This window comes from Histomonas meleagridis (genome assembly GCF_020186115.1).
Source record: "Histomonas meleagridis strain 2922-C6/04-10x chromosome Unknown contig_130, whole genome shotgun sequence".
NCBI lineage: Eukaryota > Parabasalia > Tritrichomonadida > Dientamoebidae > Histomonas > Histomonas meleagridis.
The window spans coordinates 1-144,179 of record NW_027150765.1 but is presented as its reverse complement, the minus strand read 5'-3'; the positions used below and the strand labels follow the sequence as shown (position 1 = coordinate 144,179).

Sequence of the window (144,179 nt, the reverse complement as noted above, 5' to 3'; positions counted from 1 at the left end):
AGACTCTCAAATTTATCTCGTGCTAATCAATATATTATCATTAGTTTTTTTATTAACCATAGATGCAATTATGTATGTATAATATATCTATAATATCAAGATCGTAGGATTATCGCTATATAGCGACATTTATTTGAGTTTAATGTACCCTGATGTCTTTCCAATTCGCGAATTTTACGACCGTTAAAAACCGTTTCTCTCAATATGAATTCTTTATGTCTGAAAGAAAATTAATGAATAAATGTTTTATTCATAGATTGACCAAGATTCTTGGATTATATTGGGTTGCAGGTGTTCCCATGCCCAAACCATGCATTGTGCTTGTAATTTGGTAAATTTTTTTTCATTGTTTTGATTGTACTCTTTTCGAAACAGATAACGTGCTGTAGCCTTCAAACACCCGAAGACCCTTCGATCTAATGGTTGAAATTCATCAGTCATACCGGGTGGTATGAAATATAATTTAATCTTCAGAGTTTCTGCCAAATCGATAATTGATTGACATTTGTGGGCTTTATATATGAGTCAAGTAACAAATGTATAGGATCTTCGTCATTGAAGTGTTGCCGGAGGAACAGTAAATACTCATAAAACGTTTCCTCAGTGGTCCATCCGTTTTCTGAGTGGGTGGACATGTGAGGTGAAACATCACCAATTTGTGTTGTTTCTACAAGATCACTCTTTCCTTTTGCTATAAAGTAAAGGGGAATTTTGGTTCCATCTGAACGTATGCTCGCCAGGACAGTTATCGATGCCTTCGGTGAAGAATTTAAGTTGATCGATATTCCATCAGATCTTTTTTCTGTTCAAGTTACCATACCATTTGGAAAACACTTCCAGCATGTTTCATTTACATTGACAATTCTACTATGATCAACAGAAGTAAGAAGGTTTTGTATTGTATCGATCCAATTAGATTTTTCTTTATCAGTCACATTTGGTCTCCTTTTTAGGATGTAAAACTATAGAAGAGAGATGGTTTCTCTTCTTAAAATCTGCGATAAATTGGTGTGAAACTAAAAAATCTTTCGTTTCTTTAAAATTAGTTATATCTTGATATTTTGTTAGATATGCATTCATAGCGATTATTATGAAGTCTTCATTGGTAAATACAAAACCTGGTTGTAAAAAACAACTGACAATAAAATCCTTAATTGATTGTTCTTCTATGTCTGTAAATATCCTATGACCACTTCCATGATCATTATTCCATGGTCTCCAAGCAGGATTATGCTTTAATTTATCTTTCCAGGATCTTAGTGTGGAATCAGGAATTTTACTTGTTTGTGCAATCTTAGAAATTCTTGGGTATCCTCTTTAAATTTGAGTTATAACACATTCGAGCATTGGCCTTTTTTTGTAATTCGTGTAGTCTTTATGGGGTTTTCCTGAAAATATATTGCTGTGCATTGTGGCCACACTAGGCCGTTTACTATTTTTTGAATACTATAAACGGTCGTAAAAATCGCGAATTGGAAAGAAATCAGGGTATCAAAAGTTCTTAATGGATTTAACATGTTTTGAATTGTAAATAATCGGTGTGATTCAATAACTGGTTTAAACCGAAGCCAAAATGGATGAGTAACTCTATTGATACTACATTGAGATCTCAATTAGAATCAAGTAAATATACACAAAAAATTCAATCACTTGAAGAGATTGTTCTTAATATTAGTGATAATAATATTATGGAATCAGTTGATGCAACAATGAATTTTATCAATGTTTTGGATAATCCAAATTTATTTCTAAGCCAATTGATTTATTCAGCATTCATTGCCCGAATGAAAGATTTTAACATATATCTTAATTACATGAAAGAAATCGGAAATAAAGAAGGAAAAAATGAAATCATTGATACGTTTTCGCATTTTATACTTGAAATGAGCACGCAAGAATCTTATTACATACTTCATGAAATGATTGATTTAAATTTAATTTCATCAGATTTGGTTAAGGATAAAAAAACATTTTATTTCGCACATTATATGTCAGAAGATATGTTAAATAATTTGAAAAATCCATTTCTTGTTAACATGTATCCATTTTGGAGATATTTCATTTTGAATTATTTAGAACTATCGAAGAATGATTGGGAACTTCATAAGCAATTAATTAAAGAAGGACATAATCCAAATGAAATTGCAAAGATAATTCGAAATGATGAAATAGAAAAACTTCAAGAAATATCATCACAAACAAATTTTGATTTTAATCAAATAATTAAACCATCACTTTATGAAAGATGTTCATTTATTAATCAAGAAAATGTTACATTAATTGATTATGCAGCATTTTTTTCTGCTGTTAAATGCTTCAAATTCTTAATGTTAAATAATGCTAAATTAGATAACACAGGTAAATATGCAATTGCAGGCGGAAATTTAGAGATTATTCATTTATGTGAACAAAATCATTCAATATTTAAAGATGCATATGAAACGGCAATCGAATATCATAAAAATGAAATCTTTAAATATATATATGAAAATAAAGGAAAAGAATATTCTATTTTAAAGCCTAATGAATTATTGATTTTATCGATAAAATCTTTGAACATTAAACTTTTCTATTTTCTAATTAAACAAGAAGGAATTGATGTTAATGCTAAAGATATTTAATTGTTTTGTTTAATGTTTAATTTAATAAAAAGAAATTTAAGAATAATATTTGGTAATTCATTAAAATATTTACTACAGCACTCATGAAAGCATCAGAAAAAGGATATACTGAAATTGTTAAAATTCTTCTTCAACATTCAGGGATTGATATTAATGCTCAAAATATTTTATTTTTTTATTTAAACTTTGTTTTTCATATTTTATATTTCAAAATTATGCATAAAGCATCAACAAATTCATTTGGACAGCACTTATTATCGCATCTTATAGAGGTCATACTAAAATTGTTGAGTTACTTCTTGAACAAAAAGGAATTGATATCAATGCTTTAGATATTTATATGTAAAATTTAATATTTAACTAAATAATCTGATATTACAAAATAATATTTGGAAGTTATTTAAATTATATAAAACAGTAATTATGATTGCATCTTCTAAAGGCCATACGGAAATAGTTAAATTACTTCTTAAGCAAAAAGAAATTTGTGTTAATGCTAAAAATATTTGTTACTTATTTTGTAATGTTTATCATGATAATTTTATGATATTTTAAAATAATATTTGGAAATCATTAAAATTATTTAAAACTCCAATTATTATGGCAACTGAAAATGGATATACAGATATAGTTAAATTATTACTTGAGCAACAAAATATTGATGTTAATGTGAAAGACATTTATTTGTTTTATTTAGTAATATTAATTTAAATAATTTGATGTTTTTAAGCATTATTTGGAAATTATTTAAATTATTATATACACCACTTATTATTGCATCTTATAGAGGTTATATAGATATAGTTAAATTGCTTCTTGAACAAGAAACAATCGATATTAATGTAAGAGATGTTTCTTAGTTTTGTATGAAATTTATTTAAATTATTTTATTTTTCACAATAATATTTGGAAATTAAATAAATTATTTTGGTCAGCACTTATATGGGCATCACAAAATGGTAAAATAGAAATCGTTCAATTACTTCTTGAACAAAAAGGAATAGAAATCAATGCCAAAAATTTTTGTATATTTAATTTGATGTTTATAAAAAAGATTTTATATTTAAAAATAATATTTGGTATTTATTTATATAACTCGAAACAGCACTTATATTATCGGTGAAAAATAATCATGAAGAAATTGCTAAATTACTTCTTGAACAACCATATATTGATGTCAATTCTAAAACTATTTATTTATTTAATTCGATGTGAATTTTAACTATTTTTTGTTTAAATATAATAATTGGAAATTATTTAAAATATTTAAAACAGTATTAACTTATGCATCTTATAATGGTTACACTGAAATTGTTAAAATTCTTCTTGGAAAAACAGGTATTGATGTTAATGCTAAAGATGTTTATTCATTTGAATTCGAATTCGTTTTTTTGTCTTTTTGTTCACAAATAATATTTGGAAATTATTTTAATTATTTAAAACAGTATTAATGAATGCAGCTGTAAAAGGCAACACGGAAATAGTAAAATTGCTTCTTGAACAAGAAGGAATTTTATGTAATATTGGTAATATTAATTTATTTTATTTAGAATTAATATTTTTTACAGCATGTTTTTAAGTATTATTTGGGGAAAATTTAATTTTCTTCGAACTGCACTTATTTATGCATCTTATAATGGTGATATAGAAATAGTTAAATTACTTCTCAAGCAAAAAGGATCTAATATTAATTATAAAGATATTAAGTTATTTTATTTAAAAACCAATTATATTATTTGAAATATTTTAATAATATTTGGAAATTATTTAAAATATTTAATACAGCACTTCTTTATGCAGTCGAAAATGATCATATAGAAATAGTTCAATTACTTCTTGAACAAGAAGGAATTGATGTTAATGCTAAAGATATTTAATTGTTTTGTTTAATGTTTAATTTAATAAAAAGAAATTTAAGAATAATATTTGGTAATTCATTAAAATATTTACTACAGCACTCATGAAAGCATCAGAAAAAGGATATACTGAAATTGTTAAAATTCTTCTTCAACATTCAGGGATTGATATTAATGCTCAAAATATTTTATTTTTTTATTTAAACTTTGTTTTTCATATTTTATATTTCAAAATTATGCATAAAGCATCAACAAATTCATTTGGACAGCACTTATTATCGCATCTGAAAAAGGATATACGGATTTAGTGGAAATATTTCTTAAACAAAAATTGATTGATGTTAATAATAGAACTGTTCTTTTTCTGATATCGATGTTTATTCAAAAAACATTATATTTGCTAATAATCAACGGTAAACATACACATTTTTTGATACAGCACTTATTTTGGCATCTGAAAAAGGTCATACCAAAACTGTTAAATTACTTATTAAACAAAATGATATCGATATAAATATGAAAAATGTTTATTTAATTTGTATAAAATTTAAATTAATAATTTTATATTTCAAATTATTATTTGGAAATATTTCAAAATATTTGATTCAGCACTTAAAGTGGCATCTCGATACCGGCATACTAAAATTGTTGAATTACTTCATACTCAAGAAGGAATTTATATAGAAAAAAGTACAATAATAAAAGAGTGAAGATGTCATAAACTCATATAATAATATTTCATGATTTTTACTTTTAGAATTTAAGAGGATTTTAATATAAAGCATTATAATAAATAAAAGAGACATTTCAAACTTTTTGAATTATATACCCATGTAGTCATATACATAAATTAAATTGTAAATTAATGTAATACCCATTTCTAAATCAGACATAAAAGTTATCAAAAAAAGTTTCACAGTTTTAGTGTTTGAGTTGTGCTGGTTTAATTAAAAGATTAATAAAAAAATATTTTTTTATTAAGAAATATGACATTTTTTAGTTGATCACGAAAAAAATTGAACAAACCAATTTTTCTCTTTAGTTTGATAATATTTCCTTTTCGGTAAGATCATATTAAAATTTGTTTTTGCACAATCATATACTGTTTTAAATAGTTTAAATAATTTCCAATAATTATTTTGAAATATCAAATTATTAAACGAAAAATTAAACAAAACGAATAAATATCTTTAGCATTAATATCAATTCCTTCTTGTTCAAGAAGTAATTTAACTATTTGTGTATAACCTTTTTCAGCTGCTTTCATAAGTGCTGTTTTAAATGATATGAATAATTTCCAAATTTAATTTTGAAACCAAAACAAATATTTTTGATTAACATTTTTAACATTTATATCAATTCCTTCAAATTCAAGAAGTAATTTTAATATATTAATATCATTATTTGAACATGACTTTATAAGAGCTGTTTCATTTCATTAAAAAATATTCCAAATATAAAATTATATCGTCAGATATTTTAATGGAATTTTATCTAGAAAAAATTAACATCTTGTATGTTTATATTAATTTCTTTATGCTCAAGAAGCATTTTTACAATTTCCTCATATCCATTGGCAAATTCATGCATATATGATAATCTAAATTGATTAAATAAACTTCTTATATGTTTAAGAAATATCAAAATGAAAAATTATATATTAATTAAATAAAATTGACATTTAATTTTATTAATTCAATTCCTTTCTCGTCAAAAAGAATTCTATTAATCTCATTTTGTGTTCGACCACATGACATGATCAAAGGTGTTCTAAATTATGAAATAAAATTCCATAAAATATATCAAAACTATATTTCATTAAAATAAATATTAAGTTTTATATATGTATATCTTGTGAATTAACATCAATATCTTTATGTTCAAGAAGTAACTTTACAAGATCAACATGACATCTATAACATGATATTTGTAAAGGTGATAGAAAAATTCAATCTAAATACCTTTTTGAGATTTAAAACTAACATTAATTGAAAAGTGTAAATGTTTTTGGCATTAACGTCAATGTTAGGTTCATTAAGAAGTATTTTAAAAATATCACTAAAACCTTTTTTTGATTCTAAGAAAAGCGCTGTTTGAAACAATATAAAAAAACTCCAAAAATTCTTTAAAAATTTTCTTAATAATTTTGAATCAACATTATACTCAAACAAATATCAGTAACATTTACATCAACTCCTTGTTCAATAAATAATTTCACTACTTCAGCATAATGTCTTCTACAAGCAATTATAAATGGTGGTGAGAAAACAATGAGTTTACTATAATAATTATAATATAACACAAAAATATTAAAATAAAAATCAAATTTACTTGAATATACTTTTTTATATCATAATATAATTTTTTCTTTATAATAGTTTTAACAATATCAAAATTTCCTTGCTTTAATGCAATACTAATATATGAATTACGAAATAAATTTAATTAAATACTAATTATATATATCAAACATTAAATTAACAAAAAATATGTAGATTTCAAATACTAAGAAAAAACATCTAAAGTTTTTATTCCTTTTTGTTTTAATAATAATTTGAAGATGTCAAGATAACCAAGTTTACATGCCAAATAAATTACTTGTGAAAATCCAAATGTTATATGTACGAACGATCTTCATTTTTATTAATATCTTTTTGTTGAAGAATAAATTTAACAAGTTCTATATTGCCTGATTTAACTGCTGATTCCAAAATATTCTTTGGCATTTCAACTTTTTTAATAAAATATTTCATAAAGAATAAGTTACCATTTTCTGCTAATTTAGTAATTAATTCGGAATCAACAGTCATTCCTTTACTTTCTAAAAATGATAATATTTGATAATTATAATATTCAATGCATTTTATTCCTAATTTAGTTAAATGATTTAATTCTTCTAATTTATTTTCATACAAATAATTAAAAATATCATTTCGGTGAAATTGAATTGCTGTTTCATATGCATATTCAAATGATGAATGATTTTGTTCGCATAAATGAACAATTTCTAAATTTCCACTTGCAATTGCATATTTACCTGAATTACTTACATCTGCACCATTCATAAGAAGATATTTAAAACATTTTATTGATCCAAAAAATGCTGCATAATCAATTAATGTAACTTTTGCTGAATCATGGTTATAATCAATTTCATGGAAATATATATCAAAATAAGAATATGTTATTTCTTGATTTAATTTAAATCCTGCTTGAGATGATATTTCTTGAAGTTTATTAACATCATCATTTCGAATTATTTCCATAATTTCATTTTGTGTAAATCCCTCATGAACAAGAGTTTTATGAAGAACCCAATCATTCGCCTTTAATTTGTCAATGTCAAATTCATATGGTAAATATTGATTGATTGTTGATTTAAAATTATAATGTGCAAAATAAAAACTATGTAAATATTGAACAATTATTGGATCAGCCATTTTATGCTCAAACATATATTCTAAAAGAAAATCGGATTTTTTTGTTCCTAACTGACGAAGAAATAATGCAAATGATTTTATAATATTAAAATGTACTTGAAATTTTTCTTCTTCTTTTTGATTTAATAAAATCAAATAATCAAAATATTCCTTGGGATTATTATCATGTTGAGCGGAAAAAATATAAACTAAATGAATAACATCATAATTATACATTATAATATTTTGATCAATATCGAATAATTTTAGTGTTAAACAAACTGCTTGTTCGGTATTACCATTTTTTAATTCATTGATAATGTTTTCCATTTTTTGATAATTTAGTAAATATTGTTCTAGGTTTGGATCCTTTTCCATTAAAAATTTGGATTGCAGGTACTTGTACAAAACCAGATAGGTTCAGAAAATTTGATATAAAAGCACATTTTGTGTTAAGTACGACCAGATATGCATTGAAAATAGAGTATTTTAATTAATATATCAATCATTGATAATTATGCATTACATTAATGAATAACATTATACAATACATTAATAATGAATAACATTATACAATACACTAATGAATAATAACATCATTAATGTTATTCATAGTGTAATTCATTAATGTATTGTATAATGTTATTAATTAATGCATTAGATAATGTTATTCATTGGTGTATTGTATAATGTTATTCATCAATGTGATGTATAATGTAATATATAATGTTATTCATTAGTGTATTGTATATTGTTATTTATACTGTTATTCATTAGTGTGACGAATATTGTTATTCATTATTAATGTAATGTATAATATATTGTATAATATATCGTATAATGAATGATAAATATTTAAAATACATTATGATAGATAATAATGAATGAATAGAATAATTAATGAGAAATAAATGCAAAAATTAGAATATAATGTTATAATAATCATCAACTAAATTTTGGATGCAATCTAATTAAGATTTGAAAATTTAATTCAATAAAATTAATGAAACTCTGATATAGTCAATAATTATCGATATTTATTCATATAATAGTAATAAAATTATCAGTTTATCATTTTTAATGGAAATATTATTATTTTAAACAGAAAATCACTTTTGAGTTAAATATCGTACGTCAAATTTTTTTGAATGTGTTGTCGTTATTTACGGTTTTTCCACGTAAGAATCGAATACTTATTCAATAATTCGATACGACTCAATTTTAATGTGAAATATCTTCATTTCTTCTCATGAATATAAGATATTTTAATCCAAAAAAACATTATAGATATATATTTTTGAATGTGTAGATTCGATCAATGCTATTGAAATTTTAAAATAAATATATTTTTTCAAATTAATCTTATTTCATTTTAGAATTAATTTTAATGAAGATTTAACATCAAATTATTTTATTACTTCATATCAGCTATATTATATATTAATTTTATCAAAATGATTTTTGTGAGCCATACAATTCGTTTGAAAATTTGAATGAGCATTCAATTTTGATATAACGAAAAACTTTTTGAGAGTAACGATAGCACTCTATGCCACTTTTCACATAAACTTATCAAAAACCTCGTATAACCAGCACGAGTTGTCCCCGGATATTATTTGGTCAGATATTAAGTTGTCAAAAAGCGACGGTTATTGTTTGATCGCATGGCAAACCTTATATATCTAAATGCTTAAACTTGTGACTAAAACGTATTTTTGTACTTCACAAAAAGAAAACCGTTCTCCGCCTGAATTTGTGGATTCTCAAAATCCTAGATATATAGTAGTACAACAATGTAAGTGTAAATTTAAGGATTATTTAGTATCTGATGTTTCAATGCATGCTGATTTCATTGAACGTGATCATTATGAAGATTATTTTTGTATTTATACGAATGAAAATAGAACTAAATATAAGAAATATGAATATAAAAGTAGAAAACCAAATTTTAAAATATGGTTTAAAGAAATGAATGGTAAAGAAATTGATCCAGAATATTTAATGTTAGAATTATTATTAATTTATCAAATAAAAATCATTTTTTATCAATGTTTAGTATTGAGAATGCTACGAAAGGAATAAAAACTAATGTTGTTGATGCTTCTGAAATTATTGATAAAGATGACTCACAAGAAGTTTTAGAAAATTATCCAACAAATGACAAAATAACAGAAAAACTTAATACTATAACTTCGATTACATTACCTCAATTATATTATAACAAATCACAATCAGATGAAAAATATTCTACAAAAAGTCATACACATAGTACAATAAATAATGATTTAACAGTAAATGGGAATGTACAAGTTAATTCATTAAATGGTTTTCAATTAACAACTGCAGAAGGTGGTAAATGGGATACAAAATTATATGTACCATCTATTATTACATTAAAAGAAGATGGTGTTGTAGAAGTTGGTCAATATATTGATATGCATAATAATGCAGATTATGATAAAGATAATACATGGAGAATAACTGCTAATACTAATTCATTAGATTTTAAATCAAAAACTGGTTCATTATTAAGTTTTGGAAATAATGGAAATATTCAATGTGCATCTATAAATAATGTAGATACATCTGAAATATCTTTAAATGATCATAATCATGATGAGATTTATGCTAAAAAAGATCATGAACATGTAAACTATGCTTCATCAGATCATACTCATAGTTATAATGATTTAACTGATAAACCTGAAACATTTCCACCTTCAGAACATACCCATAGTTATAATGATTTAACTGATAAACCTGAAACATTTCCACCTTCAGAACATACACATGAAGAGTATGCTTCAAAAGATCATAATCATGATACAAAATATGCTGCATCAAATCATACACATAGTTATAATGATTTAACAGATATTCCTACAGGTTCAAATACAGAAGATATTCATTGTTCAACAATTAATGGTTTTGCTTTAAATTCGGGACCTTCAGCTTCAAATTTAGATATTAGTGTTCCTTCAATTGCAGTTATTAAAAACGATGGTGTTTTAGAAACAGGTCCACACATAGATATGCATACTAGTGGTGGTTATGAAAATGATTATAGTTGGAGAATAACAGCATTAGATGATTATCTTGAGTTCAAACCAAAACAAGGAAATGGTTTTTATTACTCCTCATCTTTTGAAGCAATAGGTTGTAATAAAATAGTTTGTAGTGAAATTATGTACTCTGTAAAAACTAATGGCATTGTTAATACAGGAAATATAAAATCCGATACTGGACAATTCACTAGTTTAGAATCTACTAAATTAACTTTATTTCACAGTATAATTGAAGAATCAGGTAATACATATCAATTATTATGGAGAATTTATGGATGTACACCTACTGCAGATAAAAAATATGGAAGATTATATTTTGAATCTGTAACACAAAAGAAACAAAATGATGGTTCTTATCTTGATACATATAGTGCAATATATTATATCACAACTACATTTAATACATTCGAAGGAACTGGAGGTCTTGCACAAATAAATACAACTATTATTCATAATGCTCCTGTTTCAGAAGACTTAACACAATTTCAAATTGGTTCACCTGTATTTTTAACAGGTAATGTTTATGCTCTAACTAATGAAGGTAAATATGTTACAAATACTTCATCAACTGATTGTATTCCATCAGTTAAAACAACAGGTACATATAAAAAATATTTAGGTATATGTGTATCTAAACATGAAACTGGTTATAATACTTCAATAGGTGATGTTATTAAAAGAGAAGTAGAAATTTTACAAGATACTATTGATTACGCTTCACATGGAGATTTTTATTTCAGAGTAAATAATACTGCAGATTATGAAATAGGTGATGTAGTATTATTTGATGGTAATAAATTATCAGATGATTTAGTAATAACTACTAAAATATTAAATTCAATAGTTGGTAAAGTATCATATAAAATTGATGAAAATTTATTAAATGTATTAAAAGAATAAAAATAATTTATTTCATTTTTATTTTTTAAAATGGAAGAACCTAACATTAATAAATCATCAATAAATGAAGTACGACGATTAGCCTCACTTAATGATGAAGGACCTGAAAAACAGCCTTTTTTTTACGAATTTTTAATGCAAAATTTGAGAGTGATTTTTCGTATTCTGAAATTTGATTTATCACTAAATAATTATTTAAAACTAATGGATGACCCAACAAAATCTGTTAGAAATGGGGTTCCAATATCACCAACATATAAAATTCAATATAAGACTATGACAGAATATTATCAAATCATTATAAATAGATTCATTATAAATTTTTTAAGAAAAAAAAAAACAAATTAATACGAAATTAGATTTTGATGAATTTAAGAAATTAATTAATGATAAAATTAAAAAATATAATATTGATTATATTGATGGACATATAGGTTTATATACATTAAATGAATATTATAACTATTATAAATCTATTATTTTAAAATATACACCTTTAAGAATATTACTTCATAAAATATTTGCAAAAGAAGTAGAAAATGATTTTAAAAATGGGAAACCTAAAACTATACAAGAATTTAATAATTTCTTAATTACAAAATTAACTAACTCAAATATAACAGAAAATATTCCATTAGATTATGCTTATTCATTATATCTTTCATATTATTTTTATCATTTTAGATATGTAACTCCAAATGAATTTTACAATATTTATGAAGATAAACAAAATATTAATACAGGTTTTAAAACTTTAAATAAAAATAAATATTTATTTAAAAAATTAAATATACCTTATAGTATTGATTATACAAATATAGGTAAAATAAAACCGAATATAAATTATTTTCCTAAAGCTTTATTTGAACTTTATGGTACAGGTTTATTTAATCCTAAAATTATTCATTGTGATTCAGAAAAATCATTTTTATCAAAACCTTTACAATATATTGCAAATCATTTAATTGGTACTAAAATAATTCCTGTTGAAAGAATAATAATTAAAAATAAATCTTATCCTATACATTCATCTTTAGCTATAATTAATAGAATTTGTAGAACTATTAGAGATATGGCTGATAATATGGGTTTAGAGTATATTCAACCTCATGATATGAATAAAATTATACATAATTATAATTATACTTATCATAAAACATTATCTAAATTAAATCATAAATAAATATCACCATATGAAGCTAAAATAAAACAAAAATCTTTTGGTTTATCTTTACATAAATTAAATTATAAAATTATGAAACAAAAAGGATTTTATTTACATCCTATACAACAGTAACAGTTTATAACACAGATCAATTAAAAAAGAGATCAAAAATATTACCAGATATTTTTATTGTAGATAATTTCGAAAAAAGTAAATATAATATTTATAATGAAAAAGGTATAAAAATGTCAGTACCAAGATATTTATTAAAACCTGTGCCTTGTCCTATTAATTTCAATAAATAAATACTTTTTCTAATGATATATTGAATTCATCCATTAATGCGTTATATTTTTTATTATATTGAGAACTAAAATCATATCCATTAATCTTAATTGAGTTAACTTTTTTAATTAGATTTACATGCTTTAAACATCCAGGTTCAGGATCTTCATAACTTAATCTAACTTGATTAAAATCAATTTCTAAAATTAAACTTATAGCTTGTATTAAATCATTAGCATTAATAATAATTTTTCCACTATTATCAATTAAATTTGCTATTAATTTCATATTATTTGTTTTTAAAATCGCACTAAATGTTAAAGCTATATGTTTATATAAAGCACTAGCATTATCAGTATTAAGTTCAGTTTCTCTTGTAATTATTTTTGGTGTTTCTTCATTAACTTCAGGATAATGTGCTGGTGTTTCACTATTGTTATTATTAATAATAACTTTACAATTAGCACTAGAACTATTATATTCAGTATTATTCTTCCCTACATGAGGTGAGAAATCACTTATTTTAATCATAAAAAAATTGTGATTTTAAAAATTTTTGTTTAATAACTTACTAATCTGCTAGTCCATTAGGTGTACCAATTATACTTACTACATATTTTTCGACTGCATCTAACATTATTTGTTCATTTTTAGGGTCATTTAACAAATCAGTAACAACTTTTTTACAAGCAGTTGAATAATAACTTTCCCCTGACTCTGGCATTTTATATTTTTACCTTTAGCAATATTTGGAATATTACGTTTTTTTTAATAGTTCTTCTACTTTAGGGATAACCATTATTTTGAATAATGCAGAAGATAATTGAAGTATTGGACAATAACCTTTAATTCTTCCTTGATATTCACTATTACCTTATTATTTATCAACGAAAGTATTATATGCATCTTTAACAAGTAAACTTGTAAATACTGCATTTGCTGACCTTCTTCTTGGAGTACTATATAATTTATAAATATTCATAATACCCGTATCTCTATAATAGTTATCATTAGCCGTTTTCACTTGTGCTCTAAATTCATCATATTCAGGTTTATATGCAACAATTGGATCATCAAATGGTTTTGGATAATTTACTTCTCTTACTTCACTATTTAACCATTCATTGAAAGATTTAATCTCATTTCCATCTGCTCTATGTTGTCTTCTTTTTGTAGGATTACCATAATTCTTTTGTAAATAATCCATATATGCTACTTGATAAGGATCTTGTTTTTTGACTGTCCATCCATTAACAAATTTAGCTCTTTTATGTTGATCTCTTATAATAATATCTGGAATTCCATCATCATTAATATCTTCTTCTTTAACTGACCAATGATATCTTGCATCTTTATTCTTATTATGTTTGTTAACATATTCCAAAGCACCGTTATATGTTTGTGCATCTCTAACTTTTCTAACATCTTTTTTTAAAATCAAGAATAAGATGTGCTAAAGCTTTCATATTCTCATCAATTAATGTACTATCAGCACCATGATATTTATAATGACTTAAATCATCATCAAAAATATATTTAGCATCACCCTCTGTAACATATCTTTTAGGTTCTTTTTTAATAATTGGTGGATATATACGTGAACCATCTTCATTTCGTGGTCTACGATTTGCATATATCACATCTTGTTGCATTAAAAAAAATGATTTTAAAAAAATTTTTTTTTATTCAATTTTTATATTTTGATTATTAACGTCAATAATCATTTTTTGATGACCAGTTAATTTTTGATAAACTGAATAAATTTGATCTTTAGTATAAGGTAATGGTATTTGAGCTAACATATAACTTAATTGTTGTTTAGAGAAATTAGGAAATATAAATATAGTACTTACATTAGCTTTAACTTCGGCAGGTAAAGATTTCCAAAATTGTACAGCGAAAAATACAGAACATTGAATATGAGCTAATTTAGTAAATAATTGATTAAAATAACTAGTAGGTTTTTTAAATTCAGGACTATTAGCACAATCTTCAAAAAATATTATAGTATGTAAAGTTAAATTATTAAAATTATTAAATGATAATTTTTCAAATAATTCAGTTATTTGATTATCTACTATTTTATTTTCCCAATGATTATTTTTAATTTCATTATAAAATTGTTTCCATTTTAATATATCTTTAACGATATCTTCTGCTTGATTTTCAGCTACATGTAATATTGGAATCTTTATTAACGGTTTTAATGATTCAAATGTAGAATCATTTTCTAATTCTTTTTTATTAATATAAATTAATAAATAATGAGTTCTAGGACTAATATTACTAATTTTAATAATTTCTCTAATTATACATTGAGTTTTCCCACTTCTTTATCTACCTACTGCTATATTTAAAGAATTATAAGGTACATTCATCACTGGATGAATTTCACTTATTAATTCTTCATTTAATTTAGGTTTATTTTTATATAAACAATAATCAATCATATTATCTATGACATCAATATTAATATCGTTTTCCATAAAACAAAATAATTTTATAAAATCACTTCATTATTATTAATAGAAGCTCTTTATACGTGCTTTGCACAAGAATTTAGAGATTGTGATTTTAGTGCAATTAATATTAAACCTTCCTTTTCTATTGTAAAAAATAAAAATGTAATAACAGTAACTGTAACTGTGTATAATAAATATCATAATTTACTTAGAAAACAAATTTATAAATTTATAGATGAAAAATATCATTCAACTATTAAAAATCCTTTACAAAATATAACGCCTGAACAATTAGATCAAGCTTATCAAATATCTAAAATGGAATTGTTAAATCAAATATTTAATAATGATTTAAATAAATATAATGCTTACTTAGGTAAATTAAATGTATTGCAACAATACGCTAATACATTAACTCAACAAACTCGAGAAGAAAACACTCAAAATGAAAATAATTATTAATAAAAAAAAATTATAGTAAGTCATTTTTTACTTATTTAATGACCTCCTGGTGGATCTTGTGGCCTTTTAGGACTTTTTCTTGAAACTGGAGGTCTTGTCCTAGGCTCAACCACCTTTAGGTTAGGGTGTTTCTTGGCATACACGATCTCATCGGGAGCTCTGGTTCTTGGTACACCTGGTTCGTTGTCCTCCATAGGACGTGGTGCCATTAAGGCTACTGGCTTTAAAACGGGGTCATTTATGAAGATTTCCTCAGTATCCGGATGAATGTCCTCTAAGTACTGCTTTTTAGGAGATGGTTCATCTTTTTTAGGTTCATCCTTTTCAGGATGAACACTATCATGCAGTGGCTTAGGGACAACTGCAGGAAACCTTTCTATTTGACGCTCGCGAGAGTATAGCTGAGAAATGAATCTATGTGCCACTGGACATTCGAACCTTAGTTCGTCCATTCTCGAGTAAACATTTTCTCGAGAATCATGGCTTAGATTATCCCAGCCTTTTTTGATGACTACCCTTAGGGCATGTTGTTCAGCTTTTTTAGTACGTGGAGTACTATCAATGCCCTTAAGGTAGAACACCAAATCGTCTTCTTTCCGCTGAATGTCTAGATACTTTTGTCTCATACCCAGAATAGTAGACCTATTGGTATGAAAGTACCTCTGATATGCTTGCACAGTAAACAAGTTACCGGCTTCAGCGGCTCTCAGTGCAGGAATCAAACGCGAAGAAGGTGGAGAAAACTTCTTGGAACTACCATCTTTAAGCATAGCTATAAAGAAGGCTACCGCGTTCTTACAATGACTAAGGTTTTTTGTTGGTTCCCAATTGTTTAGGGGTGTTGGTTCACCCTTTATTCTTTTCCAACAAACACACCAAAGTGCATTGTCGACTCCATTCGAGTCTTCCTCCACCATGAAGTTTACTATTGATTCAACTTCATAGTACCCATTCATCTCTTGCGAGAATGCTTGACTAGAAGAATCATCGTTACCCTCATCGAAATAATAAGGGAACTCATACTTCCAGTTCTTGGGTCTAGGAGGTTCTTCCGACTCAGACTGAGAAGAAGACATACTCTCAAGCTCAGATTCCTCACTTAACACAGAAGTCCCAGTTCTGGAGTCGCGAATTACGCCCAACACAGGAAATGTGCCCTGTGTTTTGTTTTCACTATCAACAGTACTGCGTTGGCTTCCACCGGGGGGCACTACGTCCAACTTTTCCCCTTGTGCCACGTTACCCAAAACACAAACTGGACTTATGTTATTCGAGGTTATGGTTGATTCGCTGGAAGTCTTTCGTTCGCCCTCCATCACAATGCAATTATTATTCTTTTGCATATAATTCAGTGTAGTGATTTCAATACTTAATAAATTGTATATAATCTTACATGGCCCGACTTTGAGAGATATAAAATAAAAACCATTCATTTTCAAAGTTACGCTCAAAAACCGTTAAGCATTTCAATACTTTTCACTTTTTGAATGACGATACAACTGTACATTCAAAACAAAAAAATTCAGAAAGACGATACGAAATAACGATTGCACTTTTTACTTATTTAAAATAGTTGTTAACGTCTCCTTTTTCATATGTGGTCTTTAACGTTCTCGGGGACTATTTCAACATTAGTGATAGTTGGATTAGGATTTAATTTAAATTTGGTTGTACCTAATAATAAATTAAATTCTATTTCATCACCTTTATATAAAGAACGATAGAATTTCATAATATCATCATCGTAATAAAGATTCGCATGTATATATCTGGTATCGGTAGGTATAACTTTTGCCCTAGACATATAACCTATACCACTATCATTATAGAATAGTTTATCGATATAGGTTTTCTTCATGATGAAGTAGCTTTCAACTGCGCAGTTGACATCGTTTCTACCATCGTCACTTGTAAAATCGGAATGAAATTGCCCTAAATTATTACCTATTAGTTTTCTATTATATTTAGCCTCGAAGGCTGTTTCTAATTTAGGTAAATCCGATTTTACTATATGCATTGAGTCTGTATCTTGATAAAAAATTTTACAGCCAATGTCATATGCTAAGCACATCACTTCGTTCATGATTCTTTTTGACATGCTTAATATTTGAACGCCTAACAACGATAAGTTAAAATGCTTATCTATAGGACGCTTTATATCAAATGATTTTATATTAGAATCATTAATCAGAATTCTTTTTATTATTCGAAAGTAATTCTCTATGGCATAGTTATCTGCCCGAGTACCTTTTGTCAAGTACTTCCATTCCTTGTTGATCGGCTTTTCAATTGTTTTGCCGTAACAACTATTCATAATTAATTTGTATATTTGTTGGAGAGGGTTATTTTGTTGTTTGTATTCCACACGTTTTTGAAATATATCTTTGATTACATTTTGAATTGTGGAATCATAACCCTCATCCCAGTAATAACCTCTTACTAATTTAAATTGAATTTGTTGATATTAAATTAAATCGTCTATATTATCAACAACCATAGTAACGGGGTTGTCTTCAGTAATATTATTATTATCATTTAAATTTAATTCATTAATTCTTTGTACTATTAATAGGAATGGGTAATGTTTTCTGACTTTAGTAATGATGATTTCAACTACATAAGCGTTAGTATTATTATTTAAATAATTTAGATTTAATTGTTCTTCTTTAATTACTTTTGGAAGTCCGTTAATGACACTTATTCTAGCCATTGCTGATGGGTATAATGATACAACATCAAAGTCACATAATTCTTCTTTAATGTGCCACTTTTTATTATATGCAGTCATGCATCTTCCACCATAAACTGCTCTGGCTATAAAGTGTCTAACATGACCCCCAACTTGGAATAAATTATTGTTTGTTGAATAAACTTTTTGTGTAAATACTGCATTAGCTAAAGATGATATTGATAAATAATGAAAAAATAAAATATCGAATGATTCTTGAAAGCCTAAGCAAAAACGATTAAAGCCTTCACGTAATATTCTTACGTCTTGTCTACAATAAAAGATCGCATGTTCCCACATATTAAAAGTGGCTTCATCAATGTTGATAATGTTATTAAAGAATTCTGTATAATTGTTTTCATTTCAAGGCTTATCCTCGTAAATGCCTGCTTCATCAATTAAACCTACCCCTGACTCTAATCGTTGTAAAGTGTAATAACGATAGGGGAATATTTCTTTTTTAACACCTTCAATTCCAAACATTGAAGGCAATAACTTAAGTTTACAAGTTAATATTGGTAAAGTGTCTCTAAAGTAAATTATTTTTTTGTTAAATTCTACATCCATTGATAATACCTTTGTCCCTTTAATAGTTGATTTTTTAATACCATATTTTGCTATTAATTTTGAATCATAAGCTAAATTATGGAAATATATTGTTGAACTATTTGGTAAATAATTCAATAAATCTTCACCACAATTAGGTCCTTTAAAAACCGAAATTTCATATCATTGTTCATTTGTCCTCCTTTCGAAGGAATAACAGAAACAGGAATACACTTAAAATCATGACATATTGGCTGAATTTGAATTAAAAAAACATTATTAACATTGTCATGAGTAAACAAAGGATGAGGTGATGCAACTGTTGCATCGATAGAGATTGAAACTGGAATTTTTTGTGACAGACAAAGCTTTTGAATTAAAATGTATTTTTGATTCAATTCATTTGATAGAAAGGAATTTTTAATATTTGAAATGGTACTGGAAAAGTTTTTGAATAAGATTGCTTTGCTTGGAATTTTAATTATTTCTCGAAGTAACTTATAAGCTTTGGGAGATATTATGTATAAAGCTTCACAAAATTTAATCATTTTATTAGAATATCTTCTGTGAGAACTAAGACAATCATTTTTCAAACATTCTGAAAGAAACCAATTTTGCTCAATATTCGAGTACATTTGAACCTCCAGTAATAAATTCATCTTTTGGTCTTGCAAAACTTGTAAATCACTTTGTAATTTAGCAATGCTCATCTTGAGGTATTTGTTTTCCTTCATTAAATGCTTATTTTGTTTGCTCAAATCCATTATTTTGATATTTGCTTGCATGAAATCAAAAAGTGGATTTAAACGTTCTTCTAATAAACCATTAAAAATTAAATTTATTTTTAAAATAGATATATCTCAAAAACAACACGAAAAATATGAGCATTCTGAGTGTTTGAAATGCTCTATATTGTGATTATTATAATATATTTTTAAATAAAAATTGATTCCACGAGCAATTATTAAGAAAAATGCCTTTTTTTATTTCAACATGTATACAAATAATATTGTTATTATAATGATATAACACATAATTATTTTTAATTTTATGCTCTGCAATCTATAATATATATTTTAATGTCTATCAAATAACAAGATATTATTGTTTTTGTTTTCACTTTTTGATAATAAATTGAAAGGGTGGTTTTGCTTGACTAGCTCTGAGCGAACCAACACACCGAGGCGCAAGGCGCCGAAGAGCAAGCCGTAGGCTAAAGCGCAGGGTGCTACCCAAGCTAGCCAGGACTTGTGTGTGTGTGTGTCAAATAGCTCCATAATGTTGAAATAGAAATCATTAACCATAATATCACGAGGTTCTTTTAGAGTTACCTGCGTGTTAATGTTTTCTGTATAGTCAATGACAATCGAAATCATTTGTGGTGACCATTTTTTCATTTAGTTTCCATAATGATTCTCAATATTACCTTAGAATTTATTATCTGAGTATATATTGGTTAATTTATATTCCGATATTATACATAATTCTTTGGCATAACCTTTTGGCTATGTGAGATATGCCTGATATATGATTCTTGGATGATCAGGATTGATTTTATTTCCTTTTTTAAAACGACTGTTATAACCGTTTATTATTTTCGTAACTGTTCTAAATTTTCTCATTACCGTCTCGAAAATGCTTTAAATGAATATGGAAGATAAAAGAACTAAAACACTAAGATAAATCTTTCGATTTTATCTGTATACCAATACATCAAAACGAAACCACCGCATACTTAATTATTCAAATGATGTATGAAAAATCACTCATTTTCCAGTTATATGACTAATTTTACATCATCAACTAATTAACCATATGATTGTAGAAATGAGAAGAAATTCAAAAATGTCGCAATCAAAAGAAGAGCACTTTTTGACTTTCAACTTTTTGAATTATTTCAAATGCATATTTTAAATTCACATCATGCCACTTTTTGTATTTAAAAATGAAAAAAAAATAATTTCGGTCACAATTTTCGATTAATTTAGAATTTTCAATATCATGATGTTTATTTATAACGAGCTTATGAAATTTTCATTTCAATTTCTACATCGATTAAATTTATCATTACATACAAATCTGCACAGATAAATAAATAATCAATTATATGTATTTTTTGCTCCAGTTGAAACATTTGCTAATGATATTGTGTCAGCTTCAGCTAGTAATTACTGCATTAATAACATTTAAATTTTGAAACATAAAAGAAGCCGCCAAACGATATTGAAAATTGTGAACGTATTAATTTTTTTTATTTTTTAATTTAATAAGTGTCTATGATAATTACATAGAATCTAGTGTTCCTGTATTATTCTCATTCGAGTCAGGAGGATACCAAATTTGCGAGGTGTGTTTTTCGTTCCGTCTTGCACAGGGAAAAAATATACTGGTACCCATAGTGCACTACTACAACCACCAAATACTTGGAGCCATATTTCCACTTTTTCAAAAATGAAATAAGTATCAAATTTCAATACTTTGACACAGATACATGGATACTTCTATTTTCGTCATTGATCAAATTTTTTTCTCCTTATCGATAGGAGAATTTGATAGAAAATTTTTTCGGGAACCCTTAATAAAAATGACATTTTAACGTACATCAAGCCATTAATCATATCACAATCAAAAGGCTATTTACATGATCTTCCTTATGATGAATTTACTAATCCAGTCAGACCTACAATAGACAAAAATCGAAAAATTTACTCATATTAAAGCATCAAATACTCAAATATATTGATCCATGAAATAATAGAGAAAAACAAATTTTCTATTGCACGAAATGTAGAAAATGGCTAAAAATTTCAAATACAATTTCAAATATTTCTGGTCACTGTGAGAGTGTATCGTAATTATGATGATTTAAATGATGATAATAATGAATTATTGAATGAAATATTATAACAAAAACAATTTATCGTCTGAAAGTTTTTGTTATTCTATATGGCCATCCATTTTTAACATACTTAAGTGATTGATTGAACTTCAATCAAGTTCTATTTTAGTACGTGAAGTACATAAATTATTTATTTCAATTAAAGAATAAATAAAAAATATTTTGAGGAATGCTCAATTTTATGGATTTGCCATAGGCCGTTGGCAAGATAAAAACTATAGAATATATTTGGGAATTACAGCTTCTACAATTATTTTCGCAGCAATATATAAAAAGCCCAATCATCAATGATTGAACTGCATCGTGCATCAAAAGTTATTTGAATAATCTCCTATGTAAAAATATCGAAAAAACCGATCATAAATAAATTCCATCTTTATTTTAAGCCAACAAAATCAAATCTTATTCTTTTTGATATATATATAATATACAACCTACTATCATTTCAACCACTTTCCTTTTTTGTTTCGTTGTTTATTAATTTTATTCTTAATGAATTTTGAAATATGATCATTTAATTAGTTAATCTTTTCTTTGTAGTGACTTTCTTCAATATTTCTTCAATCAGAAAAATGATTAAAATTTAATTTCGAAAAATTAATAATACCCTTCTCATATTTCTCAGAATCTTATATGACCGCAGCATGTGTTCCAATTTTTGATATTTGCAATAGCAGACGCAACATGTGGAGCACAGGCTTATGAATGAAATCATATTTTGTTCAATATCTTATCTCATTAATTGTTCAGTCATATATTCTTCAATGTAATTAAAACTTCTAAAAATATTATTAGGAATACCACATGCTAATAGGGTATCTTTGTGATAATGATTCATTTACATATCAGAAGCTCATATTTTCCAAACATAGTTTTTTTTTTTTTTTTGAATACCTAGGTATTCAAAGTAATAAATATGATATAACATGTTATTTTTCTCGATAAAAATTATAATAATAACATGTTAGGTTCGCGAAAAAATAACTTAAGATTGGTTAGACTTATAGACATGAGACTAGGTTCATTGAGAATAGCATAAAATCTACCATAAAAGTACGTCGAGTTTTTTTCGATAAAATTTTTGACCTCTGATTATTTATTTAAATCAAATATTTCTTCACCAAATTATTCACTAGAAAATATTTATTTGATTCAATAAACTCATATATCAAAAATGTTTACATATTATTTTAGGATCATTTTTTTTCATTTCATTCCCAAGAACGGTTACAGTACTCCTTAAGATAAAGACATAAAGAAGCTAATACCCTTCAGTCGCTTCATTTCGTAATTTTTTCAATATCAACTTTTTCTACGCACTTAACGTACAAAATATTTCAATTTTGAATCACATATAAAAGAAAATTTATCATTCTTATAAAACCTTATTTACTGAACTATACTATATATTTTTATTAGCAATTCATATAAAAATATTTATTACTTATTGAGTTAAATTTTGATAATGATTATGTAAATTTTAAAATTTTTGATTTTTACTTTTTCATGAAATAATTTCGAAATTTGAAATAATGAACTGTGCTTTATGAATCCTCCCCCCAACAATTTTCTAATTCGTTTAAGATAATATTTAATATAATTAATAAAAATAGCAATGTTAGTTTTTGCGTTCAAATTCTCTGAAACTATTACCCCTAAAAAAATAAGTTTATGCCAAATTAGAGTTTATAAATAAAAAATATTATGAAGTTCCTTTCTAATGGTATCAAAAGATTTAATAAATTCAAGAATTTTAATGTGATCAGATCTTTTGTTTATATTTTTTCACATCATCTAACTGATATTTTTGCGAGAATACCCCTACGATGTTATAAAAATATTACATACTTGCGATTATTAAGAAGAAAAAATTATTAGAATTTTTTCCCTCTTATTTTTGTTTTTTAAGACTTCATTAGATCATTATTTTTAACTTTTTGAATGCAATATGATATTTATAGAAGTGAACTCAGTCATAAAATATGAATATATTTATAAATAAGACGAATAAAACACAAAACACATCCAATTTTAGATTTATCTTTAATTAGAAGTAGATATCTCACGCATCTATAAAGAAAGAATCATGGATTTGGTTCCACGATTTGATCATGTCTTGACATGCATCCGGCTTAACAACTAGCCCTTTTGATTCTTTTACCCTTAGGCGATAAAATCTTTTGGCATGCGCTTTTACTATACCAAATATTTTTCGATCCAAAGGTTGAAAAGCATCTGTCATTCCGGGTGGAATAAAGTACAGAAATATCTTCAATTTCTCTGCCAAATTCTTGGTCATCTCACTTTTGTGAATAGAATAGCTATATAAAATTAGGTAAATGGGTTCTTCGTCTTCAAAGTGTTCCCTCAGTTTTTTCAAATAGATCTCAAATGCTTCATTAGTCATCCATCCATTTGGTGTTCGCCAATGAGGACTTATATCACCGATCTGCGAATCTTCAACTCTCTCAGTTTTACCACGCGCTACGAACATTAATGGTAGTTTCTGCCCGTCTGCAGTTATACTTGCCAAAACAGTGATGTTGTCTTTTTCATTTCCACGAATCAAAGTTTTAATATTGTCTTCCCCAATTATGACCCAGGTTAATAAACCTTTGGGATAGAGGCATTAAGAAGTTTTGTCGCAATTGATTATTCGAGAATGTGGTACAGTTGTTAACAAATTAGTAATTTTATTTATCCACATTATTTCTTGTTCTGTTGTGACATTTGGTTCTCTTTTATAATGAAAAAACAAGAAGATTTAACTCAAATTTGAAAATGTTTACAAAAGTCAAAGTTCAATGAAGTTTTTGAATATTCTAAAAAATTACGAAATGAAGCGACTGAAGGGTATATTATTTCTATCTAATTGATTTACGTTAAATGTATAAAATTAATCATTCAAAACATCTTTTTATGTAAGTTCTTTAGTTGGGTTAAATACTACAGTTTTATTAATTAATTTGTTGCTTTCAAATACTTCATTAATTTTTCTAACAAATCGACTTAATGAATCTTATGGTTGATATTCACTGCAGCAACATCGATGGCAGGGAGTACAATTACACTAATGATAATATCGAATAGATAGAACTATGATAAAGAAATAGCTGTAGCAGGCTATTGAGTGGGTCAGGTTTTTGTTTATAATCATCAGAACAGATGATATGTAACCAAAGACATTTTTCAGCCTCCTGCTGCAACCATTCCTGTGTTTCTTGTACTCATGCATTAGAGAATTTATTCAACACTAAATTTCTGTTTTTAAAAATCATAATCTTTATCTGTTATTGAACATTTCTATATAAAATCATATAATTTGAAAAATCTATAGCAAAAGGTTATTCGAACTTTTTGATGACTTTGATAACCTCAAAAAATTAATTGAGTAGTTTATATCAATATCGTCAAGTTAGTAGATATATGGGCACTGTCGATGGCTATGATCGGTATATATTGAAAAAACGTAGCGTTTTCAATATATACCGATCATAGCCATCGATTCGGGCCTGCAGTGTTTGGGCTGTTTTGATTGAACTGACGGTTGTGGTACAACAATAGCAACGAAAAAACTAAAAATAAAGTGCATCGATACAAAAAATGCAAGAAGGGTACCCTTCCATCATAGTGATCGATCTCTAACATCGGACTCCAGGCTTCGATTAACAAGCCTGGCGAAAGCCTCATACAAAAGAAAAAAAGATTGATTAAAAATTAGAATCTTTGGATATAATCCACAAATTCAGTTGGAATGTCATGAGGCCGTTGACCTCTTCTAGGAATTTCTATTCCTAGTTCGATGCAAAGATTATATACCATTTTGATTCCTACATGGTACTTTTGCATCATACCTTCGACTCCAAGATTTGGAATTTCTTGACGAAGTTGATCCTCCAACTAGATAGGTTGGTTATTTAATGGAGCGTTCATCAAAATAAATGAATTTGTAGAACATTCAAAAAATAAGTTCATTTGTTGGACCTAATTATTTTTTTTAACAAATATGTAAAGTATTCAAAAGTGGAATGCATTTTTAAAGGGCGAATTATTTTTTACAACATAATTCGAAAAATCAGTATAATTAATATAAAAATTTGAAACTTCATTTATTGAAATATATAAAGTTTTGAAATAAAAATTTGGATCTGGTGAGAATATTGCAGCATTTGATGATGCCCTTATTGGTGAACTAACATTTCGATTGTTTTTGTAGCTTAACTCAAATAAGAGATCAGAAACTAGGGCTCATAAAAATTTAGCTGTTCTGCTATCATAATGTGAAATTCTTCTTAACTAAGCAAAAAAGTGTTCAGTATAATGTGTTCCCAATGCTTATAATGAAGTTCTAGATTCTTGTATTATATTTCCCATCAGAAAAAGTGTTAAAGTGAAATATTTCACACATGATTGTTCATCTAACAGTGTTAATCCTTTACAGTTTTTTGATTTTTTCATATGCTGAGAAGAGCAAGGTTGACCTCCATTCTTCTGGAATGATGTAAATCAAGTAAATAATTTGGGATTCCTATACTAATATAAGAATCAGTGTATATTGTAGCTTTATGACAAGATAAAGAGTAATATATTGAAATATTTTTTACGAGTCTATAGCGTATACATTTCAGAAAAAAAAGTGGGGGGGGGGAGCTAAAATCAAATTCATGTGGTGAAAAAAAGTTTCCGATATTTACAGGATAATTAAAATTATATTATTCGATTTCGATAATTTTTTTGTATACGAAATTCAATAATTCATAATATTCGGGATTTCTATAGACAAAAGACGTTCCAATTATGTTATTTCAATTATTTTTGATTGATGTGTTTTTTATATTATATGAGATATTTAATAATGTATTTGAATAATTTCTGATTGGACTTGGTATTAAAATAATAGGAAATGATATTGCTAATAAATTAACTGAACACATATAAATTGCGAAGATATAATTTTCGATTTTATTTTGTTTAGATTCAATAAATATATTAAATTCATTATCATCTTCTATTATAATTTTAATTGCTTCTTCCCTCTACTTATAGACTTTGTATATTTCAATCCTTTAACGATACCATTTTTTGATTTATTACATATGATTTCGAAAATATCGCATCAATAAATAAAACATATCTTCTATCGTCATTATTTTTACAATAAATATTAGATAAAGTTTGCAAATTTTGTGGATTTCCATCAAATATATCGAATGATATTCCTATTTTATTTGAGAATTTATTTCGATATCTTTATGTTGTACGACATCAAACTAACTCAAAAATTTGTTGTGATATTGAATACCGATATTTCCCGATATAACTTATCATTGTATAAAATGTCTTCAAATCTGGATAATAATAATAATAATATAATTCGAATTAGTTTTTTCCTTGAGTTTTCATAATGTTTATCTATAAATGCACTAACTAATTTCTCTTTTTCCATTTCATTATGATCTTTTAATTTTTTTAAATTTTCTTCAATTCCACATAATTTAATTTTATTTTTTTAAGAATTTTCATATAAAATTTTGATTATCAAATTTATAATTCATTGTGTAATTTTACTTTTTACATTATTTATTTCATAGAATATTTCCGATTTTTCACATTTTAATTTATTATTTTTCGATTTTAATATGTTATTCCCATTAGTTAACTTACTTGATATTTCACTCAAGTAACTGACACTATGTCTAGTGGCTTTGAGAACAGTTTGATTCGTTTGCAATTCAAAAACAAACAGTGCTGATAATTTTGATTTTTCAGCCATAAAGTATTTGATATTATCTTGATGTTCTTATTGAATTTTGTAAATCTTCGAATTTTTTATAGGATTTTCATATTCCAATTGTAATACAATATATTTTTGACTGTTTTCTACGGATGCGCAATTGTTGTTCGTTTGATTATCATCTAAATTCATTTTTTCAGAAATAATAGTAGAGTGGTTCCGACTAATTATGCACAAAATAATGGGGAGTAGAGTAGCGAATTTTGAATGCAGGTTGTCACTTGTTTTATCAAGATAATATAGATAAATATTTATCATAAGATAGTACCGGGAAAAACCCCTTTAAATCGAATAACTATATTTAGCATCAAGACTGGAAATTAGAAATCCTTTGTAGCTTATTTGAAATATTTCCATTTTAATCAACAGTTTTTACATGTAAAAGTAGATAGTTCGAAACCTACCAGGTTTTGCAAATTTTTTTATATTTTTTTTCATCATCGAAATGAGAACAAAGATTTTTAAAAACACAATATATTTGATTTTTTAGTATAAAAATGATTAATTGATTGTATGCAATCGATAAAATACTCAATAGTAATGTCTAAATTGATCTTTTTCGTTCCTTAGAAAAACAGGGCACCTAGATGAGTCTATCGGGTGACCGATAGCGGAGGCTCACTAAAAAGCAGATTTCTTAATTTATCTTATTTTTTGCGAATTCATCATGATAAGATTGTTTTAGAAATCGATTTCCCATTTGATAAGACAACTAAAAAGGTTTAGAATCTGTTGTGATCTTATACTCTTCTCACAAGATCGAAAATTGAATAGACTAATGGAAAATATTCACAATATATGAATCATGACAATGTATTCTTTTCATCACTCTTTGTGAGATTTACTCCAGTGTTTCATAGAGACACCCTTAAAAGGGTTTTTCCCGACTTAAAGGTATTTTGCCCGGTACTCTATAGTCAAAAATTTTACTTGAGGTCAATTATTTTCTTTATTATTGACTCTGGAGAGCGATCAGGAAAATATATCATTTATTTATTGGGATCACCACCAAAGTCGCTGTTTAAATCTTTAAATTTTTTTTTTTTTTTCGTCCAAGCACGATATTTTCTTTCATATTGATCCGGTTCTTGTCTTCCTCGTATATGAGATTAAGAAGATGGATTCAACATAATGTCCTTTGTGCTGCATATGGTATCCTTATTATTATTTTGTTATTTTCCGAAAATTTCCCTAATTTCATTCATGAAAGCTTCATAACATGAATCTTTCACATTGAAGTATAAATCTCACAATTGAATATAATAAACTATTCAAATTTTCATCATAGAAAGTACCATCAAGCTCAATAATTTTTCCAAAATCAGTTATTCTGTGTCTGATCTATGTTTTTATGTGCTTGCTTTTGTGTAACCTCATGAAGTTGACCCTTTTAATGTCATTAATAAATTTACATATAGAATCATTCTTTCTAGCTTTCATTCTTAAAACATCAAAAGAATGTTCAAATAGATTTGAGCTAGGTCTATTTAGAGAAATGTTACCTTGCTCAGATTCTAAAATTCTTATAGACATAAAATTCTATGATAATATTTAATAATTTTTGGACAACCATGAAATCCCATTCAAAATGTCGACTAAAATTATACAATTTTTTTTTAGATGATTTTTATTAAATTGAGCTTGATATTATTGTTCCAGCATCTTTTCGTTCCATTTTGGTGTATTCCATAAATATCGTGGATCGCCATCTTCCCTGGCGTTGAATTACATTATCTTAAATTCCCAGTTTTGCGGCAGCATTCGCTCCGCCTTTTTTCAGGTAATAGGAAGAATATTCATTGTGTTCTTTAATTTTAATCTTCATCATGATACTTTTAATTTTTCTCGATAATGTTTTATTAGAAAATTTAAGAACTTTTTCATTTTGTTCGAATTGTTTAAGCGAAAAAAGAAGTTTAACCCAATTAAATGGATTATGCGATTGTTTGATAGGGTCATTCTTTAATATGAAATAGATAGTACCACATGATAATGGATTATTTTATGATTGTTTAATATCCAAAAAAATTCCATCTTTTTCATGTTTAATATCATTAAACTCAAGATTTGATAATTCAGAAAATCTTAGAAAATCAAATTATGAAAGAGAAGTTGCAGCAAAAAATTCTACATCTGGATATTGATTCTGATTCATGGTTTTGAAAAATTTTGATCATATTTTCTTTTGTATATATATAAGGTGAAAAAAGTGCGTTCGTCAGCCTTTTTTCGAAAAATAAAAAAGTAAAAGAAAATTTGTTTATTTATTATGCTATGTATTCACCTTGAGTTTCAATTGTAATTAAAAGTCTGTTCATCCATTCATTATATACGGCTCTGCAGGTGTCTTTAGGAATACTATTCGATAATGCCTCAACCTTTTGAAAAAGTTGATCTTCATCTTCAAACTCCTCATCTTCGGGTATTTTTTTTAGATATTTGAACAGAAAAAAGTCAGACGGTGCGAGATCTGGCGAAAACGGGGGTTGCGGAAGCAATTTAATGCCCAATTCATTCAATTTTTCATGAACCAAATGAGGACGGGAGTTATTCATATGCAAAAAATACCCCTCAGTTGAAATTCTTTTTGCCAAATCTCCAAGTACAATTTCAGAAAAAAAATTTCGATTAAATTTTTGACCTATTGGAAGCATTGTTATTGATTTGATACCAATTATAGATTATATAACGAATATCATTACTTTTTTGGAGGCAATAGTTAGTTTGGGTTTGTCTGATTTTTGCACTCCAAATTCGATCCACATCGAGTTTCTCCCGTTGACAAAATAAATCCAGGTTTCATCTTGTGTCAATATATGCCTTAGTCTGTGGTCATTTGAACTAGAAAGGAATTCGAATAATTCAGAAACAATGGCGGCTCTTTTGGCTTTGATTTCTGGAGTCAACTTATGTGGGATCCATTTGAAGTTAAATTTTTCCATCCCTAAAATATTAACCATAATATTTTTCACTGTTTTTGGATCCTCACCTACATTTTTCGCAATTTTCTTCGTCGATGCATATGGATAACTTCATATAAAATTGGTTATTTTTTGATCTAAATCTGATCTTCTTGGTCTCCCTGTTTTTTTCGATTCGAAAATTGAGAAGGTATGTTCATTCATCTTTTTTGTCCATATCTGAACTGTTCGAAGTGTAATAATATTATCATCATATACAGCACATAATCGTCTATATACATCTCGATTTTCATTTGATTCTAACCAAAGGAAATGGACAACAGAACGTAATTCCTCAATTGGGACTGACATAAGAATGATTGAACGTTCTCTTTCGAAGGGTATCCTGAAAAAAAGTTGTTTTACTTAATGCATCATAGCCATTTGGGAAAAAGTATTATAATAAAAATGATAATATATTCATCATGAATTTATTTATATAACTTGATTTTATAAATATCTAATATTATAAATCAAAAAGAGAGCCTGACGAACGGACTTTTTCCACCCCCTATAATTGACTTTTTTGCTTTTATATAAAAAACTCCAAGTTTTCATTAATTGATTTAATGTAATTTTGGAATTCGAGTGATTTTGCCTCATTATTTTGTTATAGAGAATCGAAGTAATAAGAATAACTAGAAATAAATGATTCAAATGTGCTATATTGTATTGGTGGTTGACAAACATTTAATTTGATACGTAATAATTCTCTAATTTTTGTTTCTGTCAGAGGAAATTGTGAAGGAGCTCTGTGTATTTCTTTCATTGTTTTTTCATAATCATTTAAATATGATTTATATGTGCTAATATATAAAGGATTCATAATAGAGAATGCTTCCGATTTTTTTGTTGCCTCAATGAAGTCTTCAAAGTTCATTTTGTGACCGACCTCGGTCACGACATTTTTAATGGGATTTTACGGTTTTCCGAAAATTATTAAATCTCGTCATAGAATGGAAGTTTCTGAATACAAAAAGTTTGTTTTTAACCAATTGTTTGTTGATAAATTTTCTCCAAATCTTTAAATGCTTCTTCGGCATTAACTGCGGTATACCTTGAAATACAGGAAGATCTCCATCCTCCAGTATATTGTATTGTTGCCGAAATCGCTCAGTTCAAGGCAGCATATCTTGCACCACCCTTTCGTAAAGAATGAGTGGAAAACATAGTCGCATCAGATCCAGGAGCTTCGGATAATATTTTGTATTTTCTCCTAATTGTTGAATCACTAATTCTGCGATTATTTAGAGGCTGGTGATAAATATTGAAAGCTTTGAATAATGGCCCTGTTCGTTCGACATCCACACAATATTTATTTGATAGTAAAATTAATTGTTCGCATTTTGCTTTGATTTTATATATTATTAATCGTCCTATTCCTGATTGATCAGTTTTTGATTTTTTTATTCTAATTTTATAAATATCCCCTGCAACATCAATATCTTCAGAATTCAAATTAATTACTTCTGAAATTCTCAACATCAGTCGAAATTGTAGAAACATCATTGCAACATCTCTTAAACTTTCGGTGTTATTTTCCTTAACGGTCGCAATAATTTTGATTAGTACGTTATATGCTAATGTATCAGCAGCACAAGGATAATCTTCATCATTTAATATATGTAATTAACTTTTCATTTAATTTTTAATTTTTTTTATCTTTCATAATATCTTCTAAATTATTTTTTTCGCAATAAAATGCACTTGCTGAACACGTATTTTTCAGCTTCAGTAACGACATCCACAACGTTTTCTATAAGTTAAAAATGCTCTTAGAGTTTGTACTGTGATCGGGGAATAGCTGAGGTGTATTTGAAATAATATTGATTGCTTGATAGAGTGTTAGAATATTTTCGTACTGCTCTCGAGTTTTAGCTGCGATTACGAAAGCTGAATCAGCTTCCATTGCATTGAGGAATTTTCGAAATCCATTAGATTAAATGGCCGATTATTTCATTCAAAAACTGAACGGTTTTGGTGCGCGAAAATTTTATCTTTGTATGAGAATCAAAAAATTTAAACTTAACCGCCGCTACGCGGCGGTTTCCGTGCCCGAATTTTTTCAAATTTCAATAAACTAATTATGGTGCCTTTTCAATCATCAAATTATTACATCAAAGATAAGAAAATTGTTTGAAATACGCCAATGCTAGTTTCAGATATTTACATTAACTTTTGACAGTAATGTGATAGTTATTAATTGAAATAATAAAAAGTGACCATGGGAGAAAATATTTAAAATTTGATATTGAGATTTGTCAACAGATTTTATTAATGTATTAATTAATACATTAATGTCAAATCGTTTAATTGGTAAATAATCATGCATTTTCGTAATTTTTTCATTTGACATAATAATTGATGGCAAATTGTATTCCTTGCAAAAATCATTTTTAAGTTGGTCAATATCTGGTGTATATTGATTTTAATGCTATAAAAACCAATACCTACTTCTTTTTAATATCAATGGATTAATTTTTTCATTCAAAACTTGATCTCTCGAAAAGTGCCGATAAGAATTATCACCGTCTGCAGCATATCCATTTATACTGAAATTAGTTCAATTTTAAATATTAATTTTTAATTCATCTAATTTTTTGGTAATATCTGTATTGCTACAATTGGAAGAAATTACATTAAAATACAAGGATTTGAATGGTTAATTGGCTGAAGTTGAAAAACAAATTCGGAATCAATAGAATTTTTGAAGTTATTTATAATAAATTGTTCAAATTTTTGATAAGAATTTTGTATTGTATTTAGTTACTCTTAAGTAACATTAAAAATTTTTATCATACCTGAAACTGTCTAAATTTTGAAAATTTTTGAAGATTTTGTCAAATTAGCTACATCAACATTAATCATAGCCTTTTATTTTGGCATAGAATTATTATATCTAAATTTTTCTTTTCAAAATATCAGTAATATATATCCATTTAACAAAAGTTAATTGTTATTTAAAATTTCATAAATTTGGCTTAATTCTTTAGTCTTCGAATAATTAAATAGCAAACGGTAAACAATCATTAAACGTTCACTTTGAGAGCACATTATGGATCACCTCACACTATTATTATATCTCTTCATATATATTAGCTAGCTTAAATTAAAAATATGAAATAAAAGTAACTATAACTCATATATATAAAATATCAATATTAACACATATGTACATATATACAATAAATTTGATTATACGTCGACAAAAATCTTAATATCATTATAACAATGTAACCACTAGATACAATACTAAAAATAAAAATGTTAAAGAAATTTTTATTATATCTCTGCTATATATAAAAATATTGGGCCTTCAAAAATTATTCTATCATGTTGAATCATTGTTCATCAACAGATGTAGGGTCTTTATATAAACAAAAGTCAAATATTCATTAACTGTAATAATTGAAGAACTTAATGTGAAAAGAGAGCCCAAAAGAGCAAAAAACGAATGAATTCGAATTAAACTAAACGATAAAAGTAAAATACATAAAAAGTGGAAGAACGATACATATTCCAAGCAAATATTTATTACATTAATTTTTTGGTGTTTAAATTTAAACAATTGTTAACAAATGTTAAAAATTCTAGAATCTAAGAATACCAAACACATAATATGTGATATAAAAACAAAAATCATTTTATTCATTCTTCAGTTGATGTGCTTTCATAATCTTCTGGAAGCGCAAGTTCACGTTTTGTCATAATTGGATCCATTGAGACTGAGTGAGCTGCAACATTTGGTGTTGTAATAGCAACTGTTTCTGTTTTAATAGCGCCACTCTGCATTTGCATTGGATCAGGCATCCATGGATAAGTAAAATCTGTACGCCATGAACCAGAAGCAGCAGGACCAATCAACTTTGCTGTGTTGAAGATTTCGTCTATCGTTGATAATTGGCGTCTCTGTATTACACCTTTTTGAAGTTTGTTGGCTAGCATGAGACATCCTTGAAGAGCAGTTTCTGTTGATGAAAGTGTTTTGGCAAATTTATTCACTCTTCCAGATAATTGCGACAATTCTTCTTCTAGTGCCTTAATTTGGGCTTGCCGTTCATTCCATTGATCCACCTTTGATAAATGACGTTTTAATTCAGCATCGATGCTTAAGAGATCTTGTACTTGAATAATTATTGACGAATCGTATGTTTTGTGAGAATCACATGCGTTTTGAATACAAGTTAAAATTCTTAGGAATGTTTCTTTGTATGCAAAAAGGCAATTCGAAAGTTCAGCAATTAAAGGAATTTGGTTTGACATTTTGTATAGTTAACCAAACGAACATAGTCAATTATCATATTATTAAAAAGTGGCGAATTTAATCAACTGCAATGAAAGTTTTTAAATTATTAATCTAGCTTCATAATTTATTTCGAACCAACTATTTCTTTTACGTTTCACTTCTGATATAGCTAATTTTTTATTTTTTTTTACACAATAATTTGACTCTTTTTTGCTGGTCGACGATAAGTATGCATTCAATCGAATTATATCGTCTTGGATCATTTCCCATTCAATCGACAGAAAAATTCTTAACTTCTGAAAAATTGAGAATTGGCGACCAGCCACTTCAAGCCATGCCTATTGTATCAGTCCACCCACCAACTTTATTCAAGTTAATGGGAGTTGAACCCATGACCCAGGAAGAAGTTCGTGTTCTTCTCCTTCGTTATGGTCTCGAATTAGATGATGTCATTACTGAGCCAGAACTCACATACAAGATTGATGTTCCAGCAAATCGTCCAGATCTTCTTTGCGTTGAATCCATTGCTATTGCACTCAAAGTTTTTCTTGGTGGTGAGCATCCAAAGTATACAATTGTTCCACCAAAACTTAATATGACTTTGGACGACAAAATTGGCAGTGTTAGACCATACATTATTTGTGCAGTTCTTCGTAATGTTACATTTACTCAAGAATCTTATCAATCCTTCATAGATTACCAAGAAAAACTTCATCAAAGTCTTTGTCGTCGTAGGAAACTTGCATCTATTGGTACACATGATCTTGACAAATGCAAGACACCATTTACATACACTGCTGAACCACCTGAGCAAATCAAATTTGTTCCATTAATGGGTGGAGAGGAAGTTGATGGCCGTCAACTCTTTGCCAATCTTTCAACACATCAACAACTTTCCAAATATCTTCCACTTATTGAAAATGAGAAACTTTGGCCAGTTGTTCGAGATGGAGAAGGCGATGTCATGTCACTACCACCCATCATCAACTCATATAAGACACGTATAACACTTGACACCACCAATGTCTTTATTGAATGCACAGCCATTGACTACACACGCGCCAACAACGCTGTCATTGTCATTTGCCACGCATTTTCACTCTATTCAAAGACGCCGTTTACAATTGAACAAGTTAATGTCATTGAAAACGGCAAAACTGTTGCGTCACCATCACTTGATGTCTCAACTTTCAACGTTGACATTAACTATATTCGTAATCTTTGTGGTATACCAGAACTTACAGAGACTGAAGTTATATCACATCTTAAGCGAATGATGGTCACAGCCGAAGCATCTGATAATGGAATTCTTAAAGTTACAACACCATTATCAAGGTCTGATATTCTCCATCCATGTGATATTGCAGAAGATGTCGCAATCAGTTATGGCTATGATAACATTGCCAAGAATAAAACATTCCGCATTCCATCAGGCCGTGCATTACCAATCAATGAATTAACTGATCGTGTTCGTCATGAAGTTTCAGCTTCATTATACAATGAAATCCTTACTTTCTCATTATGTTCATTGAAGGAAAACTTCGATATGTTATGTCTTAAAGATGATGGATCAGCGGTCCGAATATCGAATGCTAAAACAACTGATTTCGAAGTCGTTCGTACACAACTTATTTCTGGTCTTCTTAAAGTTACACGAAATATATTCGATCAGCCAAACATTAAGAAGCCACTCCCATTACGATTGTTCGAAATCAACGATGTATGTAAGAAAGATGATAAAGCGGAAAACAATGCACAAAACGAAAGACATTTTGCTGCTTCAATCGCAGACGTAAAGTCGAGGTTCGAAGATATCCATGGACTCTTGGATAGGTTCTTCGTAATGAACGCAGTCGATAGAGCAAATGTTAAGTTGGAAAGAGAAGACTGCCCAACGTGCATACCGGGGCAAAGAGCAAAAATTGTGTTTAAGGGTAACGTAATAGGATGGATAGGAGTAATACATCCACAGGTGTTAATTAACTTCGGATTAACAACACCAATCGCTGCATTCGAAATTGCATTCCAACCATTCCTCGAAAAACAATAAAAGATAATAATGAAATTTTATTGTATGCGAATTCTCTTAATATCTTTTACAAACATAAAGAAGTTAAATATGTTTTTCTGTTCGTTTGCAACTTTGTTGTTGAATGTTTTATAAACAAGAAGAAAGTCAAATGTATTTTGAAGTTTGTGTATTATTAAATGAACAAAATGTGAAATATTTTTCTCCAATTATTCAAACAATTATATCTTATCTATAGATCTATTGTGAATGTGGATAAATTGGTAATTTGTTTTCTCTTATTGAAAAAAATGGTAAATACAATCATTGCTTGTATGAAAATGAGTGCACACATTTGCAATGAAAGGTTTATGAGAGTTATGAACATAAAATACAGTTTCAAACATTAACATATGTTTAATACTATTCCACTATAAAAATTATTACGAATCATCGCCAACCAAAACAATAAAATGGTTCATTGGTGAAAGCATTCTAATGGGAGTGTTGTCATCCTGTATCTCTTGCATAGGGAATCCCACCAGAAGCTTAAACCGGTTTGGAAACATGAATTTCCTGACAAATGTGTACATCATTTTCGCGGGACCATCTCTCGGAAACGCTCGGACCTGCGTGGTGCTATCCGGGAACCTGAAGCGCACAACAGAGGCGTCATCGTCTTCGGAGAGCACTGGCAAATTGTTGAATTCTTCCTCAATTCGAATTTGCTCATTATGAAGAGCTTCTTCTTCGATTTCCTGTGTGGTCATATTGTTGGCTTCTGCCTCCTGAACAGCACGGAGATACTCAATGTCTTGTTGTTGGATGATGCTTGAGTTAGTTTCATTTTGATGAACAATTGAAAAATATGATATGATCCCAACTTCACCAATAGGACCTTCGTGCTTAACAAGGAGGTCACATTGTTTAAGCGTATCGCCATGTGGTCTGAGAATTCCAATTATTGGGATTTTTTCAAATTTGAAATTAATTGCAATTTCCCAGCCTTCAGGTGTAGTACATTCAATAGCACAAAAAATGAAATTCAAACGTATTGATTCAGAAACATTTGGTAAACATAAGATTTCATTCACATTTGATGAAATGAGACTATCACTACAATAAATATATAAAAAAAGAAGTTTTCCATTAGATTTTGCTAGTGCTATTGCATCTGAAATTGGCCCTGTATGAACTTCAAAAGGAAAATTTAAAAATGGATTTGAATGATAATCATTTCCAAATGGTAAGCTTCCATATTTAAAGTGATGGAGAAACCTTTGGAAAAATGATTTTGCTTGCTGGTCAACTGGTGGGGAAATTTCCAAAATCTATTTTAAAATAAAACAAAGCTAGTCAATTTTGGATCAAAAAAGTGAAGTGAGAATGAACGTTTAAACATCCCGGGGAAGGGGTTCTGTTTTGGTTCAAAATTAAAGTGCAAAAAGTAAAATACTTAGATCAAATTAGTCAGCTCTTTATGTTTGATATCAGAATAAAATGTGAGTTGTTTTTTGAGTGTTTTTTGTTTTTCATTAGATTTTTTATAAGTCAGTAAAAATATTTATATAACGAAGTTTAATTTATTTTTATTCCATACCATTTTAAATAAAAATTTATGTAATAATACAGATATGATTCTTCATGAATCAATTTACATATTTTCTGTAGTGCTGTCATTTTCTTCAATTTCTTCATTTCCTTCATTCCATTCATTTTCTTCATTTTCGCTTTCGTTTAAATCTTCATTCTCATTTTCTCTTATTTCTTCGTCTTCAGTTTTTGATTGTGAGAAGAATTGTCCTAACATTTGTAAAAGGACAGGATCTTTACTTACAACGTTATTGAAGTCTTGAATGTTTGCAGTCACTCTTTTTTTTCTTTTTGCTTCTTCAAAGATTTTTTGGAGTAACTGATCAGCAAAAAATTCAGCCGATTTTCTTAAAATATCTACTGCTTGCTTTGATATTTCTTTTACATCAGGGTCACTTGTAGCAATATCCTTACATTTTGATTGAGGAAACAATGTTTTTTTCATTTTAATATCGAACAAACTTTGTCAAAAAATGAACGTTTACTGCTAACGTTTTCAGATCTGTTTGACAGAAGTGAAAAAGATGTTTGCACACAGGACATCATCACGTGCCTCTCGAAAAACTCATGACCCAGGTGACACGATTGCAGATTATGTGATTGTTAAGCTCATTGGTCAAGGAGGCTATGGCGATATATACACTGTACAAAAAGATGAATCTGAAGAAATATATGCAATGAAGCTTGAAAGCATCACAGCTGAAAAACAAGGCCTTGAGACTGAGGTTGCAATTCTTTCTCAAGTTCAAGATTCCGAATTTTTCGCCAAATTATATGAAACCGGTCAAACAGAGTCAGAACGTTATCTTGTTATGGAACTCCTTGGACCATCTGTTTCTAATACTCGTCGACAAACCCCTAGTCATTCTCTTAGCCTTGGGACAACACTTCGAATTGGAATATTCATGGTTCAATGTATTGAAGATTTCCATAAGCATGGTTTTATCCACCGCGATATCAAATCTGGTAACTTTCTTCTCCGTTACGGGCACCAAAATCCACTAGCTCTTATTGATTTTGGCTTATCACGTAAATTCATTGATCCACAAACAAATGAACCATTTCCTGAGCGTAAGAAATGTGGTTTTAGGGGCACTGCCAAGTATGCTTCAGTTTATGTCCATGAATCTCGTGATCAATGTCGTCGAGATGATCTCATTTCATGGTGTTACTCTCTCGTTGAGCTTGTTGAAGGTCGTCTCCCATGGTCCACGATCCACGACAACGAGCAGGTTCATCGCGCGAAGGCTCGCATGTCTCCGAAAAGCCTTTTCAAGCGATTTCCACAAGAATTCCAAGAAATCTATCGTTACATCAACACACTAACGTTCACCAGTGTACCCCACTATGAGTACATCATACAACTTATCCTCCAATCGTTAGTTAATATGAATTTCGATTTGTTTTCGAGATATGATTGGGAATACTTCAAAAAGGAACAAATTGAACGATACTCTCCAATACCAAAGTTGCCTAAGGCAAGCGAATTGGTGCTACCTGAAACTCAATCAATTGCGTCAAAGGATGATACAAATCACTCAAATTGCGCATGCAAACTTCTTTAATGAAGTAATTGTTTATAAACGTGTTTTGTTGATTTGATTTTAATTCATTCAAATAACATTTGACTGTGCACTTAGATAACATTTTGATGTTTTCCATTTACTGTAAATACTTTTGGAATAAAATTTACAATAAGCCAAAAGATTTTTTTATAAATATTAGTTGTTAAAAGAGTTTAAGGAATTTTTCTATTTGAATAAATTTTAAATCTCTCAAATGATAAAACATTAATAAGACGCTGTGAAAAAATGTCTTCTTCATGACTGAGACAAAAATGATCATTCTCATTAACAATCTGAGTCTTATCACATACGTATCTGTATCTGGTTTATAATGGTCTAAATTCTTTTTTTATGTAATCATTGTCATGTGGTTCTATATCAGTGAGCATTACATCAAAGAAGCAGATTTTTACAAAAATCATAAAAATAAACAAGTGTTAAAATGAAAAATAAGACATGTTACAATTTAATAAAACAAAAAACAGAGGAGTATTTGAACATAAGGATAAAAATCCCAAGTTGGTCATTTCAAATTAATTAATGAGAGATGTCACATGACCAAATCCATAATTGATACGTTTGTTATTACTGATTTTAAATCTCAAATTCAAGAATCTCTAAAATCTTGAATGCTAACTCAGCTAACTGTTGATTTTCGCTTTTTGTCATTGAATCTAGTGCTTCTAATGTGGTTTCATTTTCGAAAGCATGTTTTATTACCTTTTGTTCATTATTATTGAACCGTTGGATTGCGCAAATCAAAGCGTGTAAGCCTGTTTCCGAAAATTCATTATCGCAATTAGAAATAAATGCTAAAAAAGGTGGGATTACTTGGGTTTGAAGAATTAAATATACTTGTTCATTTGTTCCCAGGTAAAAAATTTCCTTTATGGCAGCCGATATAAAAAGTGACGGTGTGTATTTGGCGGTTTCGTAAATATTTGGAACAGCTTCCGGAAAGCGGTTTACGATCAAAGACTGTATAAAAAGTGGTCCATTATGTGCGACCGTTTGAAAGAAGAGAGAACAAAAAAGTTGGCAATTATAATCAGAGTGAAACATCATATGATATAGAATCTCGTAGTCAAAAAAAGGAATGAGATCAAGTGGTAGAGTAGAGTTATGAGAGTTTTGATAAACCAAAAACATTGAACAAATGAATTTTAAACATACGATTGAAAGATTGATATCAGTGTTATCAAAATTACGAATGATAATAAATGTGTTTTTTGTTAAATCGACGATTGGAAAGTCCTTATCACGATGGTCTTTAGAAGATATGAGTTGTGTTAGGCAATTAATGGAATGTTTTACAACTTCAATATTAGGTGAATTACATGTTTTAGTAAAAAGCTGAAAAAGTAAGTAAAAATTTTCATCTGAAATTTCAAAATCAAAAGAAAAATTATTATTAAAATATATGAGACAGTTAATTGCGGTATTTATATTGGTAATATTGTTGACGATGTTGTAAGCAGTTTTGAAAAACGTTTTGGAAATCGCAAAAATAATATCTTGATTGATATCTTTATAGTCAGTTAAAACAGAGTAAATTGATGAAAGCTGTAAGATAATGTTTTCATCTGTAGAATCAAAAAAAATTGGGAAAATTTGAAAAAATCCTTGGCTTATAAAAAAGATTGCAAAATCCTTACTATAATCAATCATCATAACTATAAGGTTCAATGTATAAGATGTGTATATACTTGGAATTTGAATTTGCAAAAAACTTTGAAAAAAGCTGGAAATATCATACTCAACAAATAATTCTGGTCTCAAATTATTTTTGTCGCTTGTGATGCATGTAAGGAATGCCATCATTTGAGGACCTTTTTCACTTGGACAAAAGTCAATTAGTTTTGAAAAGAGATCTACAAATAAATCGAGCAAATTAGAATCAATCTCTTCACCTTGGGAATGGTTTTTATTACAGCTTAATCCAAATTCTTGCAGCGCTGAAACATTCTCCAATTCTATCATTTTGGAGATAATTCCACTTTTACCGATACTATGAAAATCAAAAAGTGGAAATAATGTATTCAAAAATGCACTTAACGATTGTATCACAGTGAAAATTTGAGACAACGACAAAATATTTCATTTGCTTCAAATACAAATATATTTTTGCACGATTTACATTTATTATTTAAACTTCGACAGACCCTTGCAGAGTAAATGAAAGAATTAATAATGCAACAAACCCAGCAAATAACAAACATATCAATACCTTAAACGGTATGTGACCTTTTCTAAACACAATGAAGAATGTCACTCCGGGCTCCAAAAATATTAATATGCAAATTGCAACTAAACATATTATCCTTACGACGTATTTCAATATGTCAGTCATTAATGCATAAGCGCAATTGAACAATAGGACAACGATTCCGCACATTAATTGTTGGCCAATTGATGACTTTTCATTTCCCATAATGAATGCGGACATTTCAGTTCCTTCAAGATACAAATACATTTGCGCAGTTGTAACTATACATATTAGATTACAGACCTTTGCAATGATAATTATCGGATTATTAGAATTGGGAAAACTAAACAAAACATTAGTAGTCGAATCTTGTGATGCAAATACAAGATAAGCAGGAATGCCAACAATAAGATGGAATGCACAATTGATTACATTGACAATCCATGCAATCGGAATAATTCGCTTCGGTGTCGGCCGTTCTAAATATCGAGTTACTTTCTCTGTGAAGATGTGATTGGTGTATGAGCACATTATGAGAATGGGATTAAAGCAAAAGCCTGCTTTATTGCTTATGGACCAAGAAACATTGGCATTTGGATTGACTCCATTGACATGAATTGAGCTGATGAGAAGAAATGCAACTAAAACATGCAAAACTATCTTGCAAAAGTTGCCAATGTGGGATAAAATTATAAATTTATTGAAGCCTTTGGCAAAGAAAATAGGAAATAATAAAACAATGTTGAATATATATATGCAAAAAATGTCATTCTGTAAAATGCCTGGAAGTGTAGTGAAGGATCCAATAAAATCTCGGATACACTTTGGAATCTCATCGAAAAGTGTGAATGAGAGCCAAAGATATGAAAAGATGTTGATTATATTAGTAACCGAAGAATATTTAACTTCGCTGGCTTTCCATATTGCTGCAAATGAATTATATTTCCTGAAGAACCATGTTGATAAATATGCATGAAATGTAAACATATTATAAAAAAGCATAACAACCATGCTTATGATTGTTGGATAAAACCCTGCCGAAAGCATGGCTCCATTGAATAAAGGATCATTTCCAAAATCTGTATTTAAAAGAATCGATAATGCAGAAAAAAACGAAATTTTGTCTTTCTTCGTAAGATGTCTCTGATCAAATACAACAGCATTTCCTTTTGATCTAACTTCATCTTGGACATCTTGGAGGTTCAGGTTCCCCCCAATCATTTTCTGCAAGTCCAAAAAACGTATCCTCGTTCAATTTAGCGGTTGTAATCAACTGTAAATAGAGTGAGCGTTATGATAAAAAAAATTTATATCTTAATAAATACACCATTTATTTATTCTATATTAAGTTATTGCAATTACAAATATATATTGACAGGTGTTGTGCATTAAAATCAAATATTAATTATATTAATCGAAAAATATTCTTATTTTCAACATTCAATGTTATCAAAACCGCTATTAATAATTGAAAAATTTCTTAGCCCAGAAAACTCGAGTTTTTGATGCGGTGGAGATTTTTCTTTATTTTTTCATCTTCCAAATAGAAATATTGGATCTTATTGATGTAAACATATTTATGTGGTGGTAAAATTTTTATTTCGCCATCCTGGATTAACAATTTAAATGATGGAAAAAAGATTATTAAATCAACTCTCAATTCTAATTTTAATTATAAACATACTTTATCATTACTTCGTTAGCCATAGTTCATATACGTTTGTGGACATAATATAATTGTAGATTGATAAAAATAAAAATTTGATAACAAAAATTTTTTCAGCGATTTTGAGCGAACGTTAGTTTATATTATTGAAATTGAGTTGTTATCTAGCCGATAGCGTCATGAAGCTTTTCGATCTTTTTGTTCGCTGTCGTTTCGAGATACCAAGTAATTACATATATGAACATTATCAACACTCCGAATCGTTTCAAGGAAATGAGGAAGATTTGAAAAAAACTCTTCCTTCGTTTTTATTTCCAATGAATCCACAAGCTTCTATGCAACCAAATTGTCATTATTTTGTGATTACAACAGGAGATGGTACTCGTCATTATGGGTGTTCAGTTTTTTTTAAAACAAAAGATCAAACTTATTCAATAGCTCTTGTATCAACTCTTCCTTATTTCCAAACATTAAAAAATATCCTCTATGTACTATTTAATAGCCAACCAAATGATTGCAAAATTGCTAATTATTTACTTACCCAAATTCCAATGCCACCTCCAGGAGTAATTGCTGTAACTTTTGAAATAGACAAATACCAATTTTGTGTTTCCCGTTCACCACCAAATCTTCTTCCATCAATGGATCTTCCGTTTTGGCTTCCATTTTCCTTATTTTCCGCTAAGCAATTAATTTTAATTATTCTTTCAATTGTTACTGAAAAGCAAATAGTATTCACTTCTAAAATTAGTGGTGTCATTTCACCATTTATAGAGACTCTTATTACTCTTATGTATCCCCTTCAATCATATTCTATTAATATTCCATGTCTCAACGATAAGCTCAAAGATATCTTACAGTCACCAATACCATTTCTAATTGGTGTTAATCCTGATGAAATATCTTTAGATAATCTTGATCCAAATGTAATTATTGTCAATCTTGATACTTCAACCATAATTTACCCATCAACAAATAAACCACCTCCAATTCAAGATAGAGCTCGTTATAAGCTCAAGAAAGCTTTAAATAAGACGTGTAAATTATTTCATAATGATGATCGGAAAGCAATTCTTCAATCTGTCACCAAAGTTGATAAAAACTTCTTAGGGCTTCCTAACATAAAAAACTTTCCATCTAAAAATGAGCTTTTTAGGTGTTTTAATAAGACCCGTTCAGGATTTCTTCGCTTTTTTGTAAAAGTTTTGATGAACGATCAGAAAATTGCCGATAGCACCGATACCTTTCAAAATGAGTTCAGTTCATTTTTCAAAGATTTTATTCATACACAATGTTATCAATCTTTTGTTGACAAAGTTACTAATTTTAACCAAAGAGGTAAAGTAGTTCATGATATGGATGATGCAAAAATATTATTTTTTAAGGAATCAATTGAGTCCAAAAAAAACCGAAGTATTTTAAAGCGTAAAAAAGTTAAAACTCCGTTTATATCAAATGCGTCATGGCGTGTTTCTCGTATGTATACATGTCCAAAGACAAACGTAAAACATCCATGCGATTTAATTAAAGGTATAAATGATGTTACATATTCAAAACAATTTACACAAAAACTTAACATTACAAATAATACATATATATCTTCGCCTTCTTCTTGGAATCAATCATTTTATTCACTCATTCCAAACCAATCACATTACATGTCGAAATTTATTGATAAGAAATCCGCTTTAATCATACAGAAAAGTATGAAAATGTTTGTGAAAAAGAGTAAATTTATAAATATGAAAAATGCTGCAATCGTTATGAACTCTTTTGCCAGAATGTGCATATGTAAAATGCAATTTATGGAAATGCGGAATTCAGCTATTGTCATACAGTCGACATTCCGAATGAGCGTACAAAGGAAACATTACAAAATAATGAAACATTCCGCTGTTGTGATACAATCGATGATACGCATGCACAGAGTCCGTATGATTTTCCTTAAGATGAAACACTCGGCAGTATTAATCCAATCTGTAGTTCGAATGTACTTACAGAAGAAACATTATTCATTAATGAAGCATTCCGCAGTATTAATCCAGTCAACATTCAGAATGCACTTACAGCGCAAGCATTATCTGTTAATGAGACATTCCGCAGTTACAATTCAGTCGACATTTAGAATGTATTTACAGAAGAAACATTACAAACTTATGAAACATTCCGCAGTATTAATCCAATCAACTTTCAGAATGTACTTACAGAAGAAACATTATTCATTAATGAAACATTCCGCTGTTGTAATTCAGTCAGCATTCAGAATGTACTTAAAGAAGAAGAATTATATTCTAATGAAGGATTCGGCAGTATTAATTCAGTCGACATTCAGAATGCACTTACAGAAGAAACATTATTTGTTAATGCAACATTCCGCAGTTACAATTCAGTCGACGTTTCGTATGTATCTGCAAAAGAAGCGATATCATGCAATGCAGCATTCAGCTGTTGTAATTCAGTCGACATTTCGTAAATATCTTCAACAATGTAAACAATTGTCGAATGTTTCGCTACAAATTTTTGCCAAAATATTTCAACTATTATATACTCCGCGAACAGTTACGTTTACAAATCTTCCAAATGTTCGATATTATTTATTAATTATGAACATAATACATCATAAAGCGCAACATATAATTACTTCAAATAATTATAAATTGCTCAAACAAAATTCCGAATTAATAATTAATGTGTTAAATAATGGAATAAATTCAAGTGAAATATTAAATGAATATATGAATGAAGTAAATGAATTTAATTATAACTTAAATTATTCGGCGAAAAAAATGAAAAAAAAGGTGAAAAATAATCAAAAGAAATTATATAAGAAAATTTCGAAATTACAAAAGAAAATTTTCGGTAGAAAAAGATTCGACGAAATGTTTCGAATCTTCGGAATAAATGTGAAAGGTAAAAAGAGAAAAGCGCAAATGGTGGAAATAATTTATAATGCGTTGTGTTTCACACCAAACGAATTCCCATGGGAAATAACGGCCATATCAGCAAAGATTGTATCCGTTTGTATGAAAAAGATGCCAACGGAATCTTTGAATGCTTATATGAATATAAGAAAATAAATTTGTTTGTTTATAAATAAAAATTTCTTTAGTTTTAATTTGATTAAAAAATATTTTTTTTTAAATATAACAAATTAAAAGCAGATATAATATATTACGCTGATATAACAGTAATGTTTTAAACTTTGTTATTCAGAATTAATTTCAAGATAATCATGACAAAATTATTTGTTGGAAAACATGTTTTATAAAAAAGTGTAATCGTTTCAATTGAAATTTTCAGTGCCTTTAAACTGTTTCGATTCATCGATGCAACATTACAAGCCTTTAAGGATTCTCCCTCCAGGTTTTTGGAAGATTAACAAAAATGATTTAATACTATGGGGCATAGGAATTTTCTCGCAGTTATGCTTATTTTTTACTTATTATCTTAAAAATGATATTTATGATCCATTACTATTCCAAGATTCAATTATTTCATTAGCTACTTCTAAAATAATTTTCAACCCTAAAGATATTGATCCTTTTTATGATTCTTTTAAGATCAAAAAAGATTCGTTTAAATCGATACTTGTAACACATCCCATTTTTTTAAAGCTTTGTTCTCTTATTTGCATCAACAATTATACTTGCGGTCAATTTTTATCCATATTTATTTCTCTCATTCTTGTTTTATATTCATTTTCCAGATTATTAAAAATATATGGCATATCGCAATACATTTATCCATGCATTATACTTTGTTTTGCACCATTGAAATGGAATCTTCTTAAAAGCACAGCCACATCAGACTCTTTATTTCTTTCATTTGTTTCATTTTGTTTTATTTTCTATAGAATTGATCACTTCATTTTTCTCACCATTTCACTTTTCCTTTGTCTCACCACGAAACACGAAGGTATAATTGTGTTATTTATCTTCCTTATCCTTTATATTTTAAGCCTTTCCATTGTTAAATCACTTCTCATTTTCATTTTTATTATCATTTATATATTTGTTCAAAAAATGATTGGCGTTACATTCGATAAGTTTATGTATATTACATATTTCCCATTTAAATATGATAACGAAACTTTTAGCTTTAACATATTAAAATATTTCCTTCAAAACGCCGAATCAATAAGTAAATTACGAAATGTTCATTCGTTAATGTTATTATATGGAACAGTGTTTATTGGAAGCGTTTTACTTTTGTTACGTTCTGTTCCACTCGGAGTGTTTCCATTGATTTGGTTATTATGCAGTTTGTTCATTAACAATGAATTCTTGTTTAAGTTCATTGCGCCAGCGCAAGTATTCGCATACATAATCGGATTCGAAAAAATTCTTCATGAAAAAGGAGTAAAGAAATTGTTACCTGTGATATTAGTGGCGGCACTCGCGCAGGGATGCGTGTACGCAAGCGGGGAAATAGGAAAGGCAAATGTGCCAAAGGAATTTTGGATACGATTAATGAATAAATATTAATATGTATGAAATTGAACATTCATTTTATTCGGTAACAAATTCTGATATGTGATTTTTGTAAATTTTGTTCATAACTTTTTATGGAAAAATGATAAATGCTTGCGTAAGATTAGAAAGTTTTAGGAATCAATCGCCAAATAATATCTAGATTGGTATATTCCAGTTCCATGCTCATGACATACTTGGAAAGAATTCCTTATTTTCTTCCAAACATTTAATTAAAAATCAAGTGCTTCGAAAAATTTTATCTGGTTTAATAATGTATTTTATAAAACGATGCCGTAAGTCCTTAAACAAAAATTTGTAAATTAGCTTCAATAATTTTTTGTAAGAATTTTCCAAAACTTTTCATTCAAATGAAAATTAAAAATTACACCGAAAACATCAATGAACAACATTACCTAAGAGTTGAACACACCAAAAAATCAACTCCGAAACATGTTATCATCAACTAATTACTAATTCTTTCTGTACACAAATATTTAAAACATTAATTAATGTTTATAATACAATTTTTTTAATGATTTCCACACACTTTCAGTTCAGTCTCATCTTTATCGATGTCAAATCGACTGATTTTCTCCTTAATACTATTGCCTTCTTCAGCGCTTCTTCAGCCTCAATTTTGTCCTCGCAAACTGTTGCCAGCGCGAGCCACGCGTGGAAGCACCACGGGTCCACAGCCGTCGCCCTCTTTGCGATTTCGTTTGCCTTCTCCTTCGTTCCCAATTTATATAATGTTGTCGCCAACGCGGCCATATATTGGACGTTGCATGGGTCCATTTCGACAGCATACGCAAGATAACGAGCGGCCTCCTGATGCTCTTTTAGCGCTAGACATAACTGCGAGTAGCAGAAGAAGAAATCGGCCGATTGCTGATTCGATTCTAATTCGCCCCAACTTTGGAAACATTCGGACGCGTTTTGTAATTTGCCTAACATTATGTTTAGACGTGTCGTGGCACTCATAATGTGCGCATCAGCTTTAAACAATTTCTTAAGTTTATGGAAAAATGACTCCATTTGTGTCATATCGCCATTTTCGGCAGAACAAAACATCCCTTCGATAAGTATAAACTTGTCGTAGCGACCTAATATGTCATATGAACTGTTGGCTAATGTAAGGGCTTCGTCAAATTGACAATTTGATCGGAAAATTCGTATCATTAATAAAAGTTGAAGACGTGAATGATTGGAATCAGAGTTCCACGTAAGATTCCGTTTGAGGTATTCAAGCGATTTCTCTTTGTCATGCATTTTGGCATGGAGATATGCAATGTTTTCAAGTAATTGTGGATTTCTCTTGTCTTTTTTGCGAGCTTTCTCAAGAATCTTTAAGGCCTCTGAACATCGTACCATAACTTGATCTGGTGGACATCGATGAATGAGAATAAAAGCACGTATTGAAGCAACTTGAGCAGGATAACTTTTGGATATAGGTGTGACATAACGAGATACAAGATGAGCATAATTAGAATTCTTGGCAAGATAAACAAGAACTGAGAAAAGAGTTGATTTTTTGATATCGTTGTGATATGCTTCAAGTGCTGTTACAACGCCAATAATGTGCTTCTTGGTGACAAGGGTTTCGAGTAGTTCATTGGGATTTACAGTCGAAGGATCAAATTCTATTGTTCGTGATTCCATTGGCTCGTATTGTTTTGACCAGTTATGAATTGAAAAACTAACGGTTGATATCTCTTCCAATAAAATGTTCATAGAAAACATATAATGTCTTGGTCTATCTTCCTAATAAGCTGGTGTCGGTAATGATTTATAACATTGACATAAGTTTGTTGGCGTATTGTTAAAAAAATTTGATGATTGATTCAATTTTTTTAATTCCATTTCACACATTCATTTTATAAGTATTTTCTTTAAAATCTTATAGATACTATTGGTGGTGATGAATTCTTCTTGAAAGTAATAAAAAAGAAAATTTGGTTTATTTGTTTTTTTTTTGTAAGGCTAAAATTTTAGCTTATTCAAATTTACGACTTTTTCAGTATAGAATCATTTCCGAAGATTTTAATCTCGAAAAATCATTAATTGATAATAAAGTCAATAAAATTTCATGTTAGTATGATGACATATTTGTTTTAAAGCATAACAATATGAAATATTTAAAAAAAATTAAAAACGTTTATCCATACATGTGAATGAAAAATCGAATTAACATAAGATAAACAAGCACAATATCACATACCATATGAAAACAAAAAAGTTTTATCATTGTTATTTAAATCTTTTTAGGTTTTCATGAGCAATTAATGACATTTTTTTTGGAACCTCTTCCATTTTTGAATGAAAATTAATCGTACATAGTACACCCCAAAAAATCCAAACGATCAGATCACAAATGAAAAACACGAATCAAAAAACACAGACTGATGACATAATTGACGATATTAAAGTTGATCAACAAGTTCAGACTCAACCCCAAACTACAGGTATATCTCAATGGCTCTTTACTGCCAATACACCAAATGTTTCTGATTCTCTCGCAAAGCGTGATATTCGGCCCATTCCAATTCGCTCTGTCTCTACTATTAACTTTCGTGATGTCAAAGAGTCCAAAAAGATAGTAGCAGCACCATTTCCTTCTTTACCATCACGCCGCGATGTTCAAGAGATGAAATCACAAACAGAGCAAGAAATCCAACGATATAAAGCAGATTTATCCTCACTTCAACATGAACGTAATTCACTCCAACAAACTCCAAATCAATTAATTCCATCATTACCCAATTCATTAGGGATCCATCAATATCGCGGTCTCTTAATTTCAGATAATCTTATAGATTCTGTCATATCCACATGTAAATCACGGCGTGATGAATCACATAATACCACAACCATTCAATCAGATAATCAAACATATCATAATCTACCCGAATTACCACTTTATAAACAGACTATTGATCAGATGCGACTTAATGCGCTCCCTATATTTGCGCATCGTTTTGCAAAGAAAGGATTATTAATCGAAGAACAACAAAATTTAGCCGACGAATATGCGAAACGTCGAATGCTTTGGGAGCAACAAAACATCGCAATTGATGATTATTCGTCACGTGTTGATATTAAATCTAATGTTTGGCCGCCTGAATTTCCAAAAGAGACTCCAGTTGTTGATGAAGCGGCGCGTCTGAAGTGGGCATCGCCTGACCAAGAAATGTTTTTAATGAAAAGCGATAAAATTGATAATTGTTATTATAATACGAATGGATTTATTAATGATCCAATTGCTTCATATAATCGATTTAAAGAAAGATTGGCTTGGACAGAAGAAGAGAAGCAAATATTTGTGGAGAAATATCGACAAAACCCTAAAAAATTCCGGAAGATTAAGGAGGCATTACCGGATAAGTCATATAAAGATGTGATAGAATTCTACTACTTAAATAGATATGAATTGGGATTAAGAGAAAATGAAGGAATTTCAAAGAAAAGAGGCGGAAGAAGAAAAGTTATTTCGGAAGGATCAACAAAAAAGTATTATTAATAAATTGTCTTTTGTTAGAAAATTGGTGAAAAAAAATTTTAAACGTATATTAACGTACGGAAAACGATGGGAAATTGGGGGGCCAAACATGAAATTGACAGTGTTTGATCGGATTTAATTTGATTTTCTTGTTTTAGAACAACTGTGAAAAACATCCGATTAACGTTTAACAACCAATAACTTTTCAAATTTCAACAGTCTGTAGCGCTATTGAAATTTCAGGTGGTTTTCAATATTGAATTTCTGAGGGTAAACATTTTCATCTCATGTTCCTGTTTTCGATCATCTGCGTTACATTCGACTCAAATTATGTTCTTAACCCGTCATTTGAAAATGGTAAAAGTAATTGGCAATTCGATTATAGTACATGCGTGGTTACAACAAATGTATCACACTCAGGAAATTCTTCCCTCTATTGTCATGATACCAATGGTCTTAGGAATTCACTTGGATATCAATTTCGATATAAAGGAGAATTAGCAAGTGGATTTTATTATAAACTTTCAGCATGGATCATGATGAGAAATTGTACATCAAATTTAATAGTTGTGGTTTCTGGTCAGCAGGACATATATGCCCTTTACCTTCACGTTTATAACACTGCAAATAAAAATTGCTCTGATGGTAATTGCAATGATCAATGGTATTATATAGAAGCTACAACATCAAAACCAGTTCAATCAACCCAAACGATTAGCTATGCTTTTGGTCTCCGTGATAAAGGCACTGGTGAATATTGGATTGATGACATATCATTTTCACCAATTCTTAGTGCGACACTTCTTAAATCTGCCGATGTGACCTCATGGAGGCAAGAAGTATATCGCGAAAACTCTAGTATTATTGTTGATCTTGCAATTAAAGATACATATTGGGAGAATGGAGATTACTTAGCATTTGACGTAGATTTCATTAACCAAGCTACAAACCAAACCGAACTTACACTTCATGATTTCACAATTAACAGATCTCTTGAGAACATATTTGCTGATTTTGTTTTTGATTCAACACTTCTTTCACCTGGGTATTACAATGTCAGTGTTACATTACATAATTTACTATTAAATTGCACTGAGCACACACAAACATATTTACATGTACTGTCAGAAAAACGTGATTATGCAATATATGTTGATCGAAAAATGCGAACTATTGATCATGGAAAGCCATTCTTTCCATTAGGCATGTATTATGATGCATGTGGATATAAAGAAGAATATGTTCGAGATTATATTGGCGCACGTGATAGTCCATTTAACATAATGGTCTTTGGTGGAAGCCGGAGTAAAGCAGCCATAGATCGTGTTTATAATATTACCGAAGGGAGAGTCCGTGTTATTGATTTAGGAACTACAACACTTTTATCATATAAAACAGAAGAAGAACGAAAAGCAGTTCCACAAAAACTTGCTGATTATGCAAAAACAATCAAAGATTCACCAGGTTTATTTGCATATTATCATAAGGATGAGCCAAGTCCCAGTATGGTATCATTTTTACATGACAACTTGATTGCACTTCGAGAAGCAGATCCAGATCATCCTGTTTATACAGCTGTTAACCAACGAAATTATTTATATATTATTAAGGAAGGATTGGATTGTTATGGAAGTGATATATATCCCGTCCAAAACATCGATGACTTTCATGCTGTTTATATTGTAACTTATCAAGGACGAAATAGTGTAATTAATAATCGAGCCAATTGGGGAATACCACAATTCTTTAGTTGGAAAACTACTGATGCTACACGATATCCGAATGAATTACCACCTACTTATGAACAACAAAGACAAATGACATATCAAATGATAGCAGGAGGTGCGAATGGAATAATATATTTTGATTTCGGATTAACTTTATGTGGAGAACAACCTTGGCAAAACGAGTTCGAAAAGGTAAAGAAAATCGCTAATGAGCTTAAAAACGATTACGTCCCAATAATTTTGTCTGGCAATGATGTCGATCCAGGATATGCTCAACCAACTTATGCTAAGCAAGAAAACTCAGGCAGAGAATGCGCAGTGAGATTCTTTAACTACGATGGCTATGATTATGTATTAGTTGTCAACGTATGGAAAAGTAATGAGAAAGATTGCACGTTCTTCAAGCCGAATACAACATCGAAAATTAAAATTTTGACTGGTGATTCAGAAATAACAGAAACAACAAACATAACAATAACGCTGCACATGCCGGCAATGGACGTGACTTGGCTGAGGATAACAAATGACGCATTTAATGGAAAGCATGGACTGTCTGACGGTGCAATCGCAGGTATTGTAATAGCTGTGGTGGCAGTTATAGCAATTGCAGTAATAGCAACAATTGTGATCAAGAAATCGAAGAAGAACAAAGATGTTTCTTCTTCTATGTAAAGAAAAATATTTAATATTTAATAAATAAATCTCGAATTGCTTGAATTTTTTGAATGTTTAAAGTGTTTTATTTATTTATTTATATAAATATTGTTGGATGTCGAATGATATCGCTAAGCTCGTGTATTTGCGTCTTCAGATAAATGAAATAATAAATGCATTTCGTCTATATAAAAATAAATTTTTTGAACTTGTGAGAAATTTTTTCTCACACTTTTATGATAACACTCACTATACATTATTTATAGTATCATTTCATTTTTATCAAAAATTTAAAATAGTTCTATGTTTAATTAATGATTTTATTCTTCTTCTTTAGGTTCTTCCTTTTTCTCTGTATTTTCTGATTTAATTGCAGGTTTTTCTTCATTTTTACTACCAATAGCTTCAATACCACGTCTTAAAGACCATTCATTTTCAAATGCATCAATTTCATCTTCACCAACATTATGCCATGTTTCTTTAGTTGTTTTCTTACCTTCTTTATCTACAACTTCATCGACTTGAACCCAACGATTACCAATTCGTTTAATTTTAGAAATATATGTTTTATCACCATCATTAGTTTGTTCACGAATTTCTTCGAATTTTTCATTACCATTAAAGTATCTTTGTGATGAATAAGTTCTATAATAATTTTGTGGAATATAATTTTCATTCTTTTTAACAATCTTTTGTTGTGTTTCTTTTAATTCTTTCTTAAGTTCTTCTTCTTTAGACTTTTCTTCTTCTTTTTTAAGTTCTTCTTCTTTAGACTTTTCTTCTTTAGGTTTATCATATTCAATCATATTATTCTTCATCAAATGCATCAGCAAATAAAGAATTTAAACGATGTTCAAGATTATTAAAGTATCTATTCATCGCATTAAATAGATGATAAACTTATTGTTCTATGTTCGAATGGATCAGTAAAATAACTTCATGAAGCAGCTATATATGTTCAACTTTTATTCCAAAATTTCAATTTAATTATAAAGTTTATTGGTCCGAATTACTTTGATGTTTCTGATACTGATACACACGATAAAACTCGTTCGTGATAATACTATATATAAGTGATGGATTTTCATCAATGTTGTGCGCCAGAGAGCTTAACTCTGAGTTTGATAACATTTCATTGTCTGCTAGAATTTGCTCTTTAATAGCATTAGTCAAATGCTGTATTTCTTCATCTGTTGGATAGTTTCCTACAATTGTCCTCATCTCTAATAGTGTTTCATCATTTGGACACATTTGTAATGCTCGATAAAATGCAATTCTAGAGTCGTTGAGACTGTTGAGAGAATAAAGACAAAAGATAATCTTAGTATGTGTTATTGGATTTAATGGATTTATGGAGATTGCATGCTCATAATCAGAAATAGCTTGAATAAAACTTCCCTTTTTTAAGTTTGCAGCAGCTCTCCCTATGAGTAAATCATGTACATTTGGTGAAATTTCAATTGCTTCTGTGAAAAAATCAATTGCAGAATCAAAATCTCCATATCCAAGCGATTTGTTACCAAGTTCTTTTAAATGCTCGATGTTGTCATTATCTGATAAGTTAGGTGGAATTAAATCTATTAATTTTTGCTGAGTTGGAAATATACGATCAATTTCCCAAATATTTTTCAATTTCTCAATAACTTTAATCATATACTCTTTTTCAGTATCTTGTAAATCGAAGCTGTTAGTCATTAAATAGTCAATAATGAGCATTTTCCCTTTGTTTTGTATTGTTTCCATTTTTTTGCGATCAGTTAAAAAAGTGTCGGTGTCACTTTTTGAAAATAATTGATTTTTTATTCATTAGTTTAGCAGGGGAAATGTTGCTGTACAAGATCAACAACTTCTCTAATTCCACGTTCCTCTGCTCTTGCCTTTACTTCAACGGCATTTTGTGGTGAAAGCAATTTTGAAAGCGCATTCATTGCAAGAAAATCCAGTTCTTCTGGGTCTCGGAATTGATAATTCTTTCCAGCGCCAAATAGATCAACAAATCCAACAACATCAATAGGTTCTAATTTTCCTGTATAAAGATATCGAGCAAACATTTGAAGAGCGGTCTTGCCCATGTTTGGATCTCTGAATTGGAAGAGTGTTGGATTTCGTTCAAATTGCTGGCGGAAGAAACCAGATCGCGCAAATAACATAAAACGATGAACATTGACACGATCTTCAGAATCTCTTGGGAGAAGCGAAAAATCACAAGAAGTTTCGTCTTCTAAGAGACTTGTCATGTCTCGATGGAATGTTGATTCGAATGGAATTGAATCAACAATTTTGCAAGCTTTAAAGGCCGGTAAGTTTGTTCTTGCAACAGGGGTATTTGCATAAAGGTGTTCTAAGATAGCTTGAATTGTGTTTGGTGGTAATTGTTGTAACTTAGCTAATGCTTGAACTGGATCACGAGCATAAAAAGCCCAGCGATGGCGAATTAAAGGTTCGTAAACTTTTGCAGACCACCCACTTCTTGATCTGACTTCAATCATCTGAGAAGCCCATGGATAAGACATTGCGAGAAAACTGGTAAACGGTTTATCGTAGCGGTTTCAGTGAATTTAATTCTTCTTTGCAAGCACAGCAAAAGAAACCAAATCTTCTTCAAGTTTAATCAAAAAACATATGTTTATAATCACTACATGACTAAGAAAGGTAAAAGGTAAAGTAAAAAACGTTTAAATAAAATATTCATAAATAAACATTTCTTCTTTTTTTGTGTAATAATAAAAGATATTTTTATGGTTCAAAACTTCTTGATACGCTTTATATAAAAAAGAGGAATAAAACCAGAAAAACTTGTTTAGATAATTAAAAAAAATCTTTGACAACAATGTACATTCAAAGCTATTTCTCCTTCTAAAAATACCTAAGTTACAACAATGTTTGGGATGATGTTTTGCTATCGTAAAAAAAGTTTATTGATTTATTGATAGGGAGATGATTTTCTGAGAGCCATTACACATGCCTCAACGCTCTGTAAAGATACAAATGGCTTAAAAGCTAAGTTATTATTAACAGTTGTTGTCTGTGTATTTTGTGTATTTTCTTTTTCTGCCTGAGTACATAACATATTAGATGGTGAAGGGCAACCATCTGTATTTAGTGGGAAGAAGTCACCATTTGGAGATAATGTTGGAGAAACAAATTCTGGATTCCAATTGGTATCTCTTGGAGTAAAAGGATATAATTTCATTGGTGAATCAGGCATTCCACCAGGGTCCATAGGAAACCTAAATGGCGAGAAAGGGGAAGGCAAAGGATAATCTTTAACTGAATTACCCTCTTTGGAATTCATCCACCAACAAATTTCAAACCGGTTTAAACTTTTTGACTGGAGTAAGGAGTTCACAATCGTTAGGCCAGGGCACCCCAAAACACTGGTTTCATGAAACCGTTTGGAAGTCTTCATGAGCTTCGAATTCACAATCCAAATTCCATCTTATCAGCCTTTAAAGCGAAAGTACCCATTAAATTCCACGGTTCGAACAATACGCGAAGATATAAGGCATTTAATTAAAACAAATAATTTCCAACTTACTCAAAAAAACCAAGTTCTAAAGGACGCAACGCCATTAAAATCTTTACAAAATAGAATTCCAATATTAGTACAGTATAATCATGATATGTTTCATTATTCACTTCCATCTGGTGAAATATCATCTCTTCCTGTGCGTCCAAACACTAGTGTTAGCGAGACAAAAAGTCGAATATCTGCGCGGCTTCATTTACCAGTTGATCGTGTAATTTTAAATCGTAGGAATCAAACACTTCAAGATCCAATGCTCGTTCACTCCATTTCTTCTTCGCCCAGAGACCCAATTAATGTGCAAATCATTGCTGACAATCATGAAAAGACAAAGTATTTCATTATGATGCAAGGCGAAGCATATTGTATTTATCTTGATAACGATGCAACAGTCGAAACTGCTATAAAAGAGCTCTCGAAATGGGTAAACATTGGAACTAAGTCTATAAGATTACAATATGACGGAAGAATACTTCGATCAAATTTCGTGTTAAAGAATCTTTCCCTTTCGAAAGATGATTACATCATCGCGGAGACGGAAATGGAGGAAAAAGTTCAGATAATACCGGAGGTAAACAGAATAGCGCAGCTCGAGATTACACCCGTCGCATCAGAAAGTTCGTCTTCAAGTTCCGAAAGTGATAGCTCAAAGAAATCGAATGCGTCGCATAAGTCAGACAAATCGCAACAGTCAAGTTCAGATAAATCAAATAGTTCAGATCAATCAAATCATTCGAACAAATCGGATAAAAGGGATAAGTCAAATAGTTCAAATAGCTCAGACAAATCCGATAAGTTAAGGAGTTCAAATGGTTCAATCAAATCAGCTAAAGCGGACAAGTCAAATAGTGATTCAAATACTTCGGATAAATCAGATAAAATAAGCGATGTGAATAAGTCAAGCAGCTCAAGTCGTTCGAGTAAATCAGGGAAGTCAAAGGATTCAGATAAGTCACATAATTCAGATTCGAGTGACACAAGCAAGTCAAGTAAATCAAATGATTCCGACAAATAAAAGTCTTAAGGAATCAGGTGTCATTAAGCAATGATTTCGGACTTAGCGAATTAATAAATATTTATTCTTTGTTACCACATCAAGCCATAGCGCATTGAATTATTTCATTTTTGCGGTTTAAGTCAATATTGTGTGCACGCTATCGTCGCTGTGGACGTTATCGTTTTGAGCGATCTTTATCAAAAGTGGCATTGCAAGCATGCAAGATTCTTCCCAAATCGAAGAGGAAGACCCAGACTTTCTATTGAAAATCATTCTTATTGGTGACTCTGGAGTTGGGAAAACCAATTTATTATCACAATTTGTTAGACATCAATTTTCAGAAGAAAATAAAACTACAATTGGAGTTGAGTTCACGACCAAAACAATGAATATTAATGGAAAAGTAGTTAAAACTCAAATATGGGATACAGCAGGTCAAGAACGCTATCGTGCAATAACATCTGCTTATTACAAAGGAGCAAATGGTGCAATGATTCTATATGACATTACCTCCTCTGTATCATTTGATTCTGTTTCCAGGTGGTTAAATGAATTAAGAGACATAGCCGATCCAAAAATCATTTTAATGCTCATTGGAAATAAATCAGATTTGGAAGATTCACGCTCAGTCAGTAAAGAAGAAGGTATCAAATATGCCGAAAGCCAAAATCTTCTTTTTCTCGAAACGTCTGCCAAATCTACCGCAAATGTTGAAGAAGCATTTAACCAACTTATCACTACCATTGTTGAAATGTACACTAAGAACGGTCTAACTGGTAAAGAAGCACTCAGCCCGCCCGACCCAAAGCCTGGCGTTCCAGTGCAAACAAAAGAAGATAAAAAGTGCTGCTAAAGAATTAAATTTTTTTCTTTTTTATTTACAAAAATTTTATTCCATCCACTTACACTTTGCGATCTCTTCTTCTTTACTGTTCTTAGTGAATGTTCCCTTTTTATGCTTCATGAGACGGAGTCTGTCCATGTCAATATCAGATAAATTGATTGACTTTTCTTGCATTTGTCTGACTTCATCATATGAAAGTTCGACAAACCCATGTGACGCAAAGTTCCCTTGGCAATGGAACAAACCACCATCTATTGAGGTGATACCAAGAAGTCGACCAAAAATATATTTATCGACTTTGAAGATTGTATCTGTAATCCATCGCACACCTACAAGAAACCACATGCTTGGGTTACATTCAACAATGACAAGTGCATTGTAGAGTTTATGTGGAAATCGACAATTTGAATTATTCTTGCGTTGGAAAAATTTCGTGATTAATTCACCAAAGGTAATTTCAGAATTAGTCCAACAGTTAGTTGGAAGAAAATGTAATGTTTGCGGAAAAAATACCATTTTAGGATTTTCAATTGCTGCTTTGTATACTTCATTAGAAGAAGAATCGGATACATCAAGAATTGAAGGAAGTTGTTTGGGTTTACTTGCTTTTTGTTGAATAGATCGTTTCTTGTTGTGAATTGAAGGAAACGATTGCATTAGATATTGATTGTATTTCTGGAATTGATTTGGTTCAAAAATTATTATATTTTTCTGTTGTATATTACAAGGAAGTGAAGGTTTACATCCATTTGGGATTGTATTTGGTACTTCTTCAGCCATTTGATTTTTCATTTGGCGCCAATGCATTCAATTTTTGAATTATTTTCGGTTATTTGCACTGAAAACTTTTTTTTTGAGTACCAAATAAAAAGTAAATTTTGTTGTACCGAAAAACAGTAAAAAAGGATTGAATAAACTATTCAAAAAATGAAACTTAGAGTTTGTGTTTGACTATGTTTGTTTGTCAAAATGTCATCTGTCATCGGCAATTTTATGTGTTGAGTTCTAAAGCAAGAAAATTTTTTATGGTGAAATTTATTTCTATAAAAAAAACTATCAATTAAATTGATTCAATTTTCATCAAATTCTGGTTTTTTCTTTGGATTTGATTTATCCAATAGGAAATCTGGGATAATAACCCTGAATTTTTTGGACTCGTTTTTGGATAAAGATTTAAATGTAACGATATTAATATCTTGATTGACCACATTTGCAACAGCTCCATCGTTTCTATCTCCACAATAATTACATGAAGAGAAAATTGTTAAAAGTCTTTTTTGTTGTGATTCATTACCACTATTATGTACTAAAAAAGGATATTCAAACCCCCTTTCACAGACTTCATGTGATCTGATTAAATTTTGTAAATCATTATTATCAAGAAATTCAATCAAAGGCTCAAAACCGAATAAATAACCAACACCTCTTTCGCTTGGAGTATATTTTTTAACAGATCTGTCAGGATCACTCCATAAGATATCTGCTATTGGCCCACTATCTGGAATGTTTCTAGGTTTTTTTAATTCTTCTAAAACGCTGAGTTTTTTGATCTGTGGTGATATTCCTCCATGAAGGCAAATGATCTTGTTATTAATAATGGCAGCTATTGATAATTGTTGAAAGCACTCTAAAAATTTGTTATAACATTGCTTATTCAATTTACGAAAGCACTCAGCTTGGAATCCATAAATTGAACAAACTTGATGGCATTCATGATTTCCTCGAAGTAAGTATATGTTTTGTGGAAATTTTATTTTAAGAGAGAATAAAAGTAGTAGGACTTCAATAGAAGCATAGCCACGATCAACATAATCGCCTAAAAATAAATAATTTGACTTTGGCGGATAACCAAAATGATGGAAAATTCGAATCAAGTCATCAACGCTTCCATGGATATCACCACACACGACAAAATCTCCATTTAATTTGAGAAGAAATGGATCCTTTGATAATGTTGATTGAGCTGAATTGCAAAGATTTACAACTTCACCAACTGTTATTGACTTTTTATTAAAACGTGTTTTGTTCATTCGAAGTTTAAGGACACTTAAAATTATGGAATCAACTTCGTCCATTTTAAAAAATGGCGCCCACAAGAATTAAATACTTTACTCGCAACCGTTTAAAAAGAAATTTATGTTTCAAAAAAATTCTTCTCCACAGATAATTATCGAAATTCCAAGTTCACCAAACTCTGAAGGCAAAATACATTTTGAATTTTCTGAAAGCGAATCTTTTGTTTCAGAATCAGATTTTGTAATTGATTCATTCTCAGATGAATTACAAGAAAATATGTTAGAACAAATAGACGAAAGTGATTATTCTTTGATTTCAAATACATCACACACACAAACTCAAATAAATCCAAAGTTTCTTTCCCATGAAACCAAAAACATTGATGATGATGATGATCAAAAAGATCTGTCATCAGGAAGTTGTTCTCCTCCTCAGCTTAAAAAAGACAAGCTTCGCTTTTATCAATTTATTGAATCACAATGCGCTTTGGAGACACAGACTACTCAATCTGATGAGGATTACTATGAAGAGGAAGAAATGAATTCATCAGACCGCAATTTCCAAACGCAAGATACGCAAAGATATGATGATATTTCACTTTACAGGCTTGTAGATATATCGCAGCAGGAGTTTAAAAAAGAACGTGAGAAAAAACGAAACTTAATTTCATCGAGTTCTGATTTTGTATTGTCATCTTCATCTTATTAAAAATGTGTTTTTGAATACTTTTTGAAAATCTTTTTAAGAAATAAAATGAACAAAGTGTTTCAATAACATATTTCTTCAAATATAAACAAAAAAAAATAATATTATGTATATAAAAATGATGCTAAAAAATGAATTATTATTGAATCAATATTTCGGATTGCAAAAGTAAAATGAAAATTAAAATGTATAAGAACAAAGGGATCAAAAATTATTAAAAATTATATGATATTAAAAATTAATAAAAATTTAAAAAAAAATGCTAAAAAAAATATTAATACTAATCCGATTTTATTTATTTCTAAGTAGCAGAAATAAAAATTTTGTTTTATATTGCACCAAAGAACTCATCTTCTTTGAAATCTTCAGCGAATGGATCTTCTGAAATATTGGATATATTCATTGACAAGTTATTAGTTGAAAGGTTATAGTCATTATCCATATTTTCATCAACAGCACTTTCTTCGTTGTGTTCCTTTTTATTTCTAATTCTGATTAAAAGTATTACAAGTACAACAACAATTATAACTACTGCCACACAAACGCAAACAATAATTATAATTAGATTAGAATTACTTTGATCATTATTTGTTATATTTTCATTTTGCTTAACAATTGAATAAAATCCCGTATAATATGAAATATATGATGAATATGCAATAACTGTATAGTTATAATAAATAAACATTGTTTCAATATATGAATATGATGAACTAATTATTGAAAGAGTAATAGTGTTCGTGGTAACAGTTTTAGGTATAACTGTTTGTGTAATTAATTCTGAATAAATTAGTGTCTTAATAAATGTTAAACCAAATGGTTTCGAAGAAGTAAATGTATTTGAGTTAGTAAATACATTTGATTTTGTAAATACATTTGATTTTGTATATGTATTTGAACTCGAAAATGTATTTGATTTTGTAAATGTGTTTGATTTAGTAAATGTATTTGAAAATGTGTTTGAATTTGTAAATGAATTTGAATTTGTGAACGTATGCGTTGGCCAAGGATATTGAGCACATCCTTCAATTGATGAACCTTTAGATACATCAAATTTACCAAACGTTGTTTCTTCATATAAATCAGATGTCATTACATATCCTATTTGTACATTTTCGAATGCATTTGAATTTATGGATTTCGGTGATGTATATCCTGTGTAATAAACACATTTAAGATTATTACAGTTTTGAAATGCATAACTTCCAATTGATTCAACACTTTCGCCAATGATTATTGTTTCTAAACCTTCGCAGTTTTGAAATGCATAATTACCAATTGATGTTACTAGATTGGGAATTGTAATATTTGTTATTAAAGTGCATCCTTGAAATGAAGATGTTCCAATTGTATTTACATTATTTCCAATTTGAACTGCTTCTAATTTTTCACATTGCTGAAATGCATTATTTCCAATCGTTATAACATTTTCTCCTATGACAACTGTTTTTAAATCTACGCATTTGTAAAATGCATTATTTCCAATTGATGTTACTAAATTTGGAATAATTAAAGTCAATAAAGGGCATTGATAAAATGCATATGGACCAATTGTTTCCAAATTTTCATCAAGAGAAATGTTTTTTAATAAAATACATGAGCGAAATGCAGAAGTTCCAATAGATATCACATTATTTCCAATATTAACGATTTTAAGTTCAGAACATGAATAAAAAGCATAATTTCCAATTGAAGTAACTAAATTTGGAATTATGATGCTTGTTATTATAGTTTTAGAAAATGCATAATTTCCAATTGTTGTTGTTGATATTGGAATTGTAATGTTTGATAAAGATTTGCAATTACTAAATGCATAATTTTCAAATGTTGTTATATTTTTACCAAATGAAACATTATATAAACTATTACAATAACGAAATGCACTATTACTAACTGTTGAAACTCCATTACCAACAATTGCTTTTTCAAGATTTATACATTGATAAAATACCGAACTTCCAATTGTTAAAACCGAATCAGGAATTGTAACATTCATTAAATTAGAACACGAATAAAATGAATTTGCTCCAATTGTTGTTACTGAATTTGGAATATTAATATACAATAAGGAAGAACATGATCGAAATGCATTATTTTGAATTTCTTTCAAATTTGATTCAATTGTTACTGTTTCTAATTTCTCACATAGTTGAAAAGCAGATGGACCAATTGTTATAACACTTTCACCTATATTAACTTTTGCTAAATTGGAACAAGAATAAAATGAATATGTTTCGATTAAAGAAACTAAATTTGGAATTGTTATTTGTAATAACAAAGAACATTCAGAGAATGCATAACTTCCAATTGAAGTAATTGATTCTGGAATATTAATATTCGCTAAAGATGTACAAAAATAAAATGCATAAGTTCCAATTGTTTTTACATTTGTTCCGATTATTACTGTTTCTAAATCAGAACAATTATAAAACTCATAATCTCCAATTGAAGTAATCTGATTTGGGATTTCAATGTTTAATAATGATGAACATTCATAAAACACATAATTACCGATAGAATTTATTGTAACAGGAATTATTATATTTTCTAAAAATATACATTGATAAAACGCATAATCATTAATTGTCATAATTGCGTTTGAAATTTGAAATGATTGCTGTGTAACTCCTGCTGGATAACAAATGAGTGTGGTCTTATTTTTGTTATAAAGAATTCCATTATCATCATTTGTATAATCAGAGTTTTCAGTTGATACATCAATAAATTCAAGTGACTTACATCCCATAAATGGGTGTGTTCCAATTGTATTAACTGAGGCTGGAATTTGAATCGTTTTTAATGAAATACAGAGACTAAATGCAAAATTATTAATTTTTTGAACTTTTGCACCAAGTGTAACTTTTCCTATATTTGTACAATTACTAAATGCATATGTTCCAATACTAGTAACTTTATCTGGGATTACAATTGATCCTATTAAAATACATGAATAAAATGCATAATTTCCAATTGTTTTTACTTTTTCACCAAATGTAAATGATTCTATTTTATAGCATTGATAAAATGCATAATTACCAACTGATGTTAATGGATCTGGAAGAGAAACTTTTCCTAATGAAGAACATTGATAAAATGAATAAGAATCGATCTTTGTAACTGTATTTGGTACTTGAAAACTTGCATAAGAATTTCCAGCAGGAAAACAAATAAGTGTTGTAGCAGCCTTATTATAAAGAATACCACCACTTGAAGAATATTTTTCATTTTCATTTGATACTTGAATTGTCTGCAAACTTATACATCCCATAAATACAGCTGTTCCAATCGAAGTTACTGATTTTGGAATTGTGATGCTTTTTAATGAAGAACATGAAATAAATGCGTAATTCTTAATTGATGATATATTTTCTCCAAGTAAAACTGTTTCTAGACTTGTACATGAATGAAATGTATAAAGATTAATTTCATTAACTAAGTCTGGGATTGTAATACTTAATAATGATGAACATCCACGGAATGCATAATTTCCTATCGATGAAACTAAATCTGGAATTATTATTTCAGTTAAAGATATACACAAATAAAACGAATAAACTCCAATTGAAGTTAAATTTTCCCCGAAATTAATTTCGTTTAATTTACTACATTGTCGAAATGCATAATCGCCAATTGATTTAACATTATCTCCAATAGTTATGTTTTCTAGAGAAGTACAATATCCAAAAGAATATTCACCAATTGAATAAACTGAGTTCCCGATTTCTACAGAGATCAAAGTTGTCCATCTCACAAAGGCATTATCTTCAATATCATCAATACCATTAATATTAACTTGTAATGCTGTGTTATATGTGTTTCTCTTATTAAATTCACTAGAATTGGTTATGGTAAGCGTTTGAGTTTCTGAATTATATATTTCAAATGAATGCACAAAAAATAGAATCATAAATAAAAAGGCCATATTTTTTTGGTTATTGACTTCTTTGAAGATATTTCGAACACTTTTTATTGTTTTGGAGATCAAGAAATAACAAATACAGATAAATAAAAAAAATGTTAAAATGATTTTGACTAAAAAAATATCAGAGAAAATTTGTGATGAACCAAAATAAAAGCTTAGAAAGCTCATTAAATTTAAAGAATATTTTGAATTAGATGGTTGTACACCCGTAAGAAACCAAATATTATAAATAATGTGTGGCAGATTCTTAATTCCTTGAGAGAACAATTTCTCAGAATGTGACATTTGTGAGTAAAATTTGCTTACCTTAGAGTCAGAATAATTTAATTGAATTTCAAACCTGTTCCTAGTGGCAAATGTCTTGTGCCAATCATATAATCCATAGAGCAAAAAAAATCCGGGAATTAATTTCATTAAGGGGGAAGTCTGCATGAGACTTAGTTTGAAATCAGGATAATTGGCTTGCCACATAGTCAAATTATTGAATAGAACCGGTATGAATAATATATCAAAAAGTTCGACCGATATTCAATTATTTCTGATCAACCCAAGAAATTGTGAGATATCTAAAAAGTACGGGCTTTGGCCAAACCTGTAAACTCAAGGGTGTAAAGTAGTGAAAATAATACGATACTTTGACAAATTGATACCACTTTTTGAAAAGTGTTGTTCACGATTTTTTTTTTACTATTGTGTTCCCCTGGTGATTTTTCTTTTAACTTTTTAGGTGGATCTTCAGTAGGAACACTTTTACTTTCTTCTAATTGTTTTTCTCTCTCTTCTGCAGTCGTCTTTTCTTCTGTTAATTTTTCTTTATCTTTTTGTCGTCCTAATTTAAAACAAACATTTATCTCTCAATCTATCTGAATTAAAACAAAATAAGTTAATTATGCTTTTCATGTGTGCCTTCATTGCATTGGTTATCTTTGGAAAATTCGTAATAACTGATATAAGAAAAAGAATAATATATTTCATGTTGTTTGATATGTTTTTTAAATAAACAAATGAATAAAAACATTTATGTTTATTATAACATTTTATTTTCTATTTCTATTGCAGCATTTAAAACATCAGTTTTTTCCAATGTTACTCCTTTTTTCAGAACATATTTTTCCATTTCTTCTAAATTTAATGATTCTATTATTTCAAATATATTTTCTTTATTTTCTATTATTTGTTCTTCTTTAAATTTTTTAATTAAAATATTAAACAAAACATAAAACAAGAAAAATTTTTCTTTAACTAAATTTATATTTCCGAACAATTTCTTTATACAAATAATAATATTATTCTCTTTCATTTTTATTTCGTCAACAAATTTCTTCCCATTTATTAAATTCATCTCATTAAAAAACGTAATTTCGAAGTTATTATCATTATTCAAAATCACATTTAATATTTCAGCACAAAAATTTTTTAATTTAAAATTATTTTTCACTTGAATCATAGCGAAATATTTTAAATCAGGAAAAACATTTTTCTTTAAATCTTTCAGATTATTTTTATCATTCCAAAAAATTGTTTTAATCAATTCTAACATACTTTTTTGGATAATTGGATTTCGGCCAATCGATTTAATCACATTAATAACTGATTGATAAATAACATTAAAATATGAATTTATATTTTCATTAGATTTCAATATTATCATCAAAGAAGTATGTGATTTAAGAATAAAAGAAGGAATTTTATTATTAAATACATTTAATGAATTAATAGATAAACATTTTGTTAATTTATTTGAATATAAAAATATATTAGCCGATGGTTTCAAATAAACCATTGAATTCCCGAAAATTGAATGAAAATTATTTAAATATAAAATTAATTCATCAAAAATCAAATCATTTATATCAAAGAAAGGGAAATAATATATTAAATTAGCTATTTCTTGATGAATACTAATGTATTGACAAGTAGAAAGGAAATCGATATTCGAAATTATATTATTTATAATTTTTGTGATGTTTTTTTTGTTATTTTTTGTAATAATTTCATTAAAAACTATTTGAAGAATTCTTAAGAAGTATAAAAGTTGTTTTATCGATGAAACAGAAGTAATTCTTTTAATTTTTTTGTTTATAAATGTTAACATTATATCAATTGAGATTTCGAATTTGTTCATGAAATATATTAATGAAAGTGATTGTTTTGACTTAAAATTATAATTCTTAATGAGATCATTTAAGTATTGAAGTGGATTCAACTGTATATATGCATCCGAAATTGTAATTTTTGAGTCAATCGAAATATTTTTATTGTTAATTAAAAAATTTGGAATTTCAATTTTATTTTTATTTATATATTTAGATAAATATAATAATGTTTTTGTTGTTAAATTATTATTATTCTGATAAATCATTTCTAAAACATTTTTATTTAGTTTAATATCATTATTTAATATATATTTAAATGAATTTTCTAAATTATAAAAGTTTAAATCAAATAAGTGTTGAATTAATTTGTTACATATTTCATCATCAATTTTAAGATTTGCGAATTTAAAAAAATTATTTATTAAAATTATATTTTTTGGAATATTTTGTTTGTTATATATGAATGGAATTATTGAAGAAATTTTTGGTATTTCATCGTTTATCATATTATTATTAATAATAATTTTCTCATTATAAAAATATTTAAATATAATTTGTTTATGTTGTTTATTTATTTCATTAATTATTTCTTTAGTAAATAAATTAATATGTTTTGAGATAAATATAAAATGTTCAGTTGAAAGTGGTAAATCACATATTATTGTATCAATTAAATTTATGTTTTCTTCAAGAAATTGTTTAAACTCAGAATCAAATAATGGATAATATTGAAATGGTATATCTTTAATCCATTCAACAAAATTATTAATTGATGAATCTTCCTTTAAAAAATAGAATAAATTTTTATTAGGTTGATCTAAATTATGTATAGATTTTTCACATATGTTTGAATTTTTAGATTTAGTTAAAAACTGATTAAAAATATATAATTGGCGACCGTTATGGATCATATTTGAATTTATAAAGTTTTCAATTAATTCAATAATTGAATCATTCTCAAAATCACTAACAAAATTTTGATAATACTTTACGCAAAAACTGACAACGTTTAAATTATTTGAAGATAAAATTATATCTTTTAAAAGTACTAAAAAATAATCAGCTTGAATTTGATTTAATGAATTACTTTTAGTAATTAACTTTAATGACTCAATTGGGAATATTTGAATTAGTTGTAAAGATAACATTGTTAGGTTTTCTTTATAATTTTCATTTCGTATTATATATCTTAAACATTGTTTAATAGTTTTTAACAAATATAAATTTTCATCAAAATTTCTTAATAAAATATCAGTTTCGATAAGTATTGTTATTAATGGTAAAGGTTCTGAATTAATTTTAGAATTAATATTTAAACTTTTACCAGTAAATGACTTATAAATATTATTAATTAAATCAAAACAAATTTCAATAATTTCATTCGATAAATATTTCGATGAAATTTTATTTAAATATTTTATTCCCTCGAAAATTCCTTTTATTGAACTGGAATTAATTAATATCGACTCAACTATAATTGATTCCAAGCATTCAAATATTTCAGGATTTAAAGATTTAGAAACGAAATTAATTAATTGAAAAACTTTATACATATTAAAATCATCGAAAAAATTTACTTTTGTTATTATTAAATGTGTTAAATATGGAACAGAATCATATCGAATTATTTTCGATATTGTTTTTAACGCAATTAAACTTAATGGGGTTTGTTTAGAAAAACAATGATTAAAAATTATGTTTATAACTTTCTTTTCATAGTTTTTAATTAATAATTCACCAATTTCGATATCGAAAACTTGAATAAATTTAAGTAATTCGATGTTCATTACCCAATTTGAACTTTTTTCATTTAAAAACGTTTTAATAATTTTCGACAAATAATTATAAATTTTTTCATTTGTTAATAAATTTTTGGTAATTATTAATGATAAATTCGAAAAAATTTCAATAATTTTTGTTTTGATTTCAATTTCGACTCCTTGATTTAAAAGAGAAATAAAAATATTTAAAACTTGCTCAAATTTTGTTTCATTATTATAATCACGAAGAATTAAATGTGACAAACCTAAAATTTTTGTTGTTTTGATATTTAATGAATCATTTTCATTTAATATTAATTCACTTATATCATCACATATTTGTAATGCATAAACTTGAAAATGTTTTGGAAGTTCTTTCGAAAGTGAATTTTTAATTATTGACATTTTTTCGGGAAGTAATTCTTTGTTTGTTATGAATAAAATTGATGAAATTGTTCGAATCGATTGTTCAAATTCAGTTAAAGTTGAATTTGGATTAGAAATAATTGAAATAGAATACGTAAAAAGTTTTTCAAGTGTTTCAGAATTAATATAATTCGCTGTAGTTTGCTTTTTAAGCAGAATCGGTGTAATCATTAATAAGATTTGTGTTAATGAATTATCGTTTATATATTTTATTAAATTTGGAATTAAAATTTTCGGATTATGTTTTAAAAGTTCAATAATGGAATTAATAAGTGAAATTGTTGGCTTTTGGCTAAAGGAATCTATTAAAGTTTTGATAATTTGAAATAAAAAAGTTGTATCTGTTGTTTGTAAGACATGAAATAATTTTGGTAAATATTTAAGGAAATCAGTAAAATCAATCAAAAAATCTTTGGATGTTGGAAAGTATGAAAAGAAAGACGAGCTATCCGAAATTGAAACATATTTGGAAAGATGACAAAAACATGCTATTATTGTTAAAGTTAAATGTGGTGATTGAATATGTATTTGATGGAGGGAATGAAGAAAAGAAATAACAATGGTTCTGGAAATAAATGGCATTAAAACGAATAATAAAGCACCAATGGTATTAGTTGTTGATATTCGAATACTAGGATCCTCGTCTGTGGATAAAGTGAGTAGTACAATCCAAACATCTGTTAAATATTGAATGTAATCTTTTCCAAGAAATTGATTAAACCATTGAAGATTAATACTATGTCGAAAACAAATAATACTTTGATTAAGAACCGGAATTGGTATATTTTTCTTTTGTACATATTCAAACATTATTTTGAAATTTGCATCGATTTTTGATACTTCCATTCTTTCGTGTTAAAAAACGTTAAAATCTTTACGAACAAAAGTGTAAAAGCACTTTTTAGGAAAATTCGCCGTTCAAGCTTGAACGATTGTTTCTCAGTTGAAGAAATTTGATATTTACTGAATTTTTGTCGTCTGATAAACAATTCAAAAAAAGCTATCGATCATTTTTTGATGAATCACAACAAAACTTTTAGAAAAACGAAATCAATCTTTTATGTATTAGGAGGGTTTTAAGGAGTTTGAGCATTTTTTCTAATGTTGTTAAATTATTTTGAAACATATTATGCTTAGTGAAACTTGATTTCATGTTTTACTGCAAATGAAGTCTCCCTTAATTATTAAAACATATTCTAAATAATTAAAACATATTTTAAATTATTTAAAAAAATTCCAAATTATTAAAATGAATACTTTTTCTGTTTTAGTTATAACTAAATTTTGAAACAAGCCTCATCACATTAGAAATACTTATAAACACATTATTAATAAAATTACCTAATTATTAATAAATAATTTCTTTGTTTCTGCAGATATAAAAATGAATAGCTTTTTCTTGTTTGGATATCTAATTCGTTTCAATGCCATTATATATGGTTTACAAAGACGTTCCAATGTTCTTATTAAAATTGCAATATATATAGAGGGGTAAAAAGTAATAATGAGCCCACCCCTATTCTGATGAATATAATATAAAAATTGTTTTTGCTTATTGTAATGGATATTACTCCATTTCGTGTTCAATAATTCATATACATCTTTTTTCCCATTCCCTATATACCACTTAATTTTCCTCAAAATAGATCCCATTCCATATGTCAATTAATTTATCGACAATCATTTCAGAATCCGTTATTTCCACATCCTTTAAGAGTTTTTTAGATCTTCCAATAAACCAGAAATCACAAGAACACATGTCTGGACTATATGGTTGGTGTGGATTTCAATTAGTTCTTTATCGGCCAGAAATTGAGTTACTTTTGATACAATGTGAGATTTTGCATTGTCCAGATTAATTCTACAATTCAGACAATTTTTTTTACAGAAATCTCCTATTTGCATTGGATATCATGTTATTTATATTATCAATAAAATAATCTTGAGTGAACCTTCTTCCTTTTGGCAGGTCTTCAATAGCAATCAAATTAGTACCTGTGATCAAAGTTTCCTTCGATGGAATTGTCTGATGAATTCTTAAATCTACTTTTTCTCGGAATTGTGCAAACATTAAACTTGATTTAACTATATATACCACGATTCATCTTTTTTTTATATATGTTCATAATTATTTTGTGCATCATAACTAAGTTCTTCGAGAATGGGATCCCATTTGCACTTTCGACTCAACACTTTTTGTCAACATTTGACAATTAATACGGCATTCACTTCTCTGAATATTTTCTAATCTGCAGATCCCTTTGTAGAATTTCTTTCACAATGTGATGTGAGATGTCGAAGTACTGTGCTATTTTTTGGCATAAATAATATGGAAACTTTTGAAGGTAATTTAAAATTAATAAAAAAGATTTGAAGGGGGTCTTCCGCACGTTCCTTGTCCATACACGAAAAATTACAATTTTTGAACCTTTGAAGCCTTTCTCTTCAAAGATAGAGCAATATTTGATGATAATTCGCTGTTCCCACTTTTCGGAGGGATTCATGAAATGTAACATTTTAACGTTTTCTTGACTATCGACATATTTAAACAAAAAAATCTCATTATATAGCAAATATATTCAAATGTCATAATAAACAAAAATTTTATACACTTTCTAATCTTATAAAAAATATATGTTTTATTTATATAATTTTATTATTTAGAGTTAGGGTGGGGGCTCATTACTTTTTGCCCCCCCTGTATATATATATATTTATAGAGAGAGAGAGAGATTGTTTAAATTGGTCTCTTTGGATGAATATTCAATTAATACCCATGGAAAGATTTGATATTACATTGTGAATTAAAACTTCGATTACTAAATTGGTTTGATGTTGTTGAACGGGGTTTGAAATTTTCTCTTTTTTCCATAAAATGATTTGATTTAAAAAATTAAAAATTTTTTTCCAATATTTTCAAATAAAATATAAAAATAAAGTTATAAAACTTATCAAAAAGAAAAAAATTTAATGTATTAGTTTAATGTAGACAAATATAACATTTTTTTTGAAACCAAAAGAATGTATTGGGGAATAAAAATTTAATGATATTATATAAAATATTTGGAACATATGTATGGGAAAGTAAGTAAACATTTTTTTTTACTTTTTCTTAAATTTTTCATAATTAGTCAGTAATTTAACAATTTCATTGTAACCTCTTTCTGATGCAATCATTAATGCTGTTTTAAATAAATTGAATATACTTCAAATATTATTTCGAAAAATTAAACAATCAATACAAACATCAAATATTTTATATTCATAGATTTGATATTGATATCAGTTCCATCATGTTCAAGAAGAAGTTTCACCATTTCAACTTTATTAGATCGAGTAGCCTTTATAAGAGCAGTCCAAAATAAAATAAAAAAACACCAAATATATTTTTAGAATAGCAATAAATTGAGAAATTAAACTTTGAATAAAATTAATAAATTTCTTTTGCATTAACATCAATTTTTTTATGTTTAAGAAGTAATTTCATAATTTCAATTCGATTGTGATTGATTGCAATCATAAGAGCTGTTTCAAGTAATTAAAATTATTTCCTTATATCTTATATAAATATAGCAAAACATTTAAAAAAAACATGAATTAAAAACATTAAATATTTTTAACATTAACATCAATTCCGTCTTGTTCAAGAAGTAATTCAACAATATCATTTCTACCTTTTTCAGAAGCTATCATAAGTGCTGTAGAAAATTATTTGATAAAATTCCAATTAATTTTTTTGAATATCGAATTAATAAAATAAATCCAAGAAGTAACAAATGTACATCTTTAGCATTAATATCGATTCCTTTTTGCTCAAGAAGTAATTTAACCATTCTATAATGTCCATTATCAGATGCAAACATTAATGCAGTCCAAAATATTTTACATAAATTTGAAAAAATTTTATGGAACATCAAAATACATATATTAACTTTAAATAATCAAATTAAATTTCATTAAGAACAAATAAAATTCTTTAGCATTTAATTCAATTCCTTTTTTTTCAAGAAGTAATTGTGCAATTACTATATTATCATGTTCCGATGCAAACATAAGTGGAGTTTTATATATTAAAAATAATTTCCAAATTTTATTAAAAAATTTTAAACAAAACAAATTTACATTTCTTACATTTATGTCAGTTCTTTTTTGGCTAAGAACATAATTAAAAAGTCTAACATTAACAAGTTTATTTGAAAACAAAAATAATTTAGAAATATTATCAAAAGGTTCAACAACTTCATTTTCACATAAATATTTAAAGATATCATTTCTATGAAACTCAATTGCTGCTTCTAAAGAACCTTCGAATGAAGAATGATTTTGTTCACACAAATGAATTATTTCAAGATTTCCACTCACAACAGCATATTTTCCACAGTTTTTTATATTAGAACCATTCATAAGTAAATATTTAAAACATTTAATTGATCCAAAAAATGCTGCATAATCAATTAATGTAACATTTTCATGATTAATAAAGTCACATCTTTCATAAAGCGATGGCTCAATAGTTTGATTAAAATCAAATTTTGTTTGTGATGATATTTCTTGAAGTTTTTCGATTTCATCATTTCGAATTATTTTCGATATTTCATTCGTATTAACTCCTTCTTCAATTAATTTCTTATGAAGTTCCCAATTGTTTTTTCTGAGTTCTTCAATATTTTTAAAGAAATATCCACTAAATGCTCTATATTTTAATCGATCTATGTCTTCTTCTAACATGTGATGAGCAAAAAATATTTTCATTTTATTTGTAACCAAATTTGGTGATATAAATTTATAATCAATCAACTTCTCGAGAAGAAAAAAAGACTCTTGTGAATCTAAAGAAAGTAGAAACTGTGAAAATGCATTTATTATTTCATGATTATTTTCATTTATAATTTTAATCAAAGAAAAATATGGTTTAAAATCATTCATTTGTGAAACAAAAGATGAATAAATTATTTGACTAATAATATCATAAGGTGAACAAGGAAAATTAAACTCAAATAATTTGAATATTTTGTTAGCTGATTCATTTATTTGATCTTCTTTTAAATCGAAAATTATTTGTTCAAGAATTTCTAATATTCGCCCAAAAGGAGGTAGGGATTGTTGAGTATAAGGGACATTAACTTCATTTTCTTTACTTTGGTTTTCTTCCATAAAAATGATTTGGTAAAAAAATTGAAAAAATATTATCTTTCAATTTATATAAGCTCAAAATGACATTTTATTTTCATCATTCATTTCTCAAGTCTGTTCGTATAAATAATTTCTATCTTTGTTTAAGGATTTACTTAAATTTATTTAACTAAATTTATTATAAGAAATTGGTATAAGTTGAAAATGATCTAAATTTATATAAATACATCATGAAAGAAAGAATTTTAGAAAAAATGAGTAATAACCTCATTCAAAGTTCATATTGTAATCAAGAATTCAAAGGAAATATTTTTGGCATTCTTGATGAAAAAACAACAACTGTCTTTTGAACAACTACAGCAATTTATATCATCCTTACCAGATGACTTGACAATAAATTTCAACGGGAGAAAGTACAGTGTAAACAAAGATTTGTTTAAAACCTTGTCAGGGATAGATTTAACAAATAATGAAATTAATTTAAACATTGAAGATAAGTACAATTGTTTCCCTGTTGTCATCGATTATTTACATGGAAAGAAAATTAATATAACACCATTTAATGATTTATATATTCATCAAATTGCAGATCATCTTAAAATTTCATCACTTATCAAGCTAACAGAAACATCAATTCAACTCCCATTATCACCACAAAACATATGTTTTCGTTTAATACAGAAACCAAACGAAAATAAATATCTCAATTATCTTTATCAACATATTGAAGAAATTTATAGCGGTTCAAATCTCTCTCAATTTGATCCCACCATATTAATTTCTGTCAAACACTCAACTGAATCCAAGTTTACATCAGATCTTTCAAGATACACTTTTTATTTTGAATGTTGTATTTCATTTCCTAATCTTACGAAAACATTTCTAACTGATGAAGACATCCAAAATATACCAAACGAAGCACTTGAACTTCTTGTTTCATGTGAGAAATATTCCATTCTCGACAACATAATTCCAATGTATACAATTGCGCAAAAACTTTTTGCCGAAGTAAACAATAGAAAAGAACAACTTCATGAAATTACTTTACAATTAGGCCAATCACAAGAAGAGGAAGAAATCAAACGAATAAAAGTCCAGAAATGTAATAACATTTTAACATCGAATTTATCCATTACAAAACTTCCGAATGATTTAATAACAATTTCAAATGAATTAAAACTTTTTTGTGATGAAATTAAAAACTTCAAAATTACAAGAAAAGATTTGGAAATATTATCTAGATATATTAGTGAAATAACACGAAAATGTTCATATTTAAATGAAAATTTGATTGATAAAAATAATTCGTTTCCATATTTGGATGCTTTGGAACAAAAGAAGTTTAAACTGTGCCAATATTTACAAGAAATAAAACCATCGGATGAAGAAATTGGTAAAATTATTATGGAAATTAAGCATATTGCTGATGAATTGGAAAATGATGCACAAAAGTGTTTGAATAATAATTAAAAAATGTTGTGAATAATTTTATGATTTTTTTTTTTTTTTTTTTTTTTTTTTTTTTGAATAATTATTTTTATTATAAGATTTGTGTATTAAAATATGTTATCTTTGGTTAGATCTAGAAATTGATTCATGTAGAAATAACATAAATCTAATTAATAATTTTTGATATCTGTGTTGAAAGACAAATTATTTTATTAAAATTTTGGTATAAAATATCTTTAAAATTTGAATTCTTTTGTTCCCTTTGGCTATACTCCATTTATTATATTATGAATATGAGAAATTAATGATTCTGTATTCTAATGTGTCATTAGCTGTATTTATTTTTGATTAATAATTACACACAATATATTTTTAAAACTTTAATATCATTGATTTCTTTTGTCTTGACATAAAAATTTATTATATATTTCTTTTTTATGATAAATTCAATATACGATTCAAATTGAGAAAGATTTTTATTGGAAATGAATAAATTCCATGATAATTGATCCAACAGCCAGTTGCAACCTCAAATATAAGACCATTTTAATTATCAAAATTGAATATTACAAATTTGTCAAATTGTTTTTTCACTTTACACCCGGTCATATCACTTTTACGGTTTCATCAACTTCACTTGTGACAATTTGAACGTATCGTTACATTTTTTGACAAGAATTGTAATGTCATTTTTTAGTGAAACCTCATTTCTCTAGATACGACCAATGTATGCAAACATGAAAGCACCTGTTGTACCATCTTTAAGGACAATTTGCTTTTTACTATCAACAAAACATTCTGTGCTTTTCCAGGAACAGAAATAGCAAATCAAGAGCAACATGTGATAGTTGTTCGTAATGATAATCCAAGCAAATTCGGCCTTAAACAACCTTGTGTAAAGCCACCAGGCAAAAAAATAACAGCTGTTGCATTAAGTCCATTTGAACAAACAACTCTATTCATTGGAACATCATCTGGTATTCTTTCATTCTGGAACATACCAGAAAGTGGTATTAATGCTGATATCACTCAACCTTTTTCACAATTTGACACAAAAGAAGAAATTAAATGTGCTTCATTTCATCCACAAGCAAAAAACCTTATTGCTGTTGGTTTAAAGAATGGACACATCCAACTCTTTGACAAATCTCTTACCAAACCACTTATTGATCTTGTTCATTCTAATCTTTTAAATTCTATTTCATGGTCAGATGATGGCACACTTCTTTTTGCTCTTTATCTTGACATGACAATTAAAGTTTGGGATGTTCGAGGAAACAAAGTATTCCATGAAATCAAAGCATCTCCAACAAGTAGTTTAGGATTTCTTCATTCACTTTCAGGACGTCGTGTTCTTTTATCACATTCAGCGAATGGTAAACAAGAACTTTGTATCTATGATGAAAATCTTACCGAAAAAGCGAAGCGCCAATTTTCTGATGGAGGAGGAAATTCACTCAATGTCACATCACATTTCAGTGGCATTATCATTTCATGTTCTTTCAATGGAAACAAAGTATATTTACTTGATGGAAACACATTAAATGATTTATTAGTATATACACATGAAGTTTCTATGTATAATGCATTACCATTATATGAGAAACCAAATGGGACAACTTTAATGACATTATCATTATTCCTTACCAACAATACCATTTCACGTGTACAATTTGATGTTGCAAATGGACCAATTCAATTATCATTACCAAATATGGAATCTGATCTTACACCTGAAGCTTGGTTACAAGTGAAACAAGAAGAAGAAGCTAAACAAGTTACACCAGAAACTAATTCTAATGAAGGACAAATTTTTGACAAAATTTTCGAGCAACTTATTGACCTTAATAACAAAGAAGAGTATGATCAAGTCGACGTAATTATCAATGATATCCTTAATAACAATCCAAATGAAGCACAAAAGTTTTGTATTTTATTATCAAATGTTAATAATCCAATCAATACAAGACGATATTGTGCAATATTTATATCTTATTTACTCAATCCACAAACACCAAAACGTCGTGATTTCATTGTTAAACAACTATGGTCTATCAATGGTTTTGCTGATAATCTTAAAAACTTAATTACCACCACAATTAATGATTATGATAAAATTATTCAAGAAGTTTCATGTCAAATCTTTGCATTTATTTTTGGTATTGAAGCAGGTCAATGGGTTGAAACTCTTCAACAAATTGCAAATAATGTTGTGACACTCACAGTTAATTCCGTTCATGCATTAATTACATCGTTCAAAATTTATACGGAAATTCTTAATTTATCCAATTTCGAACAAGAACTTAAAACTGATGAGCTCATGCCAATTTATAATATTTTTTTTGCTAGCGCTTTGAAAGTACTTAGTACACCAAGTGAACAAATGCCAGAACTTATAACATCTGAAGTTCGACAAGCAGCAGGCCATGGAATCTATTTATCAATATTACATCTTTCAGATTCATTAATTAATGACAATGTTCAAGCAAAGATTCCACTAATTCTTCAAAGTATTCAGCCCTCAATTTCTATTTTAAGTTTGAACCTTTTCAAAACGCTTCATCAAATTATGCTTCTTATTATTAAGAAATTTTATCCTCTTTCACCTAATTTCATGAATATTATAAGTGGTTATGTATCACAAGGAATGAGTATGATCGATCCTAATTATCAAAGCATTTCGATATATTTCTGGAAAGAACTTGCAAAATTTGAAAATTCATATCGAACAAACCCAACATTCAAATGCGAAATGTTACATTTATCAAGAACAGCTGTTCAAGAGTATTTCGAAAACTTTTATAACATTTTACTTTCAATTGATCCTAATGATATCGAGATTGAAACCGAAACAACCCGAAAGCCACATATGTTTGTTGCATCTACTTTACAAGCCATATATAAAGTCGAGCCAGATATTGTATTTAATCTATGTACTAATCGAGCAAAGGAATTAATTAATAATGGACAAAATTGGGTACACTTACATACAGCATTATTACTTATATATTCGATATTAGAACGTCCGACAAATCCGAATGCATTTATACCATTTTTAGCAAGTGTACTTGATCAAGTTGTTGAATGTTGTTCGTCACAACAACCCCCACATTTAAGAGAAACAGCGTTATTTGTTCTGTCATTAATATTAAAATATTATCCAGATTTAGTCACTAATGCATCTGATCCACGCCATGCAATTAAAATCATATTAGACATTATACTACCACCACCACAAGAACTAATAATCATCGGACGATATTCCACGATATTATATTATTTATCAGGTGTATATTCTCAAAAGAATTCATATGAATCAATCATACCACAATATTTTGAACAAATTTATAATATGTTCCAATGTATGTTAGATTTTGTTCTCAAATCAGAAAGTAGTGATGAAAGTAGTAAAATTAGTACTATCACATCAATAACAGAAGGAGTTTGTGGTTTAATATCGAATATGAAATCTGAGAACATTCCAATGTTATCAGTCTTATTTGGACAAACATTTCAAACTTTAGCGAAATCAGCAAATGGTTTTATGTCTGAAGGTGTTTTATATTCTTATCAAGCAGGACTTTGTTCGATAATCACTTCATTCATATTAAAAATTAAAACAACTGTTACACCAGATCAATTCCAAGCTACTGTCCAATTACTATTTGGTTTAATCCAAAAACAAAATTGTCTTATCTATGAAGAAGGATTAATGACATTATCATTATTAGTTAAATGTTTCCCACCTGCACTTAATGAACAACAAATTAATCATTGTTTAGGATTAATTCAACAAGGATTAAGTTCACGAAATGAAAGAGTTATTAATGCAAGTGTTATATTGTTAAGAGAATTATTCGAAAAATATAATCGTAATATGTTAATGATGAAAGTTTTTGATGATGCATTTAATTCATTATGTGATTTAATTATGAATAACCCTTCTAAAAAAGATATTCATCCATATATTATACAAACAATTGCGACAATGTTCGAAGCTTTACGTGATGTACCTGAAGCTGCTGGTATTCTTCAACAACATCATCATAAACTTGAAAACCTTTTATCGACAATTAGAAAAGCTTCAAGCGTATTAAACTTTGAAAATGAATCGGATATAGAATATGCAAATCAATTGTATATATCAATCGCTAATTGTTATAGTGCTTATGCAAAGAACTTTTATGCAATCCTTTTTGAAGGTGATGGATCTCATGAGCAATTACAAGAAGAAAGAACACAACTATTGGAATTGGATAATTTGGCTCAAAGCATATTACAAATTGGTAGGGATAATATCGATGACGATTTAATTTTGGCTTTTATGAAGACGGCAAGACAATTCGGTGAACATTGCACAAGGAGAAATAACGTGATATTAAATAGAAGAAAAATTCATGAAGTAATAAGTATTGGAATTGCAAGAACTCGGAGTAAATATCCAAAGTTACACCAAGAGGCAAAGGAAACTGCAGTATTCCTTAAATCAAAATAAAATGTAAAATCGAAATAAGTTTTGTAGTAATAAAAATAAATTAATGTAAATGTAAATTCGTGCGCGCAATGACAAAATATTTCGTTGTTCATAATGATACTTCGCGCTGGCGAATGCATTTTGCGGCAGATGTATTGTTGCGGCGATCAGTTCCATGTTCCAAATTTGGAATAAATAAAATTTAATCTTTTGCTGTTGTGTGGTCAATTTTAGTTCAGACAATGAATGCGCTCCGCAAACAATAAGAAACTCATTGAGGTAGAGATATAAAAATATAAAAATAAAAGAGTGTAATGGAAAAATATTGTGATGGACAAAATTTGTTAAATTCTGATTTTGCATATTTGATATACAGTGATGCTAATGGAAAATAATTTTATAAAAAAAAAAGTAAAAATTAGAATTTTCAAAAACATGTGGTGAGCGGGTCGTGATTAGATACTTTCCTAAATGGGAATCGGCTAGCCGAAAAATTATTTTATTCTTATAGAAAGAGCACTTTTTAATTCCCACTTTTTGAATCGACAATATTCGGATCTATTGACACTTTTTGCGTGGACTTTTTGATTTATTTACATTGCTTTGGTCACTTTTTGGTAACGTTGGAGCAACTGCTTGAATCATTTCCATCCTTATGAGGGATGAAAAGAAAATTATTGGTAATTATGCTGTTGCGAAACTCATTGGAAAAGGTGGGTTTGGGAAAATTCTTCAAGTTTGCGATGTTTCAACAAATAAAGTCTTCGCTATGAAACTTGAAGATAAGTTGGCCAAAAAGAAAGCTTTAGAAAGAGAAGCTAATGTATATAAAACTTTGCATTCACCATTTTTCCCTAAATTCATTAAATACTCAGAAACAAATGAATACAGATTCTTAATTATGGAACTTTGCGGAGCTTCACTAAAATCAATAAGCAAGATACTTCCCAATAAGCGTTTTTCTATATCTACTGTTTTACATTCTGGAATTGAAATGCTACTTGCTATTGAATCTTTACACAAACATGGCTATATTCATAGAGACATTAAGCCATCTAATTTCCTTATTCGCCCAAGTAGATCTAACCCTATTACACTTGTCGATTTTGGTCTTTCGTGCAAATATTATAAAGTGGAAAATAATCAATTTCATCATGGATTTGTTGGCACAGCAAAATATGCTTCTCCAAATGCTCATTTTGGGAAAGAATTAAGCCGAAGAGACGATTTGTATAGTTGGTTTTATTCTTTGATTGAAATGAGAGTTGGTCGTTTGCCATGGAGTTTTTCTGACAGGGAAAAGCTCTTTTATGTGAAAGTGACTACGGACGTTCGAAGTTTATTGTCTACTTTCCCACCTCAGATGTTGAGTATTTATCGACTGATTCGAAGATTGAAATTTGAAGACCAACCAAATTATTCTTTGATAATATCCTTCATGGTTGAAGCAATGAAAGAATGCGGAGCAAGCTGGGAAGATAAGTTTGATTGGGAAAACATTGACCCAAAAAAGGTACAAGAGATATCTATTCCATTGACACCATCAAATGATATTGAGAAAAGACGTCTTCCTTCAGGCTTGCCTAATCCCATAATGCCACCATATCAAAGCAATTGATTCCTTTCGATCAATTTTTTTTGTTAATAAAATATGCGTTAAAAAATTGCAAATTTGACTATAATCATGTAAACTTAAGCAAGTTGTGGCCAAAAGAACTCCATCAGTTTGGAGCACGTTTATTTCCAACGCTTTTGCAACCTGACAAACATTGACAATTGTAAACCGTCACACTCCGGATGGAACTTGATACCAAAGCAATCTCTCGCTACTTATCCTTTTTAATCAAAGGTATACCGGCCGATTACGAAACTCAAGAAATCAATCTTAATAACATCGCTTATTTCTGCATTAATGGTCTTGCTGTAATTGGTCAGCTTGATAAAGTAATTAAACCAGAGCTAAAGCAAAAAATCATTGATTGGGTTTACTCACAACAAGTAGAGCCTCCACTTTATGGTGGTTTTCGACATTCTGGAGCACATTACACTCCAAATCATACAGTTGAAGAGTCACACATTGCAATGACTTATAGCTCTATTGCTATCCTTCTTTTACTTGGTGATGATCTTTCACGTGTCAATGTACCTCGTGTTATGGAATTTGTAAAATCACTTCAATTACCAAATGGCTCTTTCAAAGGCCATCATCTTGGCTCTGAAGATGATGTTCGTTTTGTTTTCTGCGCTGCATTTCTTACCAAAGTCTTTGGAACTGAAAAAGAAATTGATGTTGAAAAGTCAATTGAATATCTTTTAGATTGTCAAACTTATGAAGGTGGCTTTGCACATCAGCCAGGTGACGAAGCTCACGGTGGTGCCACTTATTGTGCAATAGCAGCACTTGATTTATGGGATGCTCTCGATCGCATCCGCGACAAGAAAATGCTTGCTTACTGGCTCAGCCAGCGCCAGGATGATGGGTTCAATGGCCGTACACACAAGCTTACCGATACATGCTATTCATTTTGGATTGGATCACCATTGAAAGTTCTCGGCTGGTACGATGATATTGTCGACAAGGAGCGCCTTATTGCATTCATAATGTCGAATTATAAAGAAGATTCTGGAATGTTCCGACCAAATTTGCAAAGTGATCCTGACATCATTCACACACACTTCTCATTGCTTGGGTTGTCAATGGCCGGGTTCCCAGGAATGGAAGAAATAGATCCGGCACTCGGGTTCTGCAAGAAGGGACTTCCAGAGAGAATAACAAAAAGAAAAGGCTGGGGAAATAACGCGTAACAAGTAAAAATTGATTCATAAGTATTTGTGGCTTAGCGAAAATAACTAACGCTGTGAAATTTCACACTAATTCAAGCCAAATTTAGCTTAAGCTAAATTTTGAATAATTAGCTGTAAATGTATTTTTGCATTTTCAAAAATTTCTTTTCAGCTTTTGACATATTTTCTATTATTATATCTTTTACTTAGTTGTACAAAGGAAAAGAGAATCAGATATGTTGATTACTAATTTAAAAAAAATTCCCCGCCAGTGACCGTTATCGTAAATTCTGATAAAAAACGAAATTTAAAATTTTTTTAAAAATAATAAGCAATTATTATATAATTAATATACTAAACCGATAAACCGAGTAATAATATGTGATTAAATTCTGAAAATATATGAACAATTTACAAACTAATTTCAGAATTAGAGGATTAAAATTAGTTTTACCGATACCATTTCTCAGTATATTTAATGTTTTCATTTGTTAAATACATGCCACGAGTTTATTTATGACCAAAGATTATTTTCTGCTCTAAAAAATTGTTTGCGCGTGATCAACCGATAATACCAGTAAAAACCAAAACGTTCAAATCAGAAGGTTCAATTGTACACATAATTGGTCAAAATGACATGAAAACTGCACAACAACGTTCAGAAAAAGTTATCACAATTTCGTTCGTTTTTCGATATGGAACAAACAGAGGTTCCAAAACATCCTCATAAAAAAAGACCACCACTCCCTCCCTCAGGACACCACAATGCGCACCAACCCAACCTTCCTAAAACCCAATTTTCAGGAACAGCAGGTATTCCACAATTAAATTTTTCACAAGCACCTTCTCCACTTACTGGCGCGCTTCCAAAAACTCAGTTTTCAGGGCAACTCGGTATTCCTACAAGTTTGCAAGTTCCTACAAATAATCCGTTATTATCCAAACCTTTTTCTCCATTTCCTCCAAGAACCCAAAGCACTCATACTCCACTTGGGCCTTTAAAGAAAAATGATTCCCCTCAAAATGGTTCCAATTTTTTCACATTAATGTCTTTGCCACAAAATAGTGTAATGTCTTTGAACCCATTCACATCTAAAAATGATATTAAGCAACCAACTACTCATCGGAAGAAACGATCACGAAGGAAAGTTCGAAGAGTAGATGCAAAAACCACTGATTTTTCCAAAACACAAAAACCTCATGTTTCTATGCCCCATAGTTCTCTCATTATGTCACTCAATCCATTTAACAATGAAAGATATGACGCAGATGATGAAAAAGACAGCCCACTTGGAATTTCAATTATAAATCCAAACGTCAACCCGGCTGTAATATTTTACAACATCTTAGACATACAGGGTGAAGTTCACGATGAACTGGAACGTTTAAACACAGCTGTCTTTATGGAAAAGTCTGAATACATTGGCGATAGTACAGCTCCACAAGCTGCTTCTTTCAATCAACTAATGTTGTTTTTAACAAATCCCGAGTCTGCTAATATTGAATTCCAAAAAATGTTTTTGATGACATTTTCATCATTTGCAACACCTGCAAAACTTCTTGGTGCTCTTTTAACTCGTTATTACGTTGATATTAATAACCCTGATTCAAACATTAAGACCGAATCACAACGTAAACAAGTTCGAGCACGTGTTGTTCGTATTCTTTCATCATGGGTGAAGATGTCACCAAGTCAATTTACGGATGACATGATACATGCCGTCGAAGAGTTTGTCAAAGTCCTCGAGCAAGATCCTAACTGTAAAATGCAGGTTGCAATCCTCAGTGCATCGCTCGACATTTTGAAAGGAAAACAAACGTTTAGGACCGTTAGGAAAAGTTCTTTGGTCACCCCACAACCGATATTAACCGACGAGCCACCCCAAACTATATTGGATGTGGACCCTGTCGAACTTGCAAGGCAAGCATCACTTTATCACAACGATATTTTCTGTCGTATAGGTTCACTAGAGCTTCTAACTGCTATTTGGGGAACGAAGAAAGGAGGAGGCTCACATAATGTTGATGAACTTACACAACATTTCGACATGTTTTCCCGTTACGTACAACTTACTGTTATCCAAGGAGAAGATGCAAAGGCGCGTGCAAAGGTTTTCAAGCATTGGGTTGATACTGCTATTGCATTTCGTGAAATGAATAATTTCCATGGCGTGTTCACAGTAATGTGCGCACTTACGCATCGCTCAGTTCAACGAATGAAAGAAACCATCAAAGCATCGCTTAAACTTCTCAATCGATCTACAAAGAAAATATATGATAATCTTGTCGAGCTTTGTATGTTCCAAAACGACTTTCATAACTATAGAGAGGAGCTAAAATCTGCAAAAGAGCCATGCGTGCCTTTTATCGGGTCACTTCAACGAGATCTGATATATGTTCAAAATTCTTACCCAAATAAAATCGAAGGACTCACTAATGTGCAGAAGTGCCAAGCTTGCGTCAGTCTGTTGAAGCTTGTCGAAAGTTTTCAAAATTCGCGATATGTTTTTCAAGAAGTGGAAGACATACGAAAACTCATAACAACATTTCCGGAACTTCCTGACACTACTGAGATGATGAAATTGTCTATGGAAAAGGAGGCAAAGAAGAAAAATTGAATTGCGCATCTTCAAAATCTTGAAATTTTTCCACTTTTTTAAGAACTTATAAACAAAATGTATATTTTAATGAAGAAAAATGTTTTTTGCATTAAATAAATTAGTAAAACAGTTGTTGAATAAACGAATTTCATGAAACATTTGCATTATTTTATTTTTAAAATTTGTTTCCTGTTTAGTTATATGTTGTGTTAGCAACAAATAGTGCTAAAACTGGAAATAAATTTTTGAAATAATGGAAAAGAATTAATTGATACAAATATTTTACTTGATATTTCTAGTAAAATACGATTTTACAATATACAGTTTTTTATACAAGAGAGTTGGATCATTTTGTTTTATATTGAGTTATTACGTAGAGTGGATGACATAGTCAGTTGTGTAATATTTAATAAACTTATTATATCGGTTTTTTACTTCAAGTAATCTATTCAAAAAGTTTTTGATTTTTCTGCAGAAAAACGTTTTTATTGAAATTTAAAATGTGTTATAACATGTAACAAAACGATTATTTACAATTTACTAGAGTTTAATTTATCTTAAATTTGATATGTTTTGATTAAGTATAATTTTTTGTAGTAGGTTACATGCTCATTATCGGAGTAAAGCAGCAAATACTGATGATAACCCGCAAAAAACGCTTTTGAGAAGTTTATCGTTAAACCACCAGAATTTGTTGTCTTTAAATGATATTCTCTTTTATCTTTTTGGTTAATCAAACCTGAGAATAGAAATCATAACTTAGTTATTACATGTGACTATTAGTTTAATAATCTTCGATATAATAAACGATCGTATCATTGTATAATAGTGTAAATAAAATTTTTATCTCGAAAAAAAATATCGTACTTAACCTATAATAACCGTTATTTACAATTGCACTTTTTGTACATTTTCAATAGCCAACGGCTTAATTGACAGAGCAATAAATGAACAACCAAACTGGCTTCGAAAACGCTCCAAACATTAAGCTTGTACTTTTAGGCGAGTCAACTGTTGGAAAGACCAGCATAGTAAATGTAGTTCATGGGGGAGAATTTATTCCTGATCAAACAGCAACAATCGGCGCATGTTTTCATATCAAAAAGATGAAAATTGGCGACGTAGCTCTAAAACTTCACATATGGGACACAGCTGGACAAGAAAGATTTCGTTCGTTAGCACCAATGTACTATCGAGATGCTCAATTTGCATTACTTGTTTATTCTATAGATAATCCAGATAGTTTTAATGCAATTGAAACCTGGTATAGGGGTCTTGTTGACGATTGCCCAGAGATGCCACATGTTGTTCTTATTGGAAATAAAGTTGACTTAGTTGACAAGAGGCAAGTTGAAACCGAACAAGGAAAAGAATTGGCCGCTAAACTCAACGCTAAATTTTATGAAGTTAGTGCAAAAGAAAATCATGACTCTATCAATAAAATGATCGAAGAAATTGCCGAAGATGCATCGAAGGACTTATCTCCTGAACCAGGTCCACAAAACCTTGTCAAAAACCCACAAGTTAGGGACAAAAAGAACTCATGCTGTTGATTCTAAATCTGAGATCTCCTGATAATTTTTCTTTTTTATGACCAAAAAACCATATTATTCCCTTCAGCTTGAGGAATTTCAGCAAGCGAAGACTGTCCAAACAAAGTTTGCTCCATTTCATCATCCTTGAGCCAAATAAATGGATTATTATCATTAAACAGTTTTTCTTGTGTTGTACATTTATTTTTTGTAGCTGAATCAGAACTTTGTTTTCCAGAATTATGATAAAAAACTTCTACGTTTGGGATTACTTGTCCTTTTGATTCCATTTCCTTTTTAAGTTGAATATAATGATATCGACATTGTACATCACTTCGATTCCCCATTGCTTGAGCTATTCTTGTCCATCCCTTAAGTCCATTGTTTTTTATTAACATTAAAAGTTTTTCATCATCTTTACGAGTCCATTGTTCTTTAGATATTCGTGGATCTAATCCTCGATGCCATCTTTGTGAACATTGAGCTCTCGTTCTACCATTACCAACATATTTTGCTATTATTGCCCAGTTCTCATGGCCATGTCGATGAATTGATGCAAGTAATCTAAGATCTTCAAATTGAGACCAAGTTCTCGTCTTCTTTCGTGATGAATTATCTGATTCAAGAATATCTGGATTTCCTGGTATAGGTTCATCAGGTATAGAAAGTATCATTTCTATTTTTTCTAATGGTTGTACACTATGAATCGTTGAAAACAAAAATGAATATATTTGGTTATGTGTAATTTTTCCATCTATAAAATCTGAAAAATACTTTCTAATCTTCTTTTGTAAAGATACATCGATATTACAACAAACATCATGAACAGAAGCCATTGCGATATCAAGTAATGGCGAACTCAACATTCCTTTCATTTTGAAAAATGGATGAATGTTACTTATTGATGAGATAATTTAATATTAATTATATTGGTTAGTAAATTTGCTTTTTGTTTGATAAGTATAAAAGTTTCTATACATATGTTCAATTTTCCAATTATTATTTTTGTATTCAACACTAAAATGAATTGTTTCCTTCCAAAAATAATCATAGAATTTTTTTATTTTCCTTTTGTTTTTTTTTCAAACTTAATTAATTTATTTGGAAAAGACAGACATTCAATTATTGTAATAGTTGTAAAAAAAATAAAACACACGATTGAAAGACTAGAAAATGTTAAATTAATGTATAATCCAAAATAAATATGATACATCACTGAAATGACGAAAAATCTTATACTTGTACATTGCTCAAAGTGAAAAAAGAATTATCAAAACAATAACCATTATCGTGAACATTTTTTTATATTTTGAAAAAAATTCAAAGTGCGAATGTTTTTATGTTCTTATCAAAAATTATGTTCAAGAATACTAGCGGTAAATTTTTATATCTCGAAAAATCAAAAAAAAGAATCTATCATATCAGGAAAAATTATAATATCAAACTTTTCCTTTATATTATACACCTTGGAAATATCCTAATTTTAAATTCGTTCTTCCTCATAAAAGGGTCCTTATTTAATAATATAATACCCCAAAAAACACAATATTCTTCTTTGTATACAAAAATAGTTAAAATAAAATGAATATAGAAAAAATATTTTTCAGGTTTTAATCAGATGTTATTGGGATATAATACGAAATTTCAAAATCCTTAAATTTCGTTTTAACTTTAAACTATGGATTATACTATGACGATTATATGGTTAATAAAACGAAAAAAGACTATATAAATTTGTTCTAAATTTTTTTTTAACGAATGATGAAATAAATATTTATTTTCAGTGATATAAAACATAAATTTACAGAATAGATAAATTGAAAAAAAAATTATATAAGTGTAAGTTATGTTTACAAAAATATATTTAGTGATCATAAGATAGGCTTCTCTAATATAATTTCTCTTTCAGCAACAATTTCACCAAGTAACTTTTCCTTATATATGTAATCCCCTTTTTCTTTGAACCCGAGCTTATCATAGATTTCAAGTGACTTTGTATTGTAATCGGCACAATAGCAATAAACATTTTGAAGATTTTTTTCTTTTCCATAATTATTTGCAAAATCTAATGCGTATTTGCCGAATCCTTTCCCTCGATGCTTTTTGTCAATGTAAAGTTTACTGAGAAGAAGATCTTTATTGTCAGGCTTAATTGCAAAATAACCTACAACCTCATTATCTGACTTTATATAGTAGTATTCCATTCCATCTTTTATGTCTCTTTTAATAGCTTCTGCTGATTGATTATTATTGACCCATTGTATTGTAACACCTGGTTTGAAGAATCTTTCATAACATTCTAATAATATTGGCTTTGCAAAGTTTGCAAGATCATTGATGTTATCTTTGATTGGAACAATAGATTTTTTGATCATTGGTGATTAATAATTTTGGGAAAAGTCAGACGACCATTTGATATATAGAAAAAGTTAACAAAACGTTGTTAACTTCTCAGAAAAATAATCCTACGATTGCCATTGGATTTATCATCTAACACGTAAAAAAAATTTCATTTGCTAATATTAGTTAACTAACATCTTCATTAGATACAATAAATTTATTTTTTTGACTATTCAAACTCGTTCATACTGTGATCTTAATACTCACTCTTTAAGCTATCAAAATGGTGCACATTTTTTATTGATTACTAAAGTTAAGTTCCAACTTGTAATAAAAATCTTGAGATTACTTTAACATTAATGATTAAAGTTTTATTTTATTGAACATAATAAACAAAGTTCAATAAGTCACACTCAAATGCAAAACACCTGAAAGATTAATTAGCAATAAACTTCATGAAATTTTGAATTTTAAAATTGAAAATATATTTTTTTATTGAGTTATTAACAGTTGATACCACCCCTTATTAAACGAATAACTTTAATTTTTTCATCTCTATTGAAGATCGTGCCTAATCCAAGATTGTTCATCACAGCTCAAAAAATAAAATTATAACGTCGGTTTTTTACAACCAATTTATTTCCATTCAAAATAAATTTTTTGAATGGTTGTAAATTAGCTAGCTTTACAATTGAAGTTCAAAAAGTTAACATCTCTTTTGTGATAACATCTTGCGCCAAAAAATTTAGAAGTTGTTTTTTGTTTTCATTTTATAAAACTTGTTTTCCGATGCTGCAAATCTTACCAACTTCCTTTTTTTAAATGTTTATATTTTTTCTCATTTGAATTTTCTTTTTTCAGTAAGGATAAAGAAAGTCATTTTTTAGGATATCAATATTATTTTTTAAAAAAATAAAATACATCTTTAATAAATTGGAATGTTCTTGTAAAGATTAAATTTTAAAATCAGCAATTTTATCACCTCTAAATCTGGCTGGATAACTCTTCAATTTCTGTTATTTACTACCACCCTTTTCTGCTTGAAATTGAATCCATTTGTGGCTTTTAACAAAATTGAGATGTCCTGTTCAAAAAGGTAATTAATGCGGCTTGGTAATAAAGCTTCAAGTTCTGGATTGAAGCTTAATGAAATTCTACACAAAACTTTAATATTTGCCGAGTCGCAGTTAAATTCATGTATTTCATCATCACAGAGCTTGGTTACAAATCGAATGAAATTAATGAATAAACTCACACAAATTAAATTTCAAATGGCAAGACTTCTTGTCCTATTTCGTTATAGTAGAAATTCCAGAAGTTCTATGATTACAAGTAAGATAATTCCAGGTCCAAATGTTAGGATTCGTGAATTCCAACAACAAATCGAAAACATACAGAGACTTATGCCAATTAAAGGTTTTCATTATTCCGTTCCTATTAACAGACTTAAACTTCCACTTCATGATAATGATACACAGAAAATATTCATTTTATCCGAAATATTTAAATCTGTTATTCCTAGAAGAATTAACAAAATCAAACATAAGAAGAATTACCTAACTATACACGCTGACAATGAGTATTATGTTTCATTTGTATATTCACGTAAAGGTTATTTCAAAATAAAACGCTTTGCATTCAAGTGGCCTCGGAACATCAAATTTCCTCCACATATTCTTAAGCAATATTTCCGACATATAAATTATCTTTTTCGAGATCCGTCTAATTTTCTTATCAAAGTTGATAAATTACTTCACAACCTTTACATGATTGGTATTTTTGTTAAAGGTGCCAAAGTTATTTCACAAAATCAATCAGCATTTGCATATTCAATCAACAAAACCAAACCAAGTGAAATCCAACTTGTTTATCCTAAATATTTCTGTGTTAAAAACACATACAACTTCTCTTTACAACATGGGATATTGGTAGTTTCATCACGAGAGCCAATTTATGGTTTTCCTGATCAAGTTCTTCCATTTGTAAACAAAGATTCTCAATATTTAGCCAATTTTAACCGCTACGAACTTTTTGACCAGAACGAACCGTTTGAACCGTCGATGAAAGTTGGCATTTCCTCAAAGTTACCAAATGATACCAATTTTGAAAGACTAGTTGGTAATCTTCGCGACTTAGGTTATTTTACTTCAATCTTAAAGCTTTGGCGAAGCTTAATTCATACAGTACGAGCAGTCTCATTTCCATTTTTTTCATCAAAGCTTATATTTGATAAATCAGTTGCGACATTTGGTCGTATTGAAACATATCTAATTCCTTTAAACCTAATCACCGTCAAAATAAATCCATTTACAGGTCTTACAAAATTTTATATACATTCTGACATTGGATTAAACTCTACATGCTTCGATATCATTATAGATGACAAGCAGATCCGTAATTTCATCTTGCAAATCTTTACCAATGTCATGATCAATGCACATATTGCGCATACATATGGCAGACTTTCAGATTTACAAACATATTTATCAACACCACATTCCTACAAGCGAACCTTTTCCTTTGCGCCCGATTTTGAGATGTATGTTCTGAGTATCGAAGGTCATCCCAAGATCTACATATTTGACACGAATGGCAAAGAATACACAGATCCTGAGATCGCCGCGTTGAACACATCCAGTTCATTTAAAGTATGGTCGAAATTTTCACAATTATTAACCAAGTCGAAACGTCTTTTATTTATGTTACAACTCCAAAAAGAACTTCGGAAACTCGGCATCATTAACATCCGCACAGGTTATATCATTGAGATCATTCTTACCTCATATAAACGATGTAAAGTTGAAATCAAAAAAGATCGCTGGAAGATTATCTTAGTTGAAGCTTCATCAATTAACACAATACAATTACAGCCATCGATTACAATTCATGGCAATGAATTCAGTGCACGTTTTGCATGTTTGTTTGCACGATTCATTGCTAATCTTAATAATTGGCGCGGCTTTGTCATTCATATGATTGAAGTTATTAATCGTTCGTCAATAATTTCTAACTATATAATGTATGATAATTATCATCTTCAGATAGAGTTTAAAGATAAATATCATACACATTTACAATTAATGTTTGAAAGTGAAAACAAAATTAACTTCTGTAGTTGTTTGTTGTCGAAGTTAAAGTTACAATTTTCACGCGAATATTTATATCATAAATTTTTTAAGGGTTATATCGACAATGAACATTTCTCACATGAGTTAAGTATCTTCATTAATAGTACTATTTATCCAGTGTTGACAATGAACAATTTGTTTCATTCATTAAATGATGATTGGATATATTATTCGTCAAAGAACTCGAATGATATCGTTGTGATATATAAGAAAAAATTCACTTTTAACATTTGTTTATTGGTTTCAAACTTCGAAATTAAAATCCCGTTTTTGTATCAAGGAGAAAAGAAATTGATTTCAACGTCATTAAGTAGTACGTTATTAATACCAAAAATTAAATTAAGCCAAATATTATCAGAAACACGTTTTCATCGATTGGAACAAATGCCAATTGCAAAAAATCACATTTCAACGTTTTGTGATATCGTCTTAATGATATTGAAATATGGATTCAAATTTGACAACTTTATTATGGGCGATAGGTTTGTCAAAACAAGCGCTTGCTTTGTCAAAAATTACGGGAACGGTTACATTCAAATTTATATTTACACAAAAGTGATAAAAATAGAAATAACGAATAATAATAACCGTAATGTAAATATGTCAATTTTGAACCACTTGGTTTGTAGCTTGATTTCGGACGTTTACACCGAAGAAAGTTTCGAGCCGTTCGTAAAGTTCTTAATCCAAGGCGTGCAAGCGGATTTGAATGCACTGCTCACAATTTTGGAAATATTTCAAAAATTCAGAGACAATTTCGGTTATACGATGGACGACTTGAAGGATACAATGGAATCATTTTATATAAAACAAAAAACGATTTCATTGGCATTTAATGGGCAGAAACATTTCGTGCTAAGGTCTACTACACAAAATACACATAAAAATATGAAGATTGTTTACAGATCTGATATGATCGAAAAAACAATCGGAAGTATCGAGGAGCTGTTTATGATTTTGCGTGATGACGTAAGATAATGATAACATTTGTTGGAATGGGTATCGGACTTATATAAAATAATAAAGTTAAATCATTTGTTATTAAATAAAAAATTTAGATAAATAATTTTGTATATTTTAAAACGTAAAACATATTATGCGTTTTAAATATGTAAATTCGGTCACATTGACTCATCTCAACAGTGCTCACATTGAAGTAATCATTTTTTTCTATTCCATAAAATCTTTGGAGAAAATGATAAATATTTTATATACAAAATTATTAATATTCTAATTTTCATATTATGAGCTGAATGTAGTCTGAATTTTTATGGGTTAATTAAAATCATTCAAGATGATACATGTTTGGCGCGACCAGATATTCTCAGAATCACTCAAAACTAAAATATTCTAAAATCAAACATCGTATTACAAAACTAAATAATATCATTCATTTTAATTACATTTTTCATGTCCTCTTTTAAAAATATACATTTTTTTACAACTTCAAAAACAATTTACAAGATCAATTTTTCTTCAGTAAGTTATGTGAAACAATAAAACAGCGGTTTGATTCAAAAAGTGAAACCATGCTCTTTTGCTCATTCGTAAAATGTCAGGAAACAAAACGCCCGTCGTTCTCGACCTTGGAACAGGTTTCCTTAAAGTTGGTATGAGTACCTCACAGATTCCAGACTTTGTTCTCCCAAACACAGTTGGTCGTCCAATTCTTCGTTCAGATGAATCATTTTCACGTGCAAAGCTCAAGGACCAAATGATTTGCGATGAAATCAACGACGTACGTCAATATCTCGATCTTTCACTTCCTGTTGAGCACGGTGTTGTAAAGAATTGGGATGATGAACAATTAGTTCTTGAATACATCTGGAAGAACAAGCTCAAGATCAACTGCTCAGAGCACCCAGTTCTTGTAACTGAAGCACCACTCAACCCACTTGAAAACAGGAAGAAGATGATGGAAATCTTCTTTGAAAAATATGACTTCCCAGCAATCCAAATCTCACCACAAGCTATTCTTGTTCTTTATGCACAAGGTTTAGTCACAGGCGTTGTTGTTGACTCAGGTGATGGTGTTACTCATATTATGCCAATTTGTGAAAACTATCTTCTCCCACATCTTGTTGGTCGTATGGATATTGCTGGCCGTGATATCACAGAACATATGGTTAAGCTTCTTACACTTCGTGGTTATACATTCCATAAGACATCAGATTTCGATGTTGTTCGTGAAATCAAAGAAAAGATGTGCTTCATCTCAGCCGATATCGAAATGGATCGTCGTATTGCCAAGGAAACAACAACATATGTTGTTCCATACACATTACCAGATGGTCGTGTCATCAAAGTTTCTGGTGAACGTTTCGAAGCTCCAGAAGTTCTCTTCCAACCATACCAACTCGGTCTTGAAACACCAGGTCTTTCTGATCTCATATTCGAGACTATCATGAAAGCTGATATCAATCTTCGTAAGCAATTCTTCCAATCAATTGTTGTCTCTGGAGGTACAACAATGTTCCCAGGTCTCTCAACTCGTATTGAGAACGATCTCAAGAATTTGGTATTAAAGAATGTTCTTAAGAATGACAGAAAGCAACTTAAGAGCTATAAGATCAAAGTAGAAGATCCACCTAATCGTCGTTACCTTGTTTATCTTGGTGCTACCGTTCTTGCAAATTTGACTGCCGATAAATCTAATTCTTGGATTAGCAAGAATGATTTCAAGGAAATTGGCGCTGATAGAGCAGCAAAGCATTGGCAAAGCACGGCCTAAACTAAACGAGTGTCAAATCAATTTATTCTTTCATCAAATTAAAATTGACACTTTAATACTTTTGTTTGATGTGACATATTTATTTCCATTCAAAATTTTGTGGCATTTCATGATGACGTTTGTGAATTTTTAAGTGCTCTGTGAATTATTATCAATGGAACAATTAAGAATTGGCTATTGTGGTCCAAAAGAAAAATGGGAAAGAATGAAATGGAATGAATTTGTTGAATATGCAGCTAAAAATAATGTTCAACTTGTGTGGGTTGATTTGACAAAACCAATTGAACCACAAGGTCCATTTAATTTAATAATTCATAAAATGACTTATTCAATGAAAGGTCATGATATGCACTGCAATAAAGAAATCGAAGAGCTTTACAATTATTCAAAATCACATCCAGAAGTTAGATTTATTGATGATTTAGATCATGTAGCAGTTACACTTGATCGTGAAGAATTAAATTCCAAATTATCATCAATTAAATGGCCAAGCGATATGCCAATTTCTGTGCCACAAGCAATCATGTTTAATGATGAACCCACATTAGAAAATCTAATCAAAATCACAGAAAATATTCCATTTCCAATTCTCGCCAAACCAAAAGATGCTTCATCCACAGTTCAAGCTCATACGTTGCGTCTTGCTACATCAGTTGACCAACTTGTTGGAGTTCGATCTCCATCTCTTCTTCAACAATACATTAATCACAATGGAGTCGTATATAAACTCTATGCATTAGGAGACAACATTATACCCGGCGTTAGACCATCAACTCGAAATGTTGAACCTGGCGAATGTTTGAACATCGATTTCTTTTCTCAACCATCTGAAGCCGCGAAGTCAATTTGGACGCCAAACAGAGATTTATCGAACGTTGAAATGCCAATTGAAGACTTTCAGAAGATATCGAAAGTGTTAAGAAAAGAACTCGGAATGGAATTAATAGGATTTGACATACTGATTGATAAAGATAAACACTATTGGCTTGTGGACTTGAACTATTTCCCTGGATACAAAAACGTTGATGGGCTATGGGAAAAATTCTTAAACTTCATGATTGAACAGATTAATAAAAAATAAATTCTAAAAAAGTTACAACTCGAGCTTTTCATATTTTTCCTTAAATATAGAAATTCTATCAAATTTATTATCATTTGTAAATATGAGATCAGAAAAACTTTATGAATATTTAGAGAATTTAGTTACATATTTAGCACATAATATGTGTTTATTATGATTTTTTTGTTGTACTTTATGCTCAAAAAGAGAAAAAGCATAAAAAAAGTTTTAGAACGTATTTGCGGTTTTATTTGAAAAGTGCGCACTTGGAATCGACATGTCGACTGATCAGGTTCTGAACGTAATTACTGGTATTTTTGGTGGTACCTTCTTTATTGTTGTTGCAATTGCTTCCGTTTTTTGCGCTTTAGCTGGTCTTCTTGCTATTGCAAATGAAAATCGTATTCTTTTCACTCGTTTATCAAAAATTGTAGCGATTGTAATTGCCGTATTTGGCCTATTCCTTCCTTTCAGAAAAGTATCAGCTTTTGGAACTTTATTAGCTTTTTGGTGGGGAGCACAATTATTTGGACTAATTCCATTTTTCGAATTAATTCAGGGAATTGCTACTTTCGTTATCTCTTTAATTTTCTGGATTAAATATCATTCAAGTCATAAAGTCATATTCCTTCAAACATGTGGAGATTTTACAATCTTTGTTATCATACCGACAATTATCAAACTCGTACAGCTTTCTCGTGGATCCGAAACCCTTGGAGAAAAATCTAAGAGCGGACCAAGAATTCCACTTAATACATTTCTTAATAAGCTCGGTGCATGGCTTAAATCTATTGTTCCAAATGAATAAACTATATTATCTAATAAAAAGGATGCATTAAATTCAATAAAATTTCCATTATAATCATTTTTGCATTTCTTCATTTACTTCAAAAAAATTATCAAAATTGTATGAAAATCGCATTGTGTTAAAATTTCATTGCCTTTACTTTTTCTTTTCGCAAATATGAGAAATTTTATTGAATAATTGGATTCTTGAAAAAAAAAAAACATAATTCATCACAAAATTAAATTTTTGCATTTTTAGTTTATAATTATTTTAACTATTTCATAATAATTCAAAAATGTAATTAATCACAGTTTACTTCATTTGCATTAACATATTTTTATTCTGTTTTTGGTTTATGATTTTCTTGAACTTTCTGCTCTTTTTCTAATGTTTCTTCAGATTGCTTATCGTTATTTTCTTTCTTTTTTTCTTTTTCAAGTATTCTTTGTTGTTCCAATAAAATATTATGTTGCTCAGCTAAAACCGAAGAAACACGCGTCAATGTTAAAACAACAATGCACATTACAATAACAATTGAAATTAAATACATATTTCTTTGGTGACGAAAATAATTTGAGGCAATAAAATTTGAGTTAGCGCCAATATTCTCTCCTTCTAATTGCTTTCCAAGCTTTCGTTGATTGAAGTATTCTTGTATGAAAAATACAAGTAGAATTACAAATATTATGAGGAATGTCTTAAAGAAGCGTGAAGCATTTCTGATAACTTTCACCCTATATGAAAATGGGAAAGGAAGAATAAACAAAAAAATCATTGCAAGGCATAATATGCAAATTATAGGGAATAAGATTGTAAATATCATTTTGGTTTCACCATCTGACCAAATAACTAAATTTTGTAAATTTTTCCTTCTGAAATTTCAACCAATTGTGACCAATTTTTGAGACAAAATAAAATGCCACCTTAAATTTCGTTGAATTCAATTTTTTTCTTTTTATGACTAATCAAAAGCAATTCATCTTCTTATCTCTTTTTATGAAAATTTTTAAATATCTTCTAAAAAGATATGAAAATCTTATGAGTATCCAAGAGCTAGAGTATTAATTTTTGAATTCATCTTTGTAATTAAATCATTAAAAGAAAATTTTCATTAATTCACAATACCTTCATCAAAACAACGACGTACGGAAGTTGCTTAACATTTGCTTGCTTCCATTTTTTTTCTCCCTCAAATAATCAAATATTCTAATTAAAATTTTTATGACATCTATTTTTTTTTTTTTTTTTTTTTTTATTTTATTTTTAGACATAAAATGACATACCTATTGATTTTATACAATAAGGTAAATGTTTTTTATTTATTATTCACATAGAGACATAATGCGAAGAATGATTTTGGTGGTTTTTTGACTTCCGATTTTCAAAGCAAAAAGCACTTTTAATCGGCAGTACAAATGACTAAAGTAAATTTCAGAATATTTCTTAGCTCTTTAAGATGCATGGCATTTTTATAAATGAGTTTTTATTATTCTTCTTCGAAATATTAGTTAAAAAAACAATTTTTATTTCAAAAAATTTTTTTCTTCATTATGTATGACAAATTTTTTTTCTAAAAGATTGCTTATAATGTTCTTTCAAGAACAAAAAATTTTGTGATTTTTTACTTCAGTTTGTATGCCATTGAATTTGAAATTAACGTCTTCAAATCCAACCGGTGTTCATGAACATTTCACCAGAAGAACTCCAGAACATCTTTGATTCAAATAATATTCGTGGAGTTCAAAGCTATGGTGGTGTTGAAGGTTTGAGCAAAGAACTTCAAACTGATCTTCAACATGGAATTGATCCAGAAACAATTTCACAAAGAATATTACTATACGGAAACAACGACCTTCCAGAGAGAGAAGCAAAGTCATTTTTTACATTAGTCAAAGAAGCTATGAGTGATGATACAATTGTCATTTTAATTATTTGTGCCATTGTCAGCTTGGTTCTCGAGTTGATATTTGCACCACCAGATGAAAGATCAACTTCTTGGATTGATGGAACTGCAATTTTAGCAGCAGTTATTATTGTTTCATTTGTTCAAGCATATTCTAACCGCAAACAAGAATTACAATTTGTTGCTTTAAACAGAATTAAATCAATCTTTGATGTAGCCGTTGTTCGAAAAGGAAGTGTTTCAAAAATCAAAAGCATTGATGTTGTTGTTGGTGATATTATCCGCCTAGAACCTGGAGACAAAATACCAGCAGATGGTGTTTTAATTGAAGGAGATCAACTTCTTGTTGATCAATCATCAGCAAATGGAGAATCTGAATCAGCTCCAAAAGATGAGAATGATCCATTTTTGATATCAGACACGATAGTAACAGATGGACGTGGTACTATGATGGCTCTCTGTGTTGGCCTCAGAAGTTATCATGGAAGAATATTTGAACTTATCAATGAAGATCCAGAAACCACACCACTTCAAGAGAAGCTAGAAGCATTAGCAACACAAATAGGTGCTATGGGATTCTTTGCAGCATCACTTACTTTCATTGTTCTCGTAATTTTTTGGATCATCAAAAATTTCAAAAACGGTTGGCATTGGGGTGCCCTTAGAGAAGTATTGAATTTCTTCATCGTCTCTCTTACAATTGTAGCATGTGCTGTACCCGAAGGATTACCATTAGCAGTAACAATATCACTAGCGTATTCAATTCGTAAGATGATGAGTGATAATAATTTTGTGCGACATCTTTCATCATGTGAAACAATGGGATCAGCCACAGTAATATGTACAGATAAAACAGGAACATTAACAAAGAACCAAATGAATGTCGAAGAAGCAATTATAAATAACAAAGTTCTTGATCTTAAAGAATTATCAGAAATTTCATCAGATCTTAAATCATTACTTATCAATTCAATCTCAATTAATACTAATGCAATAATTAATAAGAAAGATGAAATTGGATCACAAACAGAATGCGCACTTCTCCGCTTAGTTAATTCATATGATGTTAATTATGAAAAAATCCGAAACGAATCGAAAATCGTCAAATGTTTTCAATTTGATCGCCAAAGAAAAATAATGTCAACAATTGAACAACAACAAAATGATAAATATATAGTATATGTTAAAGGTGCACCTGAAGAAATATTAAAACGTTGTACACATTATATTTGTGAAGATGGACATATTGAACAAATCACAGATGAATTTAACACGGATATAAATGAACTTATTGATGCACAATGTGAACAATCATATCGAACTATTGGAATTGCATATAAATATATTAATTTCATACCGGAAACAAATGAAATATCTGAATCGGACTTAATATTAATTACTGTTTTATGTATACGTGATTCATTACGAAAGAACACAATTGATTCAGTAAAGCAATGTCAAAAGACAGGCGTAAGAGTTATAATGATTACTGGCGATTATATGATAACAGCTAAAGCTATAGCTAAAGAATGTCATATCTTAACAGAAGGGAAAGTTGCAATTACAGGCGAAGAATTAAGACATATGAATCATGATGAATTATTGAATATATTACCGAAACTTGCTATTGTAGCACGTTCTACGCCAATGGATAAACATTTGCTTGTGAAATCATTACAAGAAAATGGGGAAATTGTCGGTGTCACAGGTGATGGTACTAATGACGTAGCGGCATTAATGGCAGCGAATGTCGGATTAGCTATGGGTTGTGGCACCGAGCTCGCGAAAGAAGCTTCTGATATAGTGATTTTAGATAATGATTTTAAGTCTATTGTTAAGTCTATTGCTTGGGGTCGTTGTATATTTCATAATATTCAACGATTTTTACAATTCCAATTAACTACAAATGTTTCTACATTATTCATTTCGTTTTTATCCGCATGTTTCTTAAATGAAACACCTTTTAGTGCAGTACAACTTTTATGGGTTAATTTAATTATGGATTCATTCGGTGCTTTAGCTTTAGCTACTGGCAAACCTCATAAATACATGTTAAAGAAAAGAGAAAACCAAAAGAATTTCCCTTTAATTACTTCGTTTATGTTAAAGAACATTATATTTCAAGCAACTTTCCAAATTATTGTAATCATTTTGATTATAATATTTCCGAGAAAAGATGCCGTTTCTTATGGCGAATATCATTTTACGTATTTGTTTACAGTGTTTGTGCTTTGCCAAGTTTTTAATCTAATTAACGCAAGAGCAACTGAAGTAACAGATTCAGTGATAACAGGTTTATGCGATACGCCTTTGTTCTTCTTTATAATGTCATTAATATGCGTAGTGCAGTTTCTGTTGGTGCAAGTCTTGGGAAAGTTTTGTAATTGTACTAAGTTATGTATGAGAGAATGGATATCAGCAATATTAATCGCTTCGATATCTCTGCCGTTGGGTGTGATTTGCAGATTCACACCACCAATTTCGAGGAGTAATACATTCGTACACAAACCAAAATCACAGTCTGGGGATGATAATGTGCCACTCCTTTCTTCATCAGACGCTTTTGAATAAATATTTATTACACATAATTCTTTATAGAGTGATGCAAACGAAAAAAATTCTTTTTATTTTTTGGATATTATAAGTCTCACTATATAGTGATAAAAGCATGTAATGAAGGAACTTATCTTTATAAAGTTGTACTCATCATTGAAAATGAATATTTTTATTGTTAGAATTTTACTTTTATTCTCATACACAAGAAAAAAAAAATAGTATTTGAGGAAATTCTTAAAATCAAAGCTAATAATAATCTCTACATATCCTCAAATATGCCACATAAGTTAAAATGATTTTATTAGTTTGCTTTTAGAGAAGAAGCGAAATTAATTTACTACTCTGTTTTTATTTATAAAATCTATTTGAAAACTTATTTTCTTTATACACAAGGAGAGTAACAATATCATTTTTAGCGTTTTTCGAATAGGTATATTTGAATTTCATAATAAGCAATTGCACAATTCAACAAATTTTCATTATTTAAATAAATTATGAAGGAATACTATCAATCTGATTTATTAATTCGAATTTACAAACAGACAAAGCAAAACTACCAACTTGTATTGATGAAATAACAAAAGTGCCATGTGAATCGATGTGGGCCACCCCAAAAATCAGCATCAAAACAACATCAAATCATTAATGGAATCTTCCAACGTTGGTTATGCACTGCAGCAACTAAACGAAGGATCTCCTTTATCCAATTCTTTAAGGTGTAAATTAGCACCAAATTGTATAGCAACATTTATTTTAGCCAAAAGACAATCACTTGTATTTTTTGAAATTAATCAAAACGGGTTAAATCCAATGTTTAATATGCCATTTCAAAAAACAATTATCGGATTAAGAAAATTTTCAGCAAAATCATTTGGTAAACCTTCAGGATCAGACACGATTATAGTTATTTTTTATGATTATTCATATATATGTTTCTCAGATCCAAAGCGAATTCAACATGCATTTTATCCCGAAACCGGATATTATTCTGATGATTTAATTGCAGATGTCAATCAATTATTTCCAATATTATTTATACAAAACAAGCCAGGGTTTCTAAGTTTTTGGAGTCCATTAGACAATCCTAAAGTATCATATGACATACGTTGTGAAGATATGAAAATTCTTGATATGAAATTTCTAAATCATCAACAAAATGTTCGTTTAGTTATATTATATAGTACCAATGCAGGCTCATGTTGTTCAATTTCGTATACATTTGATCGCAAAGTATTAACACTTGAACGTATTTATTCATTATGTGTCAATCAAACACCTGATAACACATCGACATTTATCATACCATTACCATTAGGCGACACCAAGAAACCCATTTATTTAATTGTTGGATCCAATTTAATTACCTCAGTATATAAAAATCGAATTATTAATCATAACATACCATTTGATACATATTCATCTCCGATATCATATTCTCATATTAATGGTTGGACATATTTAATTATATGTACATTAGGTGAAATCTTTTATATAACTATTGAAGACAAAATTATATTTACTGAAATTGGAACATTAAAAAATTCAATGCCATCAACGATTAATGAAATTGATGGAAATATATATTTCATTGGATCTAAAATGACAAATTCATATTTTGTACAATTTATAAACAATAAAATTCATATTTTAAATACAATAAATCAATTTACGCCAATTAATTCATTTACTTCATTTTGTGAAGAAATGGGAAATATATATTTAACACAAGGCGTTGATAAATGTTCAACAATTACATCGATGAAAACTGGTTCGATATTTATCAGTCAAATTGAAATTCCTCTACAAGCTGAAAATGTATTTAATGCATGTGATAAATATATAATATTAACATTAAAAAATGGCAAAAGTATAGTTATTAATATTAATACATCACAAGAAGAAAATGAATTAAATGGTTTCCAATATGAACAAAAGACTTTTAATATAATATTTAATGATCAAAATTCATTTTATCAAATATGTTCTAATTCAATTCATTCGATTGGATGTAAACGAAATAAATTTATTGTATTTGAAAATGATATAATATATTCGACAAGTTATAAATCAAATATATTATTATTATTTCCGAATATGATCGAAATTTATTCATTTAATTTCGATCTTCTTTATAATATAATATTCGATGATATAAATGATGAGCCATTAATAGCAGAATTATATAATGAATATATAATTATATATTTCTTTTCAGGTATTTTACGACTATATGAAAACAAAAATTTATTAAAAGAAATTGTTCTAAGTAATGATTCTATATGTAAATCATTAACATTTACTAATTATCAAAATCATTTACGTATAGTAATATGTTATGAAAATGGAATTATTCAACGATATTCTTTACCACAACTTCTAAAACTCACAGAAATCAAAATTGGATATTTAATCAAAAATGTATTTCTATATCAAAACAACACATTATTTATTAATGGAACTAATCCAACATTATTATATGGTAATGGAAGTAGTTTGACATTAATATGTAATGAACATTCACATTCCTGTAAACTTCAGAATTACATCATATTAATAAATAATATGAATTTAATTATCGGCGAATTACAAAACAAATCATTATGTATATTTGATAAACAAAAATGTATTTCACAGCCAATATTAATTGAAGTACATAAGAACCCATTAACGTTATTTATATCATTTATTAATTATAAATCGAAGTTTTTGATTTTAGGATTATTATTACCTTCATATTCACAAGTTTTTTTTGAAGAATTAAATGATAATGAAGAGTTAACTTGTTTTTATTATCATCCAGAACTAAATATTACATTTTATGGTACTGCTACTAAAACTAATGGTAAATTATGTGTTATCAAAGAAATATTTCAAACATTTAAAGTAATTAAAACGATTGAAGTCGATGGAAGTGTTTTTACAATTAATTCATATAAAAATTTATTAATTGTTGGAAGTACATGTAAAATAATTTTATATAAAATCATTTTCTCATTAAGCGGTATGTTAATATTAGATCAAATCCAAATAGTTCCAATGGGTGTAATTCCACGATCGATTTCGATAATTAATAATTATTTAATATATTTCGGAGCATTACGTTCAATTCTAATTTTAAAATTTGTTGAAAACGATACAATTGTAACGTTAGAGAAAGTTTATGAATATATAATTAACGCGAAACTTCAAAATGGTTTCGTCGGTAATAACTTACAAAATAATTCATATCATTTATTTACTGTTAATTTAAATAATGAACTCACTATTTACTTATTAAAATTAACAAATGATTTAATTGAAATTAAAGTATTGTCGACAATGAAATTAGAAGCTCCAATTTCTTCATTCCAATATATTCGAAATGGATTTTCATTAATCACTTCAAGAAATGGAAATATATTCACATTAATGAAGTACGATAGGAACATAATCCGTTTATTGAATGTTGTTTCAACAGAAATATCGAAATATTTACCAACGAAAGAAAGGAATTCGCGGATATTAAACACTTCTTTACTTAACATCTACACAAAATTACCAAACGATATCCAAATTTCAATAGCCGCAAAAGTATCCAAAACTCCCGAAGAAACCGTCGACTTCATTGAAACTTTATTTCAATCTGTCTCACATTTGTGTTCAACTATTTGATAAAGTCATTTTATGACATTCAATTTTTTATCACAAAAAAGATGTTCACCTATCGGAGCTACTTTTTGTGCGATTTACATTGAAAGGACTCTATTGAAAGCAAACCGTAACACCCATTCAGAATTGAATAAGTGTCAATTGGCATAAAAATTTTGAATGAAACTTTGAACGTTCAAAGCCGGTTTTGTGGGATGGTACTCAATTCGGGTCATTTTTCCGATGGAATTGGAATGCCGTGCAGACCTCGCGAAGCACCAATACACACTGTTGGAAGAAATAGGGTCTGGTGGCTTTTCGACAGTATATTTAATTTCGTCAAATCGTTATGTCGACCAATTTTTCGTGGCAAAAGCAATCAACTTAATATATTGCAAAAACAAAGAGAAATACGACACAGTAAAAACAGAGGTCTCCGCATTGATCGGAATTCGTCATCCAAATATTATATCGATATACGACCACTTCAGAGAAAACGATATATATTATATCGTTCTGGAATATTGCCCAAATGGATCTTTAGGAGATTATATTAAAAGACATGGAACAGTTCCAACATATAATCTGATAAAATTCGCAAAACAAATACTGGAAGCGCTACAGTTCTGTAAGAACATTGGAATAGCACACAGAGATATAAAGCCTTGTAACATCCTTCTCGACAAATACAATAGATTGAAATTGGCCGACTTTGGATTCGCTCAAAAATTAACAAATCGAAAAGTAACTTCGTTCGTCGGATCCCTTCATTACCTACCGCCCGAGGTTCTTCATATGCAGTCATATGACCCCGTGAAAGCAGATGTTTGGTCACTCGGTATTACATTTTTCGCAATGGCAACTGGAAGACTTCCTTTCTATGGCAATAACCCGACGCAGCTTCTGTCGAACATATCAACGCATTTCGTTGTCATTCCTGACGACGTTGACAAAGGATTTGCGAATGTGATCAGATCAATGTTAAAAATTGAGCCAAAAGAAAGGGCTTCGTACGAAGAAATCCTGAAGTCGCCCGTCTTTAGGAAGTCAAACAAAGATACCAAAGTCGTTGACCAAAGGCCTCGATTTGTATTCCCATATCAATCACAACTGAAGTCAAGTATCTCTTTGCCAGACTCAATGAATAGATACTCCCCTGTTGTGTCGAAAAAGAGAAAAATTTTGGCTTCGTCTGCGTTTACGTTCCCATTTGTTGTCTAATTTTTGTTTTTAAATAAATAAATAAATATTTGACATATTTTATCGACTTTTTCATACATATAACCGCTCTCCAATACATTGAAAATTCAAAGACGTTGGGCCCAAACAGTTGTGGCACTTTTTGATCGGCTTCAATAGAAATGCACTCAAAAAGCGGCTGACTTTACAACCAGTTTACAGTTGTGCCGACGCTCAAAATAAACGTTTTGCTCTCAATGTTTGTGGGGAATCCGATTTGACAGGGATTAATGGGGTGGTCCGGATGAAAAGTGACAATCTTATCGAGAATGGTCAAATTGACTCTGCGAAGGGTTACAATGTTATGTTTTTGATCTATAGATTTGTATGCTGAGAGATTTTTCAGGATATTTAGTGACAAGTTTTTATTATAGTAATCAATGAATTACTTTATTATTTGTCATGAAATATCATAAAGGATGTTGAGATTTAATTATTTTTTAAAGATAAACATATTTACAAATCGAGCAATCTATTTATACATATACAAAAACTATTAATTTGAATATGCTCGTATACATGCGGATTATTTTTTTATAAAAGAGAAGAATATTTGTTAATATCAACATTTTTCTAAGTTGAGATGGGTATAAACATTGGAGCATTAAATATTTGATTACAAATGTATGCAACAATTTTTCATCAAAAGAGAGCACAACTTAGGCAAAAGAGAGTTACAAATTTGATAACTTTTTTTTCTGCCAATTTCAATCAAAACACGCTCAATTAAAATACGGTTAAACACTTTACATTGACACTTTTCGGTATGGTTATCCCTCGTAGGAAAACTTTGCTTCCATGGAAGATCATAAGGATCCTACCTGCAATATCTGTATGAAGCAAAGCGACAATCTCCAGCCATTCCAAATTTGCGAAAGTTGTATGGAAAACGTAAAAAAACATAAAGATTTAGAAACAGATTTAGCAAACACCCCATTCAAAAAAATAATTCCTTCAGAGTCAATAGAAGAGCTTTCTGGTGTTATTGAAGGAATTAACAATCGCCCAAAAATGGGTTTCAGAACTAGGGCACATGTTCGAAATTATTACCATTCAATGAATGAATGGCTTGACACAATTCAAAAATTAGACGAACTCTCAGATGACTCAAGCGATATTGAAAACACAAATGACACGGGATTTTCTATTCGTCTTGCAACATATTGTTCTTTCGGAATAAATTGCTTTCTTTTACTTTCGAAAGCTTTTGCCATTTCAACGTCCGCCTCTTATACAATTATGTCTTCTCTTGCCGATTCTTGCCTTGACATTATTGGCGGAATAATTATATCAATAACTGCCGCTAGTTCCCAACTTACAGAAGAAGATAAGGTCAAGTATCCAGTCGGGAAGTCACGTGTTTCCACCGTAGGTATTTTAGTGTTTTCTGTATTAATGAGTTGTTGTGCAATTTTAATAATTCTTCAATGTCTTCGCTCTTTACTTTCCCATGAAGTTGCGCCTGACACAACCAACGTTGCTGTCATCGTAATGATCATGACAATCATCGTAAAGCTTTTGATGTGGATTTTTTACACATATTTGGGGCACCCCATAACGCTGGCTCTTGCTTCCGATCATCGAAACGATGTTTTGACCAATTCCTTTGGGTTGTTCATGTATTGGGGAGGGGCAAAGCTTCAATGGTGGATGGATTCAGCAGGTGGTCTTCTTATTTCGCTTTTCGTTTTGCAATCTTGGGTAAAAAATGCAACTGAAAACGCAAGAATGTTAATGGGAGAAAGAGCCCCATCAGAATTAATAAGGAACTTGACATACATTGCTGCTCATCATAATCCTTTGATTAAATCGATTACAAATGTTATTGCATATCAAATTGGACCAAACTATTTTGCGGAATTAAGTATAGTTTTCCGTGACGGAACAAGCTTAGAGGCCGCTCAGGTTGTAGTGGACTCTCTGAAAGCGCGGATTTTACACATGGATGAAATTGAAAGTGTATCGATAAATTTTGAACCTGAAATTCACCACGAGAAAGTTTCCCAAAAAGTAAAACATTTATCGGATACAAGCGAGAAAAATGACAGAGAATTGTTTAAATTTGTCGAATCTGATGTATAAAAAATAGATCTGTATCATAATCAAAATTCTTTTGTTTTATTGCTTTGTGTAAATTAAATAAGGTTTAACTGGGAATTTTTTTCTGATTTCTTATTTACATGAAATTAATATCAGATGTAAACCATTTTTTAGGAGATGAAGATGAACCATATTTTGCTTATAATCCCTTGCATTGAATGTCTATAATAACTTTTAACTAATTTAGATATTACAAACATTAAAACCTTACACAGAAAAAGATGGAATTAAGATAATTGTCTCTTTGTGAGTTAGGTTCAATATTATAAATTTATGTAAATTTTATGTATGTAAAGTACTAAAAATCTTTAACATTGTTCAAAAACAAAAACAATTCATGACTAGAATATGTTAACAAGTTGATAATATCAACAAAAATGTATTTAAATACAAAGATCTTTGTAATCACCATAAAATTGTCATGACCAAACACAAGCAGCACAAGCAAAAAATGAAAATTCATTAAAATAGCATTATTGAAAAATTCAATCATCAAAAATAAATGATAAAAATAAAATAATTCTTCATTAGTTTTTATTCTTTCGAGATCGAATAAAAAGTTCAATATTTTGAAATTTCAGTTTCTCATTTTAATTGATCAAAAAATGCTTCATTAACCATTAATGAAAACATGGCATTGACAACAATATCTTCTATAACATGGTGGTCAATTTTTGATTATTGTTGAAATATGTGATAAACTTTCTTGGAATTTTTCGTAATCTTGAAGTGAAGTTTTCTTAATTTTGTATTTACGTTCAAAGTTTTATAGTTGCATAAATAGTTTTTAAAATGTTTTCCTCAAGCAAAAAATAATTTCTTAAAAAAATTATAAATCTTGAAACACCATACAAAACAGCACTTATCGTTTGATTTGTAAATCATAGAAAAAGTTTTGCATTGAATATCTTGTAAAGTATCTAATCTAAAAAAGTGGCAAATGGGACAAGATCAATCTCTTCCCGCACAGAGCCAAACGCAAAAAGTACAACCAGAAACACATAATGTTCCTCAAGAAAATAAGGTAAGTGAATCCGAAGAGCCTTTTATCCACAGAAATCATACAAAAATAGAGTATCCGAAAGATATTCAAATAACAAGTGGTCTTCTTCCTTTGACAGACGAAATGGCATCAGAATACTATAAAAGGATCATAAATACAATTAATAAGAACGAAGAATTACTTTCAAGCACAGTTAAAAAGCAATTAGAAGAATACATTAAAATGGCACAACTTTTGGAAAAAAGAAAGAATGAACTTGATGGGCGTTTAGCTTCAATGTTATCTTCATTTCGAAAGGTTGATAATGAAGTTAAAGAAACAACAGAATTACTTAAATTACAAATTAGCAGAGCCGAAGCTCTTGCTGAAGAGTTAGACCCAACTATACCAAAGTTCAAAGATTTTAACAAATAAACATTTTTATCATTATTGAATTATAAATTAACATTTTTTCAACCTTATCATATATTAAAAAATTTATTATCCAAGAAAACGCAAAATAGTATTGATAAATAGGATATATTCACGAAGTTAATGTACAAAAACCAAAGTTATGAAGAAACCGTTTATTGTATTAAACGGCCTCGACGGTTTTGGTCCTTCCTTTTGGTCAATGCCACGTTGCCAACGTAAGCACTTAAAGCGCCTTGCAGCCCCACACCACTGGATGCTTGCAAAGACAGCAGGAAAGTTTGCTACAAGCCCATCCTCTGGTCCACACAAACTTAGAGAATGCCTTCCAATCACCATTTTCTTACGTAATCGTCTTAAGTATGCCCTTAATGCCCGTGAAGTTACAGCCATTGTTGCTCGTAGACTTGTTAAAGTTGATGGTAAGGTACGTACTGATCCACGCTTCCCAGCAGGTCTTATGGATGTAATTGAACTCGGTAAATCCAACGAACAATTCCGTCTTCTTTATGATGCCAAGGGACGTTTTGTCGCCCACAAGATCGAACCAAAGGAAGCCGAATTCAAACTTCTTCGTATCAACAAATATTTCATTGGTGAACGCGGAGTTCCACATCTCGTTGCCCATGATGGCCACACACTTCGTTATGTTGATCCATCAATCCGTATGAACGACACAGTCAAGTACAACCTCAAGACACATGAAGTTGATAACTTCATCAAGTTCGAAAAGGGCAACGTTGCCATGGTAACATCCGGTGGTAACGTCGGTCGTGTTGGTGTCATCCAATCCATCGAACCACAAATGGTTGGATTCTCAATTGTCCATATCAAAGATGCATCTGGAGCCGAATTTGCCACACGTATTCCAAACGTTTTCGTCATTGGCCAAGGTGAGAACCCACTTATCAGCCTTCCACGCCGTGCAGGTGTCCGTCCATCAATTCTTGAAGGAATTGATATCGAAACACAAGAGTAAAGACTAAACACAATTATCTAAATTTGCTTTTTAAATCCACTTACAGCTTGTAGATTCATTAAATTTTTTTTTATTATGCTAACATTTGAATGGTTTATTTTGACATGAAATAAACGGTCAAATTAGACACAAAGTTTTATTAAAATTATATTTGGAAATCGCGCACGTCATAAGCTTGTCCATATTCTTTATTTTCTATTTCAAACAACCGAGCAACGTACTTCAAATAAAGCTTATCAAATGTGTTTTTCTCATATCCATTCCAATCCACTTTATATTTCATATTTTTAAACATTTTATAGCAAGTGGCTTGGATTGTTGTGATTGCGTTTTGTTGAAAGACATTGTCAGCAAAAGGGATAACCTTATCCAAAACAAGATTTCGATATTCTGCTTTCTGGGCTGAGTCTATCAAAAAGTCGGAAACCGCATTCAACGCAATTGAATGGCCTTGGAAGTTGTACAGAATTTTGAATGCAAAATCAAACATCGTTTCAATGCCGATCGTTTTGCGCTTCTCGGGGCAAATCACCAGGATTTTACTGAGGATTTGGAATCCAAGTATGTTGTGAAAGTGGACTCCGTTAGATGTATCAGTTAGCAAGTTAGTGAATAATGAACTCAATGGAGTAATAAATGGAATCGTGTAAACATTAACAATATCCAGAACAAGTTGCCATTGATAATATTTAACATAAAGAGGCAATTTCTCGATTGGTGTTACAAGCATTGATATACTTGATGGGTTGGAAAATTTAGATAATACTTGTTCATTTTTTAAAAGTTCATCAAGTACTTCAAAAAGACCAATGGCATATTGTGTATTAACTTCTTTGGAGCGAGAAAGTTGATCAACTGCATCAACTAACTTGTAATCAATTTCCAGATCACTTATCCATTGGATAAAATCTTTCCCCATGTATTCATTTTTGATACAGTTAACTAACGCCTCAACCAAAGTCGGGTTATCTAAGAAGCGAACAGCTTCTGAAATGAAATAAAATTGTGATGATGATTCATCAAAGAAATCAAGAAGGCACATTTCCATTATGTGTGCTATTCTTCCTATAATTGCAAATTTTGGATTCTCCTGAAAGAAATACATTGAAAATACCTCTGTAAATATACCTTGAGAAAGTAACGCTTCTAAAATCATAGAATTTGAAGATGCAATAAGCAATGTAGCATTTGCCCTTATCAAATTGTTTTCACTTGTCAATGCTAAATCTAGAATCTCTCTTAAATGGTTCATCAAATAACGGACTAAAGATGGATAACTTTGTGTGTAAAGCTGGACTACGGAATCGAACTTTAGAACCTCTTCGAGTGATTTGTTCTCATTTTCAAGTATCGAATCCAGGGACTTGTTTAGGAGCGCCATTTGTTGAACGATGGCCGATTGAGAACCAAGTCAATTCAATTTGATAATGGAAATGAATGCATTTTACGGTTTTTGTAATCATGTTTTAGTAAGTAACGTGTTTTTAACTTCTTTATAAAATTCATTTAATTTTTGATGTGCATTTCCAATATATCCCAAATCTTAAAATCAAATAATTCATTATGTGATATTTATTTACCTCATATTATTTTATTGTATAAATAGAAACAGATTAAACTTTCGGACTTTTGATTTATTAATAAATCATATTTGTTTTACTCGAAAGAATTTGTTGATAACTTAATATACAATGATAATTTTTCGAAAAACGCACGATATTAAGAAAAAAATGTTCCACTCGGTCTTGATAATTTTCAAATATTTATAAAAAAAAAGATTAATACTTTAAGAATTATCTTTATTATTATTATTATAATTTTTCGTACGAAAAATACGCTGTTATAAAAAAAATTTGAATTATTTCCATTTTGAAGCATTATACTCTTAAACTCTCATTAAGTGGAATGCGTTGTTCCAAGCAATAAGATTGAGCTTTCGATTCTTTTCCTTTGTGGTTCTTTTTGTTTCAATTTTCTCTGCTATTTCATTCACTTATTCTGATTCATCACTTCTTTCCATCATTTTTCATTTTTTGATTTTTCTTCGGCGCTTCTTTTAGCACAAGTCAACCTCTTTTGTCGAATTCTAGTTCTTCATCCTCAAAATTCTGTGGCTGTTTCATTATTCGTTATACAGTTTCACGTGGATCATTTAAAACGTGTACACTTCAACTGTTCTAATTCGATGTTATTATTACCTAAACTTTGCGTTTCATCTGTTTTATTGTTTCAATGTATTAAGTTCTTATTAACTTATTTACATGCGTCACATGAAAGTTTCTCTTCGTTAGGTGATCTAATCTATATCAAAAATTGATATACATTTCTTTATTAATTTATTGTGTTTAGTTTCCCAATTTGTCCTTTTTCTAAAGTTAATTTCAAGTATTATCACATTGCCGAATCGTGAAGATTCAACAAATTTCGGTAATCGAAGAATTAATGTTTTCGAAAATTGTAATGCACTTCGAAATACTTCTGATCCTGAATAGGATGAGCCTTAAAACATATTAAACATAATTATACGAGATTTTCAATGTTAATGTTTTTGCAAATTTGTTACCATGGTACATTCAATAGCACTTACAAAATTACTTGTGTTTGATGCTATACATACGATGATTGCCCTCGTTTTATGAAACCACTCGGAATAGTATTAATACATTCATTAGCTTCTTCACATGTTTTTGATTTATGTTCTTTTAACGCTCCAACAAATTCTGCTAAGTTATTTAACATTTCATCATAATTTTCTGTGTTTGGTACTTGTAATAATGTTAACATTAATAATAACAATCGATAACGTAATGTTGATGATGATTGAACTTCTGTTATAGTATTTAATGGTTTTAGCAACACAATTGTGTCTGAAGGATTTGAGTGTGTTTGTTTTCTTTTCATCAATTTTTATGGAAGAAGAGTATTAAACATAAAAACATTTGGATTTTACAAAAAAGTTCATTTGATTTCCACAATCACTTGAATTTATTGTTTGAAATAAACATTAATGTATAGGTCTACATCAATACTTACTTGGAATTATCACTTTCTTTGTTTAATATATATTTAACATATTAAATAAAATACATTTCAAACATTAAAACATTAAAAAATGAAAATTAGAGAAGAATGGTTTTATTTAATATAAGTATTGAGGAGCCTTATAAATTTGAGAATTTATTCCACTATTAATAATATCATTATAATTTGAAACATAATTCTCAAATATATCAATTCTTCTTCGAAATTCTTTTGCTCTTTGAATATCTTCTTCTGAATTTAAGATAAAGTTTAATCGAAATACATCAAAACCATTAATATTCTTTCTTTTTAGAATCAAAATAATTAAAATAATTGAAATGAATTTCAGATGTTCGATTAGTTTTTGAAACAATACCACAAATTCGTAATCCAATGCCAACTGTATATAATTTGCGAAGCATCGTTTTATATTTACTTTTCCCTTGTGAAAATAATTTCGCAATTTTATGTAAATTTAAACAATTCTTGTTTAAATAAAAGAATAATTTAATAACTAATATTGATATATTATCAAGTCCTCCATTAGAACTACAATCAAATAGCATTAATATTTCATTGTTTTGTGAACTTTTTTCGATTTCTTCTTTAAATTTTTTTTATAGTATTTTGAATATTATTAATACCAATCCATTGAAACATATCATTCGAACATCTTCGACAAACTTCAATACCATCACAAACTGTGATGAAATCTTTCACTGTTCTTTTACTAACATTAAATTTGATACTAAGTTCTGAGATGAAAAATAATTTATTATTATTGCTTTCTAAATATTCTGATAGTACTTTTAATATTGTAGCATCATTAACATTCATATTTTGTTGAATCATTTAATCAAGTGAACTCAAATATTTTAAATATACTTGAAAAATATATCATTAAAAATCTTAAAATTATTATTTCTTTTGAATAAAATTTGAATATTTGAAAAAAAACAAATATTTATAATATAATTAATATGAGAAATATTATTTGAAAAATTATAAATATTATATTAATTTTATATTAAGATATTAATATTTTTATAAAAAATGTTTGTTTGGTCTTCTGTATCGAATTCGAACGTTATTTAAATTTTATGAGGGCAAATACATCTGGTTAAACAGTCAATTTATGAACTTTTTAAGAATATAAAATTAATTTAACGTTGGAAATTATAAATTTTATGATAAAATTTCATGTCTTATGAATATGTTCAATTGATCAGCGGTATTCAAATAAATTAGTGAATATTAACTTATTAATTTATATGATCACTTACTTTCCTATTTTGTTTTGTAATAAAATGATTTTGAGAGTATACAATGTCATAAAAAGCACATAATATTTCATACAATACATTTCATAGATTTAGCAAATTATTACTAAATTGTTTGCCACTCATAAGAATTTGCACATCATGCAATCTAGGTTTAGTATCATTTAGATTTAGGGTTTTTGTATGTCTTAATGTTACTCTTATCATTTTCTTAATTGTATCATTGATTTTTATGATATATTAAAATTCAAATGTGAATGTTGTGGTAAAGAAACCGTTATTCAATGCATGTTTTTTGATCTGTTCTGCCATGTTGAAACAATAACTTTCACTTGTTAAGTTTGGAGACAACCATTTGTAACGAATTATGGTAAATCATGTGTTAATTATAAATAAAGCATATTGTTGAAGAAAATGATTTGTTAAAGTAAAAGCTTTAACGTACAGTGAAAAAAACGTTTATAAACGTGGAAATCTCCTCTCTTGTTCATTACGATCTTGTTGTATTTCGATACTCATATTCTTTTTTAATTATTTAACAAAATTCAGCAGGAACGAATAAAGTAAATACAAGATCAATTTTTGAAATTTTTGGAATAAATCTTTTTTATAATTTTAAGCACATTATCAAATAATTTAGTTCTCTTTATTCACACATATGAATAAACTCAAATAGCCAAGTAATGCAATTTAGGTTGATATATTTTATTAAACTTTGAGAATTTTGATAATTTTTTGTATTTTATTTATTGATAAGTGAAGTTTTTCAGATGTTGTAGTCGGGATGTTGCTGAAATTAACGGTCGATATATCGCCACTTTTTGCATAGTTTACATATAATTATATGTAACAAAATATTTAGAGATTAAAATTTATCTAAAAAGTCGATGAGTCAAAATACTTTTAATCTTTTTCAATACTTTATATTAGATGTAAACTATTCAATTCCTTTACATCGATGTCACTTTTACGATAGAAATACGATAGAGCTTTTCTGAGTTTGTTGCCATATTTGAGAGCTATCGTTGCCACATTTGAATGATATACAATTTAATTGACTAAGTTTGTTGCCATATTTGAGAGCTATCGTTGCCACATTTGAATGATATACAATTTAATTGACTAAGTTTGTTGCCATTTTAACTAAGTCTGTTGCCATATGGCAAGAGATTTTGAAAATGGCAATATGGCACGATTGCCCCCGGTTGAAAGAATCTAGAAGGAATGTTGGTTTACAAAGTACTTCAGCATGTCTGTTAAATTCCCTGCAAAGTTTCTGCTCATAGCAGACCCTCCTTAACGGTCCTTAAACCGACAATGAAACCAAGTGATCACTTCCCAACTCTCAAAGAGATTTGTCTCAATCGATTAGCTACAATTAATCCAAGAAACATAATATTTACAGGTGTTCCTCCTCATTTAATTCGTCAAATATTAAGAAACGTTGGTCCAAAAGATTTAATTGAAATTCAAGATAATTCACCTAATTCCAAAATTCCTGGATTTAATGATATTTTAGAAGAACTTTGGCGTGTTATAGTGTTAAAAAAGTTTTGGGTTGGTAAACGCGATCCCTTAGTTCTTCCTCCTGGAGCCACTTGGCGTAAATACTATGATCAAAAAGAATTAGAATTTCAAGAAAAAATTCACAGGCCTATAATTAAAAAGCACATTAAAGAGGAAACCAAAACAAAGAAATTTATTGATCCTTCTGAAATCAATCAAGGTACGCGAAAGAACAGTACACATGGATCTAGACTCAGAAGTTCAAGCACATCAGGGATGGGTAGGCTTGCCCAAGACTTCTACAAGAATTATCGTCGGAAGTGAACACAATATTTATTCCTTTTTCATCTTGTTCACATGATATATGAAAATTATTGCTTCCCAAGGAATAAATCGTGAGATTATTTAGAAAGTAAAATAATATCATTGTTTTTCATTTCGGTGTATTTTTATGTTTCCCATAAATCCCTATATATATTTAGGCGTTTTTGATATCCAAAATCAATGGTCAGTGAACTGTTATCCACAGGGAAAAAAACAATTGTTGGGGAACTATAATCTGATTCCTAAATGTGGAATCTTCATCAATTAGGTTGATTATGAACCTAATAAACAAAAACTGATAAAATTTCATCATACTACAACTTTAAGGTGTTCACATTTAAATATCTAACTAAATTTACTTAGTTGATATATGTTAAAATTAAAAACTTCTAAATTTCCTGAATTATTTGATTAAGTATTTCAAATATTTGTGTTTGATGGTTAAAATTTTAAATGTAAAATGATTTATAAAAAATGGTTTCAAGAGCTTTTACTTAGCTTGATTCACTTGATTCGCTTGATGAACTTGTTTCAATCGATTCTATTGTTGAACTTTTTGCTTGTGTGATTGGGAATTGTGTTTCTTCTGTTATTTCGCCTTTTTCACTTGATGAACTTGTTTCACTTGATTCGCTTGATGAACTTGTTTCAATCGATTCTATTGTTGAACTTTCTGCTTGTGTGATTGGAAATTGTGTTTCTTCTGTTATTTCTCCTTTCTCACTTGATGAACTTGTTTCACTTGATTCGCTTGATGAACTTGTTTCAATCGATTCTATTGTTGAACTTTCTGCTTGTGTGATTGGAAATTGTGTTTCTTCTGTTATTTCTCCTTTCTCACTTGATGAACTTGTTTCACTTGATTCGCTTGATGAACTTGTTTCAATCGATTCTATTGTTGAACTTTCTGCTTGTGTGATTGGAAATTGTGTTTCTTCTGTTATTTCTCCTTTCTCACTTGATGAACTTGTTTCACTTGATTCGCTTGATGAACTTGTTTCAATCGATTCTATTGTTGAACTTTTTGCTTGTGTGATTGGGAATTCTGTTGCTTCTGTTATTTCTCCTTTCTCACTTGATGAACTTGTTTCGCTTGATTCGCTTGATGAACTTGTTTCAATCGATTCTATTGTTGAACTTTCTGCTTGTGTGATTGGAAATTGTGTTTCTTCTGTTATTTCGCCTTTTTCACTTGATGAACTTGTTTCACTTGATTCGCTTGATGAACTTGTTTCAATCGATTCTATTGTTGAACTTTTTGCTTGTGTGATTGGAAATTCTGTTGCTTCTGTTATTTCTCCTTTCTCACTTGATGAACTTGTTTCACTTGATTCGCTTGATGAACTTGTTTCAATTGATTCTATTGTTGAACTTTTTTGCTTGTGTGATTGGGAATTCTGTTGCTTCTGTTATTTCTCCTTTCTCACTTGATGAACTTGTTTCGCTTGATTCGCTTGATGAACTTGTTTCAATCGATTCTATTGTTGAACTTTCTGCTTGTGTGATTGGAAATTGTGTTTCTTCTGTTATTTCTCCTTTTTCACTTGATGAACTTGTTTCACTTGATTCGCTTGATGAACTTGTTTCAATCGATTCTATTGTTGAACTTTTTGCTTGTGTGATTGGAAATTCTGTTGCTTCTGTTATTTCTCCTTTCTCACTTGATGAACTTGTTTCACTTGATTCGCTTGATGAACTTGTTTCAATTGATTCTATTGTTGAACTTTTTGCTTGTGTGATTGGGAATTCTGTTGCTTCTGTTATTTCTCCTTTCTCACTTGATGAACTTGTTTCAATTGATTCTATTGTTGAACTTTTTGCTTGTGTGATTGGAAATTGTGTTTCTTCTGTTATTTCGCCTTTTTCACTTGATGAACTTGTTTCACTTGATTCGCTTGATGAACTTGTTTCAATCGATTCTATTGTTGAACTTTCTGCTTGTGTGATTGGAAATTGTGTTTCTTCTGTTATTTCTCCTTTCTCACTTGATGAACTTGTTTCACTTGATTCGCTTGATGAACTTGTTTCAATCGATTCTATTGTTGAACTTTTTGCTTGTGTGATTGGGAATTCTGTTGCTTCTGTTATTTCTCCTTTCTCACTTGATGAACTTGTTTCAATTGATGAACTCTCTTCCAATTGCGTATCTAATGGTATTGATTCTTCTGTGTTTTCTTTTTCAAGAGAAATAAATGAAGATTCAGTTTTTGAATTTACATTCCTTTTAAATTTTAATACATTTTCTTTCTTGATTTGGATGTTTTTCTCCCTTATTTTAATTCTCTTTGAAATGTCATTCTCTAAAGAATTTTCGAAACAAAGAATGATCAGAAGAGAAAGATACATTTAAAAAAATGAATTAAAACAAATTCGAAAACCATTTTTATCTTTTTATTATTGTTTTGCATTTTCAAATTCAATTGTGATTTAGTTTTTTGAATATGAACCACTCAAATCATTCCGGTGTTTTTTAGTATTTTTGTATGATTTATTTGAAAATTATTAGGTTTTTCATAAAAGTACGGAGACAAAAATATTTTCTGTGATTCAATATATTAAGGAACCTATCAACCTTTTTAAAAAACATAACCGAATCAGGAAGGTTAAAGTTAATTAAAGAAACATTCGTTTCAAATCCAAAAAAGTTGTTTTTTTTTCATTTTCCTCTAAATTAAATTTCAAAAATCAAAATAATTATTTTTTAATGTTTTTAAATGATACAAGATTTTTAATATCTAATGTTCAAATCAAGGGGTATTTTTACTTGTCCAATACTGTAAATTATTATAAGAAATCAAGAAAACAGAAACATATTTTAAAAAATGTCACATGTGACTGAATTTTTTGATTAGACACGTTGAAAGTTTTGTGTTTGTACGGTTTTTTATATAGTGAATCCAAAAAACTTGATTTTGATTTTGATGAAGTCAAAAAAATACATAAAGTAAATTAAAATAAGATCCGCAAGACACTAAAACTATTAAACATGAATACGATATTCCAGCTTTTATGCTTAATATAAAATTCAATCAGATATCAATTTGTGAAAATCATTTATTGTTGTTAACATGAAATAAGTCTTAAAATTACTAATGGGACACACTAAGGCAACACACTGCATACCTTAATTCAAAAATTTTAGCATTGATCAAAATGGTATGGAAGACATTTTCAACGACCGTTTGTTGCCGATCATTTTGTCAACAAATGCGGTTAATGATCGTTGAAACAAAAAAGATGGTTTTCATTAAGATAAGATGGGAAAACAATATAATTTACCTGAATGTAGAAATGGATACAACGTGCCTTAAAATCAAAAGGCTTTTAAAAAAATTTGTTAATCGTCAAATTAAAGATATGAGATTATTATTACCAAGATATCTCAACAAAACCTTTCGGAATGAAAGCACGCTGAAAATGGTTTATATTTCTGATGGAGAAAATATTATTCTTCAACTTAGAGATCAAAATACAAATAATTTTCCACCTGTTCCTTTATTATTTACGTCATAAAAACACTGTCTTATTATACTTTGAATGTTTAATAAATAATTGTTATTATTAATTTTTTTTTAAAGAATGAAAAATTGCAAATGATGACCTCTTAAATAAACTCATTTTGTGTTTTTATATTTTTATTGCGGTTAATGCTCCTCCTTTTCCACCAGCAAAAAAATTTTATTAGGAAGCTTTTGTGGTTTCAATTCTTTTTTATTTTATAAAAAAGTGAAAAATTGGAAAGACCAAATATCTTTGAAAGTTTTGCTGTAAATTGGCATCGTTGGTGGTCGTAAGTGATGTATGCGAACATCCCGATTATCAGCAACTACTATTGAGTGCGTTGTTGGGCAATAATTTTAAAAAAGACACTGTCAACCAATTTTCCCTCTTATAAAATTTTTTTTAATTCTAAAATTATTTGTAATGTATTTAATACATATCAGATTTTAACATATAAGAACAGTAGACAAATTTTTATGAAGATATAATAATTTTTTTTAAAATTTCCTTTGAATTTAGTCACTTTCCATTTAAATTCGTGTCGATACAATACACAAACGGTCATCTAAGTAAAGACTGGATATATCAATTAACCACATCTAAACCAGTATATACAAGTATTGTTGAAAAAATGTTTGAAACATTTTTATCTTCTGTTTAATTTTGTGATTACTTGTTGTGACTATCGCTCACTCGTGGAGAAACGAATCTTGATGGATTTGCTCTCAAATTTTTTTTGTAAAGTATTAAAATTTGACTTCCCACATTCAAATCTTGATACATCTGTAACCGCAAAATTAATTCAAAAAGTTAATTTTTCTTTTTTGTCCAGAGCCTCCAATAATGAATAAATTGTTTCAAGAATTATCCTATTTATAGAACATAAAAATTTAAAAAATTGCAAAGACAGATTTTCGAATTTTTGCTCTGATCTATAGATATTGAAAATCTTGTATAACTTAAAAACAAAATGAAAACTACAGAAAAATTATATAAATTAATATTGACTATTATTAGTTCTATGTATTTATTTAATTCGAACTTCTGTATTTAATCCTAAAGCCCAAAAAAGCATTTTGGAATTTTGGAGATTGCTCATATAAAAACAAGATAACAAAATTTGGTTAAGATAATTTTATTGAATAGAATGTGTATACTTATTTATTTATATTTTTTTTAAATTTGATTCAGTTGAAAATGAAAAAAATTGATTTTCTGATTTGAAAAGACCGTTTATTTGGTTGACAGCGTCTTTTTTAAAATGTAATTCATAACCTTCTAAATTGTTCACATATAACTTTGTTTTTTCATCTTCTGTTTTTAAATTTTTTTTTTGTAATAGAGAAAACATTTTTTAACATTTTTCTCATTTTAAAGTGAGCAAAAAAAAGCAATTTGATTAGAAAGATATATTTGCTTTCTTAAAAATTATTTATGAAAAATAAAATTAATTTTTAGTGAAACATATTGTTATTTAGCTTGTGCAGCTTCAAATGTAAATGATTCCAACATAATTCTTTTCGATTGTTGTCTTAACACAAAATGTGTTTTCAATGAAATATGAAACTTTATTTTCATCAGTGATAGCAACATATTCGCCAACTTGCATTGAAGCGTCAGCACCATTAAAATCACGGATAATTACACCGAACTTTTTGCCAATCTTTGATATGCAAGATGATGGAATAAAACCTTTTACACGAGTCCTAGGATTCATAACATAAACCCAAGGATAAGTTGGTTCTTCCAATATAAGAATATTCTTCCCAGCCTTACAGCTAATTTCGTTTGTTCCATCTGCTCTGTGATCATGTATAACGTTCGCCAAGCCGATAGGATAATCCATTGAAATTTCAATTGAAAATGATGTGTCCGTTCCTTCGAATGCTGGTCCACTCGTGTCGAAAGGTTCAAAGTCTTCACCTATAACTTCTTGCCTGAAAATGGAATTATCATTGATAAATGCTTTGAAGTCACTTTCAAAATTGACATTATCAACAGCTGTTCTTATGTTATTGATACTCTCGAGTAATTTTGTGCAAAGATCTTGATAAGAATCTGATACCCATATGAAAAGGTCATGAAACGTATTCTCTCTTTGAAGAAATGTTTGCGAAATTTCTTCGAGATTTTGTCGGTATTTGATAATGGAGGTTTTGCCCGTGGTTATCATGGTGGCTCTAGCCTTTTCGTTCTTAGCGCGAGCTTCGACAATCTTCCCAAATTGTAATTGAAGCTTTTTGAGGATTCCAGAATTATCAGGTTGACGTACTAAATCATTTGTGGACTTTGCAAACTTTTGTATCATCTCAGAATGAGAAGCAGTGAATCCATCCATCACTTGTTGCACACTATCAAGACTTGTAACTAATTCAAAAAGTTCTTTGGATAGTTTGGAAACTTTGTCGTTTTTCTTGGATGCAAATGAGCCAACGCTTGTTGTAAAGGTGTTTACGATAGAGCTTGCCATTTCGTTGATATTATGTTGAATTTTATCAAACTCTTTATCCATGCTAGTATAAGCATCGTATAGAGTCCCTGTGTTACCAATTCCGTTTGATGACTGAGGTAAAACATCATTATTGAATTTTAATTCTCCAAGGGCATATGACATCGCAAAGAAATAGTTAAGAATATGCGTCATATCAGCGTCGAATGCTTGCCTTAAAAAATCAACATGAAGATATTTCTCTTGGAATTTCTTCGGCGGTATCATAATGAATAAACTATTCAAAACATTGCTCAAACGGTCACCATAAAAAATTTTTTATCTGTTGTTGCAAGAAATACCTTTCTTAACTTCTAATAATTATTAGCATATTGCGTTTCAATTCACCATAAAGAGAACTAAATTGTTTAATAATGTGCTTAAAATTATAAAAAAGATTTATTCCAAAAATTTCAAAAATTGATCTTGTATTTACTTTATTCGTTCCTGCTGAATTTTGTTAAATAATTAAAAAAGAATATGAGTATCGAAATACAACAAAATCGTAATGAACAAGAGAGGAGATTTCCACGTTTATAAACGTTTTTTTCACTGTACGTTAAAGCTTTTACTTTAACAAATCATTTTCTTCAACAATATGCTTTATTTATAATTAACACATGATTTACCATAATTCGTTACAAATGGTTGTCTCCAAACTTAACAAGTGAAAGTTATTGTTTCAACATGGCAAAACAGATCAAAAAACATGCATTGAATAACGGTTTCTTTACCACAACATTCACATTTGAATTTTAATATATCATAAAAATCAATGATACAATTAAGAAAATGATATGAGTAACATTAAGACATACAAAAACCCTAAATCTAAATGATACTAAACCTAGATTGCATGATGTGCAAATTCTTATGAGTGGCAAACAATTTAGTAATAATTTGCTAAATCTATGAAATGTTATGTATGAAATATTATGTGCTTTTTATGACATTGTATACTCTCAAAATCATTTTATTACAAAACAAAATAGGAAAGTAAGTGATCATATAAATTAATAAGTTAATATTCACTAATTTATTTGAATACCGCTGATCAATTGAACATATTCATAAGACATGAAATTTTATCATAAAATTTATAATTTCCAACGTTAAATTAAATTTTATATTCTTAAAAAGTTCATAAATTGACTGTTTAACCAGATGTATTTGCCCTCATAAAATTTAAATAACGTTCGAATTCGATACAGAAGACCAAACCAACATTTTTTATAAAAATATTAATATCTTAATATAAAATTAATATAAGATTTATAATTTTTCATATAATATTTCTCATATTAATTATATTATAAATATTTGTTTTTTTTCAAATATTCAAATTTTATTCAAAGGAAATAATAATTTTAAGATTTTTAATGATATATTTTTCAAGTATATTTAAAATATTTGAGTTCACTTGATTAAATGATTCAACAAAATATGAATGTTAATGATGCTACAATATTAAAAGTACTATCAGAATATTTAGAAAGCAATAATAATAAATTATTTTTCATCTCAGAACTTAGTATCAAATTTAATGTTAGTAAAAGAACAGTGAAAGATTTCATCACAGTTTGTGATGGTATTGAAGTATGTCGAAGATGTTCGAATGATATGTTTCAATGGATTGGTATTAATAATATTCAAAATACTATAAAAAAATTTAAAGAAGAAATCGAAAAAAGTTCACAAAACAATGAAATATTAATGCTATTTGATTGTAGTTCTAATGGAGGACTTGATAATATATCAATATTAGTTATTAAATTATTCTTTTATTTAAACAAGAATTGTTTAAATTTACATAAAATTGCGAAATTATTTTCACAAGGGAAAAGTAAATATAAAACGATGCTTCGCAAATTATATACAGTTGGCATTGGATTACGAATTTGTGGTATTGTTTCAAAAACTAATCGAACATCTGAAATTCATTTCAATTATTTTAATTATTTTGATTCTAAAAAGAAAGAATATTAATGGTTTTGATGTATTTCGATTAAACTTTATCTTAAATTCAGAAGAAGATATTCAAAGAGCAAAAGAATTTCGAAGAAGAATTGATATATTTGAGAATTATGTTTCAAATTATAATGATATTATTAATAGTGGAATAAATTCTCAAATTTATAAAGGCTCCCTCAATACTTATATTAAATAAAACATATGCTTCTCTAATTTTCATTTTTTTAATGTATCTATTATATATATATATAAAATAAGTTTCTATTCACTTGAGCTCAAAGATGTGTCTTTTTTGGTTGGACGTGCAAAGAAGAAATCATCGTTAACATATAAGAATTGATTTGATAACCCAGCAATATTAATAACATGAAACTCAAGCGCATTTGCATTATAGGTTGGCAATGCAATGGGTGGAAAGATGGTACGATGATCAACATCTTAAAATTTCAAAACCGTCAAAAATTGAATGCGATTTCACGTATCTCGAAAAATAGATTATCTTGAAAATAATGAATGATTTAAAAACACTTAATAACTAAAATTTAGATCATAATTTAAAAAATATAATAGATTTAATGATAATTAATAGAGATATTTGAATTTAAAAATTATAAAAACCGTTTTGTTTCAATGAAATTATTTCTGTCATCTTATTTCAATGAAAACAGATTCCTTTTTGGTGATGAAAAAATCGAAAAAAAACTTTTAAAAACATTCGGTTCATATTGTCGGCTATCTGATGCCCATTTGGGAAAGTATATTATAACGACCCGCTCACCTCATGTTTTTGATATTTTCTTTTATCTTTTAAAATAATAATTTTTACACTCATTTTTTTATATAAAATTTATTTTATTTTCGATTAAAACATCATCTATATGGTGATCATTGTATTTCAAACAATATATGATCATGCGTTTCATTGAAATTAACTCAATCATTAATTTTCTCACTCCCAATATTTTTCTATTATACTCTTATCTTTTTATAATTTTCTATCTATATCTCAATTAGGGTTTTTTCATTTTGGGCAGATCTCTGCCCACGGAGGCACATATTTTTATATGTAAACATTGGAAAATATGCTTAAACTCCTTGAAACCCTAAAGCCTAAAAGATTGATTTCACTTTTCTAAAAGTTTTGTTGCAAGAGATCCTGTTCTAAAAGTGACACTTATTCAACTCCTATCGTTAGGTGTGCCCTGCCCATTTTGTTCTATTTTTGCCCAAAATAAAAAACACTAATCTCAATGATTCTATTATATATATATATATATAAATGATGAAAATACTTTTGAACAAGTCAAAAGCGATAATTCATTTTGGTATTTTGTTTTATTAAAATTAAAAGTTATTTTGTGATTCTATAATTCTTAAATTTATACAATTTTTAGAATATTTATTTGTAAGTTATCAAATAGTGTTTTTTTGCTTTAACATTATTTTTAAATAATTTGTTGGTTTGCTACGCTACGCTTCGTAAACCACGCGAAGCAAATCTTGTAATTTATAATTGCTTTAAATCGAATTCCATTTTTAATAAATTCTAAAAATAAGTTCAAGGAAACATTTAGTTACGTTCACCGCGTATTCTTTGTGCAAGTTGGACATCGCGTTCCATAATTGTAACACGGTTTGCATGAATCGCACAAAGGTTTGTATCTTCAAAAAGACCAACAAGATATGCTTCTGAGGCTTCCTGAAGTGCTGCGATGGCTGATGATTGGAAACGGAGATCTCCGCGGAATCCAGATGCAATTTCACGAACAAGACGTTGGAATGGAAGCTTACGGATAAGGAGGTCTGTGCTCTTTTGATATTTACGGATTTCACGGAGTGCAACTGTACCCGGTCTGAAACGATGCTGCTTCTTAGCGCCTTGCGAATCAACAACTGGTGTTGACTTACGTGCTGCCTTAGCGCCGAGTGACTTACGCGGCGTCTTACCACCGGTTGACTTACGTGCTGTTTGTTTGGTACGTGCCATTAATGGAAATGAGCAAAGGAGTTAACACTTGGTAGGCGGCTTAGTGCTTAATGACGTTTTGGGTCTATTAAATTTAAATGAATAAGTCATTGATAAACATATTTAAAATTGAGGGGTGCAAAATGACATTTTAATAACAAAAGAAAACCCCGGGAAATTATACCCAAGTTTTCTTGTTAGTGTTTGAAATGTATTTTATTTAACATGTTAAATAATTTCAATTTATTTCTCTCTTTCAAACACCTGTGATTCACTTAATCATTTTTAGCATTTTTGTCTATTTTGTTTAATTTTTTAGTATGTATCTTATAATAGTTTTTGTGTTTTTGAATCTTTTGTAAGTTGTTTGTTTTTTCTACAACTTTCTTGGTTTATTACTTCAGTTTTTGAATATAAATCTGATGATTTTTTATTCATTTGATTCTATCGTTGGAAATCTGCATCCAGTTTATTAAAAATATCCTTATGCTAAAATGTACATTTTTTTCCCCCATCCAATATTATTTTACTATTATTCTTTAAACAGATATGTGAATTTAAAAATATTATAATGTTTTATTTATTATTCATAAATCTTTTATTCTCTTTCTTTTTCAGCATATGATATTTATAAAATTTCTAATTAAGGGCATTCACCAGTAAATGAAACTTAAAAAATGTGAAGAAATTATAAAAATCAATAATTTATATGATTTTGTTATCTCATATCCTAATATCATAATTTTTTTCATCAAAATCTGACTTTTTGTTCCATCTAATTTTTATCTAACAAATTTAATTACAGTAAAATGACATCTAAATTATTTTTTTTGCGACTAAAATTGACAAGGTTTGTCTGTAGCAAAAAACGATAACCCTAAATTTTTGGTTTGATGGTAATGGTTAACTGTCAAAAATGATCGCTATGTGTTCGGGGCCCCCCACGAGGAGGTTCTATTTACTACATAGTATAAATTTTTTTCATTTTTTGCAAAAAGAAAAATTTAAAATGTTCAAAACAATCATAATAAAATTTGTTAATGATAAGAAACATTATACTAAATTCATATCCTTTTATCTCACTATAGCTAGAATAATTTTTAAATCATCAAATTCCATATCTGTGTTTTTTAATATTTTTAATTTTTTCTTTATATTATATTCATTTGATTTATTGATGTCAATTTCTTTCTTTAAATTTTTTCTATATATTATAAGTCACAAATTGTGAAGGTGAGAATGAGGATGTTAATGATAATTCTGTAAAGGAGAAATTCAGGAAGATATAAATCAATTAATGTAATTTATTTTAATAATTTAGGACATCATAATAATATTCGAAAATTATTTATCTTATTTCAAACAGTACTTAATTATGCATCTGAAAATTAGCAAATAGAGCTTGTTAAATTACTTTTCGAACAAAAAGGTATTGATATTGATGCTAAAAATATCAATTTGTTTTATTTAGGATTTAATTTAATGATTTGATATTTTGAAATAATATAATATATGGAATCTATTTAAAATATTTAAAACAGCATCCATGTTTGTATCTAAAAATGGTCATATAGAAATTGTTAAAATACTTCTTGAACAAAAAGAAAATGATATTAATGCTAAAGATATTTATTTGTATTATTTGATATTTGTTATAATAATTTTATATTTTAAAATAATATTTGAAAACTATTTTAACTATTTGACACAGTACTTATGTTTGCATCTAAAAATAGTTATATAGAAATTGTTAAAATACTTCTTGAACAAAAAGGAATTGATATTAATGCGAAAAATATATCAATTTGTTTTATTTCATATTTATTTTAATGATTTAAAAATTAATATTTTAAAATGACTTGCAAGTCACAAGTTAGCCTAAATTTTATATTGGTAAGATTGATTTGCTTTTCTTCTGGAAATTAAACGATGGAGTTATGTACTTTTCATCAATTTATGTCTAAATGAAATATTTTTTGACTGATATTTTTTTTATGTTCATGCGATTGTAAAATTATTAACTGTTTTTAACACATCAACATCGCTAATGAGCATGAAATTCGTATAAAAGAATATAAAAATAAAATCTTGAATCATCAATCTCCTGTTGAAGTTAAATTAGAAAGAAATCAACAATATTTATAGCAAATTTCAGAATTTGCAAAATGTATTCCATCATTATGTATTCCTGAATTAACGCTTGATGTTTCGGTCAAAAGTTTTGCAAAAATTGAAATTGAAAAAAAATGATCCAACAGAAATAAAAGGGTTAATTAAAAAAATTAACAGAAAAACACAAACCTTTTTTTGCAATCACTCAATAAAAATAAAGATTTAAGAGGAAAGGAATTTAATGAGTTTAATATTGAAATGTATGATGTTGATAAAGTTATTGAAGCTTCAATGAATTTTTTCGGCGGAAGTTTATAAATTTAATGCAAAATATCACTCACTGAAGTGTGCAAAGTGCGAAAAAATGATGAAAGAATATGAATATTTCATCAAAGATATAGAAGATAGAAGAAAAGAAGCGAAAGAAAGATTGCAAAATGAAATTAGAAATATTCAAGAAAAAGTTGAAGAATCAGAAGATATCAATTTTCTTGTTGAGGCATATTTTCCAAACAAAGAAAGAATTCCTGTTATGTCAATAGTCAAAATATGAAAAGCTGTCAAGAAGTGCATGATTCGGAAAGATGAGATAAAAGGAATGCTTGAGGAAACAAAAAATTGGAAAATAGCAAACGTTCATAATACACTTTATGCTACAAAAATATAATGAATAACAAATTTTTCCCTTATTTTATAAAGATGCCGATATCATCAATTGATATTGGAGTTAAAAATCTCGCTACACCATCATTATATTTCCGGCTATTACTTTTGACGTTATCGATATATCAAAAGCCAAAAATGCTATCGAAAGATGCAAATTGATTAATCGATATATTGGCAATATTATAAGAGATAATAATATTGATACAGTAGTAATTGAAAAACGGTTCCCGGTAAACACTGTTGCTATGGAATTAATGTATAGTATCATTACTCTTACATTAATCTCTGAAGTAAATGTTCATTTATTACAACCGGAAAAAAAAATTTCATATTTAGATTCAGAATATAACACCAAAAATAAAGCTCATATAAAATTGAGCGTTAATATTGCAAGAAATTTATTAAAGAATGTTGAAGAAAAATATTTTAGTGTGGCGTTCATTTCAGATGTCATATTATTATGAAAAATATAAAAAGCAAGATGATATAGCTGATGCGATAAATCAAGAAATAGTTTGTGCTTTACAAAATGATCATATATTTGTTCCTCTATGGAGCAGTATAGAGAATTAATTTTAGAAATAAATTAAACTTAGTTTAAAATAAATTTATTTTTTTATTTTCGATAAAAAACCAAAAAGATTGAGCAAAAAAGAAGTTAGAGTTTATTCGAAAATTATGGATACACTTTACCGAAAAATTTTGTTTATAGGAATACTTCAACTTCACTTGAAGTTTATGACGACGAACAATATCAAAATTATTTAAGACTAAGTGTTAGTCAATTAAAATATCAAGAGGAATAGCAGAATACATCCCCGAGGAAATTAATAATTTAATGAATCTTCCATTAAGTGATAATGAACCGAAAAATTGAGATTTATTTGAACGTTTCAGTAAAAAGAAAGATGAATCTTTCAAAAATGAATCCGAAGATTTCAAACGTGAAGTATATAATGTAATAATAAGTAAAATTATCAAAAATTTAATGAAACATAATAATTTTACGTTTGAAAACGAAGGAAGTATTGATGGCTTTCTTTCTGCTATGATGTACGCGATTGAAACGACAGGACCTGAAATTAATGAAGATATTAGAATGATTTTAATTGATGAGGACTGAAGAAAACAATATTAACATGCAAATAAAAATACCGTTGAATTTTTACGTGCTGGCTTGAATACTGATAGAGTGATCGGTGATACAAACGATGTTGTATTTGAACACCTGTTATTTATTAAAACCATTTATTTTGAATTTCAAGATCTCAATAAAGGAAAAAGAATAAATCCGAGATACTTACCTTACATCAACACGCCAGATATTTTTTTAATAAGATTTGGAATATTTACAGACGTTAATGATTCTAATATAAATGAATTATGTTTAATTCAAACATTTATTGCTTAGGAAGTATTGAAAGAAGATGAAATAAAATTATTGAAGAGTTTTATTCAAACGCGAACTGTTCCAAGAAGTGAGTTAAGAAGAATTTCTGACTTATTAAAATTCAAAATTTGAATTCAAAATAGCTTATCCAGGAACCAAACATACGCGTGTCAAGATATTTGGTGTGAATTTCAACAGAGAAATAAAACTAATAATTATAAAAGACCATTATATGCTAAATTCTAAAGTTAATGTATCGGAATGTTAGAATGCTGATTCAAGATATAAAAATCATAACAGAAAAATGATGTTATTGAAATTCAATGACAAATGATATTTATTTTCTGAGAAATGTTTGAGTATAAGAAGTCTAATATATCTAATGATACAACATAAACTTCTAATTCCAATTAATCAACAAACAATATATGAGCTTTCATGGAGTTATGAGATATCAAACGAAAGAACATTCAATTCTTACAGAAAAATATTTGTTGCTGATAAAAAACATTTATCAAATTATTCTAGAAAAGTTAATCAAACAAAAAGGTTTTATGGATACAGTCCGGAAGAAAAAAAAATCCCGGAGAGATTGAAAGAATATCAAGAAGTCATTGATTCGTTGAAATTAAGAAAAATATTTAATGTATTAAGATATCATAAATTTTCTGAGCTGATGCATAAGATAATGTTTGAATTCGGATGTTTTGATGATGTATATTCATTTTCCACCTCCATTGCAGATAAAATTAAATCTGAAATTCATTTTCCGAAAATTATTTGGAGTAAGATCAATTTAAAACGAAAACTTTATTATATTTATCAATGCGGTGCGTATATGTCAAGTGTTCAATTTATCCCTCCAGGTTTGCCTGATGCTAACGGAAGCTTCAAACAAGAAAACACAAAAATAAATAAGTAAATAGAAAAATTATATTGATGAATTCGTTCCTTATGTCTCGAAGTATACGTATAACGCAGATGGAATTTCAGAACTTGTTGATACAGTAAATTCTTATGTTGAAAGCTTCACTTATCCTCAATTCGCAAAAAGTGTTTTAGATAATTTTTAATAACGAAATGAATTCATTAAAGAATCTTGTTGAAGTTTATTATTTTGAGATAGATTCTGCGTTAATATCAGAAGAAGATTTTATGTTATTGAAAGATAAAGGATTAATTGGTAATGAACTAGGAAAATTCAAGGTTGAACATATATTTACATAAATATATTATGAATCTGCTGAAAATTATATCGGTAAGCATGAAGACGGCAGTTATTATAACCATTGCACACCGAAGATTAAAGAATACTGTGAAAATGCAAGTAATCCGATAAAGAAGTTGAGCTAAAAATATATTTTTGCAACCTACCAACTTAATCAAATCTAACTTAATTCAACAAAAAAATCGGAAAAAGCTGTTGCGGAAATAGCAGTTTCTAACGAACCTTCATTTTTGATTGTGTCAAATCACCCGAAAAATGCTTAGGAGCTCGCTATCCCAGAAAAGGGCGAGCATAAGACACAGGCTCAAATTTCAGAAACAGATATCATTATTTTTATAAAATTTGATATTTTATTTTTAATATAAGAACATGGTTGAACAGTTAAAAATTTTTTGCAACGGTGAAAATTACATCCTTGAAACTTATAATAGAATTGCAGTAGCAATTAAGAAAGATGGATTTATTAACGCCACAATAATGTGTAATCAATTTAACAGAAGATTTGAAAAGATTTTTGAGTATCACTCGTGGCAGGCATATTATGAAGAATTTTGCAAAGAATATTATGGTAGCCCCGAAACGGGCGACCCACTATATCTATCGAAAAAATATATCGCAAAGGTTCAAGGAACGTACGTGGACCAGCGTATAATAAATTATATTAGCTTTTGGGTATCGCCAAGATATGCAATTTATGTTGGAATAATAATGGATATCATTAATGACAAAGCTTACGAAGTATTAAATGAAAAACAATTACCTGATACAGTTGAAAATGCTAAACCTGTATTTGTTGAATTCGCAAAATCAATAGCGACAACAATCGACAGAAAGTTTGTGAATAAACCATATTAAGATTATAGAGACTCAGGCAAAATATTGAATCAATGAGAGCAAGAAGATTTAGCGAGTGAAATATTTAAGAATACAAAAAAATTATAAATAGTTCTGAAAAAGTAAAGTAAATAGTTGATTCGTGGAGTTATTTTATCAAAAAATATCATCCAGAATTTGATAAATGAAGCGCTTTCTCGATTTATTTTTGTCAAGTTATGTTGAGTTTGTTAGATAGCATATATTTATAATATATATTTTCTGAACTCTTAACAAATTCTGTAGATATTTTTTATTCATATAAGAACTCACAGACGTCAGAGTAAGAATACATTAAATTGGAAGTATCGCCGCTATCCTTGACATAAATTTTTGATACATAATAATATAAACTGCTTATACAACACCCCGCGGGGAAACAAAATTTCGTGTCAGTATTCAAGTATCACAATGTTCAAGTCTTATTGTTGCAGCAGTATTAAATGATGTTGAGGCTGTTGTTGAATTACTGCCGAGTGGTTGTGTGAAATCTCTTACTTGACAAACGTGAATTGGAAATAGCATCGGAACTTGAATATATTTCGCAGCAGAAGATTAAACACATCCATTTTTAAAAGATATGTTGCAAGCTTAATTTTTACTTCTTTTATAACTTGACTGTTGCAAATGAATTTTTGTGATGCATCCATTGTTGCGTAAGTTGTTGTTCCGCTTCCTGTTGTTGCTTTAATGTTGCTCTTTACTGATTCATTAACATTTCTAAATCCAAGGTCGCATAAATAATCTTCTTCAACTACGGCTTTTGCAGCAACTAACGATTCATGGTCGCATACAGGCGCAATAACAAGATTTTGTTATGTGGGTATTAGTTAGATTGAAAGCTTACCGCTCCAGTTTGGATAATATCGCATATTAAATAACATCATAAAATAACTTATTGGAATTCTTAACTGAATCTTAACTATAACTTCTTTTGCTGAGGTGATAGCGCTGAAATCACAATGAACTCCTGGAACCATTGAATTGTGAGCTCTTATTTTATCGATAGTTGCGAAACAATCATTATATGCTTTAGCTTCGTCAGATAATGAATTAAAAAGCATGAACCATTCATACCTTGCGTTATAAACGTCTTGAATTTTATCTATGTTTGAATGGATTCTGTATTGATCTATACCATCGCATGAACATTCATATCCGACATAATATTTTTTATACGAAAAATTTGATTGTGACGGAACGGTAATTGGTACTTCTTGTTATAAAGTAATATAAAAATTATCTAAACCAATAATTTTATATCTATCTGTGAGGATGTCAACGTATGTAGTATTTCCTACGTTTATATCTCCAACATTGCCGTAAGAAGTAGCAGTCGTGTACTCATAATTTCCAGGAATAATCTCAGAACCTTTTACCGCTTCATCATCTTCATTATACCAATCCTGCAGATTTCGTTTAACAATTCCGTATGATTCTTATTGACACATTCTTTAACAAATTTATTTAAATTCCTTATAACATCTCTGTTTGAATGATGAAATATCAAAAACTCAATTAATCTTTTTCTCTCTTCTTCCTGTTCTTTCTGCAAACATTTTTCTTTTTATCCAGCCAATGTGGATTTTTGTTCGTGAACTAAGCGATCGTAAACGACAATTTGTTCTTGAAGTTCTTGTTCCATTTCTTTATAAATGTGATTTTCCGATGATATTTATTTATTAATCTACCCTTAATGATTTCAATAAGATTCATTCGATATCTTCCAAATCAACTTTAACTAATTTATAATTTCCGATAATAGCTATTCGTATTGTTTTAATTTCTTTTCATTCTGTGGTCTAAAGTATCGTACTATCCATCAAAATTTTCATTAACGTAAATATCAATTGTTCTTTTGTCGAAAAGTTCTAATTTCTCTTCACTGTGTTTAATGACATCTTCAAAATGCTCTATATCCCATAATAGAAAATTATAATAATTTGATTGCGGTTTAAAAACTTCAATAGGACAATCATTAACGGTACATTTCATTAAACTTTCACCGTAACTGTAAACGTAATTTTCAAGAGTTGTTGTTGCAGTAAGTGGAACTAACTTATCACACATTTATATACAAATAAAAAAACTACCTTTATTTTTTCTGAGCAAACAAGCCTTTCCTGAATCACAACATGAAGAAACAGCAGTAAATACAACATTCAACATAGAAACAAGCCTTGTCCATCAGCTTATAGTCAGCAACTCCCGTTAACATGCAAAATTTACGTTAAGTCATCAAGTTAGAATTCAACCTCAAAAATATATATACTTTTACGAAAAGGCTTTCTCGAATTTTTAATGATAGGTTAAGTCAAGTTAGAAAAGGTTGGTAGGCTGCAAAGAAATATCTTAAGCTCCAAACACTAAAATCCACAGATAATTTACATCAATACACTAAAATCCACAGAGGATTATCTAAAGCACTCCATCCGAATTCACGATAAGCGCACATTAAGAATAATTAATATCATGAATTTGAATATATTTTATCACTCACTGTATTTAAATTTGAATGATAATACGATTAAAAATCACTCAATTAGTTCATGTCGTTACACGTAAGAGTTATATTCAGAATATCATTTCCGATACAGGTAAAACCGCTATTAGGTTATTACGGTTGATACAAAAATTAAAATAAAAAGTGAATTTATTCAAACAATAAAATTTCAATGAAGAAAAGTGAACTAAGATTATCTCATTTTTGATATAAAGTATTGAATTCGACTTCATTAATTGGGTTGGGTTGTGTTTTCATTATCCCTGTAGAATTGGAAAAAATTAGCATCAGTATATTTATCATATATTAATCATTTATTTTAACATAATGGCTTTTAACAGTTTACAAAGAAGGGGCCTGGGGCGTCAACCCTTAAGGACCCAATAGTTGTGCTGTTTGTGTGTCATTAACATCATGAATAATCAGGGAGGTCTTTTGATTAAAGTCATTTTATTCGATTCGAAAATTTTCAATAAATAATGCTGTTTTCCATATCAATTAGAAAGTTGCATTAATGGAAATGGTTTCAATACACACACGATTTTATTAAACGATTTTTATTTATTAAAATCGACTGATATCACTAATATATATTAACTGATTAATTCTGAGTATATAACGATACATATGATGTGAATCTAGTTAATTAATTAAATTCAATATATTTACATTCATATGTTTAATGGTAATTGTAAAAAGACGTTAATTTTGATGTATTGAAACAAACGGTTGCTTATGAAAAAGCTCGACAAATACTTCATGGCTTATAAACCAATTCTTAGCCGCGTAATCCAATTTAATATAATATTTGTGGTAGGACTGCTGATGTACAATATATTCTACCCCTATAATAGGCTTAATCAAATCGATTTCACATCTTCTTTAACCAAGTTAGCAAAATATAAAAAATGGCATTCTGGAAAATGTTACATTGGTACACGAGAATATCATTTAGTCAATCAATCCATCACAAATTCATGCGTTTTTTCTACAATGATGTTTAAATATTACAGTTTCTTTCCCGCCATTCAGAGCTTTAGATATTTTAATAATTACTCTTCCTATATCATTCAAGTAGATAAAAAACTTCTAGAAACTATTCCACAAGAACTTATACGCAATCTTTCATTATGTAACATATATTTTGATGATATTGGCATAATTAACCCCAAATTTAATTTTGCAAAAATTTGTGAAATCAGATATATTTATTATTATTATATATTAAAACTCTGTGATTTTCTAAAACAGGTAATATATATTGATATTTTTGATAGTGTTTATCAAGCAGATCCGTTCAGTGAACCTTTTGATGGAATATATCTTTCTACACATGTGTATTCAATTGAGAAAAATCAATGGACTTATAAACGATTAAAAGTCATAACAGAAATTCCACCAGAAGTAGCGAAAAAGCCTGTAATAAATGCTGGCATTATTTGGGGCGATTATACTTCAATGATTGAGTTTTTAGAACAGTATATAGCTTTGGTAGAAAAAACAAAAGCAGGTTTCTCACAAGATTTCGGTATATTTGATCAGATTTATATTAATTATCTACTTTATTATCAAAGATATTTATTCAGAAAAGTCACAATTGAATTCTGCTATCAAACGAAATTCATTACCATTCGATATATGCCAAAACCAAAATTAAAATATCCGTATTTGTACTATAATAAATCTTATTTCCCGAAAATAGTGCACCAATATTATATGCATCATAAATATTGTCTAACTATTGCAGATATGTTTTATAATGATTTAGCCCCTGTTCTTAAATTGCCAATGGATTCATATATTTCATGTAGTATAAATGATAAAAAGAAAAAACCAAGCAAGAATTTTACAAATTAGATAATTGTGGCCATATTTAATTTATAAAAGGATTAATATTAAAAATTATTTTATTTTTAATGCACTTTCTTTCATTTGAAATTATTAAGATTATTAAGTAAGATTTTTATAGAAATTTAATGACATTTTTAAGTTATATAAGTTTTTTTTGGTGAGGAATTTGGGACAAACTTTTAATTGAAATTTGTAGTTGCGAGACCTCATTAAAAATTTTGAATTGAAAATGTCGCTTTTCAAAAAGTGGCATCAGCATTCAAAAAGTGTATGAGCTAATATAAAAAGTGAACAGCTCACTATATTATACTTGAGTGTAAAGGATCCTATGTATACATAAGTGAAAAATATTTAAAATCGGGATTCGATTTTTGCCGAAATCATGTGAATATAAATGACTTATCTATACTATTTATCGTTAATGAACATATTTCATTAAAAAGAGTATCTGAAGTCTTACTATGATTGAAATATATTACAGAATTTTTATTTGATGAAGATTATATAACATTTTCAATTCTATCAATTCTATTATTTATCATATTTCATTATAAATAAATAATGTATAAAAATGAACGTCAAATGAGTAGTAGAGTATCACAATTGCCAATTGAAGAAATCTACACTAACCACGATATACAAGAAAATGATAATAATATTGATAAATTGGATATATATAAGGGATATACTTTTCGATTCCCATTTTGGATAGAAATACCTTGTCAGAATAAAGTTACAAGTTTAAGACGTTTAAAAATTACACCTACTAGCCATACTATTATGTAAAAAATAGGTGGGAAAGGAAATCCACAGTCAACTAAATTCGACCCACGTAAAATTACTTTATATAGGATATCCGGTAGAAATGTCAGCATCTCTATATATAAGCAATTAATTTAATTAAAATTATTATATTATAATAGAGCATCTTCCATACAATATAAATATATATATATAATATTTATTAAATATATCAGACGATTTGGGAAATCTCGAATTTTTCTTCAAAAAAAAATTGAGAATTCAATTTTTGTCACATTTTAAACACAAAAAATGATTGATCGAGATATTGTCGCAAAATATCACAACAGCCTTAAAGGATGGACAGCTGTTAAAATTTATAATGATATGAAGGAGACAAATATCTCAAGGTCAACTGTTTACGATCACCTAATCAAAATTGAATTTGTTTCCAGACACCTTCATTGGGTACCCAACTCTCTTACACCAGAGCAAAAAAAATGCGGGTTCGATTATGTACTAAACTATCAAAAGTCATTAGCACTGCAAAAAAAGATTCCTGGAGGCATTTTGTTACAGTGGATGAATCATGGTCCTATTTAAACTATGATTATTAGAAAAAATGGGTACAAATAGAAGATAACTCATAAGAAATTGTATTAAAGTAAATTTTTTATTAGAAATTAATGTTGTCAATATATTTTAATCCAAATGGTTTTGCTCTTGTTGATTAATTTTGCACGTTGACAATGCAAAACCGCATACTGCTCGCATCACCACAAATCTTATTGACTCGAACCAGACGAAAAGAGCTCCACATCTACCATATTCACCTGACGTAGCACCATCAGAATTTTATCTAATGGATAATGTCAAAGAAAAGCTCAAGGGTTATTCATTTGAAATTCCTGAAGAGTTAATACATCAGGTTCATCGAATTTTTAATGACATTACAAAAGATGAATTATACCGAGCTTTTCATAACTGGAAAGAGAGATTTCGAAGAGTTATCGATATCAAAGGTGAATACATTCACTATAGAACAAAATGATATTATTTGTTTTCATTTATTCTTTTTCTATGTTGAGATGCTAACACCTCTACCGGACACCCTATATATTCAAACAAATGATCCATTACGTGAAATATTAACAGAAATGTGTAATCAATTCAATTCATATAATACAAATTATACATAATTATATGATTTTAATAGAAATAATACATTAAAAATGTTTTATATATATAAGTCAGCTGCTAATACTAATGACTCCAGTCAATTTTCATTTGAAGATGTTAAAGATCACCTCGTAGATTTATTTAGTTAAATAATGACTTTTATGACAAAACCACTGTATCATTTAAGCCATTTACAGATAATACCGTTATTCATCGATTTTTATCGATAAAAGCAAACCGTTTATTCGATTTTCATCGATTCCCAACTCAAGATTCAATGCATATAACAACATGTTTAGATTGCAAGCATCATCAATTGTTTTATATACTTCTCTTGGGTATATATGACCATTAATATTAAAACTATAATCGATTTGTGGATTAATAAAACAAGTTCTATTATATTGATTTATTCTAAATACTGTAAATAAATCACAATGTTTTAACTCTATAGTAGCAGCAGTATCATCATTTTTAAGTGATTGTGTAAAATTTCTGATTTGACAAACATGAATTGGTTATAATTAAGGAACATCAATATACTTATATTGTAATGCATTAAAAACATCCATCTTAATCATAATATTTAGCAAGTTTAATTTTTATTTTATCTGTTGTTTGAGTATTACATTTGAATTGTTGTGGAGCATCCATTATAGCACACACACACACACAGCGCTATGTGAGCTTCGTGCTACGCACTCGCTCCCACTCGCGCTACATAAACTAAAGGATGAACGGCTAAAATCGATTGAATTATCATAAATCGGTTGGTTTTGATTGAAAGTAATAAAATATATTTAAATTCATGATGACATTTATATTTAAAATGTGTGAGGCATTAATCCGGCTGAGTTGTTGTTAATCCTATGTGGATTTTAGTGTTTTGTTGTTAAAATTTAATACTACTACCTACCAACCTAACCTAACTTAACTTAACCTACCATTAAAAATTCGAGAAAGCCTTTTCGTAAAAGTCCATATATTTTTGAGGTTGAGGCTCTAACTTGATGATATGACGTGAATTTTACATGTTTACTGCTGCTGATGATGATTAATTGACGGAAAAGGCTTATTTTTATGTTGAATGTTGTATTTAGTGCTGTTTCTTGATGTTGTAGTTCAGAAAACGCTTGTTTGCTCAGAAAAAATAAAGTTAGTTTTTTTTTAAATTTAATTTTTTTATTTGTATATAAATGTGTGATAAGTTAGTTCCACTTACTGCAACAACAACTCTTGAAAATTACGTTTACGTTTACGGCAAAAGTTTAATGAAATGTACTATTAATGATTGTCCGATTGAGGTTTTCAAACCACAATCAAATTATTATAATTCTCTTTTATGGAACATAGAGCATTTCGAAAGCGTCATTAAACACAGTGAAGAAAAATTAAAACTATTCGACAAAGAAGCAATTGAAACTTACGTTAATGAAAATTTTGATGAACAATACGATACTTTAGATCATAAAATCGAAAAAAAATTGAAACAGTACGATGCTATTATCGGAAAATATGAACTAGATAAAGATGATTTAGAAGATATTGAAAATTTAAAGAACATGCAAAAGAACCTTCCCGAAATAATTGAAGATAGATTAATAAATAAATATTATCGTGAGAATCACATATACAAAGAAATGGAACAAGAACTCCAAGAGCAAATAGTAGTTTACGATCGATTAGCTCACCAACAAAAATTTACATTAGTTGAATGGAAAGAAAAATGTTTACAGAGAGAGCAAGAAGAAGAAAGAAAAAGATTGATTGAGTTTTTGTCGATTCCTCATTCAAACAAAGATGTTATAAGAAATCTTAATGAATTTGTTCATGAATTTGTCAATAAGAATTATACGGAATTGTTGGATGAATACTATGACATGTATAAAAATGCTTTTGATGAAATCAGCCGAAACAAATACGAAAAAACTATACGAAATGTATTTGACACTAAGTCATCACAAAAAGTAATTAAAGCGTTTACCGAACACAATCAAACTTTAATTAATAGATTACAATTTCTAATCGCAAAAATACAATTTAATGAAACAGAAGAGTATTTAACAATTGAACAATATTTAAAGAAATCATTTGAAAAATTTATTTCTGATCATTTTATGACCATTTATAATTTTATGAAAAACTCCATCGGTTCAATAGCTAAAAGTTCAATAACATTTGAAAATTCAACTGCAATAAAAGTTTATGCTCAGTCAATCGTAAGAGATATAAATCAAATTTTAATTAGAGACTTACCGGAAGTATTAGAAAGTAGATTTTCCGATTATATTCAAACGTTAATGGAGAATTTAGGAATTAATACAGAAGAGAAACAAGAAGTAAAAACAAAAGTTCAGAGTATTGAATTAAGTTTTGATTCATTTCTTGCTTCAGTTCCTGACGGAGAATTAGAGATTGGTGAATTGTGTGATATGTATAATAATTACTTCGGAACAGATTTAACAACAAGAAGCTTTTCATTATTGAAAGTCGTTAAAGAACACTTTAATAAAAGATCAACCGTTAGAAACAAGAAGAAAATCACATACTATGCAAAATGCTGAATTTCATAAAAGGCTTTCTCGAATTTTTTTTGTTAGGTTAAGTTAAGTTAGGTTAGGTTGTTAGGTTTACTTCTAAAATATTCTTCGGTCTT

The 144,179-nt window shown here is 28.8% G+C and overlaps 35 protein-coding genes across 35 annotated transcripts; 20 read left to right on the top strand and 15 right to left on the bottom strand.

The window, feature by feature from the left end:
* Positions 1–9,944: 9,944 nt before the first annotated feature.
* On the top strand, positions 9,945–11,861 carry GO595_001335 (head-to-tail connector protein; the record flags this gene model as incomplete). The annotated part of the gene is made up of 1 exon (XM_067914122.1): positions 9,945–11,861. One exon carries the CDS (start codon positions 9,945–9,947, stop codon positions 11,859–11,861), a length of 1,917 nt encoding a protein of 638 aa, XP_067778532.1.
* A 4,409-nt stretch (positions 11,862–16,270) lies between these two features.
* GO595_001334 (uncharacterized protein) lies at positions 16,271–17,578 on the bottom strand (the record flags this gene model as incomplete). The annotated part of the gene is made up of 1 exon (XM_067914121.1): positions 16,271–17,578. One exon carries the CDS (start codon positions 17,576–17,578, stop codon positions 16,271–16,273), a length of 1,308 nt encoding a protein of 435 aa, XP_067778531.1.
* A 17,232-nt stretch (positions 17,579–34,810) lies between these two features.
* Positions 34,811–35,425, bottom strand: GO595_001333 (uncharacterized protein; the record flags this gene model as incomplete). Its single annotated transcript, XM_067914120.1, has 1 exon — positions 34,811–35,425. One exon carries the CDS (start codon positions 35,423–35,425, stop codon positions 34,811–34,813), a length of 615 nt encoding a protein of 204 aa, XP_067778530.1.
* A 317-nt stretch (positions 35,426–35,742) lies between these two features.
* On the top strand, positions 35,743–37,458 carry GO595_001332 (phenylalanine--tRNA ligase beta subunit, cytoplasmic-like; the record flags this gene model as incomplete). Its single annotated transcript, XM_067914119.1, has 1 exon — positions 35,743–37,458. One exon carries the CDS (start codon positions 35,743–35,745, stop codon positions 37,456–37,458), a length of 1,716 nt encoding a protein of 571 aa, XP_067778529.1.
* A 401-nt stretch (positions 37,459–37,859) lies between these two features.
* On the bottom strand, positions 37,860–39,454 carry GO595_001331 (uncharacterized protein; the record flags this gene model as incomplete). The annotated part of the gene is made up of 2 exons (XM_067914118.1): positions 37,860–38,532; positions 39,075–39,454. 2 exons carry the CDS (start codon positions 39,452–39,454, stop codon positions 37,860–37,862), a joined length of 1,053 nt encoding a protein of 350 aa, XP_067778528.1.
* A 79-nt stretch (positions 39,455–39,533) lies between these two features.
* On the top strand, positions 39,534–40,574 carry GO595_001330 (CK1 family protein kinase; the record flags this gene model as incomplete). Its single annotated transcript, XM_067914117.1, has 1 exon — positions 39,534–40,574. The coding sequence occupies one exon, from the start codon at positions 39,534–39,536 to the stop codon at positions 40,572–40,574; it is 1,041 nt and encodes a 346-aa protein (XP_067778527.1).
* An 8,893-nt stretch (positions 40,575–49,467) lies between these two features.
* On the bottom strand, positions 49,468–50,577 carry GO595_001329 (tetratricopeptide repeat protein; the record flags this gene model as incomplete). The annotated part of the gene is made up of 1 exon (XM_067914116.1): positions 49,468–50,577. The coding sequence occupies one exon, from the start codon at positions 50,575–50,577 to the stop codon at positions 49,468–49,470; it is 1,110 nt and encodes a 369-aa protein (XP_067778526.1).
* A 712-nt stretch (positions 50,578–51,289) lies between these two features.
* On the top strand, positions 51,290–52,435 carry GO595_001328 (Myb-like DNA-binding domain containing protein; the record flags this gene model as incomplete). Its single annotated transcript, XM_067914115.1, has 1 exon — positions 51,290–52,435. The coding sequence occupies one exon, from the start codon at positions 51,290–51,292 to the stop codon at positions 52,433–52,435; it is 1,146 nt and encodes a 381-aa protein (XP_067778525.1).
* Positions 52,436–52,701: 266 nt separating this feature from the next.
* GO595_001327 (carbohydrate binding domain containing protein) lies at positions 52,702–54,813 on the top strand (the record flags this gene model as incomplete). The annotated part of the gene is made up of 1 exon (XM_067914113.1): positions 52,702–54,813. The coding sequence occupies one exon, from the start codon at positions 52,702–52,704 to the stop codon at positions 54,811–54,813; it is 2,112 nt and encodes a 703-aa protein (XP_067778524.1).
* Positions 54,814–55,115: 302 nt separating this feature from the next.
* On the bottom strand, positions 55,116–55,622 carry GO595_001326 (cysteine protease; the record flags this gene model as incomplete). The annotated part of the gene is made up of 1 exon (XM_067914112.1): positions 55,116–55,622. The coding sequence occupies one exon, from the start codon at positions 55,620–55,622 to the stop codon at positions 55,116–55,118; it is 507 nt and encodes a 168-aa protein (XP_067778523.1).
* Positions 55,623–55,791: 169 nt separating this feature from the next.
* On the bottom strand, positions 55,792–56,538 carry GO595_001325 (small glutamine-rich tetratricopeptide repeat-containing protein alpha; the record flags this gene model as incomplete). The annotated part of the gene is made up of 1 exon (XM_067914111.1): positions 55,792–56,538. One exon carries the CDS (start codon positions 56,536–56,538, stop codon positions 55,792–55,794), a length of 747 nt encoding a protein of 248 aa, XP_067778522.1.
* A 68-nt stretch (positions 56,539–56,606) lies between these two features.
* GO595_001324 (BTB/POZ domain containing protein) lies at positions 56,607–57,308 on the bottom strand (the record flags this gene model as incomplete). The annotated part of the gene is made up of 1 exon (XM_067914110.1): positions 56,607–57,308. One exon carries the CDS (start codon positions 57,306–57,308, stop codon positions 56,607–56,609), a length of 702 nt encoding a protein of 233 aa, XP_067778521.1.
* Positions 57,309–57,718: 410 nt separating this feature from the next.
* On the bottom strand, positions 57,719–58,090 carry GO595_001323 (uncharacterized protein; the record flags this gene model as incomplete). Its single annotated transcript, XM_067914109.1, has 1 exon — positions 57,719–58,090. The coding sequence occupies one exon, from the start codon at positions 58,088–58,090 to the stop codon at positions 57,719–57,721; it is 372 nt and encodes a 123-aa protein (XP_067778520.1).
* A 112-nt stretch (positions 58,091–58,202) lies between these two features.
* GO595_001322 (uncharacterized protein) lies at positions 58,203–59,336 on the top strand (the record flags this gene model as incomplete). The annotated part of the gene is made up of 1 exon (XM_067914108.1): positions 58,203–59,336. One exon carries the CDS (start codon positions 58,203–58,205, stop codon positions 59,334–59,336), a length of 1,134 nt encoding a protein of 377 aa, XP_067778519.1.
* A 199-nt stretch (positions 59,337–59,535) lies between these two features.
* Positions 59,536–60,171, top strand: GO595_001321 (ras-related protein RIC2-like; the record flags this gene model as incomplete). Its single annotated transcript, XM_067914107.1, has 1 exon — positions 59,536–60,171. One exon carries the CDS (start codon positions 59,536–59,538, stop codon positions 60,169–60,171), a length of 636 nt encoding a protein of 211 aa, XP_067778518.1.
* A 36-nt stretch (positions 60,172–60,207) lies between these two features.
* GO595_001320 (uncharacterized protein) lies at positions 60,208–60,819 on the bottom strand (the record flags this gene model as incomplete). The annotated part of the gene is made up of 1 exon (XM_067914106.1): positions 60,208–60,819. One exon carries the CDS (start codon positions 60,817–60,819, stop codon positions 60,208–60,210), a length of 612 nt encoding a protein of 203 aa, XP_067778517.1.
* A 17,533-nt stretch (positions 60,820–78,352) lies between these two features.
* On the top strand, positions 78,353–82,164 carry GO595_001319 (putative coronin; the record flags this gene model as incomplete). The annotated part of the gene is made up of 2 exons (XM_067914105.1): positions 78,353–78,365; positions 78,482–82,164. 2 exons carry the CDS (start codon positions 78,353–78,355, stop codon positions 82,162–82,164), a joined length of 3,696 nt encoding a protein of 1,231 aa, XP_067778516.1.
* Positions 82,165–82,798: 634 nt separating this feature from the next.
* Positions 82,799–83,761, top strand: GO595_001318 (CK1 family protein kinase; the record flags this gene model as incomplete). Its single annotated transcript, XM_067914104.1, has 1 exon — positions 82,799–83,761. One exon carries the CDS (start codon positions 82,799–82,801, stop codon positions 83,759–83,761), a length of 963 nt encoding a protein of 320 aa, XP_067778515.1.
* Positions 83,762–83,940: 179 nt separating this feature from the next.
* On the top strand, positions 83,941–84,948 carry GO595_001317 (geranylgeranyl transferase type-1 subunit beta-like protein; the record flags this gene model as incomplete). Its single annotated transcript, XM_067914102.1, has 1 exon — positions 83,941–84,948. One exon carries the CDS (start codon positions 83,941–83,943, stop codon positions 84,946–84,948), a length of 1,008 nt encoding a protein of 335 aa, XP_067778514.1.
* A 674-nt stretch (positions 84,949–85,622) lies between these two features.
* GO595_001316 (RasGEF domain containing protein) lies at positions 85,623–87,545 on the top strand (the record flags this gene model as incomplete). Its single annotated transcript, XM_067914101.1, has 1 exon — positions 85,623–87,545. One exon carries the CDS (start codon positions 85,623–85,625, stop codon positions 87,543–87,545), a length of 1,923 nt encoding a protein of 640 aa, XP_067778513.1.
* Positions 87,546–88,474: 929 nt separating this feature from the next.
* Positions 88,475–89,080, top strand: GO595_001315 (small GTP-binding protein; the record flags this gene model as incomplete). Its single annotated transcript, XM_067914100.1, has 1 exon — positions 88,475–89,080. The coding sequence occupies one exon, from the start codon at positions 88,475–88,477 to the stop codon at positions 89,078–89,080; it is 606 nt and encodes a 201-aa protein (XP_067778512.1).
* Positions 89,081–89,115: 35 nt separating this feature from the next.
* Positions 89,116–89,934, bottom strand: GO595_001314 (Myb-like DNA-binding domain containing protein; the record flags this gene model as incomplete). Its single annotated transcript, XM_067914099.1, has 1 exon — positions 89,116–89,934. The coding sequence occupies one exon, from the start codon at positions 89,932–89,934 to the stop codon at positions 89,116–89,118; it is 819 nt and encodes a 272-aa protein (XP_067778511.1).
* A 996-nt stretch (positions 89,935–90,930) lies between these two features.
* On the bottom strand, positions 90,931–91,434 carry GO595_001313 (GNAT family N-acetyltransferase; the record flags this gene model as incomplete). Its single annotated transcript, XM_067914098.1, has 1 exon — positions 90,931–91,434. The coding sequence occupies one exon, from the start codon at positions 91,432–91,434 to the stop codon at positions 90,931–90,933; it is 504 nt and encodes a 167-aa protein (XP_067778510.1).
* A 1,287-nt stretch (positions 91,435–92,721) lies between these two features.
* On the top strand, positions 92,722–97,258 carry GO595_001312 (Arp2p; the record flags this gene model as incomplete). Its single annotated transcript, XM_067914097.1, has 2 exons — positions 92,722–94,394; positions 96,145–97,258. 2 exons carry the CDS (start codon positions 92,722–92,724, stop codon positions 97,256–97,258), a joined length of 2,787 nt encoding a protein of 928 aa, XP_067778509.1.
* A 154-nt stretch (positions 97,259–97,412) lies between these two features.
* Positions 97,413–98,339, top strand: GO595_001311 (inositol-tetrakisphosphate 1-kinase-like; the record flags this gene model as incomplete). The annotated part of the gene is made up of 1 exon (XM_067914096.1): positions 97,413–98,339. The coding sequence occupies one exon, from the start codon at positions 97,413–97,415 to the stop codon at positions 98,337–98,339; it is 927 nt and encodes a 308-aa protein (XP_067778508.1).
* A 256-nt stretch (positions 98,340–98,595) lies between these two features.
* Positions 98,596–99,126, top strand: GO595_001310 (uncharacterized protein; the record flags this gene model as incomplete). The annotated part of the gene is made up of 1 exon (XM_067914095.1): positions 98,596–99,126. The coding sequence occupies one exon, from the start codon at positions 98,596–98,598 to the stop codon at positions 99,124–99,126; it is 531 nt and encodes a 176-aa protein (XP_067778507.1).
* A 1,660-nt stretch (positions 99,127–100,786) lies between these two features.
* On the top strand, positions 100,787–103,579 carry GO595_001309 (calcium-translocating P-type ATPase, PMCA-type family protein; the record flags this gene model as incomplete). The annotated part of the gene is made up of 1 exon (XM_067914094.1): positions 100,787–103,579. The coding sequence occupies one exon, from the start codon at positions 100,787–100,789 to the stop codon at positions 103,577–103,579; it is 2,793 nt and encodes a 930-aa protein (XP_067778506.1).
* Positions 103,580–107,434: 3,855 nt separating this feature from the next.
* On the top strand, positions 107,435–108,412 carry GO595_001308 (CAMK family protein kinase; the record flags this gene model as incomplete). Its single annotated transcript, XM_067914093.1, has 1 exon — positions 107,435–108,412. One exon carries the CDS (start codon positions 107,435–107,437, stop codon positions 108,410–108,412), a length of 978 nt encoding a protein of 325 aa, XP_067778505.1.
* An 816-nt stretch (positions 108,413–109,228) lies between these two features.
* On the top strand, positions 109,229–110,512 carry GO595_001307 (cation efflux family protein; the record flags this gene model as incomplete). Its single annotated transcript, XM_067914091.1, has 1 exon — positions 109,229–110,512. One exon carries the CDS (start codon positions 109,229–109,231, stop codon positions 110,510–110,512), a length of 1,284 nt encoding a protein of 427 aa, XP_067778504.1.
* A 958-nt stretch (positions 110,513–111,470) lies between these two features.
* On the top strand, positions 111,471–111,947 carry GO595_001306 (uncharacterized protein; the record flags this gene model as incomplete). Its single annotated transcript, XM_067914090.1, has 1 exon — positions 111,471–111,947. One exon carries the CDS (start codon positions 111,471–111,473, stop codon positions 111,945–111,947), a length of 477 nt encoding a protein of 158 aa, XP_067778503.1.
* Positions 111,948–112,146: 199 nt separating this feature from the next.
* Positions 112,147–112,923, top strand: GO595_001305 (40S ribosomal protein S4, X isoform; the record flags this gene model as incomplete). Its single annotated transcript, XM_067914089.1, has 1 exon — positions 112,147–112,923. One exon carries the CDS (start codon positions 112,147–112,149, stop codon positions 112,921–112,923), a length of 777 nt encoding a protein of 258 aa, XP_067778502.1.
* Positions 112,924–113,068: 145 nt separating this feature from the next.
* Positions 113,069–114,304, bottom strand: GO595_001304 (uncharacterized protein; the record flags this gene model as incomplete). The annotated part of the gene is made up of 1 exon (XM_067914088.1): positions 113,069–114,304. The coding sequence occupies one exon, from the start codon at positions 114,302–114,304 to the stop codon at positions 113,069–113,071; it is 1,236 nt and encodes a 411-aa protein (XP_067778501.1).
* Positions 114,305–119,548: 5,244 nt separating this feature from the next.
* On the bottom strand, positions 119,549–121,400 carry GO595_001303 (uncharacterized protein; the record flags this gene model as incomplete). Its single annotated transcript, XM_067914087.1, has 2 exons — positions 119,549–120,414; positions 120,491–121,400. 2 exons carry the CDS (start codon positions 121,398–121,400, stop codon positions 119,549–119,551), a joined length of 1,776 nt encoding a protein of 591 aa, XP_067778500.1.
* A 2,644-nt stretch (positions 121,401–124,044) lies between these two features.
* On the bottom strand, positions 124,045–125,271 carry GO595_001302 (Variant SH3 domain containing protein; the record flags this gene model as incomplete). Its single annotated transcript, XM_067914086.1, has 1 exon — positions 124,045–125,271. One exon carries the CDS (start codon positions 125,269–125,271, stop codon positions 124,045–124,047), a length of 1,227 nt encoding a protein of 408 aa, XP_067778499.1.
* A 3,313-nt stretch (positions 125,272–128,584) lies between these two features.
* GO595_001301 (histone H3.2) lies at positions 128,585–129,001 on the bottom strand (the record flags this gene model as incomplete). The annotated part of the gene is made up of 1 exon (XM_067914085.1): positions 128,585–129,001. One exon carries the CDS (start codon positions 128,999–129,001, stop codon positions 128,585–128,587), a length of 417 nt encoding a protein of 138 aa, XP_067778498.1.
* Positions 129,002–144,179: the final 15,178 nt, after the last annotated feature.